Genomic DNA, 104,115 nt, shown 5'->3' with positions numbered 1-104,115 from the left:
GAAGGGTGGGCTGCTGTGAGTGGGGGCCATAATGGAAGGGTGGGCTGCTGAGACTGTGGGCCATGATGGAAGGGTTGGTCTGCTGCCATCGGGGGCCATGAGGAAAGGGTTGGTCTGCTGCCACCGGGGGCCATGACGGAAGGGTTGGTCTGCTGCCACCGAGGGCCATGACGGAAGGGTGGGCTGCTGCCACCGAGGGCCATGACGGAAGGGTGGGCTGCTGCCACCGGGGCCATGACGGAAGGGTGGGCTGCTGCCACCGGGTGCCATGACGGAAGGGTGGGGCTGCTGCCACTGGGGGCCATGACGAAACAACGTCACATCTTTAGTATTAGGGGGAGAAATAGTTGGTGTCAGTGGGAGGAATTGTGCCCCATCGTTGGTGTCAGTGGGAGGAATAGTGCCCCATCATTGGTGTCAGTGGGAGGAATAGTGCCCCATCATTGGTGTCAGTGGGGAGGAATTGTGCCCCATTGTTGGTGTAAGTGGGAGGAATTGTGCCCCATCGTTGGTGTCAGTGAGAGGAATTGTGCCCCATCTTTGGTGTCAGTGAGAGGAATTGTGCCCCATCTTTGGTGTCAGTGGGAGGAATAGTGCCCCATCATTGGTGTCAGTGGGAGGAATAGTGCCCCATCATTGGTGTCAGTGGGAGGAATAGTGCCCCATCATTGGTGTCAGTGGGCGGAATAGTGCCCCATCGTTGGTGTCAGTGGGAGGAATAGTGCCCCATTGTTGGTGTCAGTGGGAGGAATAGTGCCCCATTGTTGGTGTCAGTGGGAGGAATAGTGCCCCATTGTTGGTGTCAGTGGGAGGAATAGTGCCCCATTGTTGGTGTAAGTGGGAGGAATAGTATCCCATCATTGGTGTCAGTGGGGGGAATAGTGCCCCATTGTTGGTGTCAGTGGGAGGAATAGTGCCCCATTGTTGGTGTCAGTGGGAAGAATAGTGCCCCCCCTCGTTGGTGTCAGTGGAAGGAGTAGTGACCCATTGTTGGTGTCAGTGGGAGGCATAGTGCCTTGCATCATTCAGAGGAATAGTGCCCCATTGTTGGTGTCAGTGGGAGGATTAGTGCCCCATTGTTGGTGTCAGTGGGAGGAATAGTGCCCCATTGTTGGTGTCAGTGGGAGGAATAGTGTCTTGTATCATTCAGAGGAATAGTGCCCCAAGTGCCGGTTAGAGGCTGGCAAAGGGCCACATGCGGCCCCCAGGGCACAGTTTGGAGACCTCTGCCCATCAGGTAACAGTTTCAGCCCATATTATTTAGCTGTGGCCCACTGTTGTCACCATCTGGAAACCCACCCTGAGAAATGACATGCAGCCATTGCTGGGGGCCGTGTCTGGTGTCACTCAGTGCTGCCTCTTTGCATTGGATGAAGACAAGTTGTTGTTTTGTTCTCACATACAGTTGTGTTCAGAATAATATCCGTGTGATGGAAAAAGTGACTGAAGCTGCAAATCCTTCTAATCCTTTTCTTTCCATCCACACAAATGCATTGGGAACACGACACATTCTATTCCAAATCACAACATGAAGAAAAATACATCAAATTTGTGTTGTTCCTCTAAAAAAATGGAAGAAAAGTGAATATTAGACGGTTCAAAAAAATGGCCGTGTTTGTATTCTTCTTTACAAACTCCAACATTCACTATATAACCTGAGAAATGTTTTGAAGATTTTGCTTTCCTTTGAATGACTTCATGAATATTTGGTTGTAGTCGCACTGTTTCTGAGAACTGCTGTACATCTGTGTTGCATGGAGTCCCCCAACTTCTGGCCCCTGTGATCAGGTATTCCAGCCCAGGATGATTGGACCACATTCCACAGTTCTTCTCGATTTCTTGGTTTGGCCTCAGAAAACGGCATTTTTGATGTCACCCCACAAGTGTTCTATTGGATGAAGATCCGGGGTATTGGGCTGGCCACTCCATAACGTCCATCTTGTTGGTCTGGAACCAAGATGTTGTGCGTTTACTGGTGTGTTTTGGGGTCGTTGTCTTGTTGGAACCCCCATTTCAAGGGCATTTCCTCTTCAGCATAAGGCAGCATGACCTCTTCAAGTATTCTGATGGATTCAAACTGATCCATGATCCCTGGTATGCGATAAATAGGCCCAACACCGTAGTATGAGAAACATCCCCATATCATGATGCTTGCACCACCATGCTTCACAGTCTTCACAGTGTACTGTGGCTTGAATTCAGTGTTTGGGGGTCGTCTGACAAACTGTCTCCGCCCACTAGACCCAAAAAGAACAATCTTCCTTCCATCAGCCCACAAAATGTTGCCCCATTTCTCTTTAGGCCAGTCAATGTGCTCTTTGGCAGATTGTAACCTCTTCAGCACACGTCTTTTTCCCAACAGTGGGGACTTTGCGGGGACTTCTTGCAGATAGCTTGGCTTTACATCAGCGTCTTCTAATTGTAACAGTCCTCACAGGGAACGTCACACCTTCTTTCATCTTCCTGGAGCTGATTGTTGGCTGAGTCCTCACAGGGAACGTCACACCTTCTTTCATCTTCCTGGAGCTGATTGTTGGCTGAGTCCTCACAGGGAACGTCACACCTTCTTTCATCTTCCTGGAGCTGATTGTTGGCTGAGTCCGCCCCATTTTGGCTATTCTTCTATCCATTCCAATGGCAGTTTTTCGCTTTCTTCAACGTCTTTCAGGTTTTGGTTGCCATTTTAAAGCATTTGCCATCATTTTAGCTGAGCAGCCGATCATTTACTTCTTCTTTATATGTTCTCCCCTCCAATCAACTTTGTAATCAAGGTACGCTGTTCTTCTGAACAATGTCTGGAACGACCCATTTTCCTCAGAATTTCAGAGAGAAATGCACTGTAACCAGCATGTCCAACATTTGCTGCCTTCCTTCCTTAAATAAGGGCAATAATTGCCACCTGTTTATCAAAGAATGAATGACGTCACTAATAGAACTCCACACGGCTATTATTGTGAACACGCCCCTTTCAATGAGTGATTCAATGACACAGAATCAGCAGCACGCATGTCATGACTGTCGGGTCTGTTGGATTTCTATGACTCTACTACACCTGCTAGGAATTATTTGCCATGTAGAAATATCATTTCCACCAAAAAACAGAGATTGATCCGGTTAGTGATGTCTGACGGCTAGTATTTTCAACACAACTGTAATAAAATGGCAGTTAGTTCTCATGTCATGCAGTTAGTTCTCGTGTCCTGCAGTTAGTTCTCGTGTCCCGCAGTTAGTTCTCGTGTCACGCAGTTAGTTCTCGTGTCACGCAGTTAGTTCTCGTGTCCCGCAGTTAGTTCTGATGTCACGCAGTTAGTTCTCGTGTCGTGCAGTTAGTTCTCGTGTCCCGCAGTTAGTTCTGATGTCACGCAGTTAGTTCTCGTGTCGTGCAGTTAGTTCTCGTGTCCCCGCAGTTAGTTCTCGTGTCCCGCAGTTAGTTCTCGTGTCACGCAGTTAGTTCTCGTGTCCCGCAGTTAGTTCTGATGTCCCGCAGTTAGTTCTCGTGTCCCGCAGTTAGTTCTCGTGTCCCGCAGTTAGTTCTCGTGTCACGCAGTTAGTTCTCACGTTGTCGTGGATCTGCAGGTTGAGGTTCTGGCTCTGTAGCCTTCAGGCCGGGCGTTGTATGAGCACCATGTGACCACCCGGTGCACTCTGCAAGGCCTGCTCACCTCAGACACCTTGCTGTTGGTTTTTCTGGCCGCCATCACCAGTCCTGCGGCCGGCTCATCTCAGTTACCAGAAGGCGCCGTTCTAGAACTTCCTCTGAAGTTGCGTCAGCCGCGGCCATTTCTAGATATAGAGCTGCGATTTCTGGAAGAGATTTCCTCTTTGCTGGGTAATGAGCAACCACAGCGATCAGCTGATACAGAGCAGGAAGCCGAACGGCGGCTCATCGGGGGGAGCGCAGCACCATCCATCCTTTCCTCTGATCATCACTGTGAGGCTTCAAAATGAACCCCCAACAAACATCGATGATTTCCTCCGGAGTCACTCGGATGGCATTGTGATAACTGTCAGCGTGCAGCCAGATTCTGCTTCTGTGTGCGTCCATTCCTGATTCCTCTTCTGTGTGCGTCCATTCCTGATTCCTCCGCTGTGTGCGTCCATTCCTGATTCCGCTTCTGTGTGCGTCCATTCCTGATTCCGCTTCTGTGTGCGTCCATTCCTGATTCCGCTTCTGTGTGCGTCCATTCCTGATTCCGCTTCTGTGTGCGTCCATTCCTGATTCCTCTTCTGTGTGCGTCCATTCCTGATTCCGCTTCTGTGTGCGTCCATTCCTGATTCCGCTTCTGTGTGCGTCCATTCCTGATTCCGCTTCTGTGTGCGTCCATTCCTGATTCCTCTTCTGTGTGCGTCCATTCCTGATTCCTCTTCTGTGTGCGTCCATTCCTGATTCCTCTTCTGTGTGCGTCCATTCCTGATTCCTCTTCTGTGTGCGTCCATTCCTGATTCCTCTTCTGTGTGCGTCCATTCCTGATTCCTCTTCTGTGTGCGTCCATTCCTGATTCCTCTTCTGTGTGCGTCCATTCCTGATTCCTCTTCTGTGTGCGTCCATTTCTGATTCCGCTTCTGTGTGCGTCCATTCCTGATTCCTCTGCTGTGTGCGTCCATTCCTGATTCCTCTGCTGTGTGCGTCCATTCCTGATTCCTCTTCTGTGTGCGTCCATTCCTGATTCCTCTTCTGTGTGCGTCCATTCCTGATTCCTCTTCTGTGTGCGTCCATTCCTGATTCCTCTTCTGTGTGCGTCCATTCCTGATTCCTCTTCTGTGTGCGTCCATTCCCGATTCCTCTGCTGTGTGCGTCCATTCCTGATTCCGCTTCTGTGTGCGTCCATTCCCGATTCCTCTTCTGTGTGCGTCCATTCCCCATTCCGCTTCTGTGTGCGTCCATTCCCGATTCCTCTTCTGTGTGCGTCCATTCCTGATTCCGCTTCTGTGTGCGTCCATTCCTGATTCCTCTTCTGTGTGCGTCCATTCCTGATTCCGCTTCTGTGTGCGTCCATTCCTGATTCCGCTTCTGTGTGCGTCCATTCCTGATTCCGCTTCTGTGTGCGTCCATTCCTGATTCCGCTTCTGTGTGCGTCCATTCCTGATTCCTCTTCTGTGTGCGTCCATTCCTGATTCCTCTGCTGTGTGCGTCCATTCCTGATTCCTCTTCTGTGTGCGTCCATTCCTGATTCCTCTGCTGTGTGCGTCCATTCCTGATTCCGCTTCTGTGTGCGTCCATTCCTGATTCCTCTGCTGTGTGCGTCCATTCCTGATTCCTCTGCTGTGTGCGTCCATTCCTGATTCCTCTTCTGTGTGCGTCCATTCCTGATTCCTCTTCTGTGTGCGTCCATTCCTGATTCCTCTTCTGTGTGCGTCCATTCCTGATTCCGCTTCTGTGTGCGTCCATTCCTGATTCCTCTTCTGTGTGCGTCCATTCCTGATTCCTCTTCTGTGTGCGTCCATTCCTGATTCCTCTGCTGTGTGCGTCCATTCCTGATTCTCCGCAGATCTGAGGAGGTTGGCAGAAAATAACTCGTCTCCCGGATTTTGAACTGTATTGTCAGAGAGCTGAACCAGTTTCGGATGCCGTGCGCCAAATAATCGTCATCGAATTACAAATGGTGTGCAGTACATCCAGTCCTCCTGCCCCGTCCTGCAGCACCCCTCGTCCTACTTACTGGAGAGCCTCCATTCCTGAAATTACAGCCAGGAGTTGCTTTATAAATGAAGCCGTTCTAGTAGATGCTGCCATCAAGAAAAGACCACCTGACACATTGTTTATAAACATCGATCAGACGGGAGATGGAGAGATACAAAGTAACATTGTTTATAAACATCGATCAGACGGGAGATGGAGAGATACAAAGTAACATTGTTTATAAACATCGATCAGACGGGAGATGGAGAGATACAAAGTAACATTGTTTATAAACATCGATCAGACGGGAGATGGAGAGATACAAAGTAACATTGTTTATAAACATTGATCAGACGGGGGATAGAGATACAAAGTAACATTGTTTATAAACATCGATCAGACGGGAGATAGAGAGACACAAAGTAACATTGTTTATAAACATCGATCAGACGGGAGATAGAGATACAAAGTAACATTGTTTATAAACATCGATCAGACGGGAGATAGAGAGACACAAAGTAACATTGTTTATAAACATCGATCAGACGGGAGATAGAGATACAAAGTAACATTGTTTATAAAACATCGCTCAGACGGGAGATAGAGAGATACAAAGTAACATTGTTTATAAATATCGATCAGACGGGAGATGGAGAGTACAAAGTAACATTGTTTATAAACATCGATCAGCTGGGAGATGGAGAGATCAAAGTAACATTGTTTATAAACATCGATCAGAGAGTGAGATGACAATGTAACATTGTTTATAAACATCGATCAGACGGGGGATGGAGAGATACAAAGTAACATTGTTTATAAACATCGATTAGATGAGAGATACAAAGTAACATTGTTTATAAAACATCGATCAGACGGGAGATAGAGAGATACAAAGTAACATTGTTTATAAAACATCGATTAGATGAGAGATACAAAGTAACATTGTTTATAAACATCGATCAGACGGGAGATAGAGAGATACAAAGTAACTTGTTTATAAACATCGATTAGATGAGAGATACAAAGTAACATTGTTTATTATATAGTGATCAGAATGGATTTAGAGAGGTACAGAGTCCCCCATTGGAAGCTTGTATGACAGGGTGACAACGCATGAGCACAGTTGGGACAAATGCATAGAGCGTTGTCACCCTATAACAGGAAGTGCCTGAACAAAGGACTTATCATGGCAGGAACACCAGGGATTATAATGAGAAGTGCCGATTTAAAATGTTTAAAAGAACGACTTTTGAGACACAGGAATATGTTAGAGAGTCCATGAAACGTGAACCATAGTAGTAGGTGGGGCGCGGGACAGTCGGGTTCTCAGTGTTTCCGGAAGTTTTCTTTCCTGAAATAAATTGTAATTGACTTTATGTGCCTCTGAAATGTCTGGGAATGGAGACTCCAGAAGGTGGCAGCTTTCAGCCTTTCCTCCTCGCTTGTCATAGCCCTCCCCTTGTCTGGGACGTTTAATTACTGTCTGAGCTGGACCAGCTCCTTCGCCCCTCCTCATCCCTCTCCCCGCCCTTTCTCCAACCTTCCCGCCCCTTTCTCCTCCCTTTCTCCAGCATTCCCGCCCCTTTCTCCTTCCCCTTTCTCCAGCCCTCCCGCCCCTTTCTCCTTCCCCTTTCTCCAGCCCCCGCCCCTTTCTCCGGCCCTCCCTCCCACCCATTCTCCCGCCCCTTTCTCCAGCCCTCCACCCCGCCCCTTTCTCCGGTCCCTTTCTCCAGCCCTCCCACCCCTTCTCTCTGACCCTCCCTCCCCGCCCATTTCTCAGGCCCCTTCTCCGACCCTCCCCCCGCCACTTTCTCCGGCCCTCCCGCCCTCCCCCTGCCACTTTCTCCGGCCCTCCCCCCACCCCTTTCTCCGCCCTCCCCCCGCCCTTTCTCCGGCCCTCCCTCCCGCCCATTTCTCCGGCACCTTTCTCCGACCCTCCCCCCACCACTTTCTCCGACCTCTCCCCACCACTTTCTCCGACCCTCTCCCGCCCTTTCTCCGGCCCTCCCTCCCGCCCATTTCTCCGGCACCTTTCTCCAACCCTCCCCCACCACCATTTCTCCAGCCCTCCCACCCCTTTCTCCGGCCCGCCTCCTAACCTTTATGTAGCTGTTGGGGGGAGGAATGAAGGAGAATACAATGATTTCTCCTGGGGGTGCTGACCTCACTTCCAAGATGGCGGCCCCAGCACCAGTCTCGTGGCTTGGGGTGTCGACACAAAGGGGGACTTTCTGTGGAAATCACATATAATATATTCGTTGTCCAAACAGTCCTATAAATGAGGAATGTTCTGGTGACGGGTCTCCGGGTTACACATATTGGAAGAGTTGTTTTTTGGTGAATGGAGTTTGACTTGAAGACTCCTCACTCTAGGTAGGGGTAACGTCTTCATTGGTGGTCACCCCATCCCCCATGGTTTGCGGTTCAAGTACAAAGACTTCTATTGCCTGCCATGAGGAAGTGCACCTTGGGGACCAAATGTCCAGGCTGTTCATTCTCAGGTTCCAGTCCTGGGTGGACTTTGTAGGATAATGGGGAGATATCATTGTCAGGTTCCAGTCCTGGGTGGACTTTGTAGGATAATGGGGAGATATTCTCAGGTTCCAGTCCTGGATGGACTTTTTAGGATAATGGGGAGATATTCTCAGGTTCCAGTCCTGGGTGGACTTTGTAGGATAATGGGGAGATATCATTGTCGGGTTCCAGTCCTGGGTGGACTTTGTAGGATAATGGGGAGATATCATTGTCAGGTTCCAGTCCAGGGTGGACTTTGTAGGATAATGGGGAGATATCATTGTCAGGTTCCAGTCCTGGGTGGACTTTGTAGGATAATGGGGAGATATTCTCAGGTTCCAGTCCTGGGTGGACTTTGTAGGATAATGGGGAGATATTCTCAGGTTCTAGTCCTGGGTGGACTTTGTAGGACATGGGGAGATATTCTCAGGTTCTAGTCCAGGGTGACTTTGTAGGATAATGGGGAGATATCATTCTCAGGTTCCAGTCCTGGGTGGACTTTTTAGGATAATGGGGAGATATTCTCAGGTTCCAGTCCAGGGTGGACTTTGTAGGACATGGGGAGATATCACGAAGGGTTGTGAAGATTTGTGCTCCTCGGGTTGGCTGGGATAACTCGGTAACATCCTATTTGGTTTCCTCAGAATGAAGTGCCTTCTGACAACCAAGGACGCTTGGACTCTGAGGGACTGGCATCACCGACCCGAGTGCCGCACACCGGAGAAGATGGAGCTGCTGGCTGTGGACGCAACTTGTGACCAGGCCAAGTAAGATTACACAGTCCACCGACTGCGACTACACAGTCCACCGACTGCGACTACACAGTCCACCGACTGCGATTACACAGTCCACCGACTGCGATTACACAGTCCACCAACTGCGATTACACAGTCCACCAACTGCGATTACACAGTCCACCAACTGCGATTACACAGACCACCGACTAAGATTACACAGTCCACCGACTAAGACTACACAGTCCACCAATTAAGACTACACAGTCCACCAACTAAGACTACACAGTCCACCGACTAAGATTTCACAGTCCACCGACTAAGACTTCACAGTCCACCAACTAAGATTACACAGACCACCAACTGCGATTCCACAGACCACCGACTAAGACTTCACAGTCCACCAACTCAGATTACACAGACCACCGACTAAGACTACACAGTCCACCAACTAAGACTACACAGTCCACCAACTAAGACTACACAGTCCCACCAACTAAGACTACACAGACCACCAACTAAGACTTCACAGTCCACCAACTAAGACTACACAGTCCACCAACTAAGACTACACAGTCCACCAACTAAGACTTCACAGTCCACCAACTCAGATTCCACAGTCCACCAACTCAGATTACACAGTCCACCAACTAAGACTACACAGTCCACCAACTAAGACTACACAGTCCACCAACTCAGATTCCACAGTCCACCAACTCAGATTCCACAGTCCACCAACTCAGATTACACAGTCCACCGACTAAGACTTCACAGTCCACCGACTAAGACTACACAGTCCACCAAGTACAAGAAACGTTTAAGCCGAACTCCAGCCAAACTGTCTTCTGTTTCTTTCAGTTTTGGAAAGATTGGGGGAAAGTTAACATTTTATCAGGTTTCTGTCTCTCGGTTTTCTCTGTTGGGTAAATTTTCCTTCAGTTCCTGTCCTTATGACACCTACAAGAGAAATGGGTAGAAGGGGTTGTCACTGGACTGGAAAACACGAACTGCCATAAAAACAGTCAGAAGTTCGAACCTTTCTTCGTTCTACTAAAAGCCTGGTCTGTGTTCCTGTTGGAGGGATTTCCCATCACTTCCTGTTCTGACAGGAAGTGCGGGAAAATTTCCTCAAACACTAGATTTGAACCCTTTTCTGTTTTCGTTTTTGGCTGGACCTGGGCGTATTTTTCATAGACTGCTTTCTATAATGTTTCTTGCAGGTCATGTTTGTGAAGCAGTATGGGCCTTAGGGTATTAACTGGCCCAGTGTTCAGAAAAGAACTGTCAAAAGACCTGTGTAACAAGGTAATGGAACTTTATAAAGATGGAAAAGGACATAAAAAGACGTCCAAAGCCTTGAATATGCCAATCAGTGCTGTTAGATCACCTATTAAGAAGTGGGAAGTTCGGGGATCTCTGGATACCAAGCCAAGGTCAGGTAGACTAAGAAAGATTGCCGCCACAACTGCCAGAAGAATTGTCCGGGATTCAAGGCTTTGGACATCTTTTATGTCCTTTTCCATCTTTATAAAGTTCCATTACCTTGTTACGCAGGTCTTTTGACAGTTCTTTTCTGAACACTAATTGTAATTTAAAAATCCACAGATGTGGGACATTAACCTCTAATTGGCATTTTAACCCGTGTGTGTCACCTTGTGTGTCTGTACCAAGGCCAAACATTCCAGGGGGCGGAGACTTCTGATCCTGGGGGCGGGAGACTTCTGATCCTGGGGGCAGAGACTTCTGATCCTGGGGGCAGAGACTTCTGATCCTGGGGGCAGAGACTTCTGATCCTGGGGGCAGAGACTTCTGATCCTCGGGGCAGAGACTTCTGATCCTGGGGGCAGAGACTTCTGATCCTGGGGGCAGAGACTTCTGATCCTGGGGGCAGAGACTTCTGATCCTGGGGGCAGAGACTTCTGATCCTGGGGGCAGAGACTTCTGATCCTGGGGGCAGAGACTTCTGATCCTGGGGGCAGAGACTTCTGATCCTGGGGGCGAGACTTCTGATCCTGGGGGCAAAGACTTCTGATCCTGGGGGCAGAGACTTCTGATCCTGGGGGCGGAGACTTCTGATCCTGGGGGCGGAGACTTCTGATCCTGGGGGCGGAGACTTCTGATCCTGGGGTGGAGACTTCTGATCCTGGGGTGGAGACTTCTGATCCTGGGGGTGGAGACTTCTGATCCTGGGGGCGGAGACTTCTGATCCTGGGGGCGGAGACTTCTGATCCTGGGGGCGGAGACTTCTGATCCTGGGGGCGGAGACTTCTGATCCTGGGGGCGGAGACTTCTGTTCCTGGAGCGGAGACTTCTGTTCCTGGGGGCGGAGACTTCTGTTCCTGGAGCGGAGACTTCTGATCCTGGGGGCAAAGACTTCTGATCCTGGGGGCAGAGACTTCTGATCCTGGGGGCAGAGACTTCTGATCCTGGGGATGGAGACTTCTGATCCTGGGGGCAGAGACTTCTGATCCTGGGGGCAGAGACTTCTGATCCTGGGGGCAGAGACTTCTGATCCTGGGGGCAGAGACTTCTGATCCTGGGGTGGAGACTTCTGATCCTGGGGGTGGAGACTTCTGATCCTGGGGGCGGAGACTTCTGATCCTGGGGGCGGAGACTTCTGATCCTGGGGGCGGAGACTTCTGATCCTGGGGGCGGAGACTTCTGATCCTGGGGGCGGAGACTTCTGATCCTGGGGGCGGAGACTTCTGTTCCTGGAGCGGAGACTTCTGTTCCTGGAGCGGAGACTTCTGTTCCTGGAGCGGAGACTTCTGTTCCTGGAGCGGAGACTTCTGTTCCTGGAGCGGAGACTTCTGTTCCTGGAGCGGAGACTTCTGTTCCTGGAGCGGGGACTTCTGATCCTGTGGGCGGAGACTTCTGTTCCTGGGGGCGGAGACTTCTGTTCCTGGGGGCGGAGACTTCTGTTCCTGGGGGCGGAGACTTCTGATCCTGGGGGCGGGGACTTCTGATCCTGGGGGCGGGGACTTCTGATCCTGGGGGCGGAGACTTCTGATCCTGGGGGCGGAGACTTCTGATCCTGGGGGCGGGGACTTCTGATCTGGGCCATTCGGGTGATTTCTGTTATCATTATGATTTAAAAAGGAGCCAAACATGATCATCATCCTCCAATAAAAGACCATTTTGTGGCAGATCCATCATATGTTCAATATCAATGCCACAATTTCTGCCGGGGGAGGGAGACTTTTGAGCACAACTGTATATTGTACCTTCCCATCAGGCCCCGCCCTTAGGACCGCCTCTAAATGCATTTCCCCGGAAGGGGTCCCCCTGTCGGTCATCACCAAGTGATGCAGAGTTCAGTACTGACGTGTATTCCAGGTACTACGGAGCTCATTCATGACTTCACCAGTTTCATAGGATATTTTTCTGTATCCATTCAAGCCCTGATGAATGGGGAGCTCCGCCCCCTGAAACGCGTTGGATAAACATACAGAACCGGCGTGGTGAGCCTTCGTTTGGACTAAATAGGTTGTGACTTCCAGCATCCTGGTCCTGTCTTTATTTCAGGTACTTATATATCGCCGTCAATGTACTCCGCGCTTTACATATATATTGTACATTCACATCAGTCCCCGCCCCCGAGGAGCGTACAATCTAAGGTCCCTAACTCACATTCATACATACACATACTAGGGACAATATAGACAGGATCCAATTCACCTCTCAGCATGTCTTTGGAGTGTGGGAGGAAACCGGAGTCCCCGGAGGAAACCCACGCAGGCACAGGGAGAACATGCAAACTCCAGGCAGGTGGTGCTGTGGTTTGGATTCAAACCGACGACCCGAGTACTGCCAGGCAGAAGTGCTGACCATTTAGCCGCTGTGCTGCTGTTTTAATATTTTTCATTAGTCGTTGTTCTAATTTCTGCGATGTTTTGGGGGTGAATGGATGGTGAATGGATGGTGAATGGATGGTGAATGGATGGTGAATGGATGAACTGATCGCCCTCCTGTATAATGGTGTTGAAGGAACAGATGACTGGTTTGTAGTTTTGGTGTCGCTGACCTTTTGTGGTCTTAGGCCGGGCCGATGTCTCCACTTCACAGGTCTGACCCAACCGCCATCCCCGTAAGAAATGGAACACATTCTGGCCGCACCACATTTCCCTCCGCCGATAACCCGTTCTATTTCTGGTGGCTCATTCCACTCCGTGGGTTTTTGTTTTTGTTGTTTTTTTTTTTTTTTTTGCTGCACGTTCGTTTATCCTTTTTGAGAAACCAGATTTCTAAAAATAACCACGGCCCGCGCGTCGGGGGCCACGTACCAGTGTAACGCGGTGGAAATCTACTCATTACATTCTGTAGGCGTCAGCCTGCGGTGCGGGTCGTTCTACACGAGAAACATTCAGCAGGATGCGTACAAAGCTGTGTGCAGTCAGTGTGCCGTCAGTGTGCCGTCAGTGTGCAGTCAGTGTGCCGTCAGTGTGCAGTCAGTGTGCCGGGCATCAGACTCCTGCAATGGGGCGACCGTCCTCTTTTTTTTTTTTTTTTTTTGTTTTTTATATTTTATCATCCGTATAAATATTACAATTTCCATTTACTCCAACATTCTCCAATCTATATATGGAAACATTTCCCCATCTCCCTCCCTTCAACCCCCCCCCCCCTTACCAGTGGTCCCCCCCTATTTCCATAGACGGCTCGCAAACCGGGTGTATTTTCATCCGGTAAACGAAAAATCGGTCGTTCGTTAAACGAATGTGACCACCAATGATTACGAGAATCGTCCGACCAAGTCGTAAAAATCATGACATATCACAGGAAATATCAGGTCGCGGCTCATGCGCATATTTTTTTTTGTATAAACGATCGTACGATTTGACCATCATTGCCGTGAAAATCGGTTGTTTTTCACAAGTTTTCCAACATGACCGATAATCCAAACGTGGAAAAAACACGAAAACCGGCCGACGAATTAACCCACCAACAGTGCGAAAACCGACCGATTAATCTTTCGGATGAAAAATCGTCTGATTTCTGAAGCGTCTATGGCCGCCATTATTTCCCGTCCTTTATCCTTCCTTTCCGATATTTATATTAATCAGTTCAGTGGGGTCACTTACCTGTCCTAAGCCCCGGAGGTATGAGCGGCACCATGGAGTCTGCGGGGTATAGACTCTCCTCTTTAACCGCCTGTCTACTGGGGCAGTTTTTTTTTTTAGGGGGGGAGGGGGGGGTTTGCACACAAGGTAAAATGTACATTTTTTTCCTAAAATTTACTTTAACCCCCCAAAAGGTATATATCTTCTGAAAGCAGAAACCCTGCGGAGTAAGGTGGTTGTGGTTGCAATTTTTTAAGCTGCGTGATATTTGCGTCGCTATTTATCAAACTCCTATTTCAAGATAAAAATGCGCGACAAGGAATTTTAGGGCAAATGAACTCAATATTATAACCAAATATAAAAGATTAAAGTGATTCTAAAGAAAGAATAACAAACATGTTTATAGTTACATAGTTATAGTTATATAGTTACATAGTTATAGTTATATAGTTACATCGTTACATAGTTATATAGTTATAGTTACATAGTTACATAGTTATATAGTTACATAGTTATATAGTTACATAGTTATATAGTTATATAGTTACATAGTTATAGTTATATAGTTACATAGTTACATAGTTATAGTTATATAGTTACATAGTTACATAGTTACAGTTACATAGTTATATAGTTATAGTTACATGGTTATATAGTTACATAGTTATAGTTACATAGTTACATAGTTACATAGTTATATAGTTATATAGTTACATAGTTATAGTTACATAGTTACATAGTTATATAGTTACATAGTTACATAGTTATATAGTTACATAGTTACATAGTTATAGTTACATAGTTACATAGTTACATAGTTACATAGTTATATAGTTATATAGTTATATAGTTACATAGTTATATAGTTACATAGTTATATAGTTACATAGTTATAGTTACATAGTTATATAGTTACATAGTTACATAGTTATAGTTACATAGTTATATAGTTACATAGTTACATAGTTATATAGTTACATAGTTACAGTTACATAGTTACATAGTTATATAGTTATATAGTTACATAGTTATATAGTTACATAGTTATAGTTACATAGTTATATAGTTACATAGTTATATAGTTACATAGTTATAGTTACATAGTTATATAGTTATATAGTTACATAGTTATAGTTACATAGTTACATAGTTACATAGTTACATAATTATATAGTTATATAGTTACATAGTTAGTTACATAGTTATATAGTTATATAGTTATATAGTTATATAGTTACATAGTTATATAGTTACATAGTTACATAGTTACATAGTTACATAGTTATATAGTTACATAGTTATATAGTTACATAGTTATATAGTTACATAGTTATATAGTTACATAGTTATATAGTTACATAGTTATAGTTACATAGTTATATAGTTATATAGTTATATAGTTATATAGTTACATAGTTACATAGTTATATAGTTACATAGTTATAGTTACATAGTTATATAGTTACATAGTTACATAGTTATATAGTTACATAGTTATAGTTACATAGTTACATAGTTATATAGTTACATAGTTACATAGTTATAGTTACATAGTTACATAGTTACATAGTTATATAGTTACATAGTTATATAGTTATATAGTTACATAGTTACATAGTTATATAGTTACATAGTTATATAGTTACATAGTTACATAGTTACATAGTTATATAGTTACATAGTTACATAGTTATATAGTTATATAGTTACATAGTTACATAGTTACATAGTTACATAGTTACATAGTTACATAGTTACATAGTTATATAGTTACATAGTTACATAGTTACATAGTTATATAGTTAAATAGTTATAGTTACATAGTTATATAGTTATATAGTTACATAGTTATATAGTTACATAGTTATATAGTTACATAGTTATATAGTTACATAGTTACATAGTTATAGTTACATAGTTACATAGTTATATAGTTACATAGTTATATAGTTACATAGTTATATAGTTACATAGTTATATAGTTACATAGTTACATAGTTATAGTTACATAGTTACATAGTTATATAGTTACATAGTTATATAGTTATATAGTTACATAGTTACATAGTTATATAGTTACATAGTTACATAGTTACATAGTTATATAGTTACATAGTTATATAGTTATATAGTTACATAGTTACATAGTTACATAGTTATATAGTTAAATAGTTACATAGTTACATAGTTATATAGTTACATAGTTACATAGTTACATAGTTATATAGTTAAATAGTTATAGTTACATAGTTATATAGTTATATAGTTACATAGTTATATAGTTACATAGTTATATAGTTACATAGTTATATAGTTACATAGTTACATAGTTATAGTTACATAGTTACATAGTTATATAGTTACATAGTTATATAGTTACATAGTTATATAGTTACATAGTTACATAGTTATATAGTTATATAGTTACATAGTTACATAGTTATAGTTACATAGTTACATAGTTATATAGTTACATAGTTATATAGTTATATAGTTACATAGTTACATAGTTATATAGTTACATAGTTACATAGTTACATAGTTATATAGTTACATAGTTATATAGTTATATAGTTACATAGTTATATAGTTACATAGTTATATAGTTATATAGTTACATAGTTATATAGTTATATAGTTACATAGTTACATAGTTATAGTTACATAGTTACATAGTTATATAGTTACATAGTTATATAGTTATATAGTTACATAGTTACATAGTTATATAGTTACATAGTTATATAGTTACATAGTTACATAGTTACATAGTTATATAGTTATATAGTTACATAGTTATATAGTTACATAGTTATATAGTTATATAGTTACATAGTTATATAGTTACATAGTTATATAGTTACATAGTTACATAGTTACATAGTTATATAGTTACATAGTTATATAGTTATATAGTTATATAGTTACATAGTTACATAGTTACATAGTTATATAGTTACATAGTTACATAGTTACATAGTTACATAGTTACATAGTTATATAGTTATATAGTTACATAGTTACATAGTTATATAGTTACATAGTTATAGTTACATAGTTATATAGTTATATAGTTACATAGTTATATAGTTATATAGTTAAATAGTTATAGTTACATAGTTATATAGTTATATAGTTACATAGTTATATAGTTATATAGTTACATAGTTATATAGTTACATAGTTACATAGTTATATAGTTACATAGTTACATAGTTATAGTTACATAGTTACATAGTTATATAGTTACATAGTTATATAGTTACATAGTTATATAGTTACATAGTTATATAGTTATATAGTTACATAGTTATATAGTTACATAGTTACATAGTTATATAGTTACATAGTTATATAGTTATATAGTTACATAGTTACATAGTTATAGTTACATAGTTACATAGTTATATAGTTACATAGTTATATAGTTACATAGTTATATAGTTACATAGTTACATAGTTATATAGTTACATAGTTATATAGTTATATAGTTACATAGTTACATAGTTATAGTTACATAGTTACATAGTTATATAGTTACATAGTTATATAGTTACATAGTTATATAGTTACATAGTTACATAGTTATATAGTTACATAGTTATATAGTTATATAGTTACATAGTTACATAGTTATATAGTTACATAGTTATATAGTTACATAGTTACATAGTTATATAGTTACATAGTTATATAGTTATATAGTTACATAGTTACATAGTTATAGTTACATAGTTACATAGTTATATAGTTACATAGTTACATAGTTACATAGTTATATAGTTACATAGTTATATAGTTATATAGTTACATAGTTATATAGTTACATAGTTATATAGTTATATAGTTACATAGTTATATAGTTACATAGTTATATAGTTACATAGTTATATAGTTACATAGTTACATAGTTACATAGTTATATAGTTACATAGTTATATAGTTATATAGTTACATAGTTACATAGTTATATAGTTACATAGTTATATAGTTATATAGTTACATAGTTATATAGTTACATAGTTATATAGTTACATAGTTACATAGTTATATAGTTATATAGTTACATAGTTATATAGTTACATAGTTATATAGTTACATAGTTATATAGTTACATAGTTATATAGTTACATAGTTATATAGTTACATAGTTACATAGTTATATAGTTATATAGTTACATAGTTATAGTTATATAGTTACATAGTTAAAGTTACATAGTTACATAGTTACATAGTTATAGTTACATAGTTATATAGTTACATAGTTACATAGTTATATAGTTACATAGTTATATAGTTACATAGTTATATAGTTACATAGTTATATAGTTATATAGTTACATAGTTATATAGTTACATAGTTACATAGTTATATAGTTACATAGTTATATAGTTACATAGTTATATAGTTACATAGTTACATAGTTACATAGTTATATAGTTATATAGTTACATAGTTATAGTTATATAGTTACATAGTTATATAGTTATATAGTTACATAGTTATATAGTTACATAGTTACATAGTTATATAGTTACATAGTTATATAGTTACATAGTTATAGTTACATAGTTATATAGTTACATAGTTATATAGTTACATAGTTATAGTTACATAGTTACATAGTTATATAGTTACATAGTTACATAGTTATATAGTTACATAGTTATAGTTACATAGTTACATAGTTACATAGTTATATAGTTATATAGTTACATAGTTACATAGTTATATAGTTACATAGTTACATAGTTACATAGTTATATAGTTATATAGTTACATAGTTATATAGTTACATAGTTATATAGTTACATAGTTATAGTTACATAGTTACATAGTTATATAGTTATATAGTTACATAGTTATATAGTTACATAGTTATATAGTTACATAGTTACATAGTTACATAGTTACATAGTTATATAGTTACATAGTTACATAGTTATATAGTTACATAGTTACATAGTTACATAGTTATATAGTTACATAGTTATATAGTTACATAGTTATAGTTACATAGTTATAGTTACATAGTTATATAGTTATATAGTTACATAGTTATAGTTACATAGTTACATAGTTACATAGTTATATAGTTACATAGTTATAGTTACATAGTTATATAGTTATATAGTTACATAGTTATAGTTACATAGTTACATAGTTACATAGTTATATAGTTATATAGTTACATAGTTATAGTTACATAGTTACATAGTTATATAGTTATATAGTTATATAGTTACATAGTTATATAGTTATATAGTTACATAGTTACATAGTTACATAGTTATATAGTTACATAGTTATATAGTTATATAGTTACATAGTTATATAGTTATATAGTTATATAGTTACATAGTTATATAGTTACATAGTTATAGTTACATAGTTATATAGTTATATAGTTACATAGTTACATAGTTACATAGTTACATAGTTATATAGTTACATAGTTATATAGTTACATAGTTATATAGTTACATAGTTATATAGTTACATAGTTATAGTTACATAGTTATATAGTTATATAGTTACATAGTTATATAGTTATATAGTTATATAGTTATATAGTTATATAGTTACATAGTTACATAGTTATATAGTTACATAGTTATAGTTACATAGTTATATAGTTACATAGTTATATAGTTATATAGTTACATAGTTATAGTTACATAGTTACATAGTTATATAGTTACATAGTTACATAGTTATAGTTACATAGTTACATAGTTACATAGTTATATAGTTACATAGTTATATAGTTACATAGTTATATAGTTATATAGTTACATAGTTATATAGTTATATAGTTACATAGTTATATAGTTATATAGTTATATAGTTACATAGTTATATAGTTACATAGTTACATAGTTACATAGTTATATAGTTACATAGTTATATAGTTATATAGTTATATAGTTACATAGTTATATAGTTACATAGTTACATAGTTATATAGTTACATAGTTACATAGTTATATAGTTACATAGTTACATAGTTACATAGTTACATAGTTACATAGTTATATAGTTATATAGTTACATAGTTATATAGTTACATAGTTACATAGTTATATAGTTATATAGTTACATAGTTATATAGTTACATAGTTATATAGTTACATAGTTATATAGTTACATAGTTACATAGTTATATAGTTATATAGTTACATAGTTATAGTTATATAGTTACATAGTTAAAGTTACATAGTTACATAGTTACATAGTTATAGTTACATAGTTATATAGTTACATAGTTATATAGTTATATAGTTACATAGTTATATAGTTATATAGTTATATAGTTACATAGTTATATAGTTACATAGTTACATAGTTATATAGTTACATAGTTACATAGTTATATAGTTACATAGTTACATAGTTACATAGTTATATAGTTACATAGTTATATAGTTATATAGTTACATAGTTATATAGTTACATAGTTACATAGTTATATAGTTATATAGTTACATAGTTATATAGTTACATAGTTATATAGTTACATAGTTATATAGTTACATAGTTACATAGTTATATAGTTATATAGTTACATAGTTATAGTTATATAGTTACATAGTTAAAGTTACATAGTTACATAGTTACATAGTTATAGTTACATAGTTATATAGTTACATAGTTACATAGTTATATAGTTACATAGTTATATAGTTACATAGTTATATAGTTACATAGTTATATAGTTATATAGTTACATAGTTATATAGTTACATAGTTACATAGTTATATAGTTACATAGTTATATAGTTACATAGTTATATAGTTACATAGTTACATAGTTACATAGTTACATAGTTATATAGTTACATAGTTATAGTTATATAGTTACATAGTTAAAGTTACATAGTTACATAGTTACATAGTTATAGTTACATAGTTACATAGTTATAGTTACATAGTTATATAGTTATATAGTTACATAGTTATAGTTACATAGTTACATAGTTATAGTTATATAGTTACATAGTTACATAGTTATAGTTATATAGTTATATAGTTACATAGTTATATAGTTACATAGTTACATAGTTATATAGTTACATAGTTACATAGTTACATAGTTATATAGTTATATAGTTACATAGTTATAGTTATATAGTTACATAGTTATATAGTTACATAGTTACATAGTTACATAGTTATATAGTTATATAGTTACATAGTTATAGTTATATAGTTACATAGTTATATAGTTATATAGTTACATAGTTATATAGTTACATAGTTACATAGTTATATAGTTACATAGTTATATAGTTACATAGTTATAGTTACATAGTTATATAGTTACATAGTTATATAGTTACATAGTTATAGTTACATAGTTACATAGTTATATAGTTACATAGTTACATAGTTATATAGTTACATAGTTATAGTTACATAGTTACATAGTTACATAGTTATATAGTTATATAGTTACATAGTTACATAGTTATATAGTTACATAGTTACATAGTTACATAGTTACATAGTTACATAGTTATATAGTTATATAGTTACATAGTTATATAGTTACATAGTTATATAGTTACATAGTTATAGTTACATAGTTACATAGTTATATAGTTATATAGTTACATAGTTATATAGTTACATAGTTATATAGTTACATAGTTACATAGTTACATAGTTATATAGTTACATAGTTACATAGTTATATAGTTACATAGTTACATAGTTACATAGTTATATAGTTACATAGTTATATAGTTACATAGTTATAGTTACATAGTTATAGTTACATAGTTATATAGTTATATAGTTACATAGTTATAGTTACATAGTTACATAGTTACATAGTTATATAGTTACATAGTTATAGTTACATAGTTATATAGTTATATAGTTACATAGTTATAGTTACATAGTTACATAGTTACATAGTTATATAGTTATATAGTTACATAGTTATAGTTACATAGTTACATAGTTATATAGTTATATAGTTATATAGTTACATAGTTATATAGTTATATAGTTACATAGTTACATAGTTACATAGTTATATAGTTACATAGTTATATAGTTATATAGTTACATAGTTATATAGTTATATAGTTATATAGTTACATAGTTATATAGTTACATAGTTATAGTTACATAGTTATATAGTTATATAGTTACATAGTTACATAGTTACATAGTTACATAGTTATATAGTTACATAGTTATATAGTTACATAGTTATATAGTTACATAGTTATATAGTTACATAGTTATAGTTACATAGTTATATAGTTATATAGTTACATAGTTATATAGTTATATAGTTATATAGTTATATAGTTATATAGTTACATAGTTACATAGTTATATAGTTACATAGTTATAGTTACATAGTTATATAGTTACATAGTTATATAGTTATATAGTTACATAGTTATAGTTACATAGTTACATAGTTATATAGTTACATAGTTACATAGTTATAGTTACATAGTTACATAGTTACATAGTTATATAGTTACATAGTTATATAGTTACATAGTTATATAGTTATATAGTTACATAGTTATATAGTTATATAGTTACATAGTTATATAGTTATATAGTTATATAGTTACATAGTTATATAGTTACATAGTTACATAGTTACATAGTTATATAGTTACATAGTTACATAGTTATATAGTTATATAGTTACATAGTTATATAGTTACATAGTTACATAGTTATATAGTTACATAGTTACATAGTTATATAGTTACATAGTTACATAGTTACATAGTTATATAGTTACATAGTTATATAGTTATATAGTTACATAGTTATATAGTTACATAGTTACATAGTTACATAGTTATATAGTTATATAGTTACATAGTTATATAGTTACATAGTTATATAGTTACATAGTTATATAGTTACATAGTTACATAGTTATATAGTTATATAGTTACATAGTTATAGTTATATAGTTACATAGTTAAAGTTACATAGTTACATAGTTACATAGTTATAGTTACATAGTTATATAGTTACATAGTTATATAGTTATATAGTTACATAGTTATATAGTTATATAGTTATATAGTTACATAGTTATATAGTTACATAGTTACATAGTTATATAGTTACATAGTTACATAGTTATATAGTTACATAGTTACATAGTTACATAGTTATATAGTTACATAGTTATATAGTTATATAGTTACATAGTTATATAGTTACATAGTTATATAGTTACATAGTTATATAGTTATATAGTTACATAGTTACATAGTTATATAGTTATATAGTTACATAGTTATAGTTATATAGTTACATAGTTAAAGTTACATAGTTACATAGTTACATAGTTATAGTTACATAGTTATATAGTTACATAGTTACATAGTTATATAGTTACATAGTTATATAGTTACATAGTTATATAGTTACATAGTTATATAGTTATATAGTTACATAGTTATATAGTTACATAGTTACATAGTTATATAGTTACATAGTTATATAGTTACATAGTTATATAGTTACATAGTTACATAGTTACATAGTTATATAGTTATATAGTTACATAGTTATAGTTATATAGTTACATAGTTAAAGTTACATAGTTACATAGTTACATAGTTATAGTTACATAGTTACATAGTTATAGTTACATAGTTATATAGTTATATAGTTACATAGTTATAGTTACATAGTTACATAGTTATAGTTATATAGTTACATAGTTATATAGTTAGTCTGGATGAAAAAAGACAACAGTCCATCCAGTTCAACCATAAAACAAGTTACAATCCTCCACCCACAGTGGATCCAGAGGAAGGCAGAATCCCAGCAAAGCACGATCCAATCTCCTCCTGCAGGGAAACATTCCTTCCTGATCCCCCGAGAGGCAATCGGATATTCCCGGGATCACCTTTCCCTATAAATGTTCTATCCAGTTATATTCTGTGTATCCAAGAAAGAATCCAAGACTTTCCTACAGCAATCCACTGAGCTGGCAACACCCACCTCTGGAGGGAGTCTATTCCACATTCTCACAGCTCTTACTGTGAAGAAACCTTTCCATGTTTGGAGATGACATTTCTTACCTGCTCTGTGTAGTGGTTTTGATCGTCCTCTTCTCAGGTCCCCCGCCGGCGCTCCTGGCCCCTTCCTCCTGTCAGGTGACCCCACAGCAAGCAGCTTGCTATAGGGGCACCTGCTGTTCCATGTGTCCATTCACACACAGAGCTGTGCCTCATCCCCGCCCCTCTCTCTTCTCATTGGCTCACTGGCTGTGATTGACAGCAGTGGGAGTCAATGGCTCCAATTTCGGTCCCAGCCAATGAGGAGAGGGAGTCCTGGGATAGCCGAGACCCCAGTGCACATCGCTGAATCAAGAGGGGGCTTAGGTGAGTATTGGGGGGGGGTAATGCATGAAGGTGAAAAGCCTTGAGCCTTTAGAACGACTTTAAGCTGCGTCAAGTCAATAGATACCAAACATGGCAAGCCTTAAAGTGATACTAAAGTCTTTGTTTTTTGTTTTTTTGGGATTTTTTTTTCTTTTTTTAATGACAAACATATATACTTCCTATACATACTATACTTACCCGCCCTGTAATGGTTTTACACAGAGCAGTCCGGTCCCCCACCTGCGTTACTGGCCTCTCCCGCCTGTTGGGTGCCCCCATTGCAAGCTGCTGGCTATGACGGGAAACTGAGCCGGCGTACTCCCGAGCAACAGCGCTGCGTGTCCATTCACACACACAGCCACAGAGCGGCCATGCCCCCTCTCTCTCCTGATTGGCTCACTGGCTGTGATTGACAGCAGCGGGAGCCAATGTCAATTGGCAGTACTCGGGTCGTCGGTTCGAATCCCAACCACAGCACCACCTGCCTGGAGTCTGCATGCTCTCCCTGTGCCTGCGTGGGTTTCCTCCGGGGACTCCGGTTTCCTCCCACACTCCAAAGACATGCCGAGAGGTGAATTGGCTCCTGTCTATATTGTCCCTAGTATGTGTATGTATGAATGTAAGTTAGGGACCTTAGATTGTACGCTCCTCAGGGGCGGGGCCTGATGTGAATGTACAATATATATGTAAAGCGCGGAGTACATTGACGGCGATATATAAGTACCTGAAATAAAGACAGGACCAGGATGCTGGAAGTCACAACCTATTTAGTCCAAACGAAGGCTCACCACGCCGGTTCTGTATGTTTATCCAACGCGTTTCAGGGGGCGGAGCTCCCCATTCATCAGGGCTTGAATGGATACAAAATAATATCCTATGAAAGCGGTGAAGTCATGAATGAGCTCCGTAGTATCTGGAATACACGTCAGTACTGAACTCTGCGTCACTTGGTGATGACCGACAGGGGGACCCCTTCCGGGGAAATGCATTTAGAGGCGGTCCTAAGGGCGGGGACTGCCGGCTTCAGTGAATCACAATCTGTGTGAAGTCATCAGATTCTGGAGAGTTCCTTCCTTTTCTGGAAATGAAGACGGCCATTTCTGGGCCATTCGTTTCTGGGGCCAATCGTGTGATTATGTTCTTTAAAAACAATTTAAAGCTGCTCTCCCGGGAAATGTAAAAACTTCCCTTGTGGTGGGGCTCCCCCCCCCCCCTTCGACACCCCCCCCCCCCTCGTTTTGTCTAGGGAATCGTTCATTTTACGGACCGTATCTCTCGCCCCGCTGGCTGCCGATACCCGGGATGTGGGCGGCCCCTCGGTGTGGACTCCGCTGCCGGTCCTGCATTGTAGGCAGTGACATCAAAGTGCAGCCGCTGGAGTGGGGGAGGGGTGAGCCTGTCGGGACAAAGAACAAGGAAAGTCAAAATGTAGACAAAAATTTGCCTTTAACCCTTCGAGTTCAACCGGAAGTTTTAACTCTTGTTGGGTTTTTATAGTTCACTGTGACACCAGGACAGGAAAAGTGAGGGGACGGGGTGTCCCCCGGGCAGGAAGTCAGGAGAGATTCCCCAGCAGGGAACCAAGTTTTGGCTGGAGTTGGACTTTAATGTATGAGGGCCGTCATGTCTTCTTATCAGATCCAACATGGACATGGCTGCCGGCCCCCGACTTGTGGAACCTTCGTCTGGCCCCATGATGAAGGGTTGGAATGTTGGGTGGGATCGTTCATTCATATATTCAATCTCCTACAGGCTGCATTCTCCAAGGAACATCGCAGAGGAACTCGACCCAACGTTCAAATCCAAGAAGGACGCCCAGCCCGAGGAATTCACTGTCTGCTCCCAAGGTGCACAAAGTCACATTGCTCATGGTGTTCATGTGTAGGGCCCATGTACATGTACCCAGCATGCCCCTCTCCTGCTATGGACAACTGTCCCAAGACCAGGCCTCCGGAATATTCCATAAAGCCGTTCATAGTCCTGAGATGATTACCTTCAGACTGCCCCCCCCCCCCAATACAAACTCTGTATCCCTGTTATGTACAATGTCCCCGATTTCACAGGGACACTTGGAGCCCATTCACTACTAGACTTCAACTGTACATTGAGTCCAAATAATGGTCTGCATCCAGATATCTACCCACCGATGAGTCTGCCCGTATATCGGCCCCCTCCACCCCCATATCCATTTCATATGTATGGGATGGGGGTCTCTTCTGCTGTATCTCACCCGTCTATATATCTCCATCTTTCATGACTATTCCACACTATTGTATTGTACTCCACTCCCCGCCCCTCACTGGACTCCACTCCCCGCCCCCTCACTGGACTCCACTCCCCGCCCCCTCACTGGACTCCACTCCCCGCCCCCTCACTGGACTCCACTCCCCGCCCCCTCACTGGACTCCACTCCCCGCCCCCTCACTGGACTCCACTATCCCCGCCCCCTCACTGGACTCCACTCCCCGCCCCCTCACTGGACTCCACTCCCCGCCCCCTCACTGGACTCCACTCCCCGCCCCCTCACTGGACTCCACTCCCCGCCCCCTCACTGGACTCCACTCCCCGCCCCCTCACTGGACTCCACTCCCCGCCCCCTCACTGGACTCCACTCCCCGCCCCCTCACTGGACTCCACTCCCCGCCCCCTCACTGGACTCCACTCCCCGCCCCCTCACTGGACTCCACTCCCCGCCCCCTCACTGGACTCCACTCCCCGCCCCCTCACTGGACTCCACTCCCCGCCCCCTCACTGGACTCCACTCCCCGCCCCCTCACTAGACTCCACTCCCCGCCCCCTCACTGGACTCCACTCCCCGCCCCCTCACTGGACTCCACTATCCCCCACCCTCCTCACTGGACTCCACTCCCCGCCCCCTCACTGGACTCCACTCCCCGCCCCCTCACTGGACTCCACTCCCCGCCCCCTCACTGGACTCCACTCCCCGCCCCCTCACTAGACTCCACTCCCCGCCCCCTCACTGGACTCCACTCCCCGCCCCCTCACTGGACTCCACTATCCCCCACCCTCCTCACTGGACTCCACTCCCCGCCCCCTCACTGGACTCCACTATCCCCCACCCTCCTCACTGGACTCCACTCCCCGCCCCCTCACTGGACTCCACTATCCCCCACCCTCCTCACTGGACTCCACTCCCCGCCCCCTCACTGGACTCCACTCCCCGCCCCCTCACTGGACTCCACTCCCCGCCCCCTCACTAGACTCCACTCCCCACCCCCTCACTGGACTCCACTATTCCCCACCCTCCTCACTGGACTCCACTCCCCGCCCCCTCACTGGACTCCACTATCCCCCACCCTCCTCACTGGACTCCACTCCCCGCCCCCTCACTGGACTCCACTATCCCCCACCCTCCTCACTGGACTCCACTCCCCGCCCCCTCACTGGACTCCACTATCCCCCACCCTCCTCACTGGACTCCACTCCCCGCCCCCTCACTGGACTCCACTATCCCCCACCCTCCTCACTGGACTCCACTCCCCGCCCCCTCACTGGACTCCACTCCCCGCCCCCTCACTGGACTCCACTCCCCGCCCCCTCACTGGACTCCACTCCCCGCCCCCTCACTGGACTCCACTCCCCGCCCCCTCACTGGACTCCACTATCCCCCACCACCTCACTGGACTCCACTATCCCCCACCCTCCTCACTGGACTCCACTCCCCGCCCCCTCACTGGACTCCACTATCCCCCACCCTCCTCACTGGACTCCACTCCCCGCCCCCTCACTGGACTCCACTCCCCGCCCCCTCACTGGACTCCACCCCCCACCCTCCTCACTGGACTCCACTCCCCGCCCCCTCACTGGACTCCACTCCCCGCCCCCTCACTGGACTCCACTCCCCGCCCCCTCACTGGACTCCACTCCCCACCCCCTCACTGGACTCCACTCCCCGCCCCCTCACTGGACTCCACTCCCCGCCCCCTCACTGGACTCCACTATCCCCCACCCTCCTCACTGGACTCCACTCCCCACCCTCCTCACTGGACTCCACTCCCCGCCCCCTCACTGGACTCCACCCCCCGCCCCCTCACTGGACTCCACTCCCCGCTCCCTCACTGGACTCCACTATCCCCCACCCTCCTCACTGGACTCCACTCCCCGCCCCCTCACTGGACTCCACTCCCCGCCCCCTCACTGGACTCCACTATCCCCCACCCTCCTCACTGGACTCCACTCCCCGCCCCCTCACTGGACTCCACTCCCCGCCCCCTCACTGGACTCCACTATCCCCCACCACCTCACTGGACTCCACTATCCCCCACCCTCCTCACTGGACTCCACTCCCCGCCCCCTCACTGGACTCCACTATCCCCCACCCTCCTCACTGGACTCCACTCCCCGCCCCCTCACTGGACTCCACTCCCCGCCCCCTCACTGGACTCCACCCCCCACCCTCCTCACTGGACTCCACTCCCCGCCCCCTCACTGGACTCCACTCCCCGCCCCCTCACTGGACTCCACTCCCCGCCCCCTCACTGGACTCCACTCCCCACCCCCTCACTGGACTCCACTCCCCGCCCCCTCACTGGACTCCACTCCCCGCCCCCTCACTGGACTCCACTATCCCCCACCCTCCTCACTGGACTCCACTCCCCACCCTCCTCACTGGACTCCACTCCCCGCCCCCTCACTGGACTCCACTCCCCGCCCCCTCACTGGACTCCACTCCCCGCCCCCTCACTGGACTCCACTCCCCGCCCCCTCACTGGACTCCACTCCCCGCCCCCTCACTGGACTCCACTCCCCGCCCCCTCACTGGACTCCACTCCCCGCCCCCTCACTGGACTCCACTCCCCGCCCCCTCACTGGACTCCACTCCCCGCCCCCTCACTAGACTCCACTCCCCGCCCCCTCACTGGACTCCACTATCCCCCACCCTCCTCACTGGACTCCACTATCCCCCACCCCCTCACTGGACTCCACTCCCCGCCCCCTCACTGGACTCCACTCCCCGCTCCCTCACTGGACTCCACTATCCCCCACCCTCCTCACTGGACTCCACTCCCCGCCCCCTCACTGGACTCCACTATCCCCCACCCCCTCACTGGACTCCACTCCCCGCCCCCTCACTAGACTCCACTCCCCGCCCCCTCACTAGACTCCACTCCCCGCCCCCTCACTAGACTCCACTCCCCGCCCCCCTCCTCACTAGACTCCACTCCCCGCCCCCTCCTCACTGTACTCCACTCCCCACCACCTCACTGTACTCCACTCCCCACCACCTCACTGTACTCCACTCCCCACCACCTCACTGGACTCCACTATCCCCCACCCTCCTCACTGGACTCCACTCCCCACCACCTCACTGGACTCCACTATCCCCCACCCTCCTCACTGGACTCCACTCCCCGCCCCCTCACTGGACTCCACTCCCCGCCCCCTCACTAGACTCCACTCCCCGCCCCCTCACTAGACTCCACTATCCCCCACCCTCCTCACTGGACTCCACTATCCCCCACCCTCCTCACTGGACTCCACTATCCCCCACCCTCCTCACTGGACTCCACTATCCCCCACCCTCCTCACTGGACTCCACTCCCCGCCCCCTCACTGGACTCCACTATCCCCCACCCTCCTCACTGGACTCCACTCCCCACCACCTCACTGGACTCCACTCCCCACCACCTCACTGGACTCCACTCCCCACCACCTCACTGGACTCCACTCCCCACCACCTCACTGGACTCCACTCCCCACCACCTCACTGGACTCCACTATCCCCCACCCTCCTCACTGGACTCCACTCCCCACCACCTCACTGTACTCCACTCCCCACCACCTCACTGGACTCCACTACCCGCCACCTCACTAGACTCCACTCCCCGCCCCCTCACTAGACTCCACTCCCCGCCCCCTCACTAGACTCCACTCCCCGCCCCCTCACTAGACTCCACTATCCCCCACCCTCCTCACTGGACTCCACTATCCCCCACCCTCCTCACTGGACTCCACTCCCCGCCCCCTCACTGGACTCCACTATCCCCCACCCTCCTCACTGGACTCCACTCCCCACCAACTCACTGGACCCCACTCCCCACCACCTCACTGGACCCCACTCCCCACCACCTCACTGGACTCCACTCCCCACCACCTCACTGGACTCCACTCCCCACCACCTCACTGGACTCCACTCCCCACCACCTCACTGGACTCCACTCCCCACCACCTCACTGGACTCCACTCCCCACCACCTCACTGGACTCCACTCCCCACCACCTCACTGGACTCCACTCCCCACCACCTCACTGGACTCCACTCCCCACCACCTCACTGGACTCCACTCCCCACCACCTCACTGGACTCCACTCCCCACCACCTCACTGGACTCCACTCCCCACCACCTCACTGGACTCCACTCCCCACCACCTCACTGGACTCCACTATCCCCCACCCTCCTCACTGGACTCCACTCCCCACCACCTCACTGGACTCCACTATCCCCCACCCTCCTCACTGGACTCCACTCCCCACCACCTCACTGGACTCCACTCCCCACCACCTCACTGGACTCCACTCCCCACCACCTCACTGGACTCCACTCCCCACCACCTCACTGGACTCCACTCCCCACCACCTCACTGGACTCCACTCCCCACCACCTCACTGGACTCCATTCCCCACCACCTCACTGTACTCCACTACCCCCACCCTCCTCACTGTACTCCACACTACTCCGTTATACCCCACTCCTCTCTACCCTACAGTGCTCCATTCCCTACCATTCTACTGTACTCGACTCCCCACCACCTCACTGGACTCCACTCCCCACCACCTCACTGGACTCCACTCCCCACCACCTCACTGGACTCCACTCCCCACCACCTCACTGGACTCCACTCCCCACCACCTCACTGGACTCCACTTCCCACCACCTCCCTGGACTCCCCTCCCCACCACCTCCCTGGACTCCCCTCCCCACCACCTCCCTGGACTCCCCTCCCCACCACCTCCCTGGACTCCCATCGGCACCACCTCACTGGACTCCCCTCCCCACCACCACACTGGACTCCCCTCCCCACCACCTCACTATACTCCACTCCCCACCATCTCACTGGACTCCCCTCCCCACCCCCTCACTGGACTCCCCTCCCCACCCCCTCACTGGACTCCACTCCCCACCACCTCACTGGACTCCACTCCACACTACTCTACCTTACTCTACTCCCATCTGCCCTACTGTACTCCCCACCCCCCTGTAATTCACTCCTCACCACCTTACTGTCCTCTCTCCACACTACTACAAATCAGGCCCGGGACAAGGGGTGGGCAGGAGGGACGGCTGCCCTGAACGTAGTGGGGATTTAGGAGGTTTTACTAGAAGTGGTGATTTGAAGGGGGGGGGGAGTCATACTAGGAGTGTGTATTTCTGTTAGAAAGAAGGATTGGGGGGGGGGGGAGATTTGTGCTAGGAGGGGGAAATTTTGGAGGGGTTAGGGCTGGCAGAGGGGATTTGTGCTGGAATAGGGGGAGGAGGATTTATGCTCAGAGGAGAAGTATAGGATTTGAGCTGGGAGGGAGAGGATTTGAGCTGGGAGGGAGAGGATTTGAGCTGGGAGGGGGTATTTGTACTGGAAGAGGGGGTATTTTTGTTTGGGGAGAATTTTGGCTTGCAAAGGAATTTATGCTTATGGAGTAAGTGTGAAGATTAGTGCTCCAAATTTTTTTGGGGTGAGGTGATTTTTTGCTGACACTTAATTCCCGTACCTTTTTTGGGGGGGGGGGCCCCTTTGACATCTTTGCCCTGGGTGCTAAATGACCTTGTCCCAGCAGTGCTCCCCCCACCACCCATATGTACTCCACACTACCAAATTGTACTTAAATATATGTTACTCTCTACTGTACTCAAACCCCCACTACCCGACCATGCTCCGCTCCCCTCCTGTACCCTACTGTTCTCCTCTCCACTCTACTCCCCCCCCCCTCCACCTTACTGCATACCATTCCGAACTACAGTACTCGAATCCCTGCTACCCTCCTGTACTCCACTCCCCATTACATTACTGTAGGTCACTGCCTTGCTGTACTTCCCTCCCTGCAACTCCCCGCTCCACATTACTCCACTGTGATCGAATCTTCTTGGCTCCACATTACTCCACTGTGATCGAATCTTCTTGGCTCCACATTACTCCACTGTGATCGAATCTTCTTGGCTCCACATTACTCCACTGTGATCGAATCTAATTGGCTCCACATTACTCCACTGTAATCGAATCTTCTTGCCTCCACATTACTCCACTGTGATCGAATCTTCTTGGCTCCACATTACTCCACTGTGATCGAATCTAATTGGCTCCACATTACTCCACTGTGATCGAATCTTCTTACCTCCACATTACTCCACTGTGATCGAATCTATTTGGCTCCACATTACTCCACTGTGATCGAATCTAATTGGCTCCACATTACTCCACTGTGATCGAATCTAATTGGCTCCACATTACTCCACTGTGATCGAATCTAATTGGCTCCACATTACTCCACTGTGATCGAATCTTCTTGGCTCCACATTACTCCACTGTGATCGAATCTAATTGGCTCCACATTACTCCACTGTAATCGAATCTTCTTGCCTCCACATTACTCCACTGTGATCGAATCTAATTGGCTCCACATTACTCCACTGTAATCGAATCTTCTTGCCTCCACATTACTCCACTGTGATCGAATCTTCTTGGCTCCACATTACTCCACTGTGATCGAATCTTCTTGGCTCCACATTACTCCACTGTGATCGAATCTAATTGGCTCCACATTACTCCACTGTGATCGAATCTAATTGGCTCCACATTACTCCACTGTGATCGAATCTTCTTGCCTCCACATTACTCCACTGTGATCGAATCTTCTTGGCTCCACATTACTCCACTGTGATCGAATCTAATTGGCTCCACATTACTCCACTGTGATCGAATCTAATTGGCTCCACATTACTCCACTGTGATCGAATCTTCTTGGCTCCACATTACTCCACTGTGATCGAATCTATTTGGCTCCACATTACTCCACTGTGATCGAATCTAATTGGCTCCACATTACTCCACTGTGATCGAATCTTCTTGGCTCCACATTACTCCACTGTGATCGAATCTATTTGGCTCCACATTACTCCACTGTGATCGAATCTAATTGGCTCCACATTACTCCACTGTAATCGAATCTTCTTGGCTCCACATTACTCCACTGTGATCGAATCTAATTGGCTCCACATTACTCCACTGTGATCGAATCTTCTTGGCTCCACATTACTCCACTGTAATCGAATCTTCTTGGCTCCACATTACTCCACTGTGATCGAATCTTCTTGGCTCCACATTACTCCACTGTGATCGAATCTATTTGGCTCCACATTACTCCACTGTAATCGAATCTATTTGGCTCCACATTACTCCACTGTAATCAAATCTAATTGGTTCCACATTACTCCACTGTGATCGAATCTATTTGGCTCCACATTACTCCACTGTGATCGAATCTTCTTGGCTCCACATTACTCCACTGTGATCGAATCTAATTGGCTCCACATTACTCCACTGTGATCGAATCTAATTGGCTCCACATTACTCCACTGTGATCGAATCTTCTTACCTCCACATTACTCCACTGTGATCGAATCTATTTGGCTCCACATTACTCCACTGTGATCGAATCTAATTGGCTCCACATTACTCCACTGTGATCGAATCTAATTGGCTCCACATTACTCCACTGTGATCGAATCTTCTTGGCTCCACATTACTCCACTGTGATCGAATCTAATTGGCTCCACATTACTCCACTGTAATCGAATCTTCTTGCCTCCACATTACTCCACTGTGATCGAATCTTCTTGGCTCCACATTACTCCACTGTGATCGAATCTTCTTGGCTCCACATTACTCCACTGTGATCGAATCTTCTTGGCTCCACATTACTCCACTGTGATCGAATCTTCTTGGCTCCACATTACTCCACTGTGATCGAATCTAATTGGCTCCACATTACTCCACTGTGATCGAATCTAATTGGCTCCACATTACTCCACTGTGATCGAATCTTCTTGGCTCCACATTACTCCACTGTGATCGAATCTATTTGGCTCCACATTACTCCACTGTGATCGAATCTAATTGGCTCCACATTACTCCACTGTGATCGAATCTAATTGGCTCCACATTACTCCACTGTGATCGAATCTAATTGGCTCCACATTACTCCACTGTGATCGAATCTTCTTGGCTCCACATTACTCCACTGTGATCGAATCTATTTGGCTCCACATTACTCCACTGTGATCAAATCTAATTGGCTCCACATTACTCCACTGTGATCGAATCTAATTGGCTCCACATTACTCCACTGTGATCGAATCTAATTGGCTCCACATTACTCCACTGTGATCGAATCTTCTTGGCTCCACATTACTCCACTGTAATCGAATCTATTTGGCTCCACATTACTCCACTGTAATCGAATCTAATTGGTTCCACATTACTCCACTGTGATCGAATCTTCTTGGCTCCACATTACTCCACTGTAATCGAATCTATTTGGCTCCACATTACTCCACTGTAATCGAATCTATTTGGCTCCACATTACTCCACTGTGATCGAATCTTCTTGGCTCCACATTACTCCACTGTGATCGAATCTAATTGGCTCCACATTACTCCACTGTAATCGAATCTTCTTGGCTCCACATTACTCCACTGTGATCGAATCTTCTTGGCTCCACATTACTCCACTGTGATCGAATCTTCTTGGCTCCACATTACTCCACTGTAATCAAATCTAATTGGTTCCACATTACTCCACTGTGATCGAATCTTCTTGGCTCCACATTACTCCACTGTGATCGAATCTTCTTGGCTCCACATTACTCCACTGTGATCGAATCTACTTTGTGCCGCTCTTCTTGGCTCCATTCTACTGCACTCTGCTCTACTTTACTCAACCAACCTCTACTCCGCTTTGCTCCATTCTACTCCTGTCATCAATGTCTGTCCGTCTTCTCTTCATATTGTAATCTAATCTATCACGTCTTTTTATTCTGTGTCTTGATATCTGCATTTTATCTCTCATCAGTATTTAGCCCATATTGTATGTCTGCCTATCCATCTCAGATCTGCCAAGCTCTATATTTCATAGTTACATAGTTAGTCTGGCTGAAAAAAGACAAAAGTCCATCCAGTTGAACCATAAAAAAACTTATAATCCTCCACCCACAGTGGATCCAGAGGAAGGCAAAAACCCAGCAAAGCACGATCCAATCTCCTCCTGCAGGGGAAACATTCCTTCCTGATTCCCCCGAGAGGCAATCGGATATTCCCGGGATCACCTTTCCCTATAAATGTTATATCCAGTTATATTCTGTGTATCCAAGAAAGAATCCAGGACTTTCCTCCAGCAACCCACTGAGCTGGCCACAACCAACTCTGGAGGGAATCTATTCCACATTCTCACAGCTCTCACTGTAAAGAAACCTTTCCATGTTTGGGTGCACTAGGGTGTGTCTTTTGGTCCCATCCAAAGGAGAAAGGACAATTGTCTGACCCCCCCAGGGTGTATGACTCCTGACAGGGGCAGGGTATACTCAGGTCCATACAGCCAGAAGGCCCTTTGGCCCCTGCTCCTCATGATCACCTGATTCCGACCAGCAATCCAAGGAGCTGGTCAGAACCAACTCTTGAGGGAGCCTATCAGGGGCGGACTGACCATTCGGGTACTCGGGCACTGCCTGAGGGCCCAGGGTCAGTAGGGGGCCCCATGAAATGCCCCTGGTACCTTTTCATAGGCTTTTTTGGGTGTGGTTTGAGTGTGAGCGAGGACACAGAGGCCCCATGATTCCCTATTGCCCAGGGGCCCCATGAGTTGCCAGTCCACCCCTGGAGTCTATATTTCCAGTCGGCTATTCCCTGGATCAGGTTTCCTATGTATTCCCTGGATCAGTCTTCCTATGTAGTCCCTCAATCTGTTTTCCTATGTATTCCCTGGATCAGTTTTCCTATGTATTCCCTGGATGAGTTTTCCTATGTATTCCCTGGATGAGTTTTCCTATGTATTCCCTGGATGAGTTTTCCTATGTATTCCCTGGATGAGTTTTCCTATGTATTCCCTGGATCAGTTTTCCTATGTAGTCCCTGGATGAGTTTTCCTATGTATTCCCTGGATGAGTTTTCCTATGTATTCCCTGGATCAGTTTTCCTATGTATTCCCTGGATGAGTTTTCCTATGTATTCCCTGGATGAGTTTTCCTATGTATTCCCTGGATGGGTTTTCCTATGTATTCCCTGGATCAGTTTTCCTATGTATTCCCTGGATCAGTTTTCCTATGTAGTCCCTGGATGAGTTTTCCTATGTATTCCCTGGATCAGTTTTCCTATGTATTCCCTGGATGAGTTTTCCTATGTATTCCCTGGATCAGTTTTCCTATGTATTCCCTGGATGAGTTTTCCTATGTATTCCCTGGATGAGTTTTCCTATGTATTCCCTGGATGAGTTTTCCAATGTATTCCCTGGATGAGTTTTCCTATGTATTCCCTGGATGAGTTTTCCTATGTATTCCCTGGATGAGTTTTCCAATGTATTCCCTGGATGAGTTTTCCAATGTATTCCCTGGATGAGTTTTCCAATGTATTCCCAGGATCAGTCTTCCTATGTATTCCCTGGATGAGTTTTCCTATGTATTCCCTGGATGAGTTTTCCAATGTATTCCCTGGATGAGTTTTCCAATGTATTCCCTGGATCAGTCTTCCTATGTATTCCCTGGCTACCAGTCCAATGTCTGTTTCTTCCATGATTGAGGATTTGATATTGATTGGTGCTCCTTCCTGTAATAAGATGCCCCCCCCCCCATCCTTCTCTTCTTCATCCTCTGCACACACCAGCAGATTTTTCTTCCAAATGAACGTTTTGTGCATCTTCTGTTGTAACATTTCCCTTCGATGAGAAAACTTTCTACTTTGTATCTACAGAATTTCCCGTTTCGGCACAGACCCAACCCGTCCCGGTAGATGGATTGTACGACTTTATGGACGATGGCGCCGAGCCGATCTTTATACCACCGACCAAGAGACCCTCGGAGAAAGTGGGGCGCAATAAACCCAAAGACAAGAAGGAAGGGTGCAAGCAGCAGTGACCGGCCATTTCAGTAGTATCCTATTGCCATCCTCTTGCGTTTGTTGTGGGTTCATCATGGTGGACGCGTTCTCCACGTTCAACAGACGGTGTATAAACTCATTCAGGGATGAAGATGACACTCTGATTACTTTCATTTGGTTTCTTTTGGAATTCCGGTGCCTTAGGCATGTTTTTGGACTCTAGAGAATGGCTGTTAACTAATCGCGCCGATCGTCTGTGATCGGCATCCAAGAAGCACATTTTAGCGAGCTGCTGTCCAGTCTATAGAAGAATTCTCATTATTGATATTATTAGCTGTGAGCTCTGAAACCTCCGACAAGCATTGTGGATTATCCGTCTGTCCTGTACATGAATTATCCAAGTCTACAATTAAATCGACTGCCTTTTGAAAAATGCATCACAAATGATTTTAAAATGTCAAGTTTTTTTGTTTTTTGTTTTTTTTTGTTTTTTTTTTTCCAATTGTTAAGTCTTTTCATTTTTCCAAGTTGGCTTCTCCCGTTTCTGTTCAGTTTCACCGACTGCAATTGTTCTGTGTCTCTGAGCGGAGATCACGCAGTGTTTCATAGGAGTACAATTATTTTTTTAAACATTTTGCACTGAATTTTTTTTTTTTTGTTATTTCAGTATCTTTTTGGTGCTTTTGTGTATAGATCTCAAATGCCTTTAGAACTTTACTTTGAAAGACATTTTTATATAAAATATAAGCATATTATTTGTAGCCGTTGTCGTTTTTTGGGGGGTGGATTCAATTATCTTTTTTTTTTTTGCATGAAAGAGTCAAAGTGAAGCAAATTTAACCCCTTCACTCCTGAGGGTAAAACAAATGTTAATGCCTAAGCACAATTTTGCAACGTTGACCTGTGTTAGTAAAACCGTCCGTATCATCACAACTACTTTGTACATCCGGGGGGATTATGCCGCGTGTTTTTCAGGACAAATTGGGCTTTTATTTGGTGGTAAACGGTAATGGATTTCTCCTGATTATTTTTTATTATCAAAGGAAAACTGGCCCAAAATAGCAAAAAAAACCTTATTTTAAAGTTGTGTTTCTTGTTACGACCATAACTGACCACCAAAGGACATTACATTACATGGAGTTTATATAGCGCCAAAGGGTTTGCTCAGCGCTGTACAATAGAGGGGGGACAATACATGAAACATTACAGCAACAACAAACAGCACACGAGGGGTTAGAGGGCCCTACTCTTTCGAGCTTACAATCTAGGAGGGAGGGGGTAGAGGTACAGGAGGAAGTGGCTGTGGGGGATGGAGTGGTAGGAGGAATGAAGGAGAGCAGCAGTTAGGTGAGGGTGGGGTAGGCTTCCCTGAAGAGGTGGGTTTTCAGGGAGCACCTGAAGGTGAAGAGGGAAGGTGACAGTCTGATGGATTGGGGTAGTGAGTTCCAGAGGATGGGGGAGGACCTGGAGAAGTCTTGCAGACGTGCGTGTGAGGAGGAGACCAGGGAGCAAGATAGAAGGAGGTCCTGTGAAGAGCGAAGGGTACGGGTAGGGTGGTACTTGGGAATCAGGTTGGTGAGGTAGTTAGGGGCAGTGTTGTGAATGGCCTTATAGGTCAGAGTGAGTAGTTTGAATTTGATGCGTTGGGCGATAGGGAGCCAGTGGAGGGAGAGGCAGAGGGGGGTGGAGCCAGTGGAGGGAGAGGCAGAGGGGGGTGGAGCCAGTGGAGGGAGAGGCAGAGGGGGGTGGAGCCAGTGGAGGGAGAGTCAGAGGGGGGTGGAGCCAGTGGAGGGAGAGGCAGAGGGGGGTGGAGCCAGTGGAGGGAGAGGCAGAGGGGGGTGGCAGAGGTGGAGCGGGTGGTGAGGTGGATGAGTCTGGCAGCTGAGTTGAGGATGGTCTGAAGCGGGGAGAGCCTGCACTGGGGTAGGCCGGTGAGGAGGGAGTTGCAGTAGTCCAGGCGTGAGATAATCAGGGAGTGTACTAGTAGTTTAGTGGTGTCTGGGGTAAGGAAGGAGCGTATTTTGGCGATATTGCGGAGGTGGAGTCTGCATGTGTTTGTAAGTGATTTCACTTAAGGACAACCCAAAATACATTCTCCAGCTCACATATAACATACACACATCACAACGACACCATATATGTTATTTGTACCCGGAGTACAGCCCAGAAACAATAGTGTGATCGGGGCGGACTGACAACTCATGGGGCCCCCGGGCAATAGGGGATCATGGGGCCCCTGTGTCCTTGCCCAAGCTCAAAAAAGCCTATGAAAAAGGTACCAGAGCCATCTCATGGGGCCCTCTACTGACCCCGGGCCCTTGCGCAGAGCCCAAGTTTCCAAATGGTCAGTCCGCCCTTGAGTGCGCATTTTGTCTTTTTTTTTTTTGTACCTAAAACACACTGACACCAATTTTTTTTTTAAATCCTGACCTTTGACCCTGACCTTGACCCTGACCTTGACCCAAACACTTACCCTGGCACTGAACTTGATGAAACCTTCACCTAGGTATTTTTTCTTTATTTGTTTAATAGAGAAAAAAAAACAAGGGGGGAGGGCTGTACAGTGACTGATCAATCAGAGCCAATCAGAGGCTATCACAGCGATCATGTGACCTGCAATTGGGAGTCCCAGATTGTTAAAACAGGCCCGGGGGTCTCAGTGACACCGCGGTGTTAGTTCTGGGAGTGCACTGTGCAGCGCGCTCCCATCAGAAAGACAGGTATGCAGATATGCGACCCCCCCTGGAAAAAAGCCCCGTTCTGTGAGGCCGCGTATTTGTGTGACGTCGGCATGAAGGGGTTAAAGGGGGTTTCCACTTCAGCAGCAACTTTTTGTCTATTGAGGAAGGAGCCTTGAACAGCCGGGACTCTGCGCTGACGCTGACCTGGGAGACGCGGAAGCATTTGTGGGGGGGTCTGCGTGCTCACTGGCCTCCATCAATGCCTTGGGGGGGTTATTTTTATTTGTTTTTTTTTATTGATATTTGGATGCAATTGCTAAAAAACCATTAAAATCAATGAAATCTGAATTCCTGACAGACAACAAAATTTTTTTTTAAGTCCGCAAACGTGCAACTATAACGTAAAAACCCGTAAGTGTCCGCAAAAAAGTGCAAGTGCAAGAACACACACACGAAAAACGTGCACTTAGGGGTGTGTTTGTCCTACCCCCGAAAGGGTTGGACCGTTCACCCGATCCCCCGGGCACGAAGCTCCTGACAGGGACAAGGTTCCTGACAGACAACAAAATGTTCAATTTAAAAACTTGTATGGAAGTTGTTTTACCTGCATTGCTGTCCATCCAATCCTGAGATATGTACAGCTCTACCACACAGCAGAGCCAGATCGGTGACTTTCTTTACTGCCGTTGTGATATTACACTTTCAGCTTTTTCAGCAGCTGATTTACTGACTGACTGAGAATGCGGCTTTCTGATTAATTATACTCAAGTCTTGTGTTGTTCTAAAAAATTACAAACGTGTCGTACCTACCTGCTCTGTAATGGTTCTGCATACATTGTCTTCTCTCCCGATACATTGTCTTCTCTGCCTGATACATTGTCTTCTCTGCCCGATACATTGTCTTCTCTGCCCGATACATTGTCTTCTCTGCCCGATACATTGTCTTCTCTCCCGATACATTGTCTTCTCTCCCGATACATTGTCTTCTCTGCCCGATACATTGTCTTCTCTCCCCGATACATTGTCTTCTCTGCCGATACATTGTCTTCTCTCCCGATACATTGTCTTCTCTCCCGATACATTGTCTTCTCTGCCCGATACATTGTCTTCTCTCCCGATACATTGTCTTCTCTCCCGATACATTGTCTTCTCTGCCCGATACATTGTCTTCTCTCCCCCCGACACATTGTCTTCTCTGCCCGATACATTGTCTTCTCTCCCCGATACATTGTATTCTCTGCCCGATACATTGTCTTCTCTCCCGATACATTGTCTTCTCTCCCCGATACATTGTATTCTCTGCCCGATACATTGTCTTCTCTCCCGATACATTGTCTTCTCTCCCGATACATTGTCTTCTCTCCCCGACACATTGTCTTCTCTCCCCGACACATTGTCTTCTCTCCCCGACACATTGTCTTCTCTCCCCGACACATTGTCTTCTCTCCCCGATACATTGTCTTCTCTCCCGATACATTGTCTTCTCTGCCCGATACATTGTCTTCTCTGCCCGATACATTGTCTTCTCTGCCCGATACATTGTCTTCTCTCCCCGATACACTGTCTTCTCTGCCCGATACATTGTCTTCTCTCCCCGATACACTGTCTTCTCTGCCCGATACATTGTCTTCTCTCCCCGACACATTGTCTTCTCTCCCCGACACATTGTCTTCTCTCCCCGACACATTGTCTTCTCTCCCGATACATTGTCTTCTCTCCCCGACACATTGTCTTCTCTCCCCGATACATTGTCTTCTCTCCCCGATACATTGTCTTCTCTGCCTGATACATTGTCTTCTCTTCCCGATACATTGTCTTCTCTCCCCAATACCTTGACCGTGCGGGCACTGCAGGATTTCAGTCCTTGTCGGCGTAGTGTGTTACCAATTGTTTTCTTGGTGACTGTGGTCCCAGCTGCCTGGAGATCATTGACAAGATCCTCACGTGTAGTTCTGGGATGATTCCTCACTGTTCTCATGATCATTGACACTCCACGAGGTGAGATCTTGCATGGTGCACCAGACCTAGGGAGACTGACACTTGTTTTGTGTTTCTTCCATTTGTGAATGATTGCACCAACTGTTGTCACCTTCTCACCAAGCTGCTTGGCCATAGTTTGGTAGCCCAGTCCAGCCTTGTGTAGGTCTACCATCTTGTCCCTGACTTTTTGTGGGGCAATACGCTATCTGGGCACCGCGGGGGAAGGGTAACCACTTAATGGCACACGAGAATTGCACTTTTCATGGGGCTTATACCACACATGTGAGGCGGGGGCAGTAATCTAGGGGGGGGGGGGGGGGGCGTCGGGGTCCAGCAGTCTTCATAGCTGAACAATGGATCTTATCTGGTATTTGTTGGTTATATTTGGCAACAAAAGTTTTGGCACTAAAGTTCCACTTTCCATGAATGTATACAGCTTAGTGATGACCCATTTCTAATTTGTGCATCGAAATTCCCCAGTTGTCATAAGCAGAGCCCTATGATCCCTACGTGGGATCAAATCATGGGAGTGATTCAGGGCGATGTGCGGACTCATCATGGAGGGACTGAAAGGGTCTGTCTGTGCCGGGACTTCCCCCCCCCATGGAGGACTCCGGATTACACAATGAGGAACTGGGAGGTTTACGTCAAAGGCCTTTCCAGGGGTTACGCAAAGTCATCGACCACAAGAAAAAGACGAATTCCTTCTACTAATCCTTAGTGTTCCTAAACCCGGACCCCGCATTCACTATATCCGCTCTCCCCGGACCCCGCATTCACTATATCCGCTCTCCCCGGACCCCGCATTCACTATATCCGCTCTCCCCGGACCCCGCATTCACTATATCCGCTCTCCCCGGACCCCGCATTCACTACATCCGCTCTCCCCGGACCCCGCATTCACTGTATCCGCTCTCCCCGGACCCCGCATTCACTATATCCGCTCTCCCCGGACCCCGCATTCACTATATCCGCTCTCCCCGGACCCCGCATTCACTATATCCGCTCTCCCCGGACCCCGCATTCACTATATCCGCTCTCCCCGGACCCCGCATTCACTATATCCGCTCTCCCCGGACCCCGCATTCACTATATCCGCTCTCCCGGACCCCGCATTCCCTATATCCGCTCTCCCCGGACCCCGCATTCACTATATCCGCTCTCCCCGGACCCCGCATTCACTGTATCCGCTCTCCCCGGACCCAGCATTCACTGTATCCGCTCTCCCCGGACCCCGCATTCACTGTATCCGCTCTCCCCGGACCCCGCATTCACTATATCAGCTCTCCCCGGACCCCGCATTCCCTATATCCGCTCTCCCCGGACCCCGCATTCACTATATCCGCTCTCCCCGGACCCCGCATTCACTATATCCGCTCTCCCCGGACCCCGCATTCACTACATCCGCTCTCCCCGGACCCCGCATTCACTACATCCGCTCTCCCCGGACCCCGCATTCACTACATCCGCTCTCCCCGGACCCCGCATTCACTATATCCGCTCTCCCCGGACCCCGCATTCACTATATCCGCTCTCCCCGGACCCCGCATTCACTATATCCGCTCTCCCCGGACCCAGCATTCTTTATATCCGCTCTCCCCGGACCCCGCATTCACTATATCCGCTCTCCCCGGACCCCGCATTCACTATATCCGCTCTCCCCGGACCCCGCATTCACTGTATCCGCTCTCCCCGGACCCCGCATTCACTGTATCCGCTCTCCCCGGACCCCGCATTCACTATATCCGCTCTCCCGGACCCCGCATTCACTATATCCGCTCTCCCCGGACCCCGCATTCACTGTATCCGCTCTCCCCGGACCCCGCATTCACTACATCCGCTCTCCACGGACCCCGCATTCCCTACATCCGCTCTCCCCGGACCCCGCATTCACTGTATCCGCTCTCCCGGACCCCGCATTCACTATATCCGCTCTCCCCGGACCCCGCATTCACTATATCCGCTCTCCCCGGACCCCGCATTCACTGTATCCGCTCTCCCCGGACCCCGCATTCACTACATCCGCTCTCTACCGGACCCCGCATTCACTATATCCGCTCTCCCCGGACCCCGCATTCACTATATCCGCTCTCCCCGGACCCCGCATTCACTATATCCTCTCTCCCCGGACCCCGCATTCACTATATCCCCTCTCCCCGGACCCCGCATTCACTATATCCCCTCTCCCCGGACCCCGCATTCACTACATCCGCTCTCCCCCGGACCCCGCATTCAGTATATCCGCTCTCCCCGGACCCCGCATTCAGTATATCCGCTCTCCCCGGACCCCGCATTCACTATATCCGCTCTCCCCGGACCCCTCATTCACTATATCCGCTCTCCCCGGACCCCGCATTCCCTATATCCGCTCTCCCCGGACCCCGCATTCACTATATCCTCTCTCCCCGGACCCCGCATTCCCTATATCCGCTCTCCCCGGACCCCGCATTCACTGTATCCGCTCTCCCCGGACCCCGCATTCACTGTATCCGCTCTCCCGGACCCCGCATTCACTGTATCCGCTCTCCCCGGACCCCGCATTCACTATATCCCCTCTCCCCGGACCCCGCATTCACTGTATCCGCTCTCCCCGGACCCCGCATTCCCTGTATCCTCTCTCCCCGGACCCCGCATTCACTATATCCGCTCTCCCGGACCCCGCATTCACTATATCCGCTCTCCCCGGACCCCGCATTCACTGTATCCGCTCTCCCCGGACCCCGCATTCACTGTATCCGCTCTCCCCGGACCCCGCATTCACTGTATCCGCTCTCCCCGGACCCCGCATTCACTATATCCGCTCTCCCCGGACCCCGCATTCACTATATCCGCTCTCCCCGGACCCCGCATTCACTATATCCGCTCTCCCCGGACCCCGCATTCACTATATCCGCTCTCCCCGGACCCCGCATTCCTTATATCCGCTCTCCCCGGACCCCGCATCCACTATATCCATTCTCCCCGGACCCCGCATTCCTTATATCCGCTCTCCCCGGACCCCGCATTCACTATATCCGCTCTCCCCGGACCCCGCATTCACTATATCCGCTCTCCCCGGACCCCCCATTCACTATATCCGCTCTCCCCGGACCCCGCATTCACTATATGATCTCCATGTATAATACATAAGAGGGGATATGATCTCCATGTATAATACATAAGAGGGGATATGATCTCCATGTATAATACATAAGGGGGGATATGATCTCCATGTATAATACATAAGGGGGGATATGATCTCCATGTATGATACATAAGGGGGGGATATGATCTCCATGTATAATACATAAGGGGGGATATGATCTCCATGTATAATACATAAGGGGGGATATGATCTCCATGTATAATACATAAGGGGGGATATGATCTCCATGTATAATACATAAGGGGGATATGATCTCCATGTATAATACATAAGGGGGATATGATCTCCATGTATGATACATAAGGGGGGGATATGATCTCCATGTATAATACATAAGGGGGGATATGATCTCCATGTATAATACATAAGGGGGGATATGATCTCCATGTATAATACATAAGGGGGGGATATGATCTCCATGTATAATACATAAGGGGGGATATGATCTCCATGTATAATACATAAGGGGGGATATGATCTCCATGTATAATACATAAGGGGGGGATATGATCTCCATGTATAATACATAAGGGGGGGATATGATCTCCATGTATAATACATAAGGGGGGATATGATCTCCATGTATAATACATAAGGGGGGATATGATCTCCATGTATAATACATAAGGGGGGGATATGATCTCCATCCTAGTGAGAAAAAAACACATACAAAAGTGAAAGATGACAAAACGTGGGATAACATTTTTTGTGGATATTATGCCTGAGAAAAGTCTGAATTCCGGGAAGATCTCAGGGGTCGGCAGTGCCACCATGTGCGTTATAGAGCCAACTGAGCTGAAGGTCCAACATAGAGGTGGAAAGGTTGGATAATCTGTAAGGGTTAAGGTATTATCCATAAACTACACCCATTGGGTAGCCTCGTATGATAGGCTAGGCTTGCCATTCGATACCAGAAGCTTGTCTCCCGAGGTGTTCTATCATAAGGTCACTCCCTTGCTTTTAGGGGGGAGGGAGTTCAGTGGAAGGACAATGCGCCCAGCTTGGGGGTTGGTGAGACAAGCCGGTGTTGCGGAACATGTGCTCTTTGCATGTATTGATGGTGTTGCGGAACATGTGCTCTTTGCATGTATTGATGGTGTTCCTCAGAGGAAGGATAAATACGGTGCATGTAGTGCTGAAGGATCATGCTGGGGTCGGGGAGTCCACGCTGTCACATAGAGATGGAGATGCCATATTCCAAGGATTTTATGGGTGTTGAGATATCCTGCATTGGTGTAGTAAGTGGGAAGTTTTGCATATCGATGGGGGTGGATGAGTGGAGGGAGAGGCCCTGGAGTTGCTGGGATGCATTGCTCTGGTTATATGGAACCAGGTTAGATTGTGGCCATCTTGATCACTGGCTGGACATGACTCCCCTACCCCTGTCTATGTTCCATGTGTCATAAAGAAGAGGTTGTGAGATTTCATGAGAGTCCAGCAGAGGAGATCTTGAAGGGATGATCCTCACAGATCAAACATGGGCTGCAATACGTTTTCTACTATAGAATGGAAAGTTTAGACCCTTCGTCTGGATGTTATTGCTATTCGACCACAAACTCTGATCATCAACTCTGACCACCAACTCTGATCACCAACTCAGATCACCAACTCTGATCATCAACTCTGACCACCAACTCTGATCACCAACTCTGATCACCAACTCAGATCACCAACTCTGATCACCAACTCTGACCACCAACTCTGATCACCAACTCAGATCACCAACTCAGATCACCAACTCTGATCACCAACTCTGATCACCAACTCTGACCACCAACTCTGATCACCAACTCTGATCATCAACTCTGATCACCAACTCTGACCACCAACTCTGATCACCAACTCAGATCACCAACTCTGATCATCAACTCTGATCACCAACTCTGACCACCAACTCTGATCACCAACTCAGATCACCAACTCTGATCATCAACTCTGACCACCAACTCTGATCACCAACTCTGATCATCAACTCTGACCACCAACTCTGATCACCAACTCTGACCACCAACTCTGATCATCAACTCTGACCACCAACTCTGACCACCAACTCTGACCACCAACTCAGATCACCAACTCTGATCACCAACTCTGACCACCAACTCTGATCACCAACTCTGATCATCAACTCTGACCACCAACTCTGACCACCAACTCTGATCACCAACTCTGATCATCAACTCTGACCACCAACTCTGACCACCAACTCTGACCACCAACTCTGATCATCAACTCTGACCACCAACTCTGATCACCAACTCTGATCATCAACTCTGACCACCAACTCTGATCACCAACTCTGATCATCAACTCTGACCACCAACTCTGACCACCCACTCTGATCACCAACTCTGATCATCAACTCTGACCACCAACTCTGACCACCAACTCTGATCATCAACTCTGATCATCAACTCTGACCACCAACTCTGATCATCAACTCTGACCACCAACTCTGACCACCAACTCTGATCATCAACTCTGATCATCAACTCTGACCACCAACTCTGATCACCAACTCTGATCATCAACTCTGACCACCAACTCTGACCACCAACTCTGATCATCAACTCTGACCACCAACTCTGATCACCAACTCTGATCATCAACTCTGACCACCAACTCTGACCACCAACTCTGATCACCAACTCTGATCATCAACTCTGACCACCAACTCTGACCACCAACTCTGACCACCCACTCTGATCACCAACTCTGATCATCAACTCTGACCACCAACTCTGACCACCAACTCTGACCACCAACTCTGATCACCAACTCTGATCATCAACTCTGACCACCAACTCTGACCACCAACTCTGATCATCAACTCTGACCACCAACTCTGATCATCAACTCTGACCACCAACTCTGCCCACCAACTCTGACTACCAACTTTGATTACCAACTCTGACCTCCAACTCTGACCACCAACTCTGATTACCAACTCTGACCACCAACTCTGACCACCAACTCTGATTACCAACTCTGACCTCCAACTCTGACCACCAACTCTGATTACCAACTCTGACCACCACTTCCTGCCTTGTACACCCGCCCCCCCATTGCTTTTTGTACCATTTTTGGTTGTCCTGTGATGCTCTGGTTCCTCTTCAGTGGGTGATAACAAAAGGTGAGGGAACAGTGCCTTGTTATGTCTGCAGCTTTCTCCGGAGAGCACAGGGCAGCTTGATGAGGTACCCCAGGGGGTGTGTCCATGACACCCCAAGTTTAGAACAGGAAATTGTTTGAATAATGCTGGGTGTCATTCAGGCTGGAAGAGGACCGGCAGTACTGGGCGGAGTGGTGAGTCTGCCAGGAAGGAGTGTGAGGAGACGGTATTACAGTGAGAGCAGATTTTTTAATTTCTAACCCCCCTCCCCCGGCCAATAGTCATTTCCATTTTGGATGAAAAATGGAGCCGGGCTATAGAGAAAACTCCAGGTATCTCTTCAGTCCGTATTATGAGCAAATTTGTGATTCTGCAAACCTGACCCTTCCTTGCTTTAGAACCGAGGTCTCCAAACTTTCTTAGCAAAGGGCCAGTGTAATATCCTTCAGGCTTTGGAGTGGGCCAGACTGTGGTCAGTGGACACAAGCAATGCCCAATGATGGGGCACTATTCCTCCCACTGACACCAATGATGGGGCACTATTTCTCCCAATGACACCAATGATGGAGCACTATTCCTCCCACTGACACCAATGATGGAGCACTATTCCTCCCACTGACACCAATGATGGGGCACTATTCCTCCCACTGACACCAATGATGGGGCGCTATTCCTCCCACTGACACCAATGACAGGGCACTATTCCTCCCACTGACACCAATGACGGGGCACTATTCCTCCCACTGACACCAATGATGGGGCGCTATTCCTCCCACTGACACCAATGATGGGGCACTATTCCTCCCACTGACACCAATGATGGGGCGCTATTCCTCCCACTGACACCAATGATGAGGCACTATTCCTCCCACTGACACCAACGATGGGGCGCTATTCCTCCCACTGATACCAATGATGGGGCACTATTCCTCCCACTGACACCAATGATGGGGCGCTATTCCTCCCACTGATACCAATGATGGGACACTATTCCTCCCACTGATACCAATGATGGGGCAGTATTCCTCCCACTGACACCAATGATGGGGCACTATTTCTCCCAATGACACCAATGATGGAGCACTATTCCTCCCACTGACACCAATAATGGAGCACTATTCCTCCCACTGACACCAATGATGGGGCACTATTCCTCCCACTGACACCAATGATGGGGCACTATTCCTCCCACTGACACCAATGATGGGGCACTATTCCTCCCACTGACACCAATGATGGGGCGCTATTCCTCCCACTGACACCAATGATGAGGCACTATTCCTCCCACTGACACCAATGACGGGGCGCTATTCCTCCCACTGACACCAATAATGGAGCACTATTCCTCCCACTGACACCAATGACAGGGCACTTTTCCTCCCACTGACACCAATGATGGGGCGCTATTCCTCCCACTGACACCAATGATGGGGCGCTATTCCTCCCACTGACACCAACGATGGGGCGCTATTCCTCCCACTGACACCAATGATGGGGCGCTATTCCTCCCACTGATACCAATGATGGGGCACTATTCCTCCCACTGACACCAATGATGGGATACTATTCCTCCCACTGACACCAATGATGGGGCACTATTCCTCCCACTGACACCAATGATGGGGCACTATTCCTCCCACAGACACCAATGATGAGGCACTATTCCTCCCACTGACACCAATGATGGGGCACTATTCCTCCCACTGACACCAATGATGAGGCACTATTCCTCCCACTGACACCAATGATGGGACACTATTCCTCCCACTGACACCAATGATGGGGCACTATTCCTCCCACTGACACCAATGATGAGGCACTATTCCTCCCACTGACACCAATGATGGGTCACTATTCCTCCCACTGACACCAATGATGGGGCACTATTCCTCCCACTGACACCAATGATGGAGCACTATTCCTCCCACTGATACCAATGATGGGGCACTATTCCTCCCACTGATACCAATGATGGGGCACTATTCCTCCCACTGACACCAATGATGGGTCACTATTCCTCCCACTGACACCAATGATGGGGCACTATTCCTCCCACTGACACCAATGATGGGGCACTATTCCTCCCACTGACACCAATGATGGGGCTCTATTCCTCCCACTGACACCAATGATGGGTCACTATTCCTTCCACTGACACCAATGATGGGGCACTATTCCTCCCACTGACACCAATGATGAGGCACTATTCCTCCCACTGACACCAATGATGGGGCATCACTTACTCCCACTGACCACAGTCCGGCCCCTTTAGGTCTGCAAGACAGTTAACTGGCCCTTTTGTTTTGAAAGTTTGGAGACCCCTGTCATACATGAACAGACACCATTTAAAGCTGAACTCCAGGTTTACTTTGACGTTAGTTCCTTCTGTCCAATCGAAGTATTTCTTTTATTATTCGATGTCCCGCTGTCAGCGCTGCATAAACTGTCGGCAGATACAATCCATTATTCTGGTGATGCCGATCCCCTCGGGTGATATGATCGGGATTCTCTGTTTGCTCGGAGATCACACATAGGAAACATTTGCTGTCACTTTCATGTTTGCAGAACATCTCGATGGGCGGAAAGCCTCCTTCACAGATTCTATGTTTAGTTCCTGTGGTCACACTGACAGGGCGAGCTGTACGAGAACGTGGACTGTGTGCAACCAAATCACTTGTAGCAGAATTTCCTTAAAGGGTAACTCCGCTTTCATGGGGAAACCAATCAGCAGATACGTTCAGCTTTAAAGCTCACCTGTACTCAGAGAAACATGGAGGCTGCACTGTTGCCCTTCTGAAAATGCTGGTTACCTGGCTGTCTCTGGCTTCAATATTTCCAGTCACCGATCCAGGACAAGCATGCACCAAGGGAAGTTCCAGCAAACTCAGGACTCCTGATTTGCATTGCTTGCTCTGGGTCAGTGATGCGATAAGTATTGAAGCAGAAAGTGTTTCTTGTGTCTGGCCAGCATTGTTCCCAGATTAATGGCAGAACAAAGCAAGGACCCTTCAATAATCTTTATTGTACAACAATTTACAAATGTCCGAGAAATGAAAATATTCATTTGTTGCTCAAAAGCATCCAATCTGGTTGCGAAGGGAAAACCTCCATTTTCGTTGCAGTAATTATCGCCCAGCGTACACCTTTGTGCAATCTCCTGCAACTAATTACATTATACTGTATGCATATACCGTAAATGTGGCCAAGGGTATGTGAACCCCCCAGCCCCTTCCCCCCCAATGACAGGGGGTTCAGGGGTCCCCAGTGAAGGGTCCCGGTAATCCTCCATCATACAAAGACATTGGAGACAATTGTGCTCTTCCAACCTTGTGGTCACAGTTTGGTGAAGACCCTTTTCTGTCCCCCCATGACTGTCCCCTGTGTAAAAAGTGGGTGTCCTGTACAGAGCCATGACCTCCACCCTACTGAACATCTTTAGGATGAATAGGAACACCAATGGTGAGCCAGGTCTTCTCATTCGGCATCAGTATCTGACCTCATAAATGGGCAAAAATTCCCCCAGTCACCCTCCAAAATCTTGTATGAAGTCTTGTCAGAAGAGCGGAGGAACTCAAGAGCCCTAACATTAACCCTAATGAACTCCTTTGGGATGAACTGGAACGCCGATGGTGAACCAGATCTTCTTGTCCAACATCAGTCATGTCTTTGGAGGTTCACAATTAAAGAACTCTACCAATAATGATAACAGGATCATCCCCCCCAAAACGAATACACTATATGGCCCAAAGGATGTTGACACTCTTCCAGATTATTAAGTTCAAGTGTCTCCGGTGAAGGGTTCTGGTAATCCTCCATATACAATCATACATTGGAGACAATTGTACTCTTCCCACCATGTGGTAACAGTTTGGTGAAGACCCTTTTCTGTTCCCCATGACTGTCCCCTGTGTACAAAGCCAGCTCCGTGAAGACATGGATTACCACTTTGATGTGGAGGCACTCCAGTGTCCTGTACGGAGCCCCAACCTCAACCCTACTGAACACCGATTATGATCTGGGTCTTCTCATCCAACATCACTCTTGCCCTTGGTAGCTCATGAGTAAATAATTCTATCATTATTGGGAATGGGGTCATCCAACTCCAACCAGATAATATGGCCCAGTGTATGTGAACCCCCTACAGATGATGGAGGTCTGATGATTCCAGTGAAGAGTCCTGGTAATCCTTCTTCATACAAAGACATTGGAGCCAATTGTACTCTTCCAGCCACGTGGTAACAGTTTGGTGAAGACCCTTTTCTGTCCCCCCATGACTATCCCCCATGACTGTCCTGTGTACAAAGCCAGCTCCATAAAGACATGAATGACCGGTTTGGTGTGGAGAAACTCCAGTGTCTTGTACAGAGCCCCAACGTCAACCCAACTGAATGCCTGATCTCTAAAAATGAGCACAAATCCCCATAGAAATGCTCCACAATCTTGTGCAAAGGTTTCCTAGAAGAGTGGAGGAATGCAAGATCCCTGCCCTCAACCCTACTGAACATCTTTGGGATGAACTGGAATGCTGATGACAAGCCGGGTCTTCTCATCCAACATCAGACTTGTCTTTGCAGGCTCAGAACAAAAAAACCTCTACCATTAATGGTAACTTTTCATGTAAAGCACACATCTCTGAGTCCAAAAAAGGCTCCTAAAACAAATACAACATATGGCCCAACCTATGTGGATCTTTGCATTCAGGTGTCTCCCTGTGAATGGTCCTAGTAATTGTTCATCATACAAAGACATTGTGGACAATTGTGCTCTTCCAGCTTTGTGGTAACAGTTTGGTGAAGACCCTTTTCTATTCCCCCATGACTGCCCCCTGTGTACAAAGTCAGCTCCATACAGACATGGATGACCAGTTTGATGTGGAGGAACTCAAGTGTCCTGTACAGAGCCCTGACCTCAACCTACTGAACACCGATTATGATCTGGGTCTTCTCATCCAACATCAGTCTTGCCCTTGGTGGCTCATAAGTAAAAAAATTCTATCATTATTGGGAATGGGGTCATCCAACTCCAACCAGATAATATGGCCCAGTGTATGTGAACCCCCTACAGATGATGGAGGTCTGATGATTCCAGTGAGGGGTCCCGGTAATCCTCCATCATACAAAGACATTGGAGACAATTGTGCTCTTCCAACCTTGTGGTAACAGTTTGGTGAAGACCCTTTTCTGTCCCCCCATGATTGCCCCCTGTGTACAAAGCCAGCTCCATAAAGACATGGATGACCAGTTTGGTGAAGACCCTTTTCTGTCCCCCCATGACTGTCCCCTGTGTACAAAGCCAGCTCCTTAAAGACATGGATGACCAGTTTGGTGAAGACCCTTTTCTGTCCCCCATGACTGTCCCCTGTGTACAAAGCCAGCTTCATAAAGACATGGATGACCAGTTTGGTGAAGACCCTTTTCTGCCCCCCATGACTGTCCCCCGTGTACAAAGCCAGCTCCATAAAGACATGGATGACCAGTTTGGTGAAGACCCTTTTCTGCCCCCCATGACTGTCCCCTGTGTACAAAGCCAGCTCCATAAAGACATGGATGACCAGTTTGGTTTCCACAAATGTTTTACCAAATGTTGTAGGTTATAAACATGTCAACATACAATACTATATTTCTTCTATACGTTATTTTATTTAATTTCTGATGATTATCAAATAGATACATACAAATAAAAACTGTATCGAAATTCTTTACAAAAATATACTGTATATATATATATATTGCACAACAACCTATAAATGATGATCTTGCCATCTTCAATGTTGTAACAACAAAGAATTGAACCTCTTAAGACTTTGTGTGAACTTTGAATTGAGAGGAATCGTTATAAGAAATAACTGGAAGAGATCTTTCATCTCTTTCATTTCCTGAGTAGATTTGTTTTTAGAGTGCAACATTTTCCGGAACTCAGAAACGGCTTAAACTGGACTTTTCTAAAATTCTCCGGATTAAACACAGAGCAGATAAAAGACAAAAACATTTTTAGGTGTTCCGTGTTCGGTCCTGAGACTTTTGGAAACGCCGAGTTTAACCGTCCTGGAGCAACTTTTGATGAAGGATTCCCAGAGCTCCCTGGAACGTGTTGGTGGTTCCACCTTCCCTCATTTGAAGCTTTTGCTCTCTGGCCATTGAACCAGTGTTCTTCTTTTTTGGCTTTTCTTTTGCTGTCTGTGTCCTATCAGGAGTTTTACCTTCAAAATTTTAGAAGGAATTTCTCCAATGTGAGGGGGAGTCCCAGCCAGGAACATGTGCTTGTTGGAAGATTGCTTCCTTCATTTGGATTTCACAGCAAGCAGCTCCCTGGAAATTATACTTAAGAGTCGTGTTTTTTTTCCAAGAACTTCCTAAAAATCCCAAAACCTTGTGATTGCCAATGACATCTCGGTGAAGGTCGGGCCCAGCCCTCCTGCTAGCATCATTGATTATTGGTGGGCCAATTACAAGGTACCATAGAGCCCCCCAACCGCGCTGGACACACACTGATAGAGCCCCCCGACAATGCTGGACACACACTGATAGAGCCCCCCGACAGCGCTGGACACACACTGAAAGAGCCCCCCAACAGTGCTGGACACACACTGATAGAGCCCCCCGACCATGCTGGACACCCACTGATAGAGCCCCCCGACAATGCTGGACACACACTGATAGAGCCCCCCGACAATGCTGGACACCCACTCATAGAGCTCCCCGACAGCACTGGACACACACTGATAGAGCCCCCTGACAATGCTGGACACACACTGATAGAGCCCCCCGACAGCGCTGGACACCCACTCATAGAGCTCCCCGACAGCACTGGACACACACTGATAGAGCCCCCCGACAGCACTGGACACACACTGATAGAGCCCCCCGACAGCACTGGACACCCACTGATAGAGCCCCCTGATAGCGCTGGACACCCACTGATAGAGCCCCCTGATAGCGCTGGACACCCACTGATAGAGCCCCCTGATAGCGCTGGACACCCACTGATAGAGCCCCCTGATAGCGCTGAACACACACTGATAGAGCCCCCCGACAGCGCTGGACACACACTGATAGAGCCCCCCGACAGCACTGGACACACACTGATAGAGCCCCCTGATAGCGCTGGACACACACTGATAGAGCCCCCTGATAGCGCTGGACACACACTGATAGAGCCCCCCGACAGCGCTGGACACACACTGATAGAGCCCCCCGACAGCACTGGACACACACTGATAGAGCCCCCTGATAGCGCTGGACACACACTGATAGAGCCCCCCGACAGCGCTGGACACACACTGATAGAGCCCCCCGACAGCGCTGGACACACACTGATAGAGCTCCCCAACAATGCTGGACACCCACTGATAGAGCCCCCCGACAGCGCTGCCCAAACTGTTGGTGCTATATAAATCTTGTATAATAATAGTAACATTGTGTCAGAAATATAAATTAAGTCATCTATTTTATATACAATCTATATTATAAAGAATAAAAAAAAGTCTACAAAATAAATAAAAAGAAATGACAAAGGTATGAAGGATACTAGATTCAGGTACAAATTGCTGTCTGTTTAAGGTGGTTGCAAACCTCTAAAATGAAAAATGAACAAAGCATATCCCTCTATAGTGTGAACGTGCCTCAATCCAAAGCACCTTGTGCAATTTCTGTCTGCCCATCTGCTATCTGCATGAGTCACTTCTGACAGTCTATGACAACACCAGACAACCCTGGGGTATGGCCCAGCACTCCCAGCACACAGCAGGTGATTGCCAACCCCAGCTGTGCATGTTTCCCTATGTCCTTTCCTTTCACTCAGGTCTCAGAATACACTCAGCTCCTTGCTCTATGCTTCTGCAGTGTGGGAAGTCAGATCCCCACCTCCTGTCTGCTGGAGCTCAGAAATGCTGTGTAAATTGTGGACTTTGAAGGGCTAGAGAAGGAAAGGGGCTAGAGAAGGAAAGGGGCTACAGATAAACAGGTACAATGTATGTAGAAGGATTTGTTTAATCTCTGTGTATCACCTGAGGCCAGTCACTGCACTGGATATATGGAAGGGTTTACAACCAATTTAGGTTTTTCTTGAAACAGCCCCAAGTTACCCATTGACAGCTGTTCCCATGGTCACATTGACCGATTTCCTGCTTTTAATTCTTTGGTTGGCTTTTTCAATTTTCAAACAATATCCATAAACATAAGATGTGTGCCCAACTCTACTGGATCTTGTCCACATTGGGTATGTCACATAGGATTCTCCTGCCAGTAGGTGTTTAAGGTTTGTCATCTCAAATCTGTAGGACAGCCAAAGCCAACTCTGTGAAGGCCATTATCAAGAAACATCTCGTCAAGAAGCAAAATAATTCTGCAGAAGTGTGGAGGGTGGGGGGGGGGGGGGGAGACCTGCTGCAGAAGTGTGGAGGGTGGACCTACTGCAGAAGTGTGGAGGGTGGGGGGGGGGGGACCTACTGCAGAAGTGTGGAGGGTGGACCTGCTGCAGAAGTGTGGAGGGTGGACCTACTGCAGAAGTGTGGAGGGTGGAGGGGGGACCTACTGCAGAAGTGTGGAGGGTGGGGAGGAACCTTCTGCAGAAGGACCTTCTTCAGTCGTGACCATTGTATGCCATAAAAATGTGCTTCACAAAGACAGATATCCCATAGACCTCAAGTCAACAACAGCATCTTCAGATTCCTGAGAGTTTATAAAATATTTAGGCCTGAGGTTCACAGGTTGACCAGTTAAGAGTCCAAAAAGTACCTCAGTAATATGGAACCACTTGAGATACGACGTCCTCCATCAAAGAACCTGAGAGTCTTCCTAGACAAGTTATAAGGAAAGGTAAAAAGTATCGTTCCTCAATAGTTCCAGCATGGCGTTGACCTCCATCGTGCTAATCTCCGGCCATGCATGCAGGACTGTAATATGTAGGGATGAAGGTCCATAGGCCCGTATTCCAGTCTTCACACCAGTTGTCCCGATCATTTCCATAGCAGCAGTTACCCCGGCTATGCACTTGTTACATAACCCTGGATCCAAAGAAAGGTGCTAAGAGCTGGCCGTGTCATGGCTCTGATGACAGGGTCTCTTCTTCTCCACCATGTTCTTCCTCGGGGTAATGGCAGCTACAAGCGTCTTCTTGTTCCGTCGGCTTGACTATTGGATAAAGAATGAACCAATCATAAGAAGAGGATTAGTAATGTTTGGCAAGAAAGCAAATGACATTCAAGAAAAGACAGTAATTATCAAAGAAGCGTGACTTATCCGTGCCAACATCCCTGGAGGAGACATCAGGACCAGGGGCAGACTGACAACTCATGGGGCCCCTCAGGTAATAGGGGATCATGGGGCCCCTGTGTCCTTTCCCAAACTCAAAAAAGCCTATGAATGCGGGGTCCGGGGAGAGCGGATATAGTGAATGCAGGGTCCGGGGAGAGAGGATATAGTGAATGCGGGGTCCGGGGAGAGCGGATATTGTGAATGCGGGGTCCGGGGAGAGCGGATATAGTGAATGCGGGGTCCGGGGAGAGCGGATATAGTGAATGCGGGGTCCGGGGAGAGCAGATATAGGGAATGCGGGGTCCGGGGAGAGCGGATATAATGAATGCGGGGTCCGGGGAGAGCGGATATAGTGAATGCGGGGTCCGGGGAGAGCGCATATAGTGAATGCGGGGTCCGGGGAGAGCGGATATTGTGAATGCGGGGTCCGGGGAGAGCGGATATAGTGAATGCGGGGTCCGGGGAGAGCGGATATAGTGAATGCGGGGTCCGGGGAGAGCGGATATAGTGAATGCGGGGTCCGGGGAGAGCGGATATAGTGAATGCGGGGTCCGGGGAGAGTGGATATAGTGAATGCGGGGTCCAGGGAGAGCGGATATAGTGAATGCGGGGTCCGGGGAGAGCGGATATAGTGAATGCGGGGTCCGGGGAGAGCGGATATAGTGAATGCGGGGTCCGGGGAGAGCGGATATAGTGAATGCGGGGTCCGGGGAGAGCGGATATAGTGAATGCGGGGTCCGGGGAGAGAGGATATAGTGAATGCGGGGTCCGGGGAGAGAGGATATAGTGAATGCGGGGTCCGGGGAGAGCGGATACGGTGAATGCGGGGTCCGGGGAGAGTGGATACAGTGAATGAGGGGTCCGGGGAGAGCGGATATAGTGAATGCGGGGTCCGGGGAGAGCGGATATAGTGAATGCAGGGTCCGGGGAGAGAGGATATAGTGAATGCGGGGTCCGGGGAGAGCGGATATAATGAATGCGGGGTCCGGGGAGAGCGGATATAGTGAATGCGGGGTCCGGGGAGAGCGGATATAGGGAATGCGGGGTCCGGGGAGAGCGGATATAGGGAATGCGGGGTCCGGGGAGAGCGGATATAATGAATGCGGGGTCCGGGGAGAGCGGATATAGTGAATGCGGGGTCCGGGGAGAGCGCATATAGTGAATGCGGGGTCCGGGGAGAGCGGATATAGTGAATGCGGGGTCCGGGGAGAGCGGATATAGTGAATGCGGGGTCCGGGGAGAGCGGATATAGTGAATGCGGGGTCCGGGGAGAGAGGATATAGTGAATGCGGGGTCCGGGGAGAGAGGATATAGTGAATGCGGGGTCCGGGGAGAGCGGATACGGTGAATGCGGGGTCCGGGGAGAGCGGATATAGTGAATGCGGGGTCCGGGGAGAGCGGATATAGTGAATGCGGGGTCCGGGGAGAGCGGATATAGTGAATGCGGGGTCCGGGGAGAGCAGATATAGGGAATGCGGGGTCCGGGGAGATCGGATATAGTGAATGCGGGGTCCGGGGAGAGCAGATATAGGGAATGCGGGGTCCGGGGAGAGCGGATATAGTGAATGCGGGGTCCGGGGAGAGAGGATATAGTGAATGCGGGGTCCGGGGAGAGAGGATATAGTGAATGCGGGGTCCGGGGAGAGCGGATATTGTGAATGCGGGGTCCGGGGAGAGCGGATATAGTGAATGCGGGGTCCGGGGAGAGCGGATATAGTGAATGCGGGGTCCGGGGAGAGCGGATATAGTGAATGCGGGGTCCGGGGAGAGCAGATATAGGGAATGCGGGGTCCGGGGAGAGCGGATATAATGAATGCGGGGTCCGGGGAGAGCGGATATAGTGAATGCGGGGTCCGGGGAGAGCGCATATAGTGAATGCGGGGTCCGGGGAGAGCGGATATTGTGAATGCGGAGTCCGGGGAGAGCGGATATATTGAATGCGGGGTCCGGGGAGAGCGGATATAGTGAATGCGGGGTCCGGGGAGAGCGGATATAGTGAATGCGGGGTCCGGGGAGAGCGGATATAGTGAATGCGGGGTCCGGGGAGAGCGGATATAGTGAATGCGGGGTCCGGGGAGAGCGGATATAGTGAATGCGGGGTCCAGGGAGAGCAGATATAGTGAATGCGGGGTCCGGGGAGAGCGGATATAGTGAATGCGGGGTCCGGGGAGAGCGGATATAGTGAATGCGGGGTCCGGGGAGAGCGGATATAGTGAATGCGGGGTCCGGGGAGAGCGGATATAGTGAATGCGGGGTCCGGGGAGAGCGGATATAGTGAATGCGGGGTCCGGGGAGAGCGGATATAGTGAATGCGGGGTCCGGGGAGAGAGGATATAGTGAATGCGGGGTCCGGGGAGAGAAGATATAGTGAATGCGGGGTCTGGGGAGAGCGGATACGGTGAATGCGGGGTCCAGGGAGAGTGGATACAGTGAATGAGGGGTCCGGGGAGAGCGGATATAGTGAATGCGGGGTCCGGGGAGAGCGGATATAGTGAATGCAGGGTCCGGGGAGAGAGGATATAGTGAATGCGGGGTCCGGGGAGAGCGGATATAATGAATGCGGGGTCCGGGGAGAGCGGATATAGTGAATGCGGGGTCCGGGGAGAGCGGATATAGGGAATGCGGGGTCTGGGGAGAGCGGATATAGGGAATGCGGGGTCCGGGGAGAGCGGATATAATGAATGCGGGGTCCGGGGAGAGCGGATATAGTGAATGCGGGGTCCGGGGAGAGCGGATATAGTGAATGCGGGGTCCGAGGAGAGCGGATATAGTGAATGCGGGGTCCGGGGAGAGCGCATATAGTGAATGCGGGGTCCGGGGAGAGCGGATATAGTGAATGCGGGGTCCGGGGAGAGCGGATATAGTGAATGCGGGGTCCGGGGAGAGAGGATATAGTGAATGCGGGGTCCGGGGAGAGAGGATATAGTGAATGCGGGGTCCGGGGAGAGCGGATACGGTGAATGCGGGGTCCAGGGAGAGTGGATACAGTGAATGAGGGGTCCGGGGAGAGCGGATATAGTGAATGCGGGGTCCGGGGAGAGCGGATATAGTGAATGCAGGGTCCGGGGAGAGAGGATATAGTGAATGCGGGGTCCGGGGAGAGCGGATATTGTGAATGCGGGGTCCGGGGAGAGCGGATATAATGAATGCGGGGTCCGGGGAGAGCGGATATAGTGAATGCGGGGTCCGGGGAGAGCGGATATAGGGAATGCGGGGTCCGGGGAGAGCGGATATAGGGAATGCAGGGTCCGGGGAGAGCGGATATAATGAATGCGGGGTCCGGGGAGAGCGGATATAGTGAATGCGGGGTCCGGGGAGAGCGGATATAATGAATGCGGGGTCCGGGGAGAGCGGATATAGTGAATGCGGGGTCCGGGGAGAGCGGATATAGTGAATGCGGGGTCCGGGGAGAGCGGATACAGTGAATGCGGGGTCGGGGAGAGCGGATACAGTGAATGCGGGGTCCGGGGAGAGCGGATATTGTGAATGCGGGGTCCGGGGAGAGCGGATATAGTGAATGCGGGGTCCGGGGAGAGCGGATATAGTGAATGCGGGGTCGGGGAGAGCGGATATAGTGAATGCGGGGTCCGGGGAGAGCGGATACAGTGAATGCGGGGTCCGGGGAGAGCGGATACAGTGAATGCGGGGTCCGGGGAGAGCGGATATAGTGAATGCGGGGTCCGGGGAGAGCGGATACAGTGAATGCGGGGTCCGGGGAGAGCGGAAAGGCTCGATTGGTCGAGTTTCGAAGTTAATGATGGCACCATTGGACTATGAAATGCACAAAATTTCCAATTTTCTAAAGAACATTTGTTCGGAATTGGACCCATGTGTGGCCCGCCTTAGTCATGTGACTCCAGCTGGGCGATATGAAAGGCAAGCTGCTCCATAACCGTGAAATACAATAAAATTCTGCGTACTTTTTATGAACTTTTTGATCTTTTCCAATCTGATGGACAGACAGCAGAACACCACCATGAAGACGAAGATGATGGAAATGACGGAGATTACAGCGATAACGAGGCTCAGGTCGTACGGCGGGACGTCTTGTTTGGCTGAAATGATACAAAGAAAAACAAAATTATTCATAGAGTGATAATCAGGTTTCTGTAGTGGGTGGAGCCTGCTAAGCCCCTCCCACAGTTCTGCTCTGTGCAGGACTTGTCTTGTCTCCACCCCCTCCTACAGTTTTCTGAAGTGGGTGGAGCCTACTGGGCCCCTCCCACAGCTCTGCTCTCTCTCCTTGTGCAGGGAGACTGGTTTTGTCTCCGCCCCCCTAGAGGATTTTGTAGTGGGTGGAGCCTGATCGATCCCTCCCACAGCTCTGCTCTCTCTCTTTGTGCAGGGAGACTGGTCTTGTTTCTGCCCCCCTAAAGGTTTTTGTAGTGGGTGGAGTCTGGTAGGTCCCTCCCACAGCTCTGCTCTCTCTCTTTGTGCAGGGAGACTGGTCTTGTCTCCGCCCCCTGGAGGTTTTTGTAGTGGGTGGAGCCTGCTAAGTCCCTCCCACAGCTCTGCTCTCTTTCTTTGTGCAGGGGATTGGCATAGCTACCAACTTTTTGAGATGGGAATGAGGTACACCTATTAGCAAATGTATGCAGACCTAGGACACACCCCCTGCCACGCCCCCTTAAAGGAGAATTATTCAAGAAAAGATTAGTTAAACCCACAAGTGCTTTTTTTTTACCATTACTATTCCTTTATATTGGCTTTTACAAATGCAACAATTTAGAAACTGGATGAAAGGCTCAGCAATGAGATATACTTTTTTGAAAGATAAAAAGTGTATTTTATATACAATTATAGAGATCAGACTAAAATGAGGGACAAGTGAGGGGGAAAGATGGACAGAGGGACTTTATTCCAAATCAGGGACAGTCCCTCGAAATCAGGGACAGTTCCTCGAAATCAGGGACAGTCCCTCGAAATCAGAGACAGTTGGGAGGTATGGACCGGTCTTGTCTCCCACATCTCCGCACAGGCTGTGTACAGCACAGTGATGATGTCACTACTGCTTGTATTCACAGGGTGTCCCTTTTACAGGCTAAAAGGGAACTCTGTGTGAGGGTGTCATGCCAACCTCCTCATTGGACAGGAGATTCAGGTCACATGGGTCATCAAACTGTAAGTTTCCTTCTAATCTGGCTGACTTACCCGGCTAAAAGACTTTCTACTATTTTTTAGCAGGAACGCAGGGGGGAACGCAGCTCCGGGACCTCCAGCAAGGGGTGCTGGAGTGTGCTGGAGGGTCTATTTATGTTGGGATCTATTGTTGCTGGGGGGGTCTTATCTTGCAGGGGTATCAATTGTTGCTAGGAGGGATCTACTGCTGAGGGAAGTATCTATTGTTGCTTGCTGCTGAAAGATCTATTGATGCTGTGGTGGATCTACTGTTGCTTGGGTGGTATTTTGATGCGGGGGGTCCATTGTAGCTGGGGGAGGGTTTATTGTTGTGTGAGGGATCTATTTTTGCCAGGGGGTCTTTTGTTACTGGGGGGGGGTCTTTTTTGGCTTGGAGATCTATTGTTCTTGGGGGTCTATTGTTGCTGGGGGGGGTCTTTTGTTGCCAACTGCAGGGGATCTATTTGACTGCTTTTCTTGTTATCACTAACAAATTCCATACAAATTACTCAGCACCACAAAATGATACTTGGCTCTGTATTCTCTAAAAGGGGCGGTACTAGGAGGTGGGTAGGGGGTGGAACAAGGGACAGTGCTCAGAGGTGGGTAGGGGGTGGAACCAAGGGACGGTGCTCAGAGGTGTGTAGGGGGTGGAACCAAGGGATGGTGTTCAGAGGTAGGTAGGGGGTGGAACCAAGGGATGGTATTCGGAGGTGGGTAGGGGGTAGAACCAAGAAAGGGTGCTCGGAGGTGGGTAGCGGGTAGAACCAAGGGACGTGCTCGGAGGTGGGTAGGGGGTGAAACCAAGGGACGGTGCCCAGAGGTGGGTAGGGGGTGGAACCAAGAAAGGGTGCTCGGAGGTGGGTAGGGGGTAGAACCAAGAAAGGGTGCTTGGAGGTGGGTAGGGGGTAGAACCAAGGGACGTGCTCGGAGGTGGGTAGGGGGTGGAACCAAGGGACGTGCTCGGAGGTGGGTAGGGGGTGGAACCAAGGGACGGTGCCCAGAGGTGTGTAGGGGGTGGAACCAAGGGATGGTGTTCAGAGGTAGGTAGGGGGTGGAACCAAGGGATGGTACTCAGAGGTGGGTAGGAGGTGGAAGCAAGGGACGGTGCTCAGAGGTGGGAAGGGGGTGGAACGAAGGGAGTACTCAGAGGTGGGTAGGGGGTGGAATCAAGGGACGGTGCTCAGAGGTGTGTAGGGGGTGGAACCAAGGGGCGGTGATCAGAGGTGGGTAGGAGGTGGAACCAAGGGACGGTGTTCAGAGGTAGGTAGGGGGTGGAACCAAGGGATGGTACTCAGAGGTGGGTAGGGGGTGGAACCAAGGGAGGGTATTCGGAGGTGGGTAGGGGGTAGAACCAAGAAAGGGTGCTCGGAGGTGGGTAGGGGGTAGAACCAAGGGACGTGCTCGGAGGTGGGTAGGGGGTGGAACCAAGGGAGTACTCAGAGGAGGGTAGGGGGTGGAACCAAGGGAGGGTGCTCGGAGGTGGGTAGGGGTGGAAAGAAGGGAAGGTGCTCGGAGGTGGGTAGGGGGTGGAACCAAGGGAGGGTGCTCGGAGGTGGATAGGGGGTGGAATGAAGGGAGTACTCGGAGGTGGGTAGGGGGTGGAACGAAGGGAGTACTCGGAGGTGAGTAGGGGGTGGAACCAAGGGAGTACTCAGAGGTGGCTGGGGGGTGGAACCAAGGGAGTACTCAGAGGTGGGTAGGGGGTGGAACCAAGGGAGTACTCGGAGGTGGGTAGGGGGGCGGAGACAAGGCGAGACTAAGAAGGGGGAAGGTCTCACACCTATTCTTTGAGAAAAGACGCCCTGCCTACCAGCAAATGCTAAACTATGCCTGGCCTTCTGAGAGCCAAGTCCAATGCCTGTAATATGAAACTGTCAGAGCTGCAGATATGATTTGTAACATATACTCCTGTTCTCCAGTATAGACACTCCCGCTCTCAGCCTGATATTGAATTTCAGCTGGTGTGCATAGGGCGATAGAGAATGAATATATAGAAGGGTTATAGAGAGCTTCAATGTAAATGATTTGTGGAATGCGGAGATTCTGCAGCTCCCTGAGGTCGAAGTTTAATAAGCGAACTTACTTGTCATGGTGACGGTCGATGATGTGGGCGGGATCTTTGTGGGTCTGGGCAGGCAGACCACATCCGACGCGATGGTGCCATTAACATAAATGATGGCATTCATGGCTGAGCAGCTGCAGGGGAGAGAAGGATCGTCAGATGTGTGCAGCTTACCGAACATTCGCATCACTGGAGCAAAGATCTTACAGTGTCTGTAAACCCCCCATATCCCCAGCGGGTGACACACAGACAGGAAACAAATCCCCTGACATAAGTTGTACCTGTTTTTCTGCAGCCCTCTTATCTCTACATCTATTCAAAGTCCAGAATTTATACAGCTTTCTGAGTGGTCAGGAAAATGGGGGCGGAGAGCCAAGAACACACTCTGCAGAGCTCAGTGAGAGCTGATTGGAGAGAAGGGACCCCCATTCACACAGCTCACAGGAACAGAGCTGAGGTTATCAATCACAGCAGGGTGGGGGCTCCGTGTCGGCAGGGTGGGGGCTCTGATTAATAAAACCACTATCATATGTAATATTAGATCCGATTGGGAGCATCGCCCAGATCGCACCACAATCAGCAGGTCAACAGGAAAGGCTATGCAGCATCAACGCAGCTAGGCGACCAATGGGGGGGCTCGGCTGTCTACAACCAATAGTGCCGGCCCTCCCGCGCATGCACCCATAGCCCCATAATGCCTATTGCTCCCTAGGTTTTTCAGGGACTCAGCCCCGCCCGCTTTTTTATGGGAGGGGTTAGGGAGACAAAAAGATGGTCGCATCATTGTAGTCCCTGGTAGATGGAAGAAGCCGGTGTATTGCTGACCTCAGCCATGGATGGAGAGACCCCCCATGCTAACAGATGTATGAAGAAGTCTAAAATGAAATGTGATGGAGACATTTTCTCCTGACCTGTTCACAGCTACTACTGTGAATACTGCTGGTGAACTGTCACTTCCTTTGTTACGAATGCTACTAATACAATGAACAGAGGCCGGTTTCTGTTGCTTTCCTTTGGATAGATTGTTTCTTTTAAAATTCTGCAAAAAACTTTGTGAAGTAGTTCTTCTTCTTGGACCTCAGCCCGGGTTCACATACGTGTGGTGAAGAATATCGCATGTGATTTGCACAGGAACTGCGCTGCATTCCCTGCCAATCACGTAAATTCTGTGCAGTGCGATCGGAGTCATACATTTTGTACGGCTCAAATCTCAGAACCCTTTTTGGCTCTGCACTAGAATCGGATCGCATTGATATTCACACCTATGGGATTTGATTTCTTTGTGAGGGGCAAACATTCAACATCAGCATGGGAGCAAATATGCATTTCCTTCACTGTAACCATGGGACTATGTGACTATGGGACTGTGTGACTATGGGACTGTGTGACTATGGGACTGTGTGACTATGGGACTATGGGACTGTGTGACTATGTGACTATGTGACTATGTGACTATGGGACTGTGTGACTATGGGACTATGGGACTATGGGACTATGTGACTATGGGACTATGGGACTGTGTGACTATGGGACTATGGGACTATGGGACTATGTGACTATGGGACTATGGGACTGTGTGACTATGGGACTATGGGACTGTGTGACTATGGGACTATGGGACTATGGGACTGTGTGACTATGCCACTATGGGACTATGGGACTATGGGACTATGTGACTATGCCACTATGGGACTATGGGACTATGGGACTGTGTGACTATGGGACTATGGGACTATGGGACTGTGTGACTATGCCACTATGGGACTATGGGACTATGGGACTGTGTGACTATGGGACTATGTGACTATGTGACTATGGGACTATGGGACTGTGTGACTATGGGACTATGTGACTATGTGACTATGGGACTATGGGACTTTGTGACTATGGGACTATGGGACTGTGTGACTATGGGACTATGGGACTATGGGACTATGTGACTATGTGACTATGGGACTATGGGACTGTGTGACTATGGGACTATGGGACTATGGGACTGTGTGACTATGGGACTGTGTGACTGTGTGACTATGGGACTATGGGACTATGGGACTGTGTGACTATGGGACTATGGGACTGTGTGACTATGGGACTATGGGACTATGGGACTGTGTGACTATGGGACTATGGGACTATGGGACTGTGTGACTATGGGACTATGGGACTATGGGACTATGTGACTATGTGACTATGGGACTATGTGACTATGGGACTATGTGACTATGTGACTATGGGACTATGTGACTATGGGATTATGGGACTATGGGACTATGGGACTGTGTGACTATGGGACTATGGGACTATGGGACTATGTGACTATGGGACTATGGGACTATGGGACTGTGTGACTATGGGACTATGGGACTATGTGACTATGTGACTATGCCACTATGGGACTATGGGACTATGGGACTATGTGACTATGGGACTATGTGACTATGTGACTATGGGACTATGGGACTATGTGACTATGTGACTATGGGACTATGGGACTGTGTGACTATGGGACTATGGGACTATGGGACTATGCCACTATGGGACTATGTGACTATGGGACTATGTGACTATGTGACTATGCCACTATGGGACTATGTGACTATGGGACTATGTGACTATGGGACTATGGGACTATGTGACTATGGGACTATGTGACTATGTGACTATGGGACTATGTGACTATGCCACTATGGGACTATGGGACTATGTGACTATGCCACTATGGGACTATGGGACTATGTGACTATGCCACTATGGGACTATGGGACTATGTGACTATGGGACTATGTGACTATGGGACTATGTGACTATGGGACTATGTGACTATGTGACTATGGGACTATGTGACTATGCCACTATGGGACTATGGGACTATGTGACTATGCCACTATGGGACTATGTGACTATGCCACTATGGGACTATGGGACTATGTGACTATGGGACTATGTGACTATGGGACTATGTGACTATGGGACTATGTGACTATGTGACTATGGGACTATGTGACTATGCCACTATGGGACTATGGGACTATGTGACTATGCCACTATGGGACTATGGGACTATGTGACTATGTGACTATGGGACTATGTGACTATGCCACTATGGGACTATGGGACTATGTGACTATGTAACCATGTGACTATGTAACCATGTGACTATGGGACTATGTGACTATGGGACTATGTGACTATGGGACTATGGGACTATGGGACTATGTGACTATGGGACTATGTGACTATGGGACTATGTGACTATGGGACTATGTGACTATGTGACTATGGGACTATGTGACTATGCCACTATGGGACTATGGGACTATGTGACTATGCCACTATGGGACTATGTGACTATGCCACTATGGGACTATGGGACTATGTGACTATGGGACTATGTGACTATGGGACTATGTGACTATGGGACTATGTGACTATGTGACTATGGGACTATGTGACTATGCCACTATGGGACTATGGGACTATGTGACTATGCCACTATGGGACTATGGGACTATGTGACTATGTGACTATGGGACTATGTGACTATGCCACTATGGGACTATGGGACTATGTGACTATGTAACCATGTGACTATGTAACCATGTGACTATGGGACTATGTGACTATGGGACTATGTGACTATGGGACTATGGGACTATGGGACTATGTGACTATGGGACTATGTGACTATGGGACTATGTGACTATGTAACCATGTGACTATGGGACTATGTAACCATGTGACTATGGGACTATGGGACTGTGTGACTATGGGACTATGTGACTATGTAACTATGTGACTCCACCATCCAAATCCGAAGCGGCAGATGAACCGGCTCGGTGTGTTTGTAGGACTTTGGTGTCTTGCTCTAGGCAGGGACTTCATAGCTTCATAGCTGCCATTGTTGGAACTCAGGAAACGCATGACAAGTGAGGCCGCTGACATTTGTGGCATACTTGTGATAATTATCACACGTTGAGTAACCGGCTCCGCCCCTTGCGCACTGCGCTCCAATCGGTCAGACCGCATTGTACAGCCAGCAGCGGAGTCTCTCTGACCTGGAACTAGAGATCAGATCATATGGTAATGAAATCCCAGTCCTTACTTCTTCCATGGCTGGCAGGTGCCTTCCCATCCGGGGTTAAAGGTGCCGTAAGGACAATTCACACAATCTGTAGGGAACAGGAAGTGACAGTTTTAATGGATTCCATTTTTCACTAAAATATAAAACTTCTAGCAGTGAAATGATAATATATATCTAGTTGTACATTCAGTATGCGCAGCAACGGTCCAATCAGGATTGTCCTGCATTTCTATTCAGCGTTCTCAATGAAGGGGGCTTTGTACAGCAAGTCCAGAGCAGGACGAAACCTGTCCGGTCGGGGTCCTACCCACACGGAAGGAAAATATATTTCAAATACGGTATATTTTAAAAGTATTCTTCCCAAATATATTGACAAATATTTGAAATGCTACAATTTTGGCCGTATTCAGTATATTTCAAAATATATTTCAACAAATATACATATACTGTATGTTGAAATGCGTTTTTATTACAAAATATATAAAAAAAAATTAAAAAACACCTTTCAAATACAAATAAAAATACAAATCAACATTTTTGGAATGCATTTACAAATATATGTAAAAAATAAATGTTAAAATGACTTTTTATATATGTAAAAAAAAATTGGAAGAAATATATTTAAAATATATATATTTTTAAAAATATATATTTTTTAAATATTCTTCTTCTTATTATAGAGTATTTATATGGCGGCAGAAGGTTCGCTCAGCTGTACATTATAGGGGGGACAGGACATGAGACAAGACAGTAACAATACAACACGAGGGGTTCTGCAGATATTTTTAACATCTAAAAAAGTAATTTTGACTCGTATTTGTAGCTGCGTTCCAACAATGGAGATTTGTATCTTTACAGACATTCATTATATTTGAAATGTATTTTTAAAAATTATTTTTCATATATTTTGTAATAAAAACGCACTTCAACATACAGTATATATATTTATTGATTGAAATATGTTTTGAAATGTATTGAATACAGCCAAAATTGTAGCACTTCAAATATATTTTTCTTCCATGTGGGTAAGTCCAGAGCAGGACGAAACCTGTCCGGTCGGGGTCCTACCCACACGGAAGGAAAATATATTTCAAATACGGTATATTTTAAAAGTATTCTTCCCAAATATATTGACATATATTTGAAATGCTACAATTTTGGCCGTATTCAGTATATTTCAAAATATATTTCAACAAATATACATATACTGTATGTTGAAATGCGTTTTTATTACAAAATATATGAAAAAAAATTAAAAAATACATTTCACATACAAATAAAAATACAAATCAACATTTTTGGAATGCATTTACAAATATATGTAAAAAATAAATGTTAAAATGACTTTTTATATATGTTAAAAAAAATCTGAAGAAATATATTTAAAATATATATATTTTTAAAAATATATATTTTTTAAATATTCTTCTTATTATAGAGAATTTATATAGTGGCAGGTTTGCTCAGCGCTGTACATTATATTGGGGGGACAGGACATGAGACAAGACAGTAACAATACAACACGGGGGGTTCTTCACATATTTTTAACATCTAAAACAGTAATTTTGACTCGTATTTGTAGCTGCGTTCCAACAATGGAGATTTGTATCTTTACAGACATTCATTATATTTGAAATGTATTTTTAAAAATTATTTTTCATATATTTTGTAATAAAAACGCACTTCAACATACAGTATATATATTTATTGATTGAAATATGTTTTGAAATGTATTGAATACGGCCAAAATTGTAGCACTTCAAATATATTTTTCTTCCATGTGGGTAAGTCCAGAGCAGGACGAAACCTGTCCGGTCGGGGTCCTACCCACACGGAAGGAAAATATATTTCAAATACGGTATATTTTAAAAGTATTCTTCCCAAATATATTGACATATATTTGAAATGCTACAATTTTGGCCGTATTCAGTATATTTCAAAATATATTTCAACAACTATACATATACATTATGTTGAAATGCGTTTTTATTACAAAATATATGAAAAAAAATTAAAAAACACCTTTCAAATACAAATAAAAATACAAATCAACATTTTTGGAATGCATTTACAAATATATGTAAAAAATAAATGTTAAAATGACTTTTTATATATGTAAAAAAAAATTGGAAGAAATATATTTAAAATATATATATTTTTAAAAATATATATTTTTTAAATATTCTTCTTCTTATTATAGAGTATTTATATGGCGGCAGAAGGTTCGCTCAGCTGTACATTATAGGGGGGACAGGACATGAGACAAGACAGTAACAATACAACACGACGGGTTCTGCAGATATTTTTAACATCTAAAAAAGTAATTTTGACTCGTATTTGTAGCTGCGTTCCAACAATGGAGATTTGTATCTTTACAGACATTCATTATATTTGAAATGTATTTTTAAAAATTATTTTTCATATATTTTGTAATAAAAACGCACTTCAACATACAGTATATATATTTATTGATTGAAATATGTTTTGAAATGTATTGAATACGGCCAAAATTGTAGCACTTCAAATATATTTTTCTTCCATGTGGGTAAGTCCAGAGCAGGACGAAACCTGTCCGGTCGGGGTCCTACCCACACGGAAGGAAAATATATTTCAAATACGGTATATTTTAAAAGTATTCTTCCCAAATATATTGACATATATTTGAAATGCTACAATTTTGGCCGTATTCAGTATATTTCAAAATATATTTCAACAAATATACATATACTGTATGTTGAAATGCGTTTTTATTACAAAATATATGAAAATAAAATGTAAAAATACATTTCAAATACAAATAAAAATACAAATCTACATTTTTGGAATGCATTTACAAATATATGTAAAAAATAAATGTTAAAATGACTTTTTAGATATGTAAAAAAAAATCTGAAGAAATATATTTAAAATATATATATTTTTAAAAATATATATTTTTTAAATATTCTTCTTCTTATTATAGAGTATTTATATGGCGGCAGAAGGTTCGCTCAGCTGTACATTATAGGGGGGACAGGACATGAGACAAGACAGTAACAATACAACACGACGGGTTCTGCAGATATTTTTAACATCTAAAAAAGTAATTTTGACTCGTATTTGTAGCTGCGTTCCAACAATGGAGATTTGTATCTTTACAGACATTCATTATATTTGAAATGTATTTTTAAAAATTATTTTTCATATATTTTGTAATAAAAACGCACTTCAACATACAGTATATATATTTATTGATTGAAATATGTTTTGAAATGTATTGAATACGGCCAAAATTGTAGCACTTCAAATATATTTTTCTTCCATGTGGGTAAGTCCAGAGCAGGACGAAACCTGTCCGGTCGGGGTCCTACCCACACGGAAGGAAAATATATTTCAAATACGGTATATTTTAAAAGTATTCTTCCCAAATATATTGACATATATTTGAAATGCTACAATTTTGGCCGTATTCAGTATATTTCAAAATATATTTCAACAACTATACATATACTGTATGTTGAAATGCGTTTTTATTACAAAATATATGAAAATAAAATGTAAAAATACATTTCAAATACAAATAAAAATACAAATCAACATTTTTGGAATGCATTTACAAATATATGTAAAAAATAAATGTTAAAATGACTTTTTATATATGTAAAAAAAAATTGGAAGAAATATATTTAAAATATATATATTTTTAAAAATATATATTTTTTAAATATTCTTCTTCTTATTATAGAGTATTTATATGGCGGCAGAAGGTTCGCTCAGCTGTACATTATAGGGGGGACAGGACATGAGACAAGACAGTAACAATACAACACGACGGGTTCTGCAGATATTTTTAACATCTAAAAAAGTAATTTTGACTCGTATTTGTAGCTGCGTTCCAACAATGGAGATTTGTATCTTTACAGACATTCATTATATTTGAAATGTATTTTTAAAAATTATTTTTCATATATTTTGTAATAAAAACGCACTTCAACATACAGTATATATATTTATTGATTGAAATATGTTTTGAAATGTATTGAATACGGCCAAAATTGTAGCACTTCAAATATATTTTTCTTCCATGTGGGTAAGTCCAGAGCAGGACGAAACCTGTCCGGTCGGGGTCCTACCCACACGGAAGGAAAATATATTTCAAATACGGTATATTTTAAAAGTATTCTTCCCAAATATATTGACATATATTTGAAATGCTACAATTTTGGCCGTATTCAGTATATTTCAAAATATATTTCAACAAATATACATATACTGTATGTTGAAATGCGTTTTTATTACAAAATATATGAAAATAAAATGTAAAAATACATTTCAAATACAAATAAAAATACAAATCTACATTTTTGGAATGCATTTACAAATATATGTAAAAAATAAATGTTAAAATGACTTTTTAGATATGTAAAAAAAAATCTGAAGAAATATATTTAAAATATATATATTTTTAAAAATATATATTTTTTAAATATTCTTCTTCTTATTATAGAGTATTTATATGGCGGCAGAAGGTTCGCTCAGCTGTACATGATATTGGGGGACAGGACATGAGACAAGACAGTAACAATACAACACGGGGGGTTCTTCACATATTTTTAACATCTAAAACAGTAATTTTGACTCGTATTTGTAGCTGCGTTCCAACAATGGAGATTTGTATCTTTAAAGACATTCAGGATATTTGAAATGTATTTTTAAAAATTATTTTTCATATATTTTGTAATAAAACGCACTTCAACATACAGTATATATATTTATTGATTGAAATATGTTTTGAAATTTATTGAATACGGCCAAAATTGTAGCACTTCAAATATATTTTTCTTCCATGTGGGTAACTAAACTCAAGTCCATTCCTGACTAACGGGGTTCCCTCAAAAGGTCCCCCAAACAGGCAGATCTTCTACCCGTTTAGTGTTCTGCGCAGCCGCAGGATCACACAGCAGAAAGATCGACCTGAGCTCCAGTCCACCAGTCAGCATAGATCTATGACACTCTATCCCGACGCGTTTCGTCACATAGGATGCGGTTTCCACTCCCCAGCCGGCGTTATATGTGACGAAACGCGTCGGGTGGAGCTTGTGCATCTGACGTCTACACGCTGCTCTCTAACACGAGGAAACGTACCTGTTCCCGGTATGGGAGAATACTCTGCACGCAGTGCCAGGGGCGGACTGACCATTTGGAAACTCACGCACTGCCCGAGGGCCCAGGGTCAGTTTGGGGCCCCATGAGATGCCCCTGGTACCTTCTGCATAGGCTTTTTTTAGTTTGGGCAAGGACACAGGGGCCCCATGATCCCCTATTTCCCGGGGGCCCCAGAGGTGCAGGGGGCTGTGTAATGTAAAGGGGTCCAGAGGTGCCGGGGCTGTGTAATGTAAAGGGGTCCAGAGGTGCCGGGGCTGTGTAATGTAAAGGGGTCCAGAGGTGCAGGGGCTTTGTAATGTAAAGGGGTCCAGAGGTGCAGGGGCTGTGTAATGTAAAGGGATCTAGAGGTGCAGGGGCTGTGTAATGTAAAGGGGTCTAGAGGTGCAGGGGCTGTGTAATGTAAAGGGGTCCAGAGGTGCCGGGGCTGTGTAATGTAAAGGGGTCCAGAGGTGCCAGGGCTGTGTAATGCAAATTTCTATTCAGTTGTACCTTTTTTTCTGCATTTTCTGAATACACACGGAAATTCTTTGCATCTTTTGGCGCATTTTCAGAAAACAGGAAATAAATATTGGGTGGGGGACACACCATATTTTACCCCCCCAGGTGACACCAACCCTTGTGACCCCACTGATAGTATGAGAGATGGAATTAGGGTTTAAGTATGGAGGTGGGGGGATGGTAAAACGCACAGACATAATGCGGCGCGGTGTGTGGCGTGGAGCGCAGGCAGACATCTTCAGCCCATAGACATAATATTGTCACCCCAACCAGACAGAATTGGCCAATTCGCAGATTCCGCCACGTATCGCCTACAGCCGGGTCAGGGAGGGGGAGGGGCACAGGCTCTCTTACTTTCTCCTTGAAGCTGGGTCCCGGTCGGACACTTGTTGTCCTCGCATTGGCTGCATCTTTCGTCGGCGCACTTCTTTCCGGCGACACATTTGCACGCGGCGTTCTTCGTAGGGCTGCAGTTTGATCTGTATTCAAAAATTCCTGGAAGAAGAAAACAAATAGAAGTCAGTGCCCCTCCCCCATGGTGGAAGAATGGAAGTCAGTGCCCCTCCCCCATGGTGGAAGAATGGAAGTCAGTGCCCCTCCCCCATGGTGGAAGAATGGAAGTCAGTGCTCCTCCCCCATGGTGGAAGAATGGAAGTCAGTGCCCCTCCCCCATGGTGGAAGAATGGAAGTCAGTGCTCCTCCCCCATGGTGGAAGAATGGAAGTCAGTGCTCCTCCCCCATGGTGGAAGAATGGAAGTCAGTGCTCCTCCCCCATGGAGGAAGAATGGAAGTCAGTGCCCCTCCCCCATGGTGGAAGAATGGAAGTCACAGACATGACACTTCTGCAAGTCCCTGTTTGTGGGATCAGATCTTCACTCCTACCCCCCGGGGTGGTCAGTCCCTGAGGGTGTGGTAGGGGGGTCTCCCATCAGGGACGATGCTTGGGGTCCGGCAAGGAAGCACCTCGTCTCATCCTAGCCAGATGTGGCCTAGACAGAAGTCACCACCACGGATGGCAGACACTTATAGGATCTAGAGTTGGGGGCAGGCAGTTGGGGGTAGAGAGTTGGGGGCAGGCAGTTGGGGGGAGGCAGTTAGGGGAGACAGTTTAGGGCAGGCAGTTAGAGGCAGGCAGTTAGAGGCAGAGAGTTGGGGGTAAGCAGTTAAGGGGCTGGCAGTTGGGGGCAGGCCGCTGGAGGTAGGCAGTTGGGGCAGTCGGCTGAGGGCAGGCAGTTGGGGGCTGGCAGTTGGGGGTAGGCAGTTAAGGGGCTGGCAGTTGGGGGCAGGCAGTTGGGGGCAGGCAGTTGGGGGCAGGCAGTTGGGGCAGTCAGCTGAGGACAGGCAGTGGGGGTTAGGCAGTTGGGGGCAGGCACTTAGGGGCAGGCAGTTGGGGGCAGGCAAATGGGGTTGGCAGTTGGAGGCAGGCAGTTGGGGGCAGTGAGGTTTGAGTGGAACAGAAAAAGGAAGAGGGGGGGAGAGGAGCTGAAACGTGGAGATTGTAGAAAGAGGAGCTGGCAATTGGGGTTGGCAGTTGGAGGAAGGAGTACAGATGACAGTACAGATGACAGTACAGATGACAGTACAGATGACAGTACAGATGACAGTACAGATGACAGTACAATGATGCTGCAGATGTGAAGGTCATGTACGGAATGCAGGCGTGGGGGCGACTGAAGAGGAAATCATCAACCAACTTCTTGTTTTTAATTATGGAATTTCTCTCACATTCTGGTCAATTCAGATACCTAATATTAGCGTCGGGGAAGAGAACGGCCACTTCTGTATTCCTCCCGCGGCGTTCTCCGTTCCTCCCGCGGCGTTCTCCGTTCCTCCCGCGGCGTTCTCCGTTCCTCCCGCGGCGTTCTCCGTTCCTCCCGCGGAGTGCGCCGCGCGGTTCCTTCTCTTTACAGCTGAACTCTGGGCAAGCAGCTCATTAAAGTGTTTTTTTTTTTAATATACTGAATACGGCCAAAATTGTAGCATTTCAACTATATGTCAATATATTTTTAAAATATATTTCAAATACATTTTTCTTCCATGGGGGCGATGCAGGTGCTGGGGGTGCTGGGGGCGCTGCAGGTGCTGGGGGTGCTGGTGGCGATGCAGGTGCTGGGGGGCGATGCAGGTGCTGGGGATGATGCAGGTGCTGGGGGCGCTGCAGGTGCTGGGGGTGCTGGGGGCGCTGCAGATGCTGGGGGTGCTGAGGATGCTGGGGGTGCTGCAGGTGCTGGGGGTGCTGGGGGCGCTGCAGGTGCTGGGGGTGCTGGGGGCGCTGGGGGTGCTGCAGATGCTGGGGGTGCTGAGGATGCTGGGGGTGCTGCATGTGCTGGGGGTGCTGGGGGCGCTGCAGATGCTGGGGGTGCTGAGGATGCTGGGGGTGCTGCAGGTGCTGGGGGTGCTGGGGGCGCTGGGGGTGCTGCAGATGCTGGGGGTGCTGAGGATGCTGGGGGTGCTGCATGTGCTGGGGGTGCTGGGGGGTGCTGGGGGCGCTGCAGGTGCTGGGGGCGCTCAGAAGCGATCAGGCAGCTGTGAAGCTGATCAAGAAACTCAGAACTATTGATCAGTGACCAGGCCAGCAACTGGAAGTATTGAATGGAGGAGATCCGCACGTGGGAGAAGCAATGGCCGTCTCAGGAGAGGATTCCTTTCCAAGAATATAACAAAAATGCTGACTTGTAAAGCAGAAAAACAAGAGAAGATCAGGAGCCGGTTTTGTGCGTTTATAGACTCCAGTATCTGAAGTGCCGGAAAATCCAAGAATGTTTCTATTTATAAACGGATGACTTCCTCCAATTTATCAAATGTCGGGAGTTCCTGTCCTGAATAAACACGCGGCTCCCAGTGAGGGAAAACTCCACAATGAAGTCATTAGGAGTCCATCGGTTTTAACCTGTCCCCCCCCCCCCCACCATACATCCCACAATTTCAACATCTCTGCTATGGGGCTGTAGATTCAGCAAAAACATTGTCATCATTTATTACAATGTAATCCCCAGATTGTTCTCTTTTTTTTCTTTTCCTGATATCCTCCACCCCTCCCTGCCAATCCCTGCACTGGCCTCCATTCAGTGTCCTCCACCCCTCTCTGCCAATCCCTGCACTGGCCTCCATTTAGTGTCCTCCACCCCCCTCCGCCAATCCCTGCACTGGCCTCCACTCAGTGTCCTCCACCCCTCTCTGCCAATCCCACCACTGGGCTCCACTCAGTGTCCTCCACCCCTCTCTGCCAATCCCTGCACTGGCCTCCATTCAGTGTCCTCCACCCCCCCTCTGCCAATCCCTCCACTGGCCTCCAATCAGTGTCCTCCACCCCCCTCTGCCAATCCCTCCACTGGCCTCCAATCAGTGTCCTCCACCCCCCTCTGCCAATCCCTCCACTGGCCTCCAATCAGTGTCCTCCAACCCCCTCTGCCAATCCCTCCACTGGCTTCCCATTGTCCAACGGAGGATAAAATTCAAAACATTAACAATAACATATAAAGCCATTTATAACTCCGCCCCAAATTACATCACCGATCTTGTCTCCAAATATCACCCAAACCATCCTCTCCGCTCCTCGCAAGACCTCCTACTCTCTACCTCCCTTGTCTCCTTCTCTCATGCTCATCTCCAGAGCCTCCCCCATCCTCTGGAACTCTCTACCCCAATTTATCAGACTATCGCCTACTCTGCCCACTTTTAGGCGATCTCTGGAAACCGATCTCTTCAGGGAAGCCTATCCTGCCCTCAGCTAATACTGGAATCTTCTACTGTTCCTACCAGTCCATCCCCCACAGTTACTACCTACTGTACCACTAGCCCCTCCCTCTTAGATTGTAAGCTCCCAGGACCAGGCCCTCCCTCTTAGATTGTAGACTCCCAGGATCAGCCCCTCCCTCTTAGATTGTAAGCTCCCAGGATCAGGCCCTCCCTCTTAGATTGTAAGCTCCCAGGATCAGCCCCTCCCTCTTAGATTGTAAACTCCCAGGATCAGGCCCTCCCTCTTAGATTGTAAGCACCCAGGATCAGCCCCTCCCTCTTAGATTGTAAGCTCCCAGGATCAGCCCCTCCCTCTTAGATTGTAAGCTCCCAGGATCAGCCCCTCCCTCTTAGATTGTAAGCTCCCAGGATCAGCCCCTCCCTCTTAGATTGTAAGCTCCCAGGATCAGGCCCCTCCCTCTTAGATTGTAAGCTCCCAGGATCAGCCCCTCCCTTTTAGATTTTAAGCTCCCAGGATCAGGCCTTCCCTCTTAGATTGTAAGCTCCCAGGATCAGGCCCCTCCCTCTTAGATTGTAAGCTCCCAGGATCAGCCCCTCCCTCTTAGATTGTAAGCTCCCAGGATCAGTGCCCTCCCTCTTAGATTGTAAGCTCCCAGGATCAGGGCCCTCCCTCTTAGATTGTAGACTCCCAGGATCAGCCCCTCCCTCTTAGATTGCAAGCTCCCAGGATCAGCCCCTCCCTCTTAGATTGTAAGCTCCCAGGATCAGGCCCTCCCTCTTAGATTGCAAGCTCCCAGGATCAGCCCCTCCCTCTTAGATTGTAAGCACCCAGGATCAGCCCCTCCCTCTTAGATTGTAAGCTCCCAGGATCAGCCCCTCCCTCTTAGATTGTAAACTCCCAGGATCAGCCCCTCCCTCTTAGATTGTAAACTCCCAGGATCAGCCCCTCCCTCTTAGATTGTAAGCTCCCAGGATCAGCCACTCCCTCTTAGACTTTAAGCTCCCAGGATCAGCCCCTCCCTCTTAGATTGTAAACTCCCAGGATGAGGCCCCTCCCTCTTAGATTGTAAACTCCCAGGATCAGGCCCTCCCTCCTAGATTGTAAGCTCCCAGGATCAGCCCCTCCCTCTTAGATTGTAAACTCCCAGGATCAGCCCCTCCCTCTTAGATTGTAAGCTCCCAGGATCAGGTCCTCCTATCCCTCTTGTATTGATCTGTATTGATCTGTATTGATCTGTATTGTCTCCCGTTATATTGTACAGCGCTGAGCACACTGTTGGCGCCATAAATCCTGTATAATAATAATGATGATGATATGGATTTGTTTCTACATCAGTCAGAGGTCATTGTTTTTAAATGCTATTGTATATGAAAAGTAAACATTTTAGAGATGTTTTGTTTTGGTTTCATTAGTGAAGTAAATCATTTTGTCCTGTCATGATGATTATCTCAAAACGATTCGGTAGATCTGGTATTCTTTTGCTATTTCGGAAGATTGGCTGCATTTGTGACGTCATCACGTTGCATTGATTTCCCCAATCCCAGCTGACTGTGTTTGTTGGGCGGAATCCTCCAAAAATAAGAGACTAGAGAAAAGGAGGAATAAAAAGTCCCAGGAGAGATCCTATCAAGTGTCATTTTTAGGTTTCTTTAAATATTGTAATGGATGATTTCACAAGTGAGCAGAAATTGGATCTTCACATCTGTGGGGGTGTCAGGACATCCAAGAAAGGAGATCGAGCATCCAAAAACTAGAAGGGAAATGTCTCGGGAGCTCTGCAGCTGCAGGTTGTACTCAGTGCTCAGTGGGATTTATTTCATACAATGGCGTGGAGATGGAGGAAAAGAAATGTCATCTCCAAACACGGAAAGGTTTCTTCACAGTAAGAGCTGTGAGAATGTGGAATAGACTCCCTCCAGAGTTGGGTGTGGCCGGCTCAGTGGATTGCTGGAGGAAAGTCCTGGATTCTTTCTTGGATACACAGAATATAACTGGATATAACATTTATAGGGAAAGTTGATCCAGGGAATATCCGATTGCCTCTCGGGGGGTCAGGAAGGAATTCTTTCCCCTGCAGGAGGAGATTGGATCGTGCTTTGCTGGGATTTTTAGCCTTCCTCTGGATCAACTGTGGGTGGAGGATTATAACTTTTTTTTTTTTTTTTGGTTGCACTGGATGGACTTTTGTCTTTTTTCAGCCAGACTAACTATGAATCAAATGAATGATCTGAGGTTCAACCACAAAACAAAAAGAATCTTATTAGAATAATCGCGCCACATTCGCTAGAATAAAAATGGATCCCAATCAATTCACAGTTACATAGTTAATCCAGGTGAATTCGGATCATTCGTTATGCCGTTATGTCATTTCAGAAGCTTCAAAGATTAATGAAAAGGCCCCAAACTATCGCATTCTGTCATCCGAATGAAACAAATGAATATCAATTAATTCACTGGCTTATATATTTATAATTTTGGATTCATTGAAATTCGTTACTATTGTGATTTGGAAATTCGGATACAACTGAATCTCCGAATGACACAAATGAAACAAACCGCACCTGTCTAATACATTTTATTCATTTGTCCCATTTAAAATGACACTAAAGTTGTGAATCTGCTACAAAGCATTGCAAATGACAAAGAAAAAAAGAAAAAAAAAGTGTATATATATATATATATATGTGTGTATAAACCCTCCCTGGACCCCACCGACCTGAACAGCCTCAGACCCGTCTCTCTGCTGCCACTCACTTCCAAGCTCCTTGAGCGCTTAGTCTACAATCACCTAAGCTCCCACCCAGGCGCGGACTGACAACTCATGGGGCCCCCGGGCAATAGGGGATCATGGGGCCCCTGTGTCCTTGCCCAAACTCAAAAAAGCCTATGAAAAAGGTACCAGGGGCATCTCATGGGGCCCCCTACTGACCCCGGGCCCTCGGACAGTGCCCGAGTTTCCAAATGGTCAGTCCGCCCCTGCTCCCACCTCACTGACAACAACCTCCTCGATCCCCTACAGTCCAGCTTCCGTCCCCTACACTCCACCGAAACCGCCCTCCTCAAATCACTAACGACCTGCTAACCGCCAAAGCCAATGGCCACTACTCTGTCCTCCTTCTCCTGGACCTCTCTGCGGCCTTCGATACAGTCCACCACCCCCTCCTCCTTAATAAACTACACTCCCTCGGCATCAGAGACTCCGCCCTCTCCTGGCTCTCCTCCTATCTATCCCAACGCTCCTTCAGTGTTACCTATAACACTACCACCTCCCCCTCTCTGTTGGGGTCCCCCAAGGCTCTGTCCTCGGGCCCCTTCTCTTCTCCATCTACACCTCCTCCCTTGGCCAACTCATACACTCCCACGGCTTCAACTACCACCTCTATGCCGACGACACGCAAATTTACCTCTCCGCCCCCCACCTCACCCCCTCAGTCTCCGCCCGAATCACACACCTACTGAACGACATATCAGACTGGATGTCACTCCACTTCCTCAAATTGAACCTTTCCAAAACCGAACTCCTAGTTTTCCCCCCAGCCTGCCCCCCCACCCTCTCCATCACGACCAACAATGCCACCATCTCTCCCACCCCACAAGCCAAAGTCCTCGGTGTCACCCTGGACTCAAACCTGTCCTTCCAACCCCATGTCCAATCGCTGGCAAACTCATGCAGACTCCACCTCCGCAACATCTCCAAAATACGTTCGTTCCTAACCCCAGACACTACTAAACTACTCGTTCACTCCCTTATTATCTCAGGTCTGGACTACTGCAACTCCCTCCTCACCGGCCTCCCTCATCACAGACTATCCCCGCTTCAGTCTATCCTGAACTCAGCGGCCAGACTCATCCACCTTACCAACCGCTCCGTATCTGCCACCCCCCTCTGTCATTTCCTCCACTGGCCTCCATTCAGTGTCCTCCACCCCTCTCTGTCATTCCCTCCACTGGCCTCCATTCAGTGTCCTCCACCCCTCTCTGCCAATCCCTCCACTGGCCTCCATTCAGTGTCCTCCACCCCCCTCTGTCATTCCCTCCACTGGCCTCCATTCAGTGTCCTCCACCCCCCTCTGTCATTTCCTCCACTGACCTCCACTCAGTGTCCTCCACCCCCCTCTGCCAATCCCTCCACTGGCCTCCACTCAGTGTCCTCCACCCCCCTCTGTCATTCCCTCCACTGGCCTCCATTCAGTGTCCTCCACCCCCCTCTGCCAATCCCTCCACTGGCCTCCACTCAGTGTCCTCCACCCCTCTCTGCCAATCCCTCCACTGACCTCCACTCAGTGTCCTCCACTCCTCTCTGCCAATCCCTCCACTGGCCTCCACTCAGTGTCCTCCACCCCTCTCTGTCATTCCCTCCACTGGCCTCCACTCAGTGTCCTCCACCCCTCTCTGTATTCCCTCCACTGGCTCCCGATTGCCCAACGCATTAAATTCAAACTACTAACACAGACATACAAAGCTATTCATAACTCCGCCCCAAACTACCTCACCGACCTGATACCCAAATACCACCCAACCCGTAATCTTCGCTCCTCACAAGACCTCCTACTTCCTAGCTCCCTGGTCTCCTCCTCCCACGCCTGACTGCAGGACTTCTCCAGGTCCTCCCTCATCCTCTGGAACTCCCTACCCCAATCCATCAGACTGTCACCTTCCCTCCTCACCTTTAGGCGCACCTTAAAAACCCATCTCTTCAGGGAAGCCTACCCCGCCCTCACCTAACAGCCGATCTCCTCCACTCCTCCTACCATTCCATCCCCCACAGCCACTTCCTCCTGTACCACTATCCCCTCCCTCCTAGATTGTAAGCTCCCAGGATCAGGGCCCTCGATCCCCTCGTGTATTGTATTGTTACTGTCTTGTCTCATGTTCTGTCCCCACTATAATGTAAAGCGCTGAGCAAACCTTCTGCCGCCATATAAATCCTGTATAATAATAATAATAATAAAGTAAGTATATATTTTTTAAACTTTGCACTTTTTTAATGCGACACTTTTTTATAGGAAAAAAACGATTAAACACACCAGAAGGTTTAAATATTAAAAGATAGAAAAATGGAAATTAAACAAATCAGCAGGAAAATAATAGGTAAGGAAATAAGGGGATAAAGGTGTTCATCGCGGCTGATTAGCGAAAACGAAGGATTATTATGGGGTCCCCCACCATGGGGATGGACAGGAACAAGGTGTATTTCTAGGGTTAGTCCTAGGGCTGTGTTATCTGACACTGTTGTGCACACTCTGGAATCAGTAGACAGTCAGTCATCAGTTACCATAGAAATGAACATTCAAATTGTCACGCAATTCTAATCACCACCCAATATTTAATAGAAACATAAATTGGGTCAAAAAACGAACCCCCTTCCCCCTCTCCCACCACCCCCACCCCGACCTACCTTCACACTTCTGACACCTCTTGCAGGTTGGTTCGGCAGTCGGGTATTCCGTGTAGCCGTTGGATGGGCAGGGCTTACACTCACATTTTTTAAATAAGGAATATCCTGCAGACAGGAAGACATTTAAAGGGTTAACTGCATCACACAACACTGAGGGGGACAGACAGACCCCTGTACAGAGGATGAGCCCCTCCACCCCTCACCTGGGTTACACAGGACGCAGACAGACCCCTGTACAGAGGAGGAGCCCCTCTCACCTGGGTTACACAGGACGCAGACAGACCCCTGTACAGAGGAGGAGCCCCTCTCACCTGGGTTACACAGGACGCAGACAGACCCCTGTACAGAGGATGAGCCCCTCCACCCCTCACCTGGGTTACACAGGAAGCAGACAGACCCCTGTACAGAGGATGAGCCCCTCCACCCCTCACCTGGGTTACACAGGATGCAGACAGACCCCTGTACAGAGGAGGAGCCCCCCTCACCTGGGTTACACAGGACGCAGACAGACCCCTGTACAGAGGAGGAGCCCCCCTCACCTGGGTTACACAGGATGCAGACAGACCCCTGTACAGAGGAGGAGCCCCCCTCACCTGGGTTACGCAGGACGCAGACAGACCCCTGTACAGAGGATGAGCCCCCCTCACCTGGGTTACACAGGACGCAGACAGACCCCTGTACAGAGGATGAGCCCCCCTCACCTGGGTTACACAGGACGCAGACAGACTCCTGTACAGAGGATGAGCCCCTCCACCCCTCACCTGGGTTACACAGGACGCAGGCAGACCCCTGTACAGAGGATGAGCCCCCCTCACCTGGGTTACACAGGATGCAGACAGACCCCTGTACAGAGGATGAGCCCCTCCACCCCTCACCTGGGTTACAGAGGATGCAGACAGACCCCTGTATAGAGGATGAGCCCCCCTCACCTGGTTTACTCAGGACGCAGACAGACCCCTGTGCAGAGGATGAGCCCCCCTCACCTGGGTTACACAGGACGCAGACAGACCCCTGTACAGAGGATGAGCCCCCCTCACCTGGTTTACACAGGATGCAGACAGACCCCTGTGCAGAGGATGAGCCCCCCTCACCTGGTTTACTCAGGACGCAGACAGACCCCTGTACAGAGGATGAGCCCCTCCACCCCTCACCTGGGTTACACAGGATGCAGACAGACCCCTGTATAGAGGATGAGCCCCTCTCACCTGGGCTACACAGGATGCAGACAGACCCCTGTACAGAGGATGAGCCCCCCTCACCTGGGTTACACAGGACGCAGACAGACCCCTGTACAGAGGATGAGCCCCTCCACCCCTCACCTGGGTTACAGAGGATGCAGACAGACCCCTGTATAGAGGATGAGCCCCCCTCACCTGGTTTACTCAGGACGCAGACAGACCCCTGTACAGAGGATGAGCCCCTCCACCCCTCACCTGGGTTACAGAGGATGCAGACAGACCCCTGTATAGAGGATGAGCCCCCCTCACCTGGTTTACACAGGACGCAGACAGACCCCTGTACAGAGGATGAGCCCCCTCACCTGGGTTACACAGGATGCAGACAGACCCCCGTACAGAGGATGAGCCCCTCCACCCCTCACCTGGGTTACACAGGACGCAGACAGACCCCTGTATAGAGGATGAGCCCCTCTCACCTGGGTTACACAGGACGCAGACAGACCCCTGTACAGAGGATGAGCCCCTCCACCCCTCACCTGGGTTACACAGGACGCAGACAGACCCCTGTACAGAGGATGAGCCCCCCTCACCTGGGTTACACAGGACGCAGACAGACCCCTGTACAGAGGATGAGCCCCTCCACCCCTCACCTGGGTTACACAGGATGCAGACAGACTCCTGTACAGAGGATGAGCCCCTCCACCCCTCACCTGGGTTACACAGGACGCAGACAGACCCCTGTACAGAGGATGAGCCCCCCTCACCTGGGTTACACAGGACGCAGACAGACCCCTGTACAGAGGATGAGCCCCTCCACCCCTCACCTGGGTTACACAGGACGCAGACAGACCCCTGTACAGAGGATGAGCCCCCCTCACCTGGGTTACACAGGACGCAGACAGACCCCTGTACAGAGGATGAGCCCCTCCACCCCTCACCTGGGTTACACAGGACGCAGACAGACCCCTGTACAGAGGATGAGCCCCTCCACCCCTCACCTGGGTTACACAGGATGCAGGCAGACCCCTGTACAGAGGAGAAGCCCCCTCACCTGGTTTGCACAAGACGCAGCAGCCATTGTGCCGAGTGTGACATCCGTCTCCCTGAACTCCTCTATCGCACAGATGACTCCATAGGATGCAGAGGAGCACAGACAGTCCACGCCACAACATCTTCATCGTCTCTGATGATCTCTCCTCACTCCTGATGTGATTCACCTACAGAGGAGACAATATAAATATGAAAGGTCTCATGATTCTTCTTAGAGGTAAAACATCTTCGCTGCCCAATTGTTGTCCTTCCTTAGCGGAGATAATCCGTTGTAAAGCCTGTAATTATGATGTGCAAGCCGAGAGATTTGTGGAGAGAAGACGGATTGGCACTTTCATGGATATAACTGGAAAACACCCTCAGATCTGAAATCTGGATTCGTGGAAGAGACTCGGGGCTGGAATTCCAGAGAATTTCAAAGAGAGACACTTAATATTGCCTATTGATGAGAACGAGGGGAGAGTCAACCGGTACAATTCAATCTATGAATGGATGAAAGAGAGAAGATTTAATAAAGGTTCAAAAAGACTATATCACCAATGTGGGTCCATCAATCTACTGAGGGAGGGTCAACATGGGCCCATCGATATACTGTGAGAGGGTCAACATGGGCCCATCGATATACTGTGAGAGGGTCAACATGGGACCGTCAACATACTGAGGGAGGGTCAACATGAGCCCATCAATATACTGTGAGAGGATCAACATGGGCCCATCAATATAATGAGGGAGGGTCAACATGAGCCCATCAATATAATGAGAGAGGGTCAACATGAGCCCATCAATATACTGTGAGAGGGTCAACATGGGCCAATCAATATACTGAGGGAGGGTCAACATGGGCCCATCAATATACTGTGAGAGGGTCAACATGGGCCAATCAATATACTGAGGGAGGGTCAACATGGGCCCATCAATATACTGTGAGAGGGTCAACATGAGCCCATCAATATAATGAGAGAGGATCAACATGGGCCCATCAATATAATGAGGGAGGGTCAACATGAGCCCATCAATATAATGAGAGAGGGTCAACATGAGCCCATCAATATAATGAGAGAGGATCAACATGGGCCCATCAATATAATGAGGGAGGGTCAACATGGGCCCATTAATATACTGTGAGAAGGTCAACATGGGCCCATCAATATACTGAGGGAGGGTCAAAATGGGCCCATCAATATACTGACGGAGGGTCAACATGGGTCCATCAATATACTATGAGAGGGTCAACATGGGCCCATCAATATACTGTGAGAGGGTCAACATAAGCCCATCAATATACTGAGAGAAGGTCAACATGGGTCCATCAATATAATGAGGGAGAGTCAACATGGGTCCATCAATATACTGAGGGAGGATCAACATGGGCTCATCAACATACTGAGAGAAGGTCAACATGGGTCCATCAATATACTGAGGGAGGGTCAACATGGGTCCATCAATATACTGAGGGAGAGTCAACATGGGTCCATCAATATGCTGAGGGAGGGTCAACATGGGTCCATCAATATACTGAGGGAGGGTCAACACGGGTCCATCAATATACTGTTAGAGGGTCAACATGGGTCCATCAATATAATGAGGGCGGGTCAACATGGGTCCATCAGTATACTGAGGGAGGGTCAACATGAGCCCATCAATATACTGAGGGAGGGTCAACATGGGCCCATCGATATCCTGAGGGAGGATCAACATGGGCCCATCAATATACTGTGAGAGGGTCAACGTGGGCCCATAAACATACTGAGGGAGGGTCAACATGGGCCCATCAATATACTGTGAGAGGGTCAACATGGGCCCATCAATATACTGTGAGAGGGTCAACATGGGCCCATCAATATACTGTGAGAGGGTCAACATGGGCCCATCAATATACTGAGGGAGGGTCAACATGGGCCCATCAATATACTGAGGGAGGGTCAACATGGGTCCATCAATATACTGAGGGAGGGTCGACATGGGCCCATCAATATACTGAGGGAGGGTCAACATGAGCCCATCAATATACTGAGGGAGGGTCTAGGAACCTTTTTTGGACCCTATATAAACAGGCAATGGCCCGGGGTATAACCATTTATACTGAGTCCTCCCTGCCTGCAGGAAAGCGCGGCTATATAAGTACCGGTGAGAAGTACATAAATATAAATATTTTACTACATCTGAGGCTTTATAAATCACAATTAGGATCTGTGTATAAATAGTCAATGAGCTTGTCAGCAGAAGAGAACTGTCAAAAGACCTGCGTACCAAGGTAATGGAACTATATAAAATGATTTCCAAAGCCTTGAATATGCCAGTCAGTGCTGTTCAATCACCTATTAAGAAGTGGAGAATTTGGGGATCTCTGGATATCAAGCCAAAGTCAGGTAGACCAATAAAAGATGGCAGCCACAACTACCAGAAGAATTGTTTGGGATACAAAGAAAACCCCCCCACAGGTGACCTCAGGAGAAATCCAGGCTGCTCTGGAAAAATACGATGTTTCAGAGAGCACAATACAATAATCCTTGAACAAAAATGAGCTGCATGGTGGAGTTGCCAGAGAGCAGCTATTACTGGTCTAACGCCACAAAAAAGCCCGGTTACGAAATGCCTAACAACACCTTGACACGCCTCGCCGGGCTTTTTTGTGACATTGGCGTAGTAAAGGCTTCACGCCAGAATCCCAGTGATTGGTGAAATAAATGGTCCGGTGACAAAGTCATGACCAATAAAGATCCTGGAAGGACCAATACATCCACATGATTCATAATACAGAAGGATCACTTCTATTAAGTATCAATATGGAATGTAACAATGTATCTACTTTTGTATCATTTTGTGTGTGTGTGGGGGGGGGGGGGGTACATGAATCTGCTACAGTCATCATTCTGATATATTTTCCCAGGAAAAGGAAAGAGACGTCCAGCCTGGGAATCGTCCCGATAAGAAGAGGTGACTACAGGTGAAGGTTGGGGAGGTGGGGGAGGGAGCTGACAGGAAATTACAATTTATAACAAAGGCAAGAAATGTTTCCTCTGGGAAATCCCGAGCGACTGTAAAGTGACTGATGTTTGCAGCGTGACCCGCGCTCCTTGCAGCACGCGGCCATTATAATCGCAGGGCAATCGCAGCGACCGCGAGGGATGGCGACAAATACCAAACCAGTCACCGGCACCCCAGTTCAGGGACCGGCCTCCGGCCATACACAGAGATGAAGCAAATCCTCCCACATAAGTTGTACCTGTGTATCTGTTTACAAAAAAAAATGATAAAGAAAACAAAAACAAAAAAATAAACAAACAACCCCCCCCCCCACACCCAAAAAAAAAAAGGGCAGACTTGATGCACCACTCGGTCTTTTTCTACCATTACTTTTCTATGTTTCTCTCTACGTCAGTTTAAAGTGCAGAATTTATACAGCTTGTCTGAGCTTTCAGAAAGCAGGGGGCGAAGAGCTGAAATGAAACTCTGCAGAGCTCAGTGACAGCTGACTGAAGGGAAGGGACTGGAGGGAAGGGACCCCCCCCCCACCTTTCACACAGCACAGGAACAGAGCTGAGATTGTCAATCACTGGTTGTGAGCTGGAGATCCCTCTCGTGTCACCATTTATCTCTTGGTGTCAGGAAAACCTGTAAGAAGTGAGAGCTGATAGCAGAGGAGGGAGGCAGCAGACAGAAATGACACTCAGTGCTCTGGACTGAGACGAGCACACACTATAGAGGGATGTGCTTTGTTTATATTTCATGTCTGAGGTTTACAACCACTTTACATCCAGGGGCAGACTGACAACTCATGGGGCCCCCCGGGCAATAGGGGATCATGGGGCCCCTGTGTCCTTGCGGGGGTCCTTCTATCCGGTGTGGGGATTGCACCCTACTATGGGACATCGGTTACCTGGGGTCCTTCTATCCGGTGTGGGGATTGCACCCTACTATGGGACGTCGGTTACCTGGGGTCCCTCCTATCCGGTGTGGGGATTGCACCCTACTATGGGACGTCGGTTACCTGGGGTCCCTCCTATCCGGTGTGGGGATTGCACCCTACTATGGGACGTCGGTTACCTGGGGTCCTTCTATCCGGTGTGGGGATTGCACCCTACTATGGGACATCGGTTACCTGGGGTCCTTCTATCCGGTGTGGGGATTGCACCCTACTATGGGACATCGGTTACCTGGGGTCCATCCTATCCGGTGTGGGGATTGCACCCTACTATGGGACATCGGTTACCTGGGGTCCATCCTATCCAGTGTGGGGATTGCACCCTACTATGGGACATCGGTTACCTGGGGTCCTTCTATCCGGTGTGGGGATTGCACCCTACTATGGGACATCGGTTACCTGGGGTCCCTCCTATCCGGTGTGGGGATTGCACCCTACTATAGGACGTCGGTTACCTGGGGTCCTTCTATCCGGTGTGGGGATTGCACCCTACTATGGGACATCGGTTACCTGGGGTCCCTCCTATCCGGTGTGGGGATTGCACTCTACTATGGGACATCGGTTACCTGGGGTCCATCCTATCCGGTGTGGGGATTGCACCCTACTATGGGACGTCGGTTACCTGGGGTCCATCCTATCCAGTGTGGGGATTGCACCCTACTATGGGACATCGGTTACCTGGGGTCCATCCTATCCAGTGTGGGGATTGCACCCTACTATGGGACATCGGTTACCTGGGGTCCTTCTATCCGGTGTGGGGATTGCACCCTACTATGGGACATCGGTTACCTGGGGTCCCTCCTATCCGGTGTGGGGATTGCACCCTACTATAGGACGTCGGTTACCTGGGGTCCTTCTATCCGGTGTGGGGATTGCACCCTACTATGGGACATCGGTTACCTGGGGTCCCTCCTATCCGGTGTGGGGATTGCACTCTACTATGGGACATCGGTTACCTGGGGTCCATCCTATCCGGTGTGGGGATTGCACCCTACTATGGGACATCGGTTACCTGGGGTCCATCCTATCCGGTGTGGGGATTGCACCCTACTATGGGACGTCGGTTACCTGGGGTCCATCCTATCCGGTGTGGGGATTGCACCCTACTATGGGACGTCGGTTACCTGGGGTCCTTCTATCCGGTGTGGGGATTGCACCCTACTACGGGACGTCGGTTACCTGGGGTCCTTCTATCCGGTGTGGGGATTGCACCCTACTATGGGACATCGGTTACCTGGGGTCCATCCTATCCGGTGTGGGGATTGCACCCTACTATGGGACGTCGGTTACCTGGGGTCCTTCTATCCGGTGTGGGGATTGCACCCTACTATGGGACGTCGGTTACCTGGGGTCCTTCTATCCGGTGTGGGGATTGCACCCTACTATGGGACGTCGGTTACCTGGGGTCCCTCCTATCCGGTGTGGGGATTGCACCTTACTATGGGACGTTGGTTACCTGGGGTCCCTCCTATCCGGTGTGGGGATTGCACCCTACTATGGGACATCAGTTACCTGGGGTCCATCCTATCCGGTGTGGGGATTGCACCCTACTATGGGACGTCGGTTACCTGGGGTCCATCCTATCCAGTGTGGGGATTGCACCCTACTATGGGACATCGGTTACCTGGGGTCCTTCTATCCGGTGTGGGGATTGCACCCTACTATGGGACATCGGTTACCTGGGGTCCTTCTATCCAGTGTGGGGATTGCACCCTACTATGGGACATGGGTCACCTGGGGTCCTTCTATCCGGTGTGGGGATTGCACCCTACTATGGGACGTCGGTTACCTGGGGTCCCTCCTATCCGGTGTGGGGATTGCACCCTACTATGGGACATCGGTTACCTGGGGTCCTCCTATCCGGTGTGGGGATTGCACCCTACTATGGGACGTCGGTTACCTGGGGTCCCTCCTATCCGGTGTGGGGATTGCACCCTACTATGGGACGTCGGTTACCTGGGGTCCTCCTATCCGGTGTGGGGATTGCACCCTACTATGGGACATCGGTTACTTGGGGTCCATCCTATCCAGTGTGGGGATTGCACCCTACTATGGGACATCGGTTACCTGGGGTCCTTCTATCCGGTGTGGGGATTGCACCCTACTATGGGACATCGGTTACCTGGGGTCCTTCTATCCAGTGTGGGGATTGCACCCTACTATGGGACATGGGTCACCTGGGGTCCTTCTATCCGGTGTGGGGATTGCACCCTACTATGGGACGTCGGTTACCTGGGGTCCCTCCTATCCGGTGTGGGGATTGCACCCTACTATGGGACATCGGTTACCTGGGGTTCCATCCTATCCGGTGTGGGGATTGCACCCTACTATGGGACATCGGTTACCTGGGGTCCATCCTATCCAGTGTGGGGATTGCACCCTACTATGGGACATCGGTTACCTGGGGTCCATCCTATCCAGTGTGGGGATTGCACCCTACTATGGGACATCGGTTACCTGGGGTCCTTCTATCCGGTGTGGGGATTGCACCCTACTATGGGACATCGGTTACCTGGGGTCCCTCCTATCCGGTGTGGGGATTGCACCCTACTATAGGACGTCGGTTACCTGGGGTCCTTCTATCCGGTGTGGGGATTGCACCCTACTATGGGACATCGGTTACCTGGGGTCCCTCCTATCCGGTGTGGGGATTGCACTCTACTATGGGACATCGGTTACCTGGGGTCCATCCTATCCGGTGTGGGGATTGCACCCTACTATGGGACATCGGTTACCTGGGGTCCATCCTATCCGGTGTGGGGATTGCACCCTACTATGGGACATCGGTTACCTGGGGTCCATCCTATCCGGTGTGGGGATTGCACCCTACTATGGGACGTCGGTTACCTGGGGTCCTTCTATCCGGTGTGGGGATTGCACCCTACTACGGGACGTCGGTTACCTGGGGTCCTTCTATCCGGTGTGGGGATTGCACCCTACTATGGGACATCGGTTACCTGGGGTCCATCCTATCCGGTGTGGGGATTGCACCCTACTATGGGACGTCGGTTACCTGGGGTCCTTCTATCCGGTGTGGGGATTGCACCCTACTATGGGACGTCGGTTACCTGGGGTCCTTCTATCCGGTGTGGGGATTGCACCCTACTATGGGACGTCGGTTACCTGGGGTCCCTCCTATCCGGTGTGGGGATTGCACCTTACTATGGGACGTTGGTTACCTGGGGTCCCTCCTATCCGGTGTGGGGATTGCACCCTACTATGGGACATCAGTTACCTGGGGTCCATCCTATCCGGTGTGGGGATTGCACCCTACTATGGGACGTCGGTTACCTGGGGTCCATCCTATCCAGTGTGGGGATTGCACCCTACTATGGGACGTCGGTTACCTGGGGTCCATCCTATCCAGTGTGGGGATTGCACCCTACTATGGGACATGGGTCACCTGGGGTCCTTCTATCCGGTGTGGGGATTGCACCCTACTATGGGACGTCGGTTACCTGGGGTCCATCCTATCCAGTGTGGGGATTGCACCCTACTATGGGACATCGGTTACCTGGGGTCCTTCTATCCAGTGTGGGGATTGCACCCTACTATGGGACATGGGTCACCTGGGGTCCTTCTATCCGGTGTGGGGATTGCACCCTACTATAGGACGTCGGTTACCTGGGGTCCCTCCTATCCGGTGTGGGGAATGCACCCTACTATGGGACATCGGTTACCTGGGGTCCTTCTATCCGGTGTGGGGATTGCACCCTACTATGGGACGTCGGTTACCTGGGGTCCCTCCTATCCGGTGTGGGGAATGCACCTTACTATGGGACGTCGGTTACCTGGGGTCCCTCCTATCCGGTGTGGGGATTGCACCCTACTATGGGACATCGGTTACCTGGGGTCCTCCTATCCGGTGTGGGGATTGCACCCTACTATGGGACGGTCGGTTACCTGGGGTCCCTCCTATCCGGTGTGGGGATTGCACCCTACTATGGGACGTCGGTTACCTGGGGTCCTCCTATCCGGTGTGGGGATTGCACCCTACTATGGGACGTCGGTTACCTGGGGTCCCTCCTATCCGGTAAGCCGATAACACGCAAAGACACGCTTCCGTCACGCTACGTGTGTGGGGGGCCTCATTGGTCAGCGCGGATCCGGTCTGAGTGACACGATTTCTGCCGTAGGCGACATTCTATCCACAATAAATGTGTGAAATCCGGAGGTCGGTGGCTTCACGCGGCCGAGGTTGTCATTCTCCGAAGTATTTGTATAGCGCAGGCGGTTGTCATATATTCTACAATCGTCCGTACAATTCCTCTATTAACGGGTAAAGCTCACCATACATGTCTAGATTTCTCTCATTCATCCCTCGCGATGAACATGGTGAATGGATGAGTCTCTTACTGCTGGCTGCACTCATGGCTGTCAGAATACCTGAGCAGGACCTGCAGCTGGTTGGCCACAGTGACCATTTTTCCGGCAGGCTCATGTGATTTGTCAGTCATAGTTTGTCATGTCGGGCGGGGTCAGCTCTCTGCATGGCCACCCACGGCTCAGATTTCGGCTATTCAGGAAATTCTGTGCAGACAGAACCCCCCCAGGGCATAATTCACTCTAAACAAAAGCCGGTGACCTTTCTATGCCAGGCTTCCTTGTGTGTGATAACATGAAAACCTCAATCCTGCCAGGACTGGCTTCTTTAATATAACAACTTGATGGGATTACCCAGAACCCGGAACGCGGAACACGGAACGCACGGATCTATAGAAGAAGCAGCAAACACATTCTACTAACATGCAAACACAAGGCTGTGACCGCAAAGATTCCCTTCGATGTATTCCACACTCCGTAGCTGGAGCTGTGATTGGATGGATTCGGTAAAATGTGACATGGACCATCTTGTGGGCATGATTGGGATTACGAATACAGAACACAAGGACACTGCTGGGCCAAACTTCACACGCTTATGTCATATAGAAAAAGTATGTGAACCCCCCAATGACAGGGTTCAGGGGTCCCCAGCGAGGGGTCCTGGTAATCCTCCATCATACAAAGACATTGGAGACAATTGTGCTCCTCCAGCCTTGTGGTCACAGTTTGGTGAAGACCCTTTTCTGTCCCCCCATGACTGTCCCCCCATGACTATCCCCCATGACTGCCCCCCAAGACTGTCCCCCATGACTGTCCCCCCATGACTGTCCCCCCATGACTATCCCCCATTACTGTCCCCCATTACTGTCCCCCCAAGACTGTCCCCCATGACTGTCCCCCCAAGACTGTCCCCCCAAGACTGTCCCCCCATGACTGTCCCCCCCATGACTATCCCCCATGACTGTCCCCCCAAGACTGTCCCCCATGACTGTCCCCCCAAGACTGTCCCCCAAGACTGTCCCCCATGACTGTCCCCCCATGACTGTCCCCCATGACTGTCCCCCCAAGACTGTCCCCCATGACTGTCCCCCCAAGACTGTCCCCCCATGACTGTCCCCCCATGACTGTCCCCCCCATGACTGTCCCCCCATGACTGTCCCCTGTGTACAAAGCCAGCTCCATAAAGACATGGATGACCAGTTTGGTGATGACCCTTTTCTGTCCCCCATGACTGTCCCCCCATGACTGTCCCCCAAGACTGTCCCCCAAGACTGTCCCCCAAGACTGTCCCCCCATGACTGTCCCCCTATGACTGTCCTCCATGACTGTCCCCCATGACTATCCCCCATGACTGTCCCCCCAAGACTGTTCCCCCAAGACTGTCCCCCAAGACTGCCCCCCCCATGACTGCCCCCCCATGACTGTCCCCCCATGACTGCCCCCCCATGACTGTCCCCCCCATGACTGTCCCCCCATGACTGCCCCCCCATGACTGTCCCCTGTGTACAAAGCCAGCTCCATAAAAACATGGAGGACCAGTTTGGTGTGGAGGAACCCCAGTGTCCTGTACAGAGTCCTGACCTCAACCCTACTGAACATCTTTGGGATGAAGTGGATCTCTGATGGTGAGCCGGTGTAAGAACCTGTGTCCTCAGAGCTGCTCTGCTGCCCCCCGATGCTGCTCTGCGAGACCCCCGATGCTGCTCTGCGAGACCCCCAATGCTGCTCTGCGAGACCCCCGATGCTGCTCTGCTACCCCCGATGCTGCTCTGCGAGACCCCCAATGCTGCTCTGCTGCCCCCCCCAATGCTGCCCTGCGAGACCCCCGATGCTGCTCTGCTACCCCCGATGCTGCTCTGCGAGACCCCCGATGCTGCTCTGCTGCCCCTCGATGCTGCTCTGCTACCCTTAATGCTGCTCTGCGAGACCCCCGATGCTGCTCTGCTGCCCCTCGATGCTGCTCTGCTACCCCCAATGCTGCTCTGCGAGACCCCCGATGCTGTTCTGCTGCCCCCCGTTGCTGCTCTGCTGCCCCCCGATGCTGCTCTGTGAGACCCCCGGACAGGAGAGCATTACATGAAGATTGTTCCCATAGAGTCCCCCTTACATAGGGTCCCCTTCAGAACCCCTCCATAGGAGTTCTCCATTACATTGAATTCACACAACATACATCCCCAGTCCAATCACAGAACCTCCGGGACACAACATACATCCCCAGTCCAATCACAGAACCTCCGGGACACAACATACATCCCCAGTCCAATCACAGAATCTCCAAGACACAACATACATCCGCAGTCCAATCACAGATCCTCCGGTACACAATATACATCCCCAGTCCAATCACAGATCCTCCGGTACACAATATACATCCGCAGTCCAATCACAGAATCTCCAGGACACAACATACATCCCTAGTCCAATCACAGAACCTACGGGACACAACATACATCCCTAGTCCAATCACAGAACCTACAGGACACAACATACATCCCTAGTCCAATCACAGAACCTCCGGGACAGAACATACATCCCTAGTCCAATCACAGAATCTCCGGGACACAACATACATCCGCAGTCCAATCACAGAACCTACGGAACACAACATACATCCCTAGTCCAATCACAGAACCTCCGGGACAGAACATACATCCGCAGTCCAATCACAGAACCTACGGGACACAACATACATCCCTAGTCCAATCACAGAACCTCCAGGACACAACATACATCCCTAGTCCAATCACAGAACCTACGGGACACAACATACATCCCTAGTCCAATCACAGAACCTCCGGGACAGAACATACATCCGCAGTCCAATCACAGAATCTCTGGGACACAACATACATCCCCAGTCCAATCACAGAACCTCCGGGACACAACATTGGCAATCCCATCACAGAACCTCCGGGACACAATATACATCCCTAGTCCAATCACAGAATCTCCGGGACACAACATACATCCCTAGTCCAATCACAGAACCTCTGGGACACAATATACATCCCTAGTCCAATCACAGAATCTCCGGGACACAACATACATCCCCAGTCCAATCACAGAACCTACGGGACACAACATACATCCCCAGTCCAATCACAGAATCTCCGGGACACAATATTCCTGCAAAATTCTTGCTTCTGTAGGACGCAGCAAAACTCTAAAAATCTAATGAAGGTAAAACAAGAGGTTGGCGGAAATAAAAGAAACAACTTACTGATGGATCGCAGGTGTGGGAACGAAGGTGAGCTGACAGCCAATCAATCAACCAACATAGTAGGGTGTACAGAGGCCATTCACTGTGAGCATGCTTGGAGCTGCTCGCTCTATAGTGACTGAAGTCTTCGATGGGAAAGTCTCACAGTGAATTGATGAGGCTCCCCTCACCCACCACAACTGACAAGTAAAGAAAATGAATCAACACAGAAAAGTCAAATGTCAGGGGTAGGCGGCTGACAGTCAGATGTGTGAAGGCCGACCTTCTCTCTTACCATCAGCCAATGCAGTGAGGACCTAAATAGTGACCAATTCTACACACGTGTAAATGTCATGTCAGGACGGAAAATTCTCACTGATGTCATTCTCTGTCATTGGAAACCCCGAGAAGCCACAAACATTGTGCACACCTACCAACCCCTCCCTAGGGGGCGCTGCAAGCTGAGTGCAAGCTCTGCTCTTCAATGATCAGAAATACTGCGTCCGGCGGGGGGAGGAGCGCTGATCCACGGCAGGCAGCCATATCGGTGCCGCTTTATCATGAGCGCTCCTGAACTGGACCCAGATATCAGCGATGGTGCACGGGGGCGGGGGGGATCTGAGCATTGGTGGCCATACACGCTTCCATAAATGATCAATTTCTTTTCTGATCAATCTATTCGGATAACAACAGTCTATAGGGGACAACCCGTCTGATCGATTTGCCACACGCGGGGAAGAGGATTCCAATCGATAGTTATGTTACAATCGTAACTTACAGTAAGCTATTGATTGCGTCCACAAAATCGCACAATCTGACCGATTGACATACAATTGTATTCATTATTATTATTATACAGGATTTATGGCGCCAACAGTCTGCGCAGCGCGGTACAATATAAAGGGGGACAATACAATTACAGCAGTTCAATACAGAAGGCAAAGTAGCAAGGGGCCAAGTGGTTAGCACTTCCATCTGGCAGTACTGGGGTCATTGGTTCGAATCCCAGCCACGGCACCTCCTGCCTGGAGTTTGCATGTTCTCCCTGTGCCTGTGTGGGTTTCCTCCGGGTACTCCAATTTCCTTGCACACTCCAAGGACATGCTGAGAGGTGAATTGGCTCCTGTCTAAACTGTCCCTAGTATGTGTATGTATGAATGTGAGTTAGAGACCTTAGATTGTACGCTCCTCGGGGGCGGGGACTGATGGCAGCCAAAGGGGATAAGTGGCTAGCACTTCCACCTGGCAGTACTGGGGTTGTTGGTTCAAATCCCAGCCACGGCACCTCCTGCCTGGAGTTTGCATGTTCTCCCTGTGCCTGTGTGGGTTTCCTCCGGGTCCTCCGTTTTCCTCCCAAACGCTAAAGACATGCTGGTAGGTGAATTGGCTCCTCTCTAAATTGGCCCTAGTCTGTGTATGTATGAATGTGAGTTAGGGACCTTAGACTGTACGCTCCTCGGGGGCGGGGACTGATGGGAATTTACAATATATACGTAAATTGCTGGCGCCATAAAAGTACCTGTAATAAATAAATAAATTATCTGATTGATTCAAAACAATCAATAATATTCCACCCGTGTCAATTAACTCGGCTTGATTGAATCTGAATCGAAATTCAGTCGAAGTCAATCAGAAGTTCCGGCTATTTGGCTGCTTGCAGAATCGATCGTTTCGATTGAATACGCACATCGATCAGATCAATAAAAATGAACAAACGGCCGCCATAAAACATCTATAAAGGTGGCTACAGACATACGACAATCAGATCCATACAATCGCTGTGCTTGGTTCACTATTGACCGATTATTCCCGAGCCGCCTATTTGTGTGTGTGCACCCGGACAATACATTTCTCTCATCTGCTCCCTTTTGGTCTGTGAAATATCCCACTGGAAACATTTTATTATTCCTGTTCAACAATTGCAAATAAATACATAAATAATAAAAATAATAATATTCACTATTATCATTATCATTATTATTTATGATCATTTATGTTTTTATTAATTATTAATAACAATAATAATAATAATAATCATCATCATAATAATCATAATAATGATCATAAATTGTAGTAATGATATTAATAATAATAATAATAATAACAATACATTAAAAAATAATCATAATATTAATAATGATAAATAAATTGTAGTAATGATATTATTATTATATTACATTATATTATTGTTATTAATTAATGGAAAATAAATTATCATAATAAATAAATTAACAATAATAATAATTAATACGTTAAAAGAATAATCATAATAATAACCAAAAGAAAAAATCATAATATTAATAATGATAAATAAATTGAAGTAATGGTATTATTATTATTAATAAGAAGAAGAAGAAGAAGAAGAAGAAGAAAAAATGTTCATCCAGGCAGAGACTTCATGAGCTGATAACCTTTCTGTTCTCTCTCTCTCTCTCTCTCTCTCTCTCTCTCTCTCTCTCTCTCTCTCTCTCTCTCTCTCTCTCTCTCTCTCTCTCTCTCTCTCTCTCTCTCTCTCTCTCTCTCTCTCTCTCTCTCTCCTGTTACCAGTCAGCATTTGTTCCTTGCTATCCCCAAGCACTACAAAACACCTCCCCTGTTATGGAGAAGAGGTGTTTTGTAGTCCCAATGCACTCACTGTCCTTGGGTGACAACATAGCTCAGTACAGTTGTCACTCTCAGTCAGGAAGTTGCTTAGGAAGGGAGATAATGGCGGAATCACCAGGTATGTAAAAAAAAAATTAAAAAAGAAAGGAATGCAGCCACTGCCTCTGGGAGCTGCAATATCATCGATTTCTCTTCTTGGCTTCAGATTCACTTTAACTCTGTTGCTCTCTCTGTGGTGAATATCCAGATATGACGGAATGATCACCACCTTCCCACCAGATATATATATATATACTGTATACCTACATAACATCCCCAACACCAAGGGAGAATTCATTATTATAATCGCTCCGCAGAGAAGTGAACTCCCGACTGTAACCAGAGAAAAAGAATCATCCGTGAGCTATAATGACAAATCCTATGAATTCCAAATCCCTGCCAGCAATGATCGGGATATAGAATAGACGTCATCGGGGAGGAGAGAAATGATCTACTTTATCATAACAGTCAATTCACTGTGTCCATAGAGAAGGATGGATGGATAGATAGATAGATAATAGATAGATAGATAGATAATAGATAGATAGATAGATAGATAGATAATAGATAGATAGATAATAGATAGATAGATAGATAGATAGATAGATAGATAGATAGATAGATAGATAGATAATAGATAGATAATAGATAGATAGATAGATAGATAGATAGATAGATAGATAATAGATAGATAGATAGATAATAGATAGATAGATAGATAGATAGATAATAGATAGATAATAGATATATAGATAGATAGATAGATAGATAGATAGATAGATAGATAGATAGATAGATAATAGATAGATAATAGATAGATAGATAGATAATAGATAATAGATAGATAGATAATAGATAGATAGATAGATAGATAGATAGATAGATAGATAGATAGATAATAGATAGATAGATAATAGATAGATAGATAGATAGATAGATAGATAGATAGATAATAGATAGATAGATAGATAGATAGATAGATAGATAGATAATAGATAGATAGATAATAGATAGATAGATAGATAGATAGATAATAGATAGATAGATAGATAGATAGATAGATAGATAGATAGATAGATAGATAGATAGATAATAGATAGATAGATAGATAGATAATAGATAGATAATAGATAGATAGATAGATAGATAATAGATAGATAGATAGATAATAGATAGATAGATAGATAGATAGATAGATAGATAGATAATAGATAGATAGATAGATAATAGATAGATAGATAGATAGATAGATAGATAGATAGATAGATAGATAGATAATAGATAGATAGATAGATAATAGATAGATAGATAGATAGATAGATAGATAGATAGATAGATAGATAGATAATAGATAGATAGATAGATAATAGATAGATAGATAGATAGATAATAGATAGATAGATAATAGATAGATAGATAGATAGATAGATAGATAGATAGATAATAGATAGATAATAGATAGATAGATAGATAGATAGATAGATAGATAGATAATAGATAGATAGATAGATAATAGATAGATAGATAGATAGATAGATAGATAGATAATAGATAGATAATAGATATATAGATAGATAGATAGATAGATAGATAGATAGATAGATAATAGATAGATAGATAGATAATAGATAATAGATAGATAGATAATAGATAGATAGATAGATAGATAGATAGATAGATAGATAGATAATAGATAGATAGATAATAGATAGATAGATAGATAGATAGATAGATAGATAGATAGATAATAGATAGATAGATAGATAGATAGATAGATAGATAGATAGATAATAGATAGATAGATAATAGATAGATAGATAGATAGATAGATAATAGATAGATAGATAGATAGATAGATAGATAGATAGATAATAGATAGATAGATAGATAGATAGATAGATAGATAGATAGATAATAGATAGATAGATAGATAGATAATAGATAATAGATAGATAGATAGATAGATAATAGATAGATAGATAGATAATAGATAGATAGATAGATAGATAGATAGATAGATAGATAGATAGATAATAGATAGATAGATAGATAATAGATAGATAGATAGAATAGATAGATAGATAGATAGATAGATAATAGATAGATAGATAGATAATAGATAGATAGATAGATAGATAGATAGATAGATAGATAATAGATAGATAGATAGATAGATAGATAATAGATAGATAGATAGATAGATAGATAGATAGATAATAGATAGATAGATAGATAGATAATAGATAGATAGATAGATAGATAGATAGATAGATAGATAGATAGATAATAGATAGATAGATAGATAGATAGATAGATAGATAATAGATAGATAGATAGATAATAGATAGATAGATAGATAGATAGATAATAGATAGATAGATAGATAATAGATAGATAGATAGATAGATAGATAGATAGATAGATAATAGATAGATAGATAGATAGATAGATAGATAGATAGATAATAGATAGATAATAGATAGATAATAGATATATAATAGATAGATAGATAGATAGATAGATAGATAGATAATAGATAGATAATAGATAGATAGATAATAGATAGATAATAGATAGATAGATAGATAGATAATAGATAGATAGATAATAGATAGATAGATAATAGATAATAGATAGATAGATAATAGATAGATAGATAGATAGATAGATAGATAGATAATAGATAGATAGATAATAGATAATAGATAGATAGATAATAGATAGATAGATAGATAGATAGATAGATAGATAGATAATAGATAGATAGATAGATAGATAGATAATAGATAGATAGATAATAGATAGATAGATAGATAGATAGATAGATAGATAGATAGATAATAGATAGATAGATAGATAGATAGATAGATAGATAATAGATAGATAGATAGATAGATAGATAGATAGATAGATAATAGATAGATAGATAGATAGATAATAGATAGATAGATAGATAGATAGATAGATAGATAGATAGATAGATAGATAATAGATAGATAGATAGATAATAGATAGATAGATAGATAGATAGATAGATAGATAATAGATAGATAGATAGATAATAGATAGATAGATAGATAGATAGATAGATAGATAGATAGATAGATAATAGATAGATAGATAGATAATAGATAGATAGATAGATAGATAGATAGATAGATAATAGATAGATAGATAGATAGATAGATAGATAGATAGATAATAGATAGATAGATAGATAATAGATAGATAGATAGATAGATAGATAGATAGATAATAGATAGATAGATAGATAGATAGATAGATAGATAGATAATAGATAGATAGATAGATAGATAGATAGATAGATAGATAATAGATAGATAGATAGATAATAGATAGATAGATAGATAGATAGATAGATAGATAATAGATAGATAGATAGATAGATAGATAGATAGATAGATAATAGATAGATAGATAGATAGATAATAGATAGATAGATAGATAGATAGATAGATAGATAGATAATAGATAGATAGATAGATAGATAGATAGATAGATAGATAGATAGATAATAGATAGATAGATAGATAGATAGATAGATAGATAGATAGATAGATAATAGATAGATAGATAGATAATAGATAGATAGATAGATAGATAGATAGATAGATAGATAGATAATAGATAGATAGATAGATAATAGATAGATAGATAGATAGATAGATAGATAGATAGATAATAGATAGATAGATAGATAGATAGATAGATAGATAATAGATAGATGGATAGATAGATAATAGATAGATAGATAGATAGATAGATAGATAATAGATAGATAGATAGATAGATAGATAGATAATAGATAGATAGATAGATAGATAGATAGATAATAGATAGATGGATAGATAGATAGATAGATAGATAGATAATAGATAGATAATAGATAGATAGATAGATAATAGATAGATAGATAGATAGATAGATAGATAGATAATAGATAGATAGATAGATAGATAATAGATAGATGGATAGATAGATAATAGATAGATAGATAGATAGATAGATAGATAGATAGATAGATAGATAGATAGATAATAGATAGATAATAGATAGATAGATAGATAGATAATAGATAGATAGATAGATAGATAGATAGATAATAGATAGATAGATAGATAGATAATAGATAGATAGATAGATAGATAGATAGATAAAAGATAGATAGATAGATAATAGATAGATAG

The 104,115-nt window shown here is 46.2% G+C and overlaps 2 protein-coding genes across 2 annotated transcripts; one reads left to right on the top strand and one right to left on the bottom strand.

Annotated features, from left to right (window-relative positions):
• The first annotated feature begins 7,889 nt into the window (after positions 1 to 7,889).
• On the top strand, positions 7,890 to 38,167 carry LOC149435116 (uncharacterized). Its single transcript, XM_089662998.1, has 3 exons — positions 7,890 to 8,901; positions 26,065 to 26,159; positions 37,287 to 38,167. Exons 1-3 carry the CDS (start codon positions 8,780 to 8,782, stop codon positions 37,448 to 37,450), a joined length of 381 nt encoding a protein of 126 aa, XP_089519124.1. The 5' UTR covers positions 7,890 to 8,779; the 3' UTR covers positions 37,451 to 38,167.
• Positions 38,168 to 53,949: 15,782 nt separating this feature from the next.
• LOC149435115 (tumor necrosis factor receptor superfamily member 9-like) lies at positions 53,950 to 85,980 on the bottom strand. Its single transcript, XM_089662997.1, has 7 exons — positions 85,819 to 85,980; positions 83,590 to 83,694; positions 74,846 to 74,986; positions 68,870 to 68,936; positions 64,789 to 64,901; positions 61,505 to 61,639; positions 53,950 to 57,461 (listed from the first exon to the last, which is right to left on the bottom strand). The coding sequence occupies exons 1-7, from the start codon at positions 85,943 to 85,945 to the stop codon at positions 57,370 to 57,372; spliced, it is 780 nt and encodes a 259-aa protein (XP_089519123.1). The 5' UTR covers positions 85,946 to 85,980; the 3' UTR covers positions 53,950 to 57,369.
• Positions 85,981 to 104,115: the final 18,135 nt, after the last annotated feature.

The sequence above is a fragment of the Staurois parvus genome, unplaced genomic scaffold, assembly GCF_062004578.1.
Source record: "Staurois parvus isolate SC_StPar_1 unplaced genomic scaffold, SC_StPar_1.0 ptg001607l, whole genome shotgun sequence".
Taxonomy (NCBI): Eukaryota; Metazoa; Chordata; class Amphibia; order Anura; family Ranidae; genus Staurois; species Staurois parvus.
Note: the sequence above shows the minus strand (reverse complement) of the source record. Positions and strands in the feature narration are given on the sequence as shown.

Bases quoted from the DNA above. Each gene is read 5' to 3' on its own strand.
- LOC149435116 (XM_089662998.1), top strand. From the start codon at position 8,780: ATGAAGTGCCTTCTGACAACCAAGGACGCTTGGACTCTGAGGGACTGG. The intron at 8,902-26,064 runs GTAAGATTACAC...AATCTCCTACAG, and splicing joins GCAACTTGTGACCAGGCCAA to GCTGCATTCTCCAAGGAACA. The intron at 26,160-37,286 runs GTGCACAAAGTC...TTGTATCTACAG, and splicing joins ATTCACTGTCTGCTCCCAAG to AATTTCCCGTTTCGGCACAG.
- LOC149435115 (XM_089662997.1), bottom strand. From the start codon at position 85,945: ATGAAGATGTTGTGGCGTGGACTGTCTGTGCTCCTCTGCATCCTATGG. The intron at 74,987-83,589 runs GTAGGTCGGGGT...TTCTTCTTCCAG, and splicing joins GAGGTGTCAGAAGTGTGAAG to GAATTTTTGAATACAGATCA. The intron at 64,902-68,869 runs GTAAGGACTGGG...TCTCCCCTGCAG, and splicing joins ACCTGCCAGCCATGGAAGAA to CTGCTCAGCCATGAATGCCA.